The sequence below is a fragment of the Notechis scutatus genome, chromosome 8, assembly GCF_049901735.1.
Source record: "Notechis scutatus isolate UNSWTSFEM ecotype Mainland chromosome 8, rNotScu1.2, whole genome shotgun sequence".
Classification (NCBI taxonomy): Eukaryota; Metazoa; Chordata; class Lepidosauria; order Squamata; family Elapidae; genus Notechis; species Notechis scutatus.
In genome coordinates, this window is record NC_142016.1 from 15,644,793 (window position 1) to 15,773,821 (window position 129,029).

The 129,029-nt window shown below is 42.5% G+C and overlaps 2 protein-coding genes and 2 non-coding genes across 32 annotated transcripts; all 4 read right to left on the reverse strand.

Annotated features, from left to right (window-relative positions):
* Positions 1-1,070: 1,070 nt before the first annotated feature.
* Positions 1,071-53,927, reverse strand: PUM1 (pumilio RNA binding family member 1). 29 transcript variants are annotated; one of them, XM_087970809.1, is made up of 22 exons: positions 53,616-53,927; positions 46,037-46,410; positions 36,617-36,685; positions 26,283-26,391; positions 25,123-25,301; positions 24,674-24,840; positions 23,131-23,398; positions 22,011-22,104; positions 20,889-20,993; positions 19,569-19,717; positions 17,715-17,853; positions 17,463-17,606; positions 15,675-15,965; positions 13,400-13,636; positions 11,531-11,798; positions 10,064-10,193; positions 9,601-9,735; positions 8,594-8,731; positions 6,904-7,029; positions 5,574-5,695; positions 4,418-4,610; positions 1,071-2,872 (listed from the first exon to the last, which is right to left on the reverse strand). In XM_087970809.1, exons 2-22 carry the CDS (start codon positions 46,397-46,399, stop codon positions 2,741-2,743), a joined length of 3,558 nt encoding a protein of 1,185 aa, XP_087826935.1. In that variant the 5' UTR covers positions 46,400-46,410; positions 53,616-53,927; the 3' UTR covers positions 1,071-2,740. The 29 variants fall into 29 exon arrangements, with proteins under 29 accessions (XP_087826935.1, XP_087826934.1, XP_026535218.2 ...); XM_087970808.1 differs by having other exon boundaries at positions 20,889-21,005; positions 26,283-26,388; positions 53,616-53,756; XM_026679433.2 differs by having other exon boundaries at positions 23,131-23,401; positions 53,616-53,756.
* On the reverse strand, positions 18,874-18,959 carry LOC113419894 (small nucleolar RNA SNORD103/SNORD85). Its single transcript, XR_003371982.1, has one exon. It is a non-coding gene; the product is annotated as a small nucleolar RNA SNORD103/SNORD85 (small nucleolar RNA).
* LOC113419895 (small nucleolar RNA SNORD103/SNORD85) lies at positions 21,738-21,826 on the reverse strand. Its single transcript, XR_003371983.1, has one exon. It is a non-coding gene; the product is annotated as a small nucleolar RNA SNORD103/SNORD85 (small nucleolar RNA).
* Positions 53,928-68,488: 14,561 nt separating the features above from the next.
* On the reverse strand, positions 68,489-111,943 carry NKAIN1 (sodium/potassium transporting ATPase interacting 1). Its single transcript, XM_087970821.1, has 7 exons — positions 111,102-111,943; positions 86,179-86,316; positions 82,846-82,926; positions 79,068-79,265; positions 76,809-76,869; positions 71,331-71,412; positions 68,489-69,121 (listed from the first exon to the last, which is right to left on the reverse strand). Exons 1-7 carry the CDS (start codon positions 111,249-111,251, stop codon positions 69,112-69,114), a joined length of 720 nt encoding a protein of 239 aa, XP_087826947.1. The 5' UTR covers positions 111,252-111,943; the 3' UTR covers positions 68,489-69,111.
* Positions 111,944-129,029: the final 17,086 nt, after the last annotated feature.

Sequence of the window (129,029 nt, forward strand, 5' to 3'; positions counted from 1 at the left end):
TTTCTGACTAGAACCATCTTCAGCAAAAAAGAACAAAATTTGCCACTCATTATGTAACCATCATGCAATCACAAGAACTTTACCTGCATTTGAGTACTTCCCCTCATCCATTTTCTTTTAAATACTCCTCTCTGGACTTAAAAGTCAATACAAAACTTCTTTGAATGCTGAGGGATAAAACCAATATATAAATACAGTGGATGGACTCATGTGTGACATTAATCCATATTCTGGATTATTTTGACACAGGATATTCATTATAACCTGCAAACTTAATTTATATGGCTTCAGCTTATGGGTGAATCTAGCTAACTGTGTCTTAAGAGAATAAGCCATCTTTAGGTCTGTTATGGTCATGCCCCTGGTGGAGTCTGACTCTGAGGAAGAGGAGGAACAGCCAACAGGGAGTGGGAGTGTGGCTCCGGAGGTGGTGGAGGAGGCTGGGGAAGGGCAGAGGCTGGCTGAGCAGTCAGAGGAGGATCCAGGCCCATCCCCTATCCATCCTATGGCATGCAGGGAGGAAAGGATCAGGGAAAAGCAAGGTCTACTCAAGAGGAGATTACCATGATCCTCCTCGGCTTGCAGATGGGAGCTATGTATATAAGTTTGCAACTGCGCAGTTAGAACTGCTGAAGTCAATTAGTGTTCACCTTGAAAGAGGCTTATCTTTGCTGGCTGGACTTTTCTCGGCTATTTTCCTGGAGTTTATAATTAGTTATCTCGGATTGCTTCAATGCGGTTTGTTTTGGTTTTCTGTTTGCCTCCTTATTTACTTTTGTGACTTTAAACTGTGCCTAATAAAACAGTGAAGTTAAGTTGAAGGCTTTACCGGACTTTAATATATGTTTTGGGTTTTGGGTTATTTTGAGAGACTAAGGGTCATCACATCTGTATAGGAACCAAGTAATAGAATACACCCTCCGCACCGCCCCCTCACCACCTCCAAATATACAACCATTTCTTCAAAAGCACATGGTGAAATGGGGTGGTGGGGGGGGGGGAGACAGTCAGTCATTTAGAATTATTTTGTCCTGGTGCACTATATTGAAAATACTCAAACGAAACACAAATCCAGATTCCAAAGTTCTGTATTTTTCAAAATAAAGATCACACGTTGTTTAGAGACAATCTACACAAGAGTTACAAAAAATAGTTGCCCAGGCATAAGCATACACAGGTTTGTTAATTATACACATATGGTTACAAGTGTGCTGGCAAAAAGGTTCATTGGAAATATACACAAGGCTCTGTAAATGTACACCGTGTAGTGTTACAATTCTATATTCAAACAAGGAAAATTGACAGTATGTTACATTCACTTACAAGTAGACAAAATGCAAAATACAGTTTATCTTCTGTACAAAAAGGCAAAGTGATTTCACACTTTACAAGGTGAAAGAGGGACTCTGATTTAAAAGGAATAAGGGGTGTGTGTGTGTGGTATTTTTTACTGCCACAAAATAAGTAAAACATTGCTTTTCTTTTTCAAAGAGTGAAATAAACACTATTTTTTAACTGAATTGTTTGTAACATTTAGAAAGGATTGCTACTCTCTTGACTAGGTGACAAATTAAAAAAAAAAACCAAGCATTTTCTTTTAAACATTAACCAGGCTGTATAAAGAGAACATTTCCTTCCAAAGAAAAAAAATTTACTTCTGGTTGAAATTACAATTTACAATATACAACACTATATGCTACGACCATAAAAGGGGTGAATATACACTGAAATGCACAGGTTTTGCTAATTTATTTTCTTACCAAAAATGGGTTTATGTTGATTCAAACTTCTCCACATTTACATTACAGAGGTTTACAAATGTACAATTGTACAATCAAAAGTATGTTCCACTACTAGGGTACATTATAGATACAGATTAGACATCAAAACAAGAAAATACTACAAATTTTTATATATGCAAAGTCTACACCAAGTATACACTATATATTTATAGAAGCAAGACCAAAGTTGAATTGGATTCTTTTCTACATGCTAAATAATTAAAAAAAATTGCCTCTGTGTTAACAGAAGAACTGTAGTAGGCAGTAACTACACACCAACCAGCTATTTAAAAAAACTCTTGGTGTGTATGTTTTCCCCCCAAAATTGACTGCTAAGCTCAATTCTTTAGCACTTTGTACTATGAAAAAAGGAATTTTTAAAAGTCTGTGAAACTTAAAAACTTACCTTAAATTGAAGCGTTAGCAAACCGATTCTTTTTTTTTTAAATTTATAAACAGCGTTAAATGCAGATCTGCACAATTTAACTAAAACTTCTCCTTGAGTGTGGACTAAAAGAGAACGAAACAGTTGTTTCCAAAAAGCTCTCCTGTAAGGTAGAGGAGTTAAAAACTTTTTTTTTTTAATTTCATATTAGCCACTTTGAAAGTTTCCATATTTGAAATAGTTACATCAGTGAACAAAAATGGCTTTCCATGTACATTTGTTGCCTATGTACAAGAATTCTATACACCACTGAAACAGCAGGGCAATTTAAAAAAATAATTAGTACATGTTATGCAGGATAAAATTAAAGAAATTTACAAAGGGGTTTTTTTTTGCCTCCCCTCCCAGCTTTTTTCTGTTTAAATTTGTTGACTAGTTTTATTTTGTCGATCTCATAATATCTATATGTTGAGCAACCATGAATATTTTTCAAAGTATATATTAGAGCTTGACAGGTTGCTGGTTGTGAATTCCAGGTACTATGGTCGCAAATTCTCTTCTGCCGTTCCGTGCTTCAGATGATGCCATTTGGTGGCCCACAAATAGGCCCAAGGTCAACCCCGTTCTTCATGTAATACTTCTCCAGCTTGGCCAAGATGTGTTTCCCGTACGTGTATTTGCGCAGAGTGGCAATGTGAGGTCGGATCTAGGGGATGAGGGTAGAGGAATTTAAGCACAAGTAGTTCACAAGTACATTCACACAAGTACACTATGATTTCTGAATTAGAGGATGATGAAACTTCAGATCTGGGAATCATCCTGGATTACACAAAAGGTCCTGAAATAAAATAGTCTGACAGGAGGTAAGTCAAGCTGCCACAGAGCGGATTTAATAGCAATAGCACTTAGACTTATATACCGCTTCACAGTGCTTTACAGCTCTCTCTAAGCGGTTTACAGACTTAGCATATGGCCCCCAACAATCTGGGTCCTCGTTTTACCCACCTCAGAAGGATAGACAGCTGAGTCAACCTTGAGTCTGGTGAGATTCGAACTGCCAAATTGCAGGCAGCCAGCAGACAGCAGAAGTAGCCTGCAGTACTACACTCTAACCACCGCACCACTGTGGCTAATGCAAACTTTGAACTAGGCAATGAATAGCAACAGCCATTTCTGCCTTCACACATTGTTGTAAGGATGAATTCAGAGACCAATGAAACTAAGTCAGTTTTTATATTAAAAAGAAAGAAAGAAAAGGAAAGAAACTCAGTCAAATCAGAGGTGATTAACCTTAGAAACTTGGTTGAACTGGCAGAGGCAAAACAAAGGTGCCAAGTTCTGACTAGCCAGTATTAGGGAGACACATCTGCATGCAATGATTTGTACTTCCTCTGAAATTTTCCTGTGTTTTCCCAATCCCTGTAAAGATTTGGGATCCTTCTGAATAAAGCATTGTAATGTAAGCGTGACACCCAATCCCTTGGTAGTCATCATGGTTGTGCATTAAAATAGCAGTCCACAACCTTTCTGGCTTTCTTTGGGGGGGGAATAGTTGCATGCAAGCAGCAGGTGCGCAGTTCACATAAATGGAGCTGTGTGCGTGCGCGGACTCACCCGCTGTTTGCATGGCCCTGTTCCAAAGGGGCCACAGCCCAGGGGTTGGGGACCCCTGCATTACAGGACATTCATTTGCATGAATCCTCTTCATGATTATTCAGTAATATAAACAGAAGAGCTGGGATGGCGCAGTGGTTAGAGTGCAGTACTGCAGGCTACTTCTGCTGACTGCCGGCTGCCTGCAATTTGGCAGTTCAAATCCCACCAGGCTCAAGGTTGACTCAGCCTTCCATCCTTCCGAGGTGGGTAAAATGAAGACCCAGATTGTTGGGGTCAAGAGGCTGACTCTGTAAACCACTTAGAGAGGGTTGGAAAGCACTGGAAAGCAGTATATAAGTCTAGGTGCTATAATGCAAAACCAGCAAATATGATTCATTTCAACACAATTTGTATTTTCGTAGGGAAAGGGAATCCCGCCCCCTCCAAAAAAAAAACCCCATCATTCAAGATGCTACCCTATAACAAAAACACAGAGAGAGCTTTGACACAGCTTGTTGTCCTGATAAGTAACTGGGAAGGGGGAGTGGCATCTTTCAGGTGCTTGGGTAGTGCCTCCAAGAAATGGCTTTCCGTGGTTTTTGCACTGGCTGTATTCCAACAAAACAGAACGGGCAAATCCAGGCCGTCGACTCACCTTGTGCATCACAATTTTCCTTTGGGCTGGCTCTGCCACATCAATCATTTTCTGTACCACATAATTGGCATACTGATCTTTCATCATGGTGTATAAGGCACTGTGAGGGCCATCGTTCATAGTACACACCTCATCAATCAGCATGGCTCGTTCAGTGCGAGAGGCATGCGTGACGCATTTCTCCACAACATTGCTGTAGTGAGTCAGAAAGGCTACCGGTTATTTGCAGGCATCCCAACAGGCATCCCTATCAATGGATTTTGCAAAGTATTTCACGCATCTTTAAATGTGGATACGCACATCCACAGAGGAAAGAGCCATAAAACACTTGAACAGTTTTTCCCCCTTGTTACATACAAATGCAGACTGGGAAATTGAAATAAATGGCCAGGACTGAGTTTTAGCCTGAGACAGAGAGACAGTGTCCTCTATAAACAAGATTTAAAATACGTTCATTAACGTTGGCTCACTGATATCAAGAACAACTAGAAGTAATGCACACGGCTACTATCTATGTTCATCTGAAAAACAACTGCTTTACAATATAGCATATATCTCCCAACTTCTTCGCCTACCCTTAAAGATACCCTGAACTGACAAATACAAAATAGTTGGTTGGGCTAGAATAAAGATTGTGGTTCTAAATACACACTGCAAACTGCTTCATATCAACAGCAGAATTGCTCTTAGATGTTCTTAGTTCCTGAAAGAGTAACAACTTCATCCTCCTCTCAGTATCTACATTACACACTGCTCTGAAGCTGCCCCCAGATGGAATTAGATAATACTTTGGTCCTGATTTGGAGAGGCGTGTTGGTGCAAACATTCTGGACTCCCATGGATTTGAATTATGTTCCATATGAGGCCAGTACTGGATAAAACTAAGCAACACAACACCTCTATTCTTTCACCTTGATCTGTTCCATGACTGCATTCTTACACATTATGTAACTCTGCCCAATAGAGAGATCTGAAAATACATTTGTGGGACGGGAGCGAAACTAATAAATATTTTATCATTATGAGGAATTCTGAAGCTTCATCTTGAAGCTGTAGCTTTTCTTTCCATACATGATAAACAGAATTTTTTCCCACTTCGTTTTTTTTTTCCTACAGCATTATTTAGAAATAGACATAAAAGGAATTATGATGATACCTGGCAAATTTGTGCTGACTCAGTACAAGCACGTTGCCTCTAATTTCTGCCACAATCTTGCTTTTATCTTCAGGCCGCCCATGTTCAAGTACATGTTGGATAACATAGTTCCCATATTGATCCTGTTTGGATAAAAACAACAGAAGATTAAGTCTTAAAACCTTCTTTATGTTTAAATATTCTTAAAACACAATTGTAATTATGCAGTACTATGTAATAAGCCGGGCTGTAATGAAATCAGCTAGTTACAATTTTCAATCCTGAAATGGAATACCAAAACTATTGCCTTCTCATCAAATTCTTTCTTCGTCAAATGTGTACCCCACCTTTCATTCAGGAATTTAACACAAACGTATGCAATGCTTGTGCCTATTTTCCCCCACAAAAGTGTGAGGTAGATTGGTAGGTTGAATATGATACCCAGTTGCTATGTTTCCTACTGCTAATCTAACACCTTTAACAGTATAAGTCAATGTTTCTTGGCCTTGGCTATTTGAAGCTGGCTGGACTACAATTCCCAAAATTCTACAGCCAGCCATGTTACGCTGGCTGGGGAATTCTGGAAGTTGAAACCCACACATCTTAAAGCTGACACAGTTGAGGAACTCTGTTATGCATTGGGTCCTTGTTTTGCTACCACAATTGGGACTGACAACTTAGTAAGTGAAATCACAGCTATGCTCATGATCTTACTTCAGCATTCCTTTGCTTTACAGACCTGCTAAGGTTATACATGCAAGTATTGGTCATCAAGTTAACTTCTTCATCACGATTGTAACTGTGACTAGTCATTAAGCAAGGCAGTTGCTAAACAAGGACTACCCATATACCAGAAGTGGTATTCAGCAGGTTCTGACCAGTTCTGGAGAACTGGTAGTGGAAATTTTGGGTAGTTTGGAGAATCAGCAAATATCACCTCTGACTGGCCCCGCCCCCATCTATTCTCTGCCTCCCGAGTCCCAGCTGATTGGCTGACCTGCACAGGAGAACGGAGCTGGAAAGCAGGTTAGTGGGGTGGGGTGGGGAGGGAATGGGATTTTGCAGTAACCTTCCCCTGGAGTGGGGAGGGAATGGAGATTTTACAGTATCCTTTCCCTGCCACGCCAACCAAGCCAAGACCACAGAACCGGCAGTAAAAAAATTTGAATCCCACCACTGCCATATATCCTGTATTTTCTGCCCTTCTCCAATCTGGTACCTTCTGGATAGGGGGAGTTGAACTCTCAAGATTTGCCCACTCGGCATCGTCACTGCTGAGAATTTTGATGTCTCTGGAGAACATCCCAATACCGGGAGTCTGTGCAATTTCATTTATGATTTAACAGATTACCTGCACAAGCTGTTCTGTGTGTTGATGAAGCTCTTCCAGGATAGGGAGGGTCTGTTCAGGTAGACAGTGTTCAAGGATCCTCTGAATGACCCGGCAGCCGTATGGATGGGTTGACAAGGCAAACACCTGAGTTCAACAGACAGAGGTGAGGACAGGGTAAAAATCCTTATTCAGAACAGCCTAAATTTAAAACAAACAAACAAACAAACAAAACAGCAGGCAATGTAGCATGTCAAATATTTTTTTAATACTCGCTAGTTATCACTCACTGCCAGGCTCCAAAAACTGTGAAACTGAATTCTTTGTACATTTTAATACTTGATGTTAAAAGATCGATAGTGACATGGTGCAGTTGGAAGAAAAATGGTCATTTGAGCTTTCAAAACATTGTCGTCTTGAACTACCTTGTTTTCCTGCAGTTCTGGAAAAGAGAAGGTAGCCTTGGCCTGCTGCATGCTGGATTATGCGAACACGGCAATGCTTTTAGCTTTCTGCACATGACTTCTTGGCTTTCCTCACAAAATCCTGCTGAAGGACTCAAATACTTGTGTTTTTTTTTTACTGGCTGGTTCTTTATAGAAAGAGATATATATCCCCATAGGATGCTTTGACTTTCAATCCCTTCTTAAAACTTAGCTCATTTTTATGATTTTTTGCTTTTCAGCTCTTTCAGTCCAAGTACAAACAGCAGACCTGATCCACAATTTGCTCAGTGGCTTTGGGAAAATATTTGGAATTTAAACAATGCAAGGCAGGAATGTGGAGATTCACATCCATATCCACACATCTATATGTACGGAGAATGTTTCCATCTTTCATTGCTCTCTGCCTCTCCCAACATTTTCCCAGTCATTCTATGAAACAATATACATATATTGGTGGAAAAACAATGGTAACAGTGTCCCCAGTCAGAAATTGGGGGGAGATGGGCTTCTGGACAGTAGCAGACAAAGGGAAGAGATCAGGTTGCTAAGTGTAACTTTTCAAGGAAACAAAGCATTTAAATCAGGGGTGTCCAACCTTTCACCTTCCCTGGGCCACATTAGAAGATGAAAATTTGGTTTGGGCCGCACATATAATAAATTATTATAAAATAATTATATAATAAAATGATATAATAAATAATAAATTATTTTTATTATTTATTATTAATTATTTATTAAAAATATTTATTTTTATTAATTTTCCGGCCAAATTTTGGGGGAAAGCTCGCCCGCCTCACGCCTACCTCTCCTGCAAATGGCCCGGCTGGATGCGGCAGGACTGGAAGGCGAGGACTGGGAGGCTCGGTGCAGCAGCGGCGGCGGGGGCAGAAGTGGCGGTGGCGACGGGGGCAGAAGCGGTGGCGGCGGCAGAAGCAGCCAAGGCGGCGCCCGCCTTTTCTGTTGCTGCTTGGCGTGGCGCTCGCCTCGCGCCTGCCTCTCCTCCTCCTCCTCGCTGGCTCTTGCCAGAAGGTTGGGGTGGGCACTGGGCCGCATTATGAGGTGACCTGGGCCGCATGCGGCCCATGGGCCGCGGGTTGGACAAGCCTGATTTAAATGATCTGGTATCTGATCATCATCCTGCCTTTTAACTAAAGACAGAGTACCCCAAATTGACCCCTTCCGCCCTGTTATTTTACATCAAGTTTCCCCGCCTCCCAATGTCTGTGTACATTCTCTGTTAAATATGCACACAAACACCTTCTTACCTGCCCCTTAAATGCATCAATTATAAACTGCAGGGATTGTGGCTGCACACATTCAATGCATTTTTGCACAACGTGATTTCCATTCTGGTCTTTTACGCATTTCAAGACGTGGCCATCCAGTTCTCGGACCATCTCGTTCTATGGAAGAAGGGACAGAGAAACAAAGAGAAAGCACCACCAGAACCACAGAGAGCGAGCCCTGTAAGAACCAGCCCTTAAGACCCAGCTAAGATGATGCTCCTTCCTAAACTCCCAAGCACTGATCAGGAAAGATTCTCATGGATCTTGGGCAAAATGAAGCTTCTCCCATCTCCTGTTTCTGATAACCAGGAACCAAATCACTTTTGCAAACAAATTAAAATCCAACACAGTTCTGGAAATGAGGGGATATTGCTCTGGTCACCCAAGTGTTTGGTCCATAAATATTTCAATTTCAAACCCAAAACGGGATGGTTTCAAACTCTTCTGGAATGGTCAGAATAGCATCCAAACTGCAATCTTGAGCTTGGAACAGAGTGCTCCAAATTCAGGATGTTTTGAGTTCAAAACATTTTGCAGAGGCCTCTTATTTCACTTCCCCAAAAAACCACATCTGTGCTTGCTGATCACAAGAGTAGAGTTTGCTGAATGGGTTGTGGGCATGTGGGCTATCTCAAAAGAGGAATGTCCCAACTGTAGCTCCTCCTAGCTAGCAATCACCACTCCCTCCTCACCCCAAAGAAAATAGCAAAGACTGCAAAAAAGACCTTTTATTGTTTTCTTCACTACCTTTCTGGCAAACATGATCTGGGGAAGCAAACACCCTTGCCCACTAACACCGAATCTTGTGTTCCCCAAACGTCTTTCGCTATTTGTACATGTACACAAGCCACAGAATAGATACACCACAAACCACTAAAAGGAGAAGAAAAACAAACCACGATGACAACGCTTAAGGTGATTTAATTTAAAAGGAAAAGAAACACTGACATGTAACATCAAGAGATAAAATTAAAATGGAAACTTACAATTACCTGCTGGTCTGGGGGAATAAACTCAAGTGCTTTTTGTATAACTCGGCAGCCGTACATTTGCAAAGCCAGGGAGAGGACATGGCCACGGATGCGTTCTGCTAAAGCCAGCTTCTGTTCCAGGCTGCCAAACTAGAAGCAACAACAACAGTTACAAGACATATGTCAGAGTTTATCAAAGCACGTCAGAGCAGGCCTAAAACCCCACCTAATTTATAGTGTTTTTAAATTAAAGGGCCAAAGTTTTCTGCAGGACTGCCAAATCACAGGAAGTTTCTGCATTCTCACATGAGATCTCACAAGGTGACATCAGGATGATTGCATGAGATTAGTGGTGGGAAGAAAACAGGTATGGTTCTCCTGAAAGGTTTGCCAATTCCTGAATCATTCCGCTTAATTTGCAGTTAAGCCAAATGGAAACAATACCTTCTCTGGAAATAGCACTGTAAACAGGGCTCACCTCAAAAAATTTCTGGATTACGTAATTTCCAAACACATCAACCATCAGCTGATAAGCTGCCTGTAGGATTTCATTGAAGACAAGCTGTCTTTCAGCTGGGGTGGCACGTTCCAGTTTAAGCTGGATAAACCTGGAGAGGGTGCAATTAAACAAGAAATTTGTATGGCTGATGTTGGTGTATTTTTTTAAACTTGAAATTATGGAAGTAAAATAACCGTGCCTAGAATTTATTTGCCTGACATAAACAAACAAACAGAAAGGATTGAGATTTTCTACTAGATTAACTTACCCACTACCCTCCAGCCAGCAATTCCCTAATTGATTTTAACTCAAAATAAGCATAAATCCAATGATACCAATTGCTACCAGCATGCTGAAGCATATAAACCCTTTTACACAAAAATAACCCTTCCTGTCTTCGCCTCAGGACAGCTCCTCGAACAAAAGCTTTTAGAAACAAGTGGTTCCTAGAGTCTGAGAGCTTTCCTCTACAGAAATGATATAGCTAAAATCTCTTGTTAAGATTTTAAAGTTGCTTTAAGAATCTGCTTTTTTGGCAATCTTTCTGACAGTTTTATGGAGTTGCCAGTCCATTATACTGTCCTATTCCTTAAAGAAACCATTTCTAAACATTTCTAGGAACGAATGGTCTCAGCCACATGCCAATCCTGAAGACCTTCAATGACCTCCCCCAGGTCTTCAAAATTCAAAGTATATTTTTAACGTGAAAAGAGGATGAAACATGCAATTGTATTAGCCACATTTTAGCCAGCTTGGGGGGGGGGGTCCTTGGGTCAGTTTCTTAGGAAGAACGCAATGGCAAACCACTTCTGAAAAAATTGCCAAGAATAGTATGGATTTGTTGATGGGAGTTGCCAGGAATGAAGACTTGACTCAAAGGGACCAAAACAAAAACCTCCTCAATATAAATAAGAATATAGGCCAATCTGATGGTCAGCGTTCCAAGTAATGCACCCAAAGAAAGCAGAACTCCGAGACAGGTAGATTCCTTAAGGAACTATTTATTGGATATGTCACATTGGCACAACTGGTGTCTCCGTGGTTTTCACCTAATTAAAAAGTGAACGTTCCCCCTTCCCCCAAGTCATCAGTCACATTGTCCAATAGAAGTGCTGTCCGGTTGCTTGGTTACTCCACTCCTCCTCTCCCCAGCACCTGTTGGAATGTCCTTGGTTCCCACAGGAAAACTTCTTCTTTTAACTACAAAACCTCAACTGTCTATTTTCCACCTTCCTTATATGACCCTCTTCTGCCTTGTGGCAACCCTGAAACCTCAAAGATGGCCTCAGCCAGGTTCCCTTCAGGGTTGACACCCATTTTTGCAGGGCTCCATCAGGTCCCTGCAGAATGGCTACTCAAACACAATGCTTGGCCCGGGGGGAAAAAACCCAAAATTCCCACGCTCCTTTCTACAAAAGTTCTCCTCTGCTCGTTCTCCCCACTCGCCTTGATCCATGCTGATCCTGGGAAAATTCCATAATGTGACCAGCAATCTCTCTCAACTGCAGGTTCGGGTACCGGTTATTACGGAAGTCTTCGAGCAGCCGGCTGCGGCCGGAGGGCATGACGTCGGACATCCCGTAGCGCAAACGCGAGGATGGGAAGAGGGTGCTGCTGGGACTGAAGAGACTGGAAGCGCTGCTTGCACTCCGGTACTTGGCTTCCGCTCCAGGGGCAGCCGAGATGTAACGGCCACTTCCATTCGTGAGACCTCCTGCAAGGATTGTTGTGGTTTTTTTAAATGTTAAAACAAAAAGAGGTGGCTTACGTGGCTAACAAGGATGCCTCAAGCTGAAAACACATGGAGTCATTTTCCCCAGGCTGTGACTGAAGCGGGACAGACTTTTAACTGGAAAAAGAAAATTGCACATGGGATCATTCAATGGTTGATTTTAGCCATAGAGGCAAGCTGTGGTTTCCATGTCCTTTGAACCTTCGCCCCTTTCTTTATCGGCACCACAGAGGTGATCAGTCAGTTTCTATCATCCTCTTTTAACGACCCCATAATCCCTTGCGGGGTGGAGTCTGGGCAACTAAATGGAGCTAGCAGAATGGCCGGATGCCCTTCCTGACGCCAATGCAGAGTTCTGTTCAGCAGATATATTCTCAGTGTGCCCGAGAGAGAGAAATATCTGCCTCTACCTAGGATCGAACTCACAGCCTCCTGATTGTGAGGTGAGAGCTCCACCTCTAGCCCACTGCACCACTCCTAGTCAGTTTCTATATCCTGCTTTAAAGTCTCCAATGGGTGAGGGCTAAAAGGAGACAGCCTTCTCCCCACAAGAAAGCACCACCAGAGAAAACCAAGCTTCTACCACACCTTTGCTACCATAAAAGGAGCTTTACACAAGTAATCTTAGCAGATGAGTCGTTTTTACTTTCTCAGAAAAACCATAATCAGGACCTATCACTTAGCAACAGCATAACTTTGCTGCTGCTTTTTTAAAAAGCTGCTAGAGGTTTCAAGCTTACTCGTATGCAAACACAGAAAGTCTGCTTCAACTGCCACTGGTGATACTTCTTTATTGGAACGCCTTACGTATTATCCTATTCTTCTCCACCTTTCTATTTGCTAGCATATGCCCTTGGAAAAGCATTCCGTGCAAATTCCCTAGAAGACGTGTCTTGATCAATACACCTGGGTGTGAAATTATGTTACCTACAACCTACAGGTGTTGCAACCCTATCAAGAGCCAAACGTGGAACAATCCTGGATCCAGCACGCTTTTGGATATTCAGCCATCCTGTTTCCTTGGGATGCCATCCCATCATCTTTCAGACCAAGGAAAAGGCTGGGATCGAAAGCCAGTGGAGGAAAAAGCTCCTGGCTAACAAGACTAGAAGGATAACAGTTTAATGAACTCGCATTCACAAAAGGAATATTTCCTAATATTGGGATTCTGCTGATATTTCTGGTTGAGAAAAAACAAAAAGCAGCTTCATAAGGATTACAGATCATTTATAAGACAGAAGTCTTCTGAACTTCTTTAACTGGGCAAAGAAGGGGTCCAATCTTGCTAGGCCCACAGAACAGTTTTGCAGGGGTGGTGGTAGGGGGTTTCAAGAAGGAAGGACCCTAGCCAGTTCAGATTCAGGACTTTTGAAGCCCTGCCACATCTGCAGGGATATCTAACCAAGCAATATAAATAATTTAGCATGTAACAGTAGATAAATTAGCTGTCCCATGCTGTCACTCGAACCATCTGGAGGACAGCAAGTTTCCTGCAAGCAGTGGGTCAGATGGGAGACAATGGAGCAGCCTTAGCTTCAACCAAGATGCAGATTTAACCTGTGAAAAAACAGCAGCATCCTTACCAAGGTTTAAGCTGGAAGAGGAGCCATGAGAAGACAAAGATGGTGGAGGAGTCTGAGAATGGCCAGGTCCCTGACTAGGCAAAGGCATGCCTACCGGACCCGGTGAAGAGGAAAATCCAAGGCCATTATAAAAGCTATGTCCTATAGGAGTCAAATTGCTGGATGTCCTTTTGTAGAGATCAGTGCTGCCTGTGAGGGAATCTCTGCGAGAACCGCTGCCTGTGTTGGAATTGGCAACTGAAAGAGAAAAGAAAGGAAGTGAGGAGCGAAATGTTTCATCATTAAGGAAAGGAGGAATACCTCTGGGTCTAATTATCAAAGCAAACCCGAGTGACTGGAAATCATCTCTAAATGGTACAAGAATTCTTTCACATTAAAAGAAACAGGCATGACAGGAAGGTGTCCAAACTTCAAACAGCATTCTCCACATTAAGTAATAGTTTTTTTTAATCTGAAAAACTCTGAAATCAAAATCTTGTTAGAATGCCAGCATCCTGTTTTACACATCGTTTTAATTTTCTCACCTGAGATTTACAGAATTGAGGGATCAAATTACTGAAAGGGATATGGCATTTCTCTGAGATTTTTCATTTTCCCTGAGAAATACTTACTCAGCAATTTAGCAAAGAACTGAGTGAGATACAGTAGTAAAATTCAGAGCATGGAACAAAATTTTATTGGGAAACCTTGGGTTAGTCACAATTTTAATGTAATACTTTCAAGGTGTTTAAATAGAATAGGGAAGACCACAAAAAAGGAGAATGCAAACAAACATAGCAATATTCCTTCATACATAGATATCAATGAATTGAAATATGAGCTGTGTTAACACAATGCACTAAGTTATATTTATTTGTCATATATAACCACCACCAACCTCCCTCACAAGAGAGATTTTTGTGATTTGTTTGATAGGGCTGTGAACCCAATTCTTGAGATACCCTGAGAAAACTGTGGCTTTAGTACAATGCGTAAGCCAGGATCATGTCCTAAAGCAGCGGCCTCCAATCTTTCGGGCACCAGGGACCAGCTCCATGGAGAGAAGTTTTTCCCACAGACTGGAGGGGGCATAGTTTTGCATGCTGCCTGCATCCCACGGATGGGTCTTCGTTTGTGCGGTCCAGTTTCTGCCATGCTGCGGCCTGGTGCCAGTCCCTGGATTGGGGGTCGGGGGACCCTTGTCCCATGAGAAAAGGGGCGTCAAACTTGATTTCACTGAGGACCACATTAGGGTTGTGTTTGATCGAGGGGGGAGGGGGGGTTGGTTGAGGGGCATGGCCAGGGTGGGCGTGACCAGCTCGACCTCACTTGTCGAGGCTCCATTTTCGGCAGCAATGGCCTCCTGTAGCCCTCTACCAGCAAAAACAGAGCGTGCAACCTCCCCAGGCCTCCATTTTCACTGGCAGAGGGTTGCAGGAGGCCATCGCAGCCAAAAATGGAGCCTGGGTGCGCCTTGCACAGCCTCCCTGAGCTCTGTTTTCACTGGCAGAGGCACCATGGGCCGGTCCTTCAATGTTTCCAGGGCAGCCCCGTGGGGCAGATCTAAGCACCCTGCGGGCGCAGGATCCTGCCCCTGGGCCTAGAGTTTGACACCCCTGCATTAGAATAACAGAGTTGGAAAGGACCTTGGAGGTCTTCTAGTCCAACCCTCTGCTTAGGCAGGAAACCCTACACCATTTCAGACAAATGGTTATCCAATCTCTTCTTTCAAACTTCCACTGTTGGAGCCTTTACAACTTCTGGAGGCAAGTTGTTCCACTGATTAATTGTCCTGTCTAACTAACATGCCCTAAAGCAGGGGTGTCGGTTTCATTGAGGGCCACATCAGGGTTGTGTTTGACCGTGGGAGGCCAGGGTGGGCATGGCCAGCTCGACATCACTCGTGTCAGGGGTGCCTGTGGCGGCCCGAGCACTCTGCCAGAAAAAACGGGCTCCCAAGCTCCGTTTTCGGCTGTGCCAGCCTCCTGCAACCCTCTGCCAGCGAAAACAGAGCTCAGGAGGGCTGCACACACCGTTTTCTCTGCCAGAGGCACCGCAGGCCGCCCTTCGCTATTTCCAGGGCAGCCCCATGGGCCAGATCTAAGCACCCAGGGGGGGCGGGTTCAGGCCCTGGGCCTTGAGTTTGACACCTCTGCCCTAAAGGATCTTTCCTGGATCTATTCAGAACTGGGAGCCTTATTCAGAACTGACCTACATCAACGTTCTTATTCCCTCCTGCTGCAGCAAGACATCAATGCCCATTGTTTCGTCACTTCGGGAGAGCTGCTGCTCCTACCTGCTGTTCCGAAGCCTCCCAGCGCAGACCCCAGAGTAGCACCAAGGGAACTGCTGCTCCCAAAGCCGAGGGAAGTGTTGGCAGGTTGGGCAGAGCCCTGAGAAAAAAGCGAGCTGCTCTGAGAATTGCTAGTTAGGGAATTGTTGCCGTAAAAGGAGCTGGAGGCCAAGTTGCTGGTGGGCTGTTGTTGCGGCTGCGGCTGTTGAGTCCCGAGAGGTCGAAATGGTCCACTGGTCGTTCCTGCAAGGCCACCAGCAGCTCCGTTTGCTGAAGCTGCAGCAGCTGCAACCGCTATCGCAGAGAAAGAAGGGGGAGGAATAACAAGTCAAAGAATGGGAAACCTCACACAGCCTGAATCAATACAGCATTTATTTTACAGAATGCTATCTATCCAAATTCATTTTCAGGAAAGGCTTATCAATATTTTTTATGTATCACTTCGGAGCAGTAATCTCTAAACTGTTGGTTGAACAGGATTAGTGTATCACCCTGGCAAATCAAATTAAACCATGGCAAATTGCCACGAGAGCAGAACAGCTTTCCACCTTAACAGTCCCTGCCCTCCTCTCTTTTCTTTTGACTTTGCAAACAGGAAAGTACTTTTGCTGCTGGGGCACTTTAGAACTTACTTACATGTAAACCAGGAATTGTACTTTAAAACAAACTCTTTTAGCTTGCTAAAACGAACCATGAAAACGTTGCCTGCTTCATATGCACTATTAAGCCACAGCAGGAAAGATTAGCATAACGTGACTTGCAAACCTGCCTTCCCTCCTTAGTATCTTAGCATTACGTGCAAATCTAGCCACTATTGCTTATTTAACAAACACTCAAAAAAAAAATCAATTAAAAAAATCCTAACTAAGTAGGTGCAAATACAGCCAATTGAAGCTTGGAAGACGGCACATTCAACACTTAAACTAGGATTCCTGCTTTGTGTGTTACAACTTAGGTTCACGTGCATTGAAACTAAAAGCTAGTTTAGCAGAGAATTAGCAGGGAAGGAGGGCTAGGCCCAGTTCGCTACATGGGGACAGTACCTTCTTGCTCACCCAGGCAGGACTTGTCTTTTCCATGTTGAAAAATATATTTCATATTTTCTCTGGATTTGAAGTTATATACAACCATCGATGTTCCCTTTGGATTTTGATACCCATTGTATCTACCATGTTTCTCTGAAAATAAGACCCAGTCTTGTTTTTCCCCTCCAAGAGGCATTAGGTCTTATTTTCGGGGGATGTCTTCCACCGTCTCACCTCGCGGTGGCAGCACCAACAGCCCCACCCAGAAGCCCATGTGGCTTCAGGAAAGGCCGTGAATTGGAGGCCAGGAGGCACAATGCACATCAATCCGGAGCTCATTTCTCGGCTGCAGAGGCCTTTCCTGAAGGACTCTTGATGGTGAAACGGAATCTAGGGGCAATGCGCGCAAGCGGCAGAAGAAGTGGGATGGCAAGGTGAGGCAGGTGTCAGGGCATGGGAGGCCTGGCTGCAACTGTCCTAAGGTAAGTAGGGAAGTTCCACCCCCCTATCCCCACCCTAACTTGATTTTTACCCATGCACCTTGCTCCACCTTGTGCAACCAGGTGCTACAGAGTGGGTGGGTGAGTCTTAACTAGGGCTTATTTTGGGGCGTATGGCTTATATGCACATGTAAAAATCAAGCTAGGTCTTATTTTTGGGATAGGTCTTGTTTTCAGGTAAACACGGTAACAGTTTCATAAAGCTGCTAAAATCACTATGCATCCAATCCCTGTGCTACCACAGAGAGTATCTAAGCAAGACTTGCCTGCTTGTGCAGCTGAGGAACTGATGATAACAGGAGCAGGAGCTACTAGTCGTACAGGAGCTCCAAGGCCATTCCTTGCCCCTGTGTTCACCACAAGAGCACCTGTTTGGTCATAATAGGCAGCGGGAGCCAGGACTGGATAACCTAGGAAGACAGATGAGGCTGTTACAAGGAGTCGTCTTTACAACACTGTTTTTTTTGGTTGCCCCCACTCTGAACCCCTCTGCTCTTCTGAAAATCCTAAGCTCCTACCTGGCATTCCTGCTGCCAGCCCCTGCCCGAAAGCAAGAGCTGAATTCACTGCTGCTGCAGCCACCAAAGGATCCGTCTGCTGGCCCTGTTGGTTCTGATTTGGGGTCAAAGGGCGCTGGCTGGCTCCCCCCCGGAGTACCTTGGAGAAAAGCAAATAGGTATTAGGTAGCAGCACCATCAAGAGCAGAAAACAACATGCTGCAATTAACACAGAACATTCCTTTTTATTCGTTATCTTTGGGAACCACCCATCTCCCCTAAAGCACCTTCGCTGAATGTCATATATGCAAAATCAAAAATGGACAGTTGCCTTTTTTTCCCTGTAGAACAGGAAATGTAAAGGTTGGGCTACAGGAAAATTTATTGGTCAGTCAAAATTTGCACATTCTTTTATAAAAACATCAATTTCCTCAACTGCTCTTCACCATTCCTCCTAGATTCCAATGATGGTTCTGCCATATCTTTGCTCTGGTCTATTGCCTCACAACCTTCTAAGAATGTCTCACTAGAAATATAGGTTAGGCTTAAGGCTACAATTCTGCTTTAAAGCATGCCACTTCTCAGGGCTGTTTTTCTAAAATGATTTTAAAAAACAAACAAACAGGAGGGGTGGAGAACATGCTGGGCTGCAAGGGAAATGTTGCTAAGGGACCCTGTCAGGGTTGGTTTTCAAGAGCAACACCTGTTGTCTGAAATGGCCTTCTAGTAAAAATCAAGATTTTCCCCCTTGCTGGTTTCGTTCAAAAAAAAAAAAAAAAAAAATTAAACATGGAGTTTCCTTTATGGAGCGTTTGTAGCCTGAAATGACACCATTGATAGGTACTCAAGGATTTTCGTGGCTGAGTATAATTAACTGAACTTAATACTCCTCATCTTTATCCATAATTAGTCTTAATGGATTGCTGCAAGAAATACAAAGAATACATATAAATTCATGGGTACCACAATGAGATTCTGTCCTGTTTTATTTCAGTTCTAAATAGTGAGCCATTATGACAACAATGACAACAATTTATAACTGTTTTGTATATATGGGAACTTATAAAAATACATACTTAAGTAAATTATCTGGAGAAAAACCGTCAATATATCCCTGTGCATTGGGCAGAAAAGAGACGATAAACTCTTTAACGTAACAGCAATGTGTTGTTTAAGAAGGTCCAGCTCAGCTTATCTGAGTCCATTACAAGATTTTCATTACAGAACAATGTTCTCAGTGAGGGCAAGAGTATCATCACTGCTGGACCTTTTGAGTTCGATGACTTGGAAAAATAAATTAAACTGTGTTTCCTTGTCCTCACGTGGTAGAAACCACACTAACAAATGATTATTCTGTTGCAATCAAATATATTATACTATTCTGTCAATCGCCGTGCCAAAAATCTAGACAGATCATCTATTTTGAGGATAGATATGCATATATTTTATCTGATTGATAGAGCATACTAAACCATCAATCATGCTGAACAAACCCAACAGGGGAGTTCATACAATACACTACATCAAAACCACATTATGGCTTAATGTGATCCTGGAACCCAATTAAGAACTGCCTGTAAACGAGAACTTTTGCAAATATTTGTGGCCCTATTTCCATTGTTCTCTGCCTCTCCTCCTCTTGTGTACACACCAATGAGATTCTTTCTCATAATCGAAGACCAACACAACAAATCCCATTGATCATTTTCGGACTTGGAACTACTTATTGAACAGTTTGCTAGCACTGCGGATTTGTCTCCAATAAGGAGACTGCTCAGTGGGAAACCTACCAAGGGAGTCTCGCGTCATCACCATCCAGATCGCACCTACCGACTACAAGGGGGAATGTGCTGTTTTTGAAGTAATTCCTCTTACCTGCTGTTGCCCTTGCTGGGTCTGCTGAGAGGTTTGTTGATTGGAGGAGTTTGTGGCAGCAGCGGCAGCAGCTTGTTGCTGGAAAAGACTGGCGGGATAAACTCCCCAGGGAGCGACTCCGTAATATTGATGGGGGACAACGGCAGGCCCTAAAACATTGACAAAGGACTGGCTTTATCTTTTACGAAGTAGCATCACAGGGATTTGTAGTTCAAATCAGTCTGCCCTTAACTGAACAAGACAAAGAGCTAGGTAGCTTAAGTGGAACCCCATCTGGCCCAAGAGAGGAGAGGGGATGAAGACGGTATCCCTGCCACGTGCCCAATTTTTTAAAATTTTTAGAAAAAAAACTTTAGAGCAGTTTTAGGCAAAAATAATCCTCGACTTACAACAGTTCATTCAGTGACCATGCAAAGTTACAATGGCATTGAAAAAAAAGTGACTTATGACCTTTTTTCACACTTTTGACCATTTTCCTGGGTTACGTGATAAAAAAAATTCAGACACTCGACAATTGACTCATATTTTATGATGGTTGCAGTGTGTCCTGGGCTTGCGTGATCATCTCTTGTGACCTTCTGGAAAGCAAAGCCAATGGGGAAGCCAAGATTCGGTGAACAACTTTGTCACTAACAACTGCAGCTATTCCACTTAACTGTGGCAAGGAAGGCCGTAGAATGGGACAAAAATCACTTAACAAATGTCTCCCTTAGCAACAGAAATGTTGGGCTCAATTGTGTTTGTAAATCGTGGAGTACCTGTAATTGTACCATATCACCCAGAACATGTACTTGCTTATTGGCAGATATATTTCACCTGAGACGCTTATACTTTCAGCCCAGAGATACGGTGCTCTAACTGCTTAAGGGTCTGGGCAAGCTAAACAACATATTTGGATCCGTTTTGTTTCCCTACCTTCTACAACATGCTGCTCTGAAATCCAATGCAGGGGAAGTCTACTTGAAATTCTCAAGTCATCCAGGTCGTGGTTGTCCCAAAGGTGCTTTTTTTCAAGAGGCAACTGGACTTTCTGGATTTTTTTTCTCCGAGAGCTGAAGAAGCTTCTTGGATGAGAAACAAAACGTCTTCGCAGTAAAACCAGAAAGTCCAGTTGCCTCTTGAAAAAAAGCACCTTCGGGACAATGCAAGGGAAGGCAGCAAACTGGGAAGGATACTGTGATTCAAGATACACAGCTGGTTCTGTGAGGCATTAGGAAGACGGTCCCTTGGAGCCTCAAGTATTTAGGGGTGGGCGTAGGCATGGGTAGCGTGGGGAGGGGGCTTCTGTCCCAGAGCAGAGAGCATTTTGAAGCAACTCACCTAAAGTTGCGGCAGCCGCAAGTCCTGCTGCGTAGGGATCCGTTCCTGGTGGAGCAGCGCTGATGATGTAAGGGTTGGGCACAAAGGCAGCAGGGGCTAAACCTGCTGAAAACATACCTGTCAGTGAAAACAAACCCCACTGAACAATTTCTGCAGGGTGTGTGTGTGTGTTTTTGTGTTTGCGTGTGTGCATGTGTGCATGTGTGTAAGCAATCTATCTCTGGTCGTCCAGAGCAAAGGGTTCAGGGCATTAAGACAAGAGTTTTAAAAACTACAGAGATCTTCTGTTAAGAAATCTACGCCTTTTGAATTAGAATAAAAAGAGAGCTTAAACTATAAAATGGGGGGGGTGGGATTTTTCCCATTGTTTAAATAATTACATAAGGCATTTTACATACGTCTGATTTTTGGAACAGCTCTATAAACCCTCCCCCCCATAATAAGGCATACATTCTTCCGTTTGTCTTCAGTCTTATTTAAATCAGGGGTCCCCAACCACCGGTCCGCGGACCGGTACCGGTCCACGGAACAACTCCTACCGGGCCGCTGGCTTGCTGGGTGCCGCCATCTTTTTTTCATGAAAAAGTGCTTCCGGTGAGCTTTTCCGGGTAGAAAGCTCACCGGAAGCACGTTTTCATCAAAAAAAGATGGCGGCGCCCAGCTGATGCCGGTACCGGGCCGCGGCGCCCAGCTGATGCCGGTACCGGGCCGCGGCGTCAAAAAGGTTGGGGATCACTGATTTAAATGATTGGCAGTTCTTGGGCAAACATTATGTGGGGCTATTTCAGGAGAAATACGAGGCAGGAGAATGTGTTTCTCAGTTAAATCTCTTAAATAGCTTAATTCATGTCTGGCTCAGAGGCAACGAGTCCTTCCAATAAAAGTTCTCATTATAGACTCACAGTCTCAGTGAGGGCAAGAGCATCATCACTGCCAGACACAATAAAGGTAAGGATATAAAAATCCTATAAAAATCACATAATCGTTTCTGCTTTATCCTCACACTTTTTTGGGGGGGGGAGGAAGCAAATGAACACCATCTTCAGAGTTACTTGACAAAGTGATGAATGGAACAGAGAAAGGGATCAGATTTTTTACCCATCCATGACTTGGAAGGCTTACCTATGTGAGGCTGATGGGCAGCTGCTAATGCGTATTGCTGTTGCTGGGCTGCTGTCAGTTGCTGGACAGCAAGTGCATTCGGTCTTTGGAACAGCTGAGAAACAAACATTTTTTTAAAAGAGACGTTAATTTTACAATTTTACTCTGATGCTCTTAATGCCAAGAGCTCATTTAACCTAGTCTGTTTCTGCCCATAATGCTATCCCTCTGACAAATAAATAAAGGTAGTCTTTGTATAGCGATTGCCTTGCACAGCAACTATTCGCAGGGATGAAAGCGTAACTCTGCCAACGATCCTCACATTTATAACTTTTGCAGGCCTGTAAAGTAAAGCAAAGCTGAACATAATAAGCACAGCTGCAATTCTGCTTAGTGACAGCTCCTAGGCCACTGGTCCCAATCATGGTTACTAAATGAGACCTTTTATAATAGGGAGGAATAACCAGGGAACCCTGCAGATTCTATTAAATGGCAATTCTTCCGATGCCTAAAACTTGTCATTCTGGTGAAGGTTAATGGAGCCTTCCATGTTACTCCCTTTTGTTTAACTTCCTTTCTAGCCATCTTCCTTTTTTTCCCCAATCTCAGACTAACTACTATGTGGGTCCTCAAGTGATAACTCAGTTCGCTGTTATCAAACATTAGGATGCATTGATTTATCGAAATTTCTCTAAAGATACTTCCATTTATTGCCACAATAATGCATAGGGCCAGAAAAGGCTCACTGTAACAATAGAATGACACAATCAGCTGTAGAGAAAGCTTTATAATAACTCACTAAGTTTATGTTTTTTGGCTATAACAACTGTGTTGACACCCATTTCCTAAATGAATGCTTATAACCTATACATCCTGTGTGTGAGAGAGAGAGGGAGAGAGGGGGGAGGGAGAGAGGACAGAATATTTAATATCTCATCTTTATATCAGCAGCAGCAGACAGGCCTGAAATGCAGGTATCCAGAGTAGAAGAAAAGGGTTAGGGAAACCCAACTGTTTAATCCACATGGACATGAATACACAGAGCTATTTCCGCTAAATGGGGATGGCGTGTGACTGTGCAAATCCACTGAAGTCAGGTGGGGAGGCTGAAAAAGGCATCGATAAATGCAGTAGTGCCTACCTGTTGTTGCGAGTTGTAATCAAATAAGCCCACCGTTGCCGCAGCAGAATCCACAGGTACTTGGGTGCCAGAGTAATCAAACTGAAGTGGCTCCATGCCAACATGCTCCATGGGATCCAGAGGAACGCTCTGGGACTCCATGTTAGAGAAATCCTCCACAGGCTTGGCACCATTAGTACTAGCTAATTGGGCTAAGCTTTCTGATCCATTCTGGTTTGGCCCTAAAAGATCCACATCGTTGGCAGAGTTCTGGCAGTTTCCTGGTGTCCTGCTGAAAAAGAAAGGGGGAGAAGTGCTTTAGTTTGGTCCTACATATTTCCTATACACTTTGTTAGAGCTCCATAGGAACATGAATACTTAGGTGTTATAACACAGTCTCCTTAAGCTGTGTTATCCTCTGCAATGGCTTCTGGTCTTTCGTATTATAAACGTCTTTAACCCAGATGTGATACCATATTGGAATTCTCTCCCAGGACAATTTTATTAGTAACAATAAAACCTGAAAGCAACACAATAAGATCTTGCAAAATTGTCTTGCTCGATTAACAATCTGATGATGCAGCCTGCTGCTGTGTGATCTCCCAAGAGAACAAAGGAAAGAACAGCCTAAGAACCACAATTCCCAGGATTCTCAATCAACAATCCTAGCTTACAAGGGAAAAAAACCTACCTTCTACTATATACCAACGTTATAGTCCAATCCTGGTAATTTGGTTAAAGGTGAAGGCTTCCTGTGTCCACTTATTTCTGACTCTAGGGGGCGGTGCTCATTTCTGTTTCTTAGCCAAGGAAACCAGCATTGTTTTTATGTATGGTATTTCATGCTCATGTGGCCAGCATTGACTACATGCTGTGGCACACGGAACGCCATTACTTTCCCACCAAAGTGGTACCCATTTATCTACTCACATTTGCCTGCTTTCAAACTGCTGGTGGGTGGGAAATGGGCCAAGTAACGGGTGCTCACCTTTGTTGCACAGAGCTCGAGTCTCAAACCTGGTTCAGCATCTCTTACTGGTGAGCCATCATGCCCTCTAGTAGTTTTGTAATACATTGCAAACTTTCCTCAAACTGGACCTATTTGGCTATGTTTCTACGGGAACACTGAACTATGTGCATACGTACCCCTCTCCTTCTGGAAGAAGGAATTGGAGAAGCACTTCAATTTTTCTGGTTTGCTATTCGTCAATGAAAACCACTTTAAATTAGGATTTTTATTTATCAATCACATTTATATGGCTGTTCATCCCATATGAAGCAACTCTGGACAGTTATGTAAACCTAAATGTTCTGATCCAGCCAACCAAAAAGCCAGGCCTTGTATAACCACTTTGCTTAGCAACTGATTAGAATTCATTCTAACCCACCATTCCTTACGCGATAGGTAACCAGTCAAGAATCAAGCAAACTAGGCGAGAATATGTCTTGGCACAAGAGTACAGAAATTAAGAGGTTCCTTTCTCCTCAGAGAATATTCCCCGTGATTTGTCAGGATGCATTGCTGCCCTGCCCAGTGCACAACCACGTAGGGAAACTTACGTACCTGAAATCTTTTGTGTCAGCATCGATTCCATTTTGCACAGGCAAACCATTAGCCTTGTCCATTACATCTCCCTCTTCCTTCAAATCACCTAACTTATCGCCATCAAATGTACCCTTATTTTTCTTGTCTCCTTTGTCATTGTCATCATTCTCCGCATCCCTCGGCCCCTGGGCAAAGTAGAGGGTTGTTATATTCTGCATAAACCGTATCAAAAAATTCGATTATAACAATTTGGGGGAAAAACTCTACATCAATAATCTGCACAGCACTCCCAAGTTTAACCACTATTTTAATTCAGTTCTATTTAATTTTAACCTTATGTCAACATAATTTGGGGGGTATTAAGATGATGATCAATACAAAATTGTTCCAAATACGGTGACGCTACATCAGGGTATATGCCAAAGAGATCAGTGATTTAGAAATAGAAATGCCGTAGTGTTACTTACAAATCCTCCTTTTCTGAGACAGGAGTCCCCAGGGGATGAACTCAACACATATTCTACCATGCTAACGCCAAGCCCACCACTTTCCGATCGTGGAGACAGCACTGAATTAACTTCATTATTCACGTGAAAACCTTGACCAGGTCTTCTCTGAACCATGATTGGTTGGGAAACAGAATGATCTGCGACACAAATAACCACAATAGTCACAGGTTACAATTTCTCAAAAGGGAAATTTATTACCAGCAGAATATTTGGGGTCTGCAACGTTATGATTATTTCCCACTTTATTCTTCATGCCCTAATATCTACTCATTAATTTTTATCAATTCAACCATTTTTTTGTCTAAAAGTCACCAAGGATAATGTTCAATTGAAACTACCTACTAAAATGAAGCAGGAAACCTAAGGTCAGGAGACATTGTCCTACAGAGTAAAAAGTTAAGAGTAATACTAACATTCATCTATGACGAACATTCCACATCGTTTCATGTAAAATAATACAGGGAAGGATTTACTGTTCATGTAAAACAGAGACGGGAAGGAGCTAAATTTTTCCCTCTTGACAGAGTGTTCCATAGCCAGGTGCTGCTATCAACAGTATCCATCAACCTTGGCTCTTGAGGGCCTCTAGCATTGATGTTAAATGATCATCAGCCCCAAATAAAAGAACAGGCTGTTTCAGATATTCTAGTCATAAATTATTTAGGGCTTTCAGAGTCACAACCAGCACTCTGAATTGTGGCTGAAATAAACTGGAAGCAATATACTGTTCCAAGGTGGTGCAATGTAATTTCCGAAATGCATTCCAGATAAAAATACCACCCCGTGTACAAAGGCTTTTCATTCTGCCTTTAAGGAATTTTAGTCTTTTAACAGCGCAAAGAAATTAACTCCATCCTTCAATGGCCGCAGACCGCCCTGACTTTCTTTTCTACTTCCTTAAAAAGTGTACCCAAGATAATTCACTATCCTGTATTATTCCCTTAACCAATAAAATTATACTTACTTTTACACTAATTGGCTGTTATGGACAGTTTTAAATACTTTTAACTAAATGTTCTAAAGTAGTTTAAGGGAACAAGAGGAAGAGAAGACTAGTTTTAAAAGAGAAATAACACAGATTGTCCAGAATTATTTACAATCATGGTCATTCAAAATACCTGATGTCCCCCAAGCGCTGTCTCTCCACTGATCACCCAAAAATATTCCTTTTGGTCCATCTTTGCTTGAATCATCAGATTCCCAAAATTTTTTCCCTGGCAAAAGCTGCTGTAAAGGAAAAGCAGGAATACTGTTATGTAAAAAGGACATGGGACACTAGGACAAAGACAGAAGCTTTAGAATAATACCAAGTTCTCATCTCTCTTGTTGCTCTTCCTCATGTAGCTAACACATAAGGCAGATTTCCTAAGTATGTTAGGGCTGCAACTTCCTCCCAGAAAGGTGTGCTTGCCGGGACTTCTGAAGTTGCCCTTTCAACTCAACTGGAGGGTATTGGGGTCAGGTGTGCCTGCCATTCAGTATTTCAAAGCAAGGTAAGGGGGGAGGGGCTTGGAAGAGGAAGAGAAATTTTGGACAGAAAAAAAAATCATTACAGGTAGTCCTCAACTGACAAGGGTTCGCTTAGCAACCATTCAAAGATACGACAGCACTGGGGAAAAAAGCCACTTCTGACCATTTTTCGCATTTACAACCATTGCCGCATCCCCATGATCACGTGATCAAAATTGAGATGCTTGGCAGCTGGCTCATGTTGATGACAGTGGCAGTTTCCCAGGGTCACATGATCCCCTTTCGCGACCTTCTTCTGACAAGCAGGGTCAATGGGGAAGCCACATTCACTTAACCACCGTGGTACAAACTTAACAACTGCCAGGCTTCGCTTAACAACTGTGGAAGGCCGTAAAATGAACAAAACTCACTTAACAAATCTCTTAACCACACACATTTTGGGCTCAATTCCCTTCCTGCAAGGAAGGGGGCAGCAATACTCCCTTGGATTACAAAGAGAAGGCAGGCACTCTTGAGCAACATGTCCAATAAATCACCAAAATAATTCATTTTGTTGGGCAGGTCTAAGGCAGGCCTGGCAATATCTTTCGCTTCACCTTTTACAAAAGTTTCGATGACTGATAGGCTTTAATTGGGCAATAATAAAGTTAAGGCAGAGTTGGGTGGAACAAAGTTAAGTAGCAGGGGAGAGAGGTACAATTAGGAAACTCTTCAACAACTACAACAAAAACAGTTATGGCAGTTAGTGAGGAAATGCTTTCTAAAATGGAATGTATAAATAAGTGCACAAGAGCATACAACTAATTTAAGGCCAAAGAGTCATGTTTACATGCCAGTATTTACATATAGTAATGACATGATTATATAACGACATACTCATACTAGAATGAACAATTAAAAGGCCAAACACAGCCACGATGCAGGAAGTGGTAAAGTTTTAAGCAACATGGAATTTCTCAATATCTTGCCTGCCTGACAGCTGCCTTCTTTCTCTTACTCCCTGGACACGTTCAATTCTCTATAGGTTAAAATATAGTTTAGCAGCTTACAATAAACCAGGAAAGCTCTCACTCCTAGTAAATGACATGAAACTATAATATTTTATTTCAGACCTGTTGGCATATTAAATCAAGGTGGAAGAATGGAGTGAAGAGTGTAATGAACCTTACCTACTTAGGGTTACTGTGATGCATAAATCTGTGTTTCGTAGCAATGTAATATATCAACTTTGTTGTTAGGATTCATCCAAGGAAACGGGGCTAAAGCAAACTATGACTCAATGCACTTGCGAATCCAACAAATTTCTCATATTCTAGGAACCGAGAAACTAGGAGAGTATGGAAACCATTCCTGTCGCTTATTTGAAATTTTATAATTAATTAAACACAGTACATAATATTATACTATAATTAATTAAACATGGTACATAATATTATACTGTGGCGTCTTCCCATTCAGGAGTTTGGCCAACCAAGTGACATTTCATGATTAGCCAGTCTATTTATCCCATAAACCTTCCATATTTCCCCTCCCATTATTCAACATTATGGAGGTACAAGGCACAAGTCCACATGGCATGTCTTGTTTTTGCTTTGGTTTTCTTTCTTAAAAGTTTTTTGTATCTCTTTACATTTTGCAAAATCTGGGGCTTTGCCAAGTTTTTTGGCATCTTATTCTTGTTATTCAGGGTCCCTGTTATGGGTAAGTCTGCTTTAGAAGGGCAGCCCCAGCCCCAGCCCCCGCACACAGATAACAGCAGTCCGATCTAATGCTGGTCTTGTAAGCCTCCTAAGCAAGAGTAACCAGTATAGAATGTTTTCCAGTACGCTGGCTGGGGAATTCTGGGTGTTGAAGTCCACACACCTCTAAGCCACTGAGGTTAAGAAACATTGGTGTAAGAATTTTATGGTGCAGAGTGACGGATGGAATAGCATGTACAATGGTGATATTGAAAGTCAAGCATTTGGGGATTATGTAGCAATTCAGATGTATGAGCAGTGTCTTTTACTGAGTATCAGCATACATTATACATTTATGAAATGTAATGTATGTAATCAGTCAAAGTTTAAAACCTAAGCTGAAAACATTCTATTATACACATTCAGCAAGTTAATATTTTATTCTTCAATGAACGTAGGTGTATGGATTTTTTATTTTTTTTTAGATTTTCTAATCCTGTCTTTTTTATTTTTGTAAACGGGGGTAAAAAACCCCCCCCAAAAAAAAACCCCCCCCCCCCCCCCCCCCCCCCCCCCCCCCCCCCCCCCCCCCCCCCCCCCCCCCCCCCGCCCAACCAAAAGGCCCCCCCCCCCCCCCGCCCGCCCCCACCCGCGCGGCCCCCGGGCCCCACCCCCCCCACCCCCCCCCCCCCCCCCCCCCCCCCCCCCCCCCCCCCCCCCCCCCCCCCCCCCCCCCCCCCCCCTAACTCAAAGTGGCAAACCTACTTAATGCTCCTTCTTCCTCCTATTTTCCCCCAAACAACAACCTCATCAGGTGGGTTGGGCTGAGAGAGAGTGTGACTGGCCCAAAGTCACCCAACCGGCTTTCATGCCTAAGGCAGGACGAGAACGCAGTCTCCTGCTTTCTAGGCTGGTGCCTTAACCACTAGAGCAAATCTGGCTTAGGGATAAATCTACATGATTTATGAGAAATAGGACTTGTTACTACCAATCTCATGGTTTTCCCTGGTTGGTTAGTAGATTTCAATTGATGAGGTCACTTTTTCATTTTAAACTGTAGCTTTATTTCAAGCCACCATTCATACATATCTTTTTTCATAAACACCCTTTTAAAAATAAAACGTCACTCTCCTATTCCAAATTACCAATAGAAAAACCAGCAGCCCTGTGACAACTTCCCTTTTAGTCTCTAAGCAGGATCCCCAACCTTAGCCGCCCGCACACGGCGGGCGCGACCATCCAGGGCCCGTGAGCCACCGAAAAGCCCCGGCACTTTTACAAAAAGCGGCGCCAAGCAACGCGGTAGACTGGACCCCCGACGGCCCCGTTCTACAGAGAACCAAGTAGTTTCCCTTAGGTGCCTGGGTGCTTATTCTTGTACAAAGAAGGACCCTGGTCCCAAGAGTTTTACACTTTACCACTGCTATATTAATGTAAACTACAGTTAAAATATTTTACACAGACTTGCCAGAATATTTTGTAAATGAGCCTAGCTGGTGGTAAATCCCATTCTTATACTCTTTTGAGAGAGACAATCCGTTTGGCAAACAGAAAAAAAAAAAGCTTTGTCCTGTAATCCAGATAAAATGTCTATTCTTTTTGCCCTATTATGTTCTCAAATGCTCTCATTAAGTAAACTTGCTTTATTGTTATTATTCAGGATCTTACAAAGGTCAACATCAAAGCTTCATTTATACATCTGCATGTGAAACCAAGCTAGCCAATTAAAGCTCTATAATACAATCCTTCAGATTTTGGGGGGTTCTTGGTTTTAAATGAAGATATTGTTAGTATAGCCTTAAGATTTACTTGTATTTATATATTTGTATTTATAAATTAATAAATACTTGTATTTATTTTTGTATTTATTTGTGAAATATTCATATATTTCTGAAAAGAGCCAAGACCCTTGTTTTTCTTCTTTCTGTCATTAACTTATTTTTATAATGATTTATATATATAAGGAAGCTGAGTGTTTAACCTCACTTTCAGCCTAAGGAATAAAATTGGCAACTTTATTGATGAGGGCAACACCCCCGAAGCTCAGGATGCTTTTGGCTTAATTTTCAATATAGTTTGCATACTACTTCACACTGTCCCACCTACATTAAAAAAAGGTCCCAAACTACTGACAAAGGTAAGTGAAAATGAAGTTAACATTAATTAAGTGGACTAAGAGAGACAGAATCGTACAGCATAAAACAGCATTGGCACCTTTAAGATCCTCTCTAGAGAAAGGGCTTAGACTGTAGGTAGTCCTTGCTTATTAATAACAGTGATAGAGACTGGAAACTTCATCACAAACTGATGTGGTCATAAAGTGGGATAATTCCAGTGGCTACCACTAAGTGAATCCCACATGCTCATTATCACCTGATTGCTGTTTGCCAGCTTCTGCTGCCCTTCCTGGTTGATTTTGCTTGTTAGAAGCTGGCAGTGAAGGTTGAAAATGGCGATCACATGACCAAGGGGCCGTTTCAATTTCAAACTAGTTTGCCAAGTGCCCAAATCACAATCATGTGAATGAGAGGATGGTGCAACAGGGGACCAATTGTACAAGGACCAATTGTAAGTCTCCTCATTCAGTACTGTCACAACTTCAAATGGTTGCCCGCAGCCTGCAGAGCTGGCAGCAGAGTCGGACAGTGGGGAGGAACATGGGTCAGTCCAGGAGTCTGGGGAGAACTCGGACGAGGGTCCTGCATCTGATACAGAGATGGGGCCAGGGCAGCTGGGAGTTATGTGCTGACTTCAGATCCTCCAGAATCCGACATCAGTGAGGCAGAGGAACAAGGGGAGCCTGCTCCCAGTGTTCGCATGCACAGAGCTGCAGAAGGCAAGAACAGTTAAGGCAAAAGGGGCGACTGGGGAGTAAGGCTTGGAGGTGATTGGCCCTCCCATGAGACATAAAGGAGGAGCAAAGGGACAGGAACCTTTGCAGGAAGCAACTTTGTTCGGTCGGTTTGAAACCTGAAGCTTCCATGTTGAATTTGTGCTCTGTTTGGCCTTGTACAACTAATTGGCAATTGAGTTATTGGCAGCATTTCAAGGAAGATAAAGGTGCGTGCTTATCAGACTTATCCCAAAGGACTTTGGCAGAGTTCTGTGGGACTATTTACAAACTGTTTGAGACTCATTACAGGCTGTGAATGACGATAATTCACAGCCGTTGAAATAAAATAAGAGGTTTTTGAGACTAATGCGTGTTTGTTAATGTCTCAAGAAGCCTTAGTCAGAACAGAATTGTACAATTTTCTTTGTGTGGATAGCACCACGATTTACACTTACAGCAATCTCAGTTCTTTGAACACCAGCCATATGAAGCCAAAACAGCTCCAGCAATGTGAGGGAAATTAGCAGGCTCAGGTGAACAGATAAGAGATTTTTTTAAAAATGTAATAATGAAAACCCAAGGCTGATTAGGAAATGAAATTACCAGACGACTAAATAGAGAATGCTCTGTACTTCAACATTTTGTCATCTTTCTGCTTTCCAGTTAAAAAAACAACTTAACTCTCATAGGAGAATACACAATGTGGTTTTAGTGAACTTAGTGAAGACTTCTCCTTAAGACAATCTTTGCAAGAACAAAGTTACTAAGTTGCTAATAACTCAAGATTCTTGGCTTTCTATGTAAACAGATTTAATTAAGTTTAATTAATCCAAACTTCAAATACCGAAGATGAAATGGCCTGAAAAAAATAAACACCCTTGCAATGGCTATTATTTTCCTCTCTGTACTGGCAAAATGCCCAAACAAACCACAAATATGGTACCTTTTCATCACCATTTTTGTTTGTAGAATTTATGCTTGGAAAAATAAATATGGGTAGAATCTTCACAAATACTGCAAATGGTTAGGGCAGCCTCAGCACTAGATATGCTATCCATATAGCCCAGGTCACCAATCACCGACAACCTCTGTCTGATTGAAGTGTTTCAAAACCAAGAGCCATCTCAGGTAGGTTCCAAGGTTTAATTAAAATAAACTGCTACTGAAACTGTGGAAATTTGTGGTTTGCCATGAACAAACTGTACCATACTGCAGATAAATTAATCTGTACCTATCTTGGTCCATCTGACTCTTGTCACTGCCAAACCTATTAAAAATGAGCCAAAATCATGTGTGAGGAATCATGGCATTTCTGGAAACAAGCCATAAATCCCATTCGGTTGATATTTTACACTTTTCAACTTCCAGATGTGTAGGACTACCTCTCCCACTATCCTACTGAGCATTTAATTTTTGGTTTGCATGCAAAGAAAGAGCAAAATTGGAGATTTAAGATTAGGGCTATTTACAAAAATAAACTGTGTTCTCCAATATTCTGGTTGACTCTTGGCGCAAACCTCACTTCTGCTTTCATTCAGAACTTTCCCTGTTATCATTTTAGTCCACGCAAGCTAACATATTTTCCTTCGTAAGTTCACCAAGTAGCCCACGCAACAGCCACGTATTATTACAATAAATTCTGTGCTCATCATTTCCTGTATTGGAAAGATTTTCTTTTGAGATCCACATGACCAGATTTTAAGGTGGAGTGAGTAGAAATATTTGGGAGGGGGAAAAGTAATAAGGGCTCCTGTGATAAGGAATTTCTTCAGTAATTGGTAACTTGACAACTCTGGAACACATTCTTTCATAAGAGAAAGATAACTGCCTCCCCCCCCCCCCAAAGCCCTTTTCTTCTACCATGTCTTGAGGAACAGTTCATCATGCAGCCATAAACTACAGAAACTGACTGAAGGTCAGACCTGCTAGTGCTAGGCATAGCTGTTTCTTATCAGCATTTAACTTTGTTTTTACAGGGCAAGGCGCATAAAAAAAAGGCTGGGTGGAGATGCCTCAAAGGAAAGCCAATCCTTTATCTGTTAGTTGGGATAAGGAAACCTCTCCCTAATTCAGTCTCCCTTATGGCCCAGACTGCTTTACAAAACAAATAAGGAATTTTAAAAACAGTCTGCAGAGAAGCAGATTGAACCCACCTCCATTTCTTAATACTGTATTGATCAAAAGTCTATCTTATCCTCTTGAATCCAAGAGCAAATAACATAATTTATTGGCCAACTTTCTACTTAGTTTTACAGCAGCTGTCTTTGGATTTCATGTAGCTAAGGCGTATGGCAATTTGGTGCTTTTGGCAATCTGCTTGCAGGCAAAATTCAAAAATGGTTTTAAAAGTTTCAATAGCATAATACAAAGAGCTTCAAGTAGCCTACTTCTCTTCTTTTATTTTTATTTCATTATTTAGTAAATTTATATACTGCCCATCTGTTGTGGTTAGCCAGCAGCAGGTGTGGACGGCTGAGGAGAGCAAGGATTCAGATGAGGGGCCAGGACCATTGGGGAGTGGACTGCTGCCTTCAGAGATTGTAGGGGCTGGCAGCAGCGATGAGGAGGTTCCCGAGGAGCCTGTGCCAAGTGCGTGTGCGTGCAGGGTTGCTCGTAGGAAAGAGCAGCTGCAACAGCACAGGCGACTCGGGAGTAAGGCTGCAAGGTAATGGCCCCTCCTTCAAGAAGATAAAAGCCAGCTGTGAAACTAACTTTCTTTGCAGAAGGCAAAGACATTTTGAAACTCCAGCCTCGTGGACATTCCAGTATCCTGAGTTTGTATTTGAAGATTCTTATTTTGCAAATTATTTCTTGTCTGTTATCTTTTGGCAAGTCTTGCATAGTTTGGCAAGGCTTGTGCTTATCACAGCTAATTATTTTGTAAAAGCATTACAAGGATTCTGTTCTTTTTGGATTATGTTTGATTTGTCAGAAAAGAGCGTGGGTCAGAACACCATCTCACTATCCAAAGCAATGCTGGACGGAAGATTTTAGAACCTTCAAAGGCCATGTTACTTGTGCTTTCTACTCTATGTGGAAGGTATACATGGGAACATGACTCCAGCCATTTCTACATGGGCCTATGGAGAAACACTCTAAGGCAGGAACCCCCAATCTCCGGGCTGCAGACCAGCACCAGGCCACGGCTCATGGCCCACTAGTAACCAGGCTGCGCAAGCGGTTGAAGCCCCATCCACGCACACGCAGGATCCAGGCAGGACACAAAACTACGTTCTCCAGCCTGTGGATTATAGTGTTAATTATAGCGGCAAACAAACTTCAATGATAAGTCAATATTTAGTTACTTAAACAGCTCACAGGTGGGCAAAAAAACCAGTGGAAGCAGGAGCAGCTTCTGACTTCCTGCCAGCTCCACTATTGACTTTGCTTGTGGGAAGCTGGCAGGGAACACTGGAAACCACCATCATGGGACTGCAGAGATGCTGCAACACCACAACTTTGGCCATAAAACTGGTCTGAGCATCGTGGAAATTTCAAGTACTGTAATACTGACAAGTCTCTGTGGAAATCATGAGGAGAGTGCACTCAAAACTGATTTAGCTGGACTTTGGCTGGTTTCCCTTGAGAGGTTGCTATAAGAGAGACTGTTCACTTCTATAATAAGTCCAATGAACATGTTCTATTCCATATAATAAAATTAAATGACACTTCAGTTTATTTATTTGTATCCCTCCTTTATTATTATTTGGACACCAGATCAAACTACAGCCATTACTAAATGATAAAGCACCTCTTTCCCCACTGCCTTGATTCTCTTTTCCAAGGATTTACGCCCGCTGAATTTTTCACACAGCAAAACAATGAGATTTAGGACTCAAAGGAAAGCTTTAAAGTCTTTTCCCCCCAAAACCACTCCTCTAGAAAGGAATAGCTACCCAGTAATATATATTTCAGGAATCTATATGTCCAGGTTCAATTTCTTACTTTTTCATTTCACACATGGACAAACCAGTAGATAATAAAGGGAAAGGTGGAGGCTTTTCTCTTTTCTATTCCCTTAATATGTGAAAAAGCCACTACTAGTTCAAGTACATAATATTGAACTCATATGAGGTTTGATACGATAAAAAGCACATTTTTAAAGCCAATACTCATACATGGAGTGAAGAATATATACATGAACATGGCTAGTCCTATGCAATCTGGCTACTTCCAAATGTTTTGGACTAAAACTCCAATAAGCTCCTCAAAGAAGGACCAACAGTCGGAGATGGCAGAGGCTACAGTCTAAAACAGCAATCTTCAATCTTTCTGGCTCCATGGACTGGCAGTTGCAGTGATGGCAGAGGGAATTACGCACAAACTAGTTCCCATACCTGCGCAAATGAAATTTCACACATGCACCCACCACTTGCGCAGCCCGGTTCCCAACGGACGGTGGATTGGTACCACTTCATAACCCAGGGTTTTGGGGATCCCTAGTCTGAAAGATTTGTTCACACACACGTACAATTTGCTTAACCATAGTTTACTGAATGAACCACAATTTGCTAAGTTCATACACAACAGGTTATGTGATAAATTTGGGTTGACTAATGCTTCTGTCTTCAGAACTAAACAACAAAGAATATCATTTAGTTTTACAGCCAACAGTATCTTCACAGCATCACACAACCTACTATGAGGAATTAAAAATAAATAGGAAACCTATTCTATAAGGTCATAAATGTAGGTTTGTAAAATATGCAGTCCTTTTACAGAAAGGGGAGAAAATGTAACATTTGGATGGATGGCACATTGAAATGGATGAGCCGCTATAAACACACCTTTCAAATCGCCAAGTATTTAAGTACAGAAATGTCAAACACCTTAGGGGGCTTTTTACTCAAGCAAGATTTGAGCAGCTGGACACAATCGTTAAATAAGGAAGACTTAGGCAAATCCCTTATAATGAACGTGCTTATATTTGAGGAGCCCCAGAGACAGAAGACATAACAGATATTTTATCTGAATGTCAATAGTATAAGAAAGAGAGAAAATCAGTAACTTCGACTGCACATTAGATGAATGGCCTATTGGGATTCTTATATTAAAACAATAGATTTCATGTGCAGTCAGAACCCAAAAACTACATATAATGTGGCTTTATACTTGAATAAAACAGTACAGCCGAGAACTGCGTACATGGCTCTAATTGGAGGTAAATTGTAAGGTGACATGGAAATTTGATTTGCATTTTCTTTTACAGTACTTATTTCTTTTATTCTATTGTGAATTTATTTTAATTATTGTTCTGTGTTTCATAGTCTGTATTCTGTTTTGGCTTAATGGCTAATCAATAAAGTATTACTAATACAACATCTGGCAAAAGATATTTCTATAAGCAGTGCCAAGAGCTTCATCTCTAGTTCCATCTCTAAAATGAAGCCTAAATCAGGTCATTTGTCATATGGAAACAAGGAAGAGCACTGGCTTTACTGGAGGAAGATCAAGAGAATAACCTACTTACCTCCCCCATCGCCCTTCCTTCCAAAGCAAGTGCTTGAAAATCATGATTTAATTCATCCATTGATCGAACCTATTATAGAGGCAAGAGAAACTTAGGTAAGAAACCCTGAAGAACTAGAAGATATAAAGCAGAGTTTTAAGCAACTGAAACATAATCATTGGTATTTAATTTGCATAACAGTATATTTAAAATTACAGCTGCAAAAAAAAAAAGCAAATGTTTGATTATCAGTTATGGTAAGCAAAACATTTAGATTTATTGAAACAGAGAGATGGTTAGCCAACATAAAATAAAATGCATTTAGAACTAAGATAACTAAAGAAAACGTTCACATTTATAAAATATTACACACACACACACACACACACACACACACACGTATTAAAGTTCACAAATCTCAAAACGTTTCTTGAAAAATAGAAACTTATGACTACACCTAAAGAGACGCTGGATCACATGTAGTAATTAGAAAACCATAATTATCAACTGTACTAATTTTTTCTTATATGAAATTATATCTAATGAAATCTCTCCTGAATTTCAGCTAAAAAAAGGCAACATGATTGTCTTCTTCTGCTTTCCCTCTACAAGCTGCCCTCTGAACTGGTAGCAATGGATACATATTATTGTTGTGTTACTGAAAGAATTATGCTTAAAAATATACAAAATCCATATGACTAATGAAATTGTTTACACTTTGGCTTTTCGCTGGCTTGTGCATGTCGTGAGGATGGCTGATGGGCGGATTCCAAAAGACCTCCTGTATGGAGAATTAGCGCAGGGAAAGTGCCCAAGAGAGAGACCACAGCTGCGATATAAGGATATCTGCAAGTAGGATCAAAGGGCCTTGGGAATGGAAATCAACAGCTGGGAAACCTTGATCTCTGATCGCTCAGCTTGGAGGCTAAAGATGCAGCATGGCCTTCTTCGATTTGAAGAAGAGACACTCGGTTCGGCAGGCTGAGGCCAAGAGGCAGTCCCGGAACCAGTGAAATCCAGGGGCTGGACAGGGGACAGACCGTATCTGTCCTCAGTGTGGAAGGGATGCCACTCTCGAATTGGTCATTTTAGCCACACTAGATGCTGTTTTAGGACCTCTTTTCAGAGCACGATACCATAGTCTCTTGAGACTGAAGAATGCCAATGGGGATTGTTGTGTTATTGAAAGAATAATGCCTAAAAATATACAAAGTCCATATGACTAATTAAACTGTTTACATTCAGGACAAAACATCCATATGAATGTTAGCAGCATTAAGCAAAGTTTACAATAATTGTATCTACGCCTCGGCATTCTGTGGAACAACTCACAAGTGGAAACATCCAAAATTTCCTCATATAAATTAGCAAATAAATTAAGTTGCTTGGGTGTCAAGAATTACTCTAATCTTACTTATATTAATTCCCCAAACAGGGAGAAGAACGAGAAGGGGAAAGCATAAAAAGCTTCCTTCCCCTCGATTCCTCCTAGAGAAAAGGGCTCAAAATAAGTGTTTTGTTGAAATGCAATCTGTATCTTAAGTCTGCAAGTCCCCTAAAAACAGTTTGAGTCATGCTAAAACAAAGAGACTATGAAATTCATATGACATTAAAGATGTCCTGATTGTCTTAGATAACATCAAATTTCACATGTGTAGTTATTTGTTCCTCGGGCGTGCACATACATTAATATTTTGTGTTTCTGGGTGCTACTTTCAATCAGTCTTGATTCCAAGTTGCGACATGAACATGTCCATGCAGTTTCTCACAACCATTTCACAAATGGTATATACAATACCATAATAATCTAACTTGACTAGAGCAATAGTTCCAAAGAGCTTTTGTTCGTATATTCTGATTGACATCAGAACAGTAAAATATTGTGCAACTTTGTGTTCTTGAAATTCTTCCAATACAGATACAGGTACCGTATTTGCCGGCGTATAAGACGACTTTTTTGCCCTGAAAAAGATGCCTCCAATTGGGGGGGTCGTCTTATATGCCGGGTCGCCTTATACGCCGGCAAATAGTAATTGGGAAGCACTGCGGCTGCTCTGCAGCTGAGGCATTTTTGCACCGTGGAAGCGATCCCGTGAAGCCGAAGGAGCAGCCAGCCTTATCCCAGCTCCCAGGAAGCGAGGCTCGCACGCCGAGCTCCGCTGAGGTATCCGGCTGGGGCTGTCAGGAGTTGTTACCGCTGGCGCGGCTCGCGGCTCCAGTCCGCGTTGCCTCGGGAAGGGAAAGGCAAAACCAGGAGCCGCTGCTGCCATTGCAAAGCGCGCCGCGGCTCTTCCTTTTTGCCTTTCCTTCCCGAGGCAACGCTGGACTGGAGCCGCGCCAGCAGTAACAACTCCTGACAGCCCCAGCCGGATACCTCAGCGGAGCCCGGGCGGTGCGAGCCTCGTTTCCTTGGGAGCTGGGAGAAGGCTGGCTGCTCCTTTCGGCTTCACGGGATTCGTTTCACGGTGCGCAAAAGTGCCTCAAAAAAAAAAAAAAAAGTGCAAAAGTGGAAGGCGTGCGGAAGAGGGGGCGAGTATATAACAAACTATATTTTGAGTGGAAATGTTGGGGGGTCGTCTTATACGCCGGGTCGTCTTATACGCCGGCATATACGGTAGTCCTGGATTTACGGCAGTTGCTTGCCAACTGTTCAAAGTTACGACCTACCTGAAAAGGGGGCATTTCGGGGCATTCCAAAGTTCCGCAGTCATGTGGCTGCATTTTGGATGCTAAGAAACACAGCATTTATGTCCTGCAGTCACATGAGTGTGTTTTATGTCATTTTTGACACCATGACTTCCAGTTTTACATGGCTGTTGTTCAGCACAGTCGGCTACAGCTTTGCCTAAAACATGATGCCCAATTGCGCTGAACAACAGCCACATGAAAAGTCATGAAATCGGGTCGGTCACATGACTGACCCCATTCACAAGTGTCACAATTTCCCACAGTAACGGGCAGGCTCAATTACCGCACGGGTAGTCCTCGACTTACAACCACAGTGGAGCCCAAAATTTCCATTGCTAAGCGAGACATTTGTTAAGTGACTTTTGCCCCATTTTACGACCTTTCTTGCCTCATCTGTAAAGTGAATCGCTGCAGTTGATAAGTTAGTAGCCCAGTTGTTAAGTGAATCTGGCTCCCCTATTGACTTTGCTTGTCAGAAGGTCGCAAAGGGGGAATCACGTGACCCTGGGAAATTGCAAGCTGTCAAAAACAGGAACCAGTTGCCAAGCGCCTGAGTTTTGATCAGGTGACCGTGGGGATGCTGCAAAGGTTGTAACTGTGAAAAACGGTCGTAAGTCACATTTTTCAATGCCATTGTAACTTTGAGCGGTCACTAAATGAATTGTTGTAACTCAAGGACTAGCAGTATGCTCTATCCCTAAATAGGGCTAATGATAGTATCCAATTTTAAGGATTACAGTCCTGATATTTCTCTCAGGACAACTGAGAGATAATTTCCCAATCAGCTTCAAACAATTCTACCCTTTCTACAGAAAGACAGCTGCAGTGTCCTTCTGGGAGAAACAACAGAGGAAAATAGAGGCTTAAGCAGAACCCCATCCATGTTGTGTGTGCTTCATTTGTCAAATCAAGTTCTATTTAAGGTATAATTTTTTTAAAAAACTGACATGTAAAATATGATTCATTATTTTCCTCTTTCCTTTGTCAAGGGGCTGCTAAATTATAAGTATTAGCACAAACTAGCTCATTGTTTTACGTTAGCTAGTGCTAATCAAAATATTGTCATCATTCTTGCTTTGAGATTACTACTAAATAATTGGGGCAAAATTATGTTATCTGTACAACAGCTTAAGCCTTTGTTCCTTTAAAAAAAACATTACCAGAATATATAACTTTCTCAAGGCAAAAATGAAAGAAATCAAAATTGATAATATTTCAAATTTATGTCAAGCCATTCAACTTCTTTAAACTTTTAAGAGGATTTTGAAGAAAAAAACCCCAACCCTCAAATCAATTTTAAATGTAGCACATGTCCAATTTTATATGGTAAATCTTAAGTGCAAGGAACTAGTATATTATCTTCAGACTGCTGATTTCAGCAATAGTCACTGGGTGTTTTTGTTAACTGATTAAGCCCCCAGCTACACAATTAGATAGAACACTTGTTTGAAGGCTTGTATGATTGATCATTAATTAAAAGAAAACTACAGCTGCAAACATTAAGATTAACCAAACCAAACATCTTTAAAAATGTAAAACACTGCTTATGAAAGCTGGAAGTTACTAAACTGTTGGATAGCAACAGCTAAAAACATCTGCCAAAAATAGAATTAGGAAACTACCAAAAAAAAGCTGGAAAAAAATTATTTTGTTTTGTGTGAAAAGCAAAAAACGTGCGTCTCATAAACTTTTCCAAGAAAAATCAGAGACAGGGAGACAAATAATGAGAAAAAGAAAGTACTGTAAATTAAAAATTAACAAAGCTCAAATACTGTCTCCAAATTCGCCAATTCTCTACCAGACAATTGAAAAACATCATTTTTAAAAAAAGATCCCAAAAGCACTGGGATAATCAGCTGACTTTGTGCCTATTTACTGATTTTTGGGCTTGTTAATTTTTACATCATATCTATTTGGGGGATTGGGGGTTTCCAATGAAGCCTTATTTATGCAGGACCTTGGGCCAGGCACTCTCTCTCTCTCTCTCAGCCCAAAATACTCCACAGGGTTGTTGTTCTGGGAAAATAGGATATGTTTGCCGCCTTGACTTATTTGTAAAGGGTGTGTGTGTAAAATATAAATGTAAATATGTCATGACTGTCTAGGTTATCCACTGTAGCTGTCTCCTAACAGCTGTTCCTGATCCCTCTCCCTGCCCCATGATCCTAGTACAGATAGTCCTCTACCCACATTCACAATTGAGCCCAAAATTTCTGTTCTTAAATGAGTTTTGCCCCACCTTCTTGCCACAGTTGTTAAATGAATCTTATGTTAGGTCTTGGCTTCTCAGAAGGTGGCAAAAGTTGATCACATGACACCTTGGGACACAGCCAAGGTCATAAATATGAACCAGTGACCAAGCATCCGAATTTTGATCACATGATCATGGGGAGGCTGCAAAAGTCATAACTGTGAAAAACTGTCATACGTATCTCGGTGCCGCTGTAACTTCGGTCACTAAATGAACTGTTGTAAGTGAAGGACTACCTGTACAGAACAGTGATATTTTGACACTGTTGGACCTTCCACGTCACTTTCACAATTTCCTGCTACTTGTGTTTACAGCCCTCCAATCACATAATCCCTTCCGTCTGTCTTCCTTTATGTTTTTGGTTCCTCCTGCCACGGGCACTGCCTCCAGATTCTGCGTCTTTAGGGACCTGATGCTGTTAACTCTGCAACCATCCCCTTTCCCCCTGTGGAAATATGACGGTTTGAAATAGTTTTTTTTTCCTTTTATTTGATCAGTGAATTAGTGTGGGGTCTGGTTGTTTCACCCTAATTGTATTTAACAGAAAGTTGTAGGTTGCATCTGTTTTAAATATATTCAGTCCTACCCTAGAATAGTTTTAAAAAATCACTGTGTGGTTATTTTATTATGAATGAAGGCAAATAAATAAGCTTGTTTTATTATTTATTAACATGGTTATATTACATTGTTGCATTCTTTTGTTGGCTCTTTGTGTGTTCATATTTGTTCAATAGATTCAGAGTTTATTTTATTGGATTAATTTGCAGTTACTCTTTCCAACCATATGTTGGTAAAGGCATTTATTAAATCCTTACCCTTGTCCTCTTTATTGTCCCGCCTGTGGATGTAGAAAACTTTCTTGGATTAAGTTTTGTAAGCTTAAAAGACTCTTTCCCAATCTAGTGTCTTTCAGGAATGCTGACCCATAATTCCCATCTAGTCAGTATGGGTAATTAGTGAATGAATAAGAGCTTCGGACCTTCTGCTTAGATTCCAATGTCCTTCCACACAGTCAATTGGATTTAACTGAGTTGACATACCTAGGGCTGCATTATGAAACGCTATAAAAACCCTATTTTTCTTCCACAGTGAATCTATGCTGTGGATTTACCCTCATCTAAATTATGGCACAGCTACCGGACACTAAATAAAAACTGGTTTAGAAACAAAACAATCGGCTCTCCTTAACAGGATACAGAATGACTTTACACATCAGAAGTAATTTCAGAAGGACCATATCTAAAAAAAAAAATTAATTTCCATAGTCTATACACAATGCACCGAGCTAAAATAGCTGATGACATATCCAATCTTAAGAAGTTTAATTTGTGTACTGTCCGAGGATACTGTGCACCACAAGCAATTCAGGCTTTAAATAAGTAAAGGTTTGATATATGAATTTCCACATCAGGCTTTTTAAAAAAAAATTTAGTATCTTTCATGAAAATGTAACTGTGTTTCATAAACACTTGCAACCGTTTTCTGTTTCTAACCCATCCTGAGGAAAGGAAACACGTGTGGCACCTTGGCACTGCTTTGAAACTTATTGAACTTGGTACTCGACGCATTCTGGTGTGGAAATTTTGTCCTGGTGCTCGTTTGTTGGGTACTCAATGCACAAGCTAGAACTTGTCAGTGGCAGCTGCCTTGTGACTCACTAACTTATTCCTTATGGGAAAAATCTATTTGATACTCCTCGTTCTTGGTACTCCTCATGCCTCCTGGAACCAATTTATATTGAGTAACGAGGTACCACTGTATTCTACAATCCAGGAGATAGGCATTTCACTTACAACGGATTCCTACATTTAAAGCAACCAGAACATAATGTAGATCATTTTCCAATTAGATTCTCAAAGCAGAACCTGAGCTTTGTTTCAGTCATAAGCACAGCCGAATGCTTTAAAAAAATTAATATCCATAACGGTTATTAGAAAATCTTGAAAGAGGGCTGGTATCAGGGGTGGGATTCAACCGGTGTTACTACCGGTTCAGTGTTACTACCAGTTTGCTGCGCGCACGTGTAGAAAAGCCTTAGGCTGTGCCGCCCAGACAGCTGAAAAGCACTGCGCACAGATGCGCAGCATTTGAAAAGCCACTTTTTTACTGCTTTTTCAACCTCAGCTGTGCTGTGCAAAGCAGCTGAGGTTGAAAAAACAGGAAATAAACAGGACAGGTAAGAGCCCGGGCGGGCGGTTGGGCCAAACAGCAGCAAACACAGAATCGGTTCGGTGGTTGCTGCTCTTCAGAGCTACTGGTTCTATAGAGCCGGGCAGAACTGGTAGTATATCCCACCCCTGGCTGGTATGAAAGGCCTTGCATGATCTATAACAGGGCTGTCTAGTTCGCGGGCCGGATGTATCATGTGCTGGCCATGCCCATGCCCAGTTTAGCGAAAGGGGGAAAGCCGCGATACGTCATGTGACGCCACTGTTGACGCCGCAAGTTTGAACCCCTGATCTATAGGAAGAACCAGCCTATGGCCAGGAAAGTCCTCTCAAAAGAGGACAGGCAGAAAGGCAGACCACACAGATTTTGTGACATATACTATTATCTAAACAGTACTGTGCCACATGCTAGATAATAGTTTTATCCCAGCTCATTAAAATTTTGGTTGAGGTCATGCATAAAGGTTTATCCTATTAAGAATCGTGCTAATTCCCAAGCTCTTAAAGAGACAGCAGATTATCTCATGGCTTTTATCCTTTTTTAGAAAGTGTGTCAGGACTCTTATTTCATCTGGCATCCTCAGCTGCTGCAATGTTAACTTTACCAATCATGTATGAATTTTAATGACGCTTCAGAAACAATTATTTCAGTATGTTCATTGTCACTGTCGTTCATATGGAATACATTTTTTTAAAAAATAACATTGTTTCAAAGTAATGTGCTAACTGAAGTCTTCCATGAGAAGAGCCTTACATGGTAGGAAGCTAAGCAGTACAGAAGCCTGAGAAGGTATCAAGTTAGAGCTTGAAATCTGGATACAAAAAGCAATTTATATAAATTTATTATTATATATTATATATATATATATATATATATATATATATATATATATATATATATATATATATATATATATATATATATATATATATATATATATAATATAATACATATCTGCTACAAAAATACTGAGAAATTGACTACTAAATTGCACAATTCATTTTCACAAGAAGACAGCAATGATTTATTATGCATATTCTCTTTATGTATAAGATTAAATCCACAGAGTAAATTTCATCAAGAGAAAATGTTTTTCTCAAAACATGGTTACACTTCACAGGTCCTCTTACTCTTTGTCAATTTTTAAAGGGGGGGACTGGTTCCTAGAAGGACAAAAATGTTAAGAATTGGACATTCAACTCTGATCCAAACATCATATTCTTAGAGACTGAATCTGTTCAAGATCCTTATTAATTTAGGGAGGCTTTTTAAAAAAAATGTTTAATGAGATTGGTTTTAAATGTTCACTTTTAAACAATTTAAGAATGCCAACATGCTAAAAAAAAAAAAGAACTGAAAGTTATGAAAATCATAACATTTAAATTAACATCAACACATAAAAAATAAACACAGTCCCACCCTGTCTTCTAAATTCCCATTACTCCCCACAGCCTTCTAGATATGAATACAATATAGTGAATTGCTACACAGCATTCCAAGCGCATAGAACAAAGGCATATAGCAGCTATTTCCTGCCTACATTATAAATCACCACGATCACCCTTCTTCCATTTGGCTCAAAAGAAAAGAGCTGGTGAAAACACACTCCCATTTCAATGGCTTTTGACAGACGATTCAGGGGAATATAATTACTGGATCCATATAATTTAGTTTCTGAAATAATATATGAAAAGCACATACAAAAAGAAAGGCTTTGCTTGGGTGACCAAATTGCTGTTTTAAATTTAATTTGACAGTTGTTGTTTTTTAAAATTCCCTGGTTATTGGATAAGTAATAAAATTCAGCTTACTTAAAAATATTTACTAGCAGCAGCAGGAGGGCGGATGGAAATGAATGTCCCAGGAATGTTTGGTTTTTAATTGTGCTTCCCCAGTCCCATTAGATATGGGACTAAACAAGCAGCAAACTATAAACATTCCACCAATATAAAACATTAAACACCTTTTGCCAGTGATGCTTTAAGAACTTTCATAAATGTATCAAATATATTAAACAATAGCAGCACATCTGATAAAGGAAAGAAAAGGGTGAGGAAAAGAAGAAAGCATTGTGCACACACCCCAATTGTGATACAAAAAGCAAATTAAACTAGCTTGAAACTATTGATGAATATTCTGATTTGAATCAAAAGGCATTTGGAATCTCATGTTGCTGTACCCTGAGCAAAAGAATTTCAGTTTGGAAATGCAAGAAGCAAGAGAAGGAAACATGATCAATTAGATACACAGAAATTTCATAACATTCACTGCATGCAACTACCATAAGGCCCGCTTAGCTCATTTGTTCAGTTCTGAAATATTTAACTTTTTACCTGATGTTCAGCATGAATGTTATCCCCAGTAGGCCACCGATGTTTGCTGTTATTATAGCTGCCTCCACCACTTCCGCCTCCCCCAAGCTGCTCACCATGCTGCCTCTGAAAGAAGTAATCCACCATTGCGTCGTCCTGGGAGCGACCTGCAACCCCTATGGATCCAGGAACAGGGCTGGAGTGGGTCCCTGCTGCAAGGGCTTGATTTGCAGCTGGCTGTGTCTGAGCCTGGGACCCTGTTCCAGATGTCAAAACAACAGGCATGTTGGGATTAGCTGTATCTTGACTGTGCTGTTTCAGGTGGGGGCTGAAAGAGTCCTGCCAGAGCACTGCTTTTCTCTTCAAAACACATGCAACGCTCATTCCACCAGTACCTAAGGAAGACAAGTTCAAAACACTAATTAAATTGAGTCTGCCATTTACAAAACTCACAGCTAAGTACAGAATAGCCATATCAAGGAATCCTAAAATAAAGTCCCACCCGTATCATTACACTAGCTTAGCGATCCCAAAACTTTTGGGCACCAGGGACCAGTTCTGTGGAGTGAGGTTTTTCCATGGACCGGAGATTGGGGGTGGGGGGGCGTAGTTTTGTGTGCTGCCTGCATCCCGCAGATGGGGCTTCGCTTCTTTGCACAGCCCAGTTTCCGGCATGCCACAGTGCTGATCATAGTTGGGGACCCCTGCACTAGCTTACTTTTTCACAAGGCATTCTTGAAAGTGTTCTACAGCAAACATTACTGGATGATAATGCATGTATCCCTAAATTGCTGGATGAAAAATAATTTTGGGTGCTCACACATACATACATTGATCTGAAAGAGCATCAAGCTGACACAAGACCCATTCTCAGCCATAATGCAACTTTGGGCATACAAATAAATTGGAATAAAAAAAATAATTCAGAACATGCCTGGTTTCTTTTTACATGCGAATCAGACATTGTGATATAAAATGCATTCACCTGACTAATAAATCAACCCAGGGTTTGTAGCTGGCTCCTAAGAACCAGAATATTTAAACTACATGTTTTTTTATAGAAAATAAGGTAGTACCATATTAAATAATAATTGTCTTTAGTTAACAAGTATAGGTTAAAGTGAAACACAGTTCTATGATATTCCTCCTCCTGTTGCCCATGAGATAAAGAAGTGATTACACAAATCAAAAACTTTCTTCAACTTGCATAGGCACCATTAATATTGGTGTGGCAAAGAAGTGTGTATTTTCAAGAGTTATCATGCCTAGACTTTCATGAGCACACAGAGCAATAAAGGAACACAATTATTAACTACATTTGAGGTTATTTACATTTCAATTAATTTAAATAAGGTGTTAATATATTTATAGTCCTGTAATAAATTTCTCCCTTTTACTACATTAGAAATTGCAGAATTAAGGAGAAAAAAAGAGGGGGCGTGTTCTCTATCAGAGGAAAAAACTATTTGAAGAGATGCAGGGAAAAATGTGAACCGATTCCACAAATTAGAACTCACACAGCTCAAATTTAAAAGGAATTCTTAGTTCCTCTACATTGGGAAGCACCATGGGTAATGTATTCTTATACACCCCTCACTACTTCATAGTGGTATCAGCAACTGCTTTTAATTTTAAGTAAGATATAATTCCCAGTGTAGTTGGAATTTAAAGAAATGTGATCGCGGCTTCATCTGCGATGAAGGTGATTGTCGGAGGAGCGAGACCGCGTGGTAGACCTAAGCAACGCTGGATGGACACGATCAAGGCCGATCTAGAGATCGCGAAGGCAGACCCGACATACGTGGCAGACAGAGAGGCGTGGAAGCAGTACTCAAGGACATTAGCGGACCTCGCCAGAGCGCGAGACAAACGCTGAAGAAAAGAAGAAGAAGAAGATCGTGGCTCATTTTCGCTAACAAGAATTAAAGTGTAATTTACAGAAGAAAATATGGTTTCTTTAAAACTGGAAGTAACTGGAATCTTCCCCATTGGATGCAAATAATAATAATAGAAAGCATGCTAAGGATTCAAATTTGTGAGGATAAAGAGATTGAATGATATAATATTCACAAGCAAAAGTGCTAAAGGTGCATGTGTAAAACGGTCATTACTCCTGTTTCCATACACTAATACTTTTCACATATCTATCATCTCAAAGAGGAAAAATGAGACAATTCAGTATGGTCTGGATTGCAGCTTAATCAACCTATATTTAGATACCAACATTGCAAAGCTTCCAGTTTTGCTATTTATATAAATATAGTAATGACAATTTATTAACAAAGTATGGTCAAATGAAAGTATTTACTTAAATAAAATTATTTCAATCTGCATTAAGTGTAACTGTTTTTTTTGTTGTTGCTGTTATTTGGAGCTATAGCTCCAAAACCAAACAATGGGTTTTTCTTCTCTGTTTATTTCCAAGTATGAAAACATTCTCCAGTTTACAGTTTTAAGTTACTGCTCATCCTATAGTGATGACAAAGAAGTTGCATTATAATTGACTTTTTTAAATTAACAGATAAATGAAATACATATGTTGGCTTTCTACTCTTCAGACTAGCTTAAAAAGGGAAAATGTGTTTTAATGTAACAAAACAATGGGGGGGAAAAGTAACAAAGCCACAAAGCAGATACTTCAATCTCTAAATTTAGACACCCACTGAAATCAGAACTACTGTACTCTAATCAGTTTTTTGAAGTATAGCCAGCGAAATTGTCCTTGGGAAAGAAAGCCACAAAGTAAGTACTTCTACTACAGGCCTACAATTGAGGTAGTGAAGAATGGGGGCGAGGGAGTTACCTAAGGGGGAAAATCTGGAAAGCATACTGAGAAATTCCATTTCTTAAAATTATTTGGTAAATGAATAACAGTAAATAAATCACGCAAACAGCATGTATACTATTAATCAAATAAGAGAGCTGTCCTTGTTTTGTTCAAGTGAATTGTTCCTCTGAAACATAGTTGAACTTCAGGATATTCCACTGAGCTAAGGTGTGCATTATTACAACATGCAAAGTTTCGTGGCCCAGGAGTCTGAGCATTTTCCTGAAGATAGCTCGGTCTGACAAGTCACAAGAGAGATGCAATCAACAGACCTCTCATGATATCAATAAAACCTGGGGAAGCATCTTCACACCCTGTAAGATGCCACGATTCTTGCCACCGTATAGGGATATTACAATGGAATAGCAGACCTTTCTGGTTTTCTAATCTAAAGGACATGTCAATGAAATGCACTCTGGACAATCTCCGGGAGATTTAGGCAATGACTATTTGAGACATTCAGAATCCATGGCAGGTTATCTTTCACACCAGTTCCTACAGAACAATAGTGTGAGAGAACCACTGCCTTTCCACTCTGTTAAATTTCCTAAATCCACCAAGTTGCATGAAATGGTCTTCGGGCTGATTCATCAGAATTATTCTTTTCTATATAATAGAGGCAATCCAACAATTGCATATCACTACTGGGATTATCAAAAATCGTCATCCCTCCCCAATAACCCATTGGCCCATTCCACATGCCATTACTGGAACAATAAGAAAAAGTAAAGTAAGCAATTGCATAGAATTTCTAGAGCTTTCGGGAGGGATTTGATCTTATTTTGTTTCCATTGATATCCTCAGGGAGTTAACAGGATCCAGAGCACCTTTGGCTAAAAAGGAAAAAAAGAACTAATGTAAAAGGCAAATTGTTAGTAGGATTTTTTTTCAAGCCTGTGGTGGGGTATAAGCTGTTATGCATCAGTTGTTTCTTTACTGTATTTAGTGATACCAAGCTATTTGTTATTTATAGTCTTAATCTTTGTTAAAAATTTAAATGCTGTGAACAGCTTTGTCAACCTTTTAGATTGAAAATGAGATACAAAACATGAATGATTTGAGTGCTGTACATGGGCGTGGAAAGCTTATCTTGCAACTCTTGTTTAAAAATAATTTAAGAGGTTTTGAGATAATTTAAAAAATTAAAGTCAATATATTTTGCACTGCACTGCATTCAAGATTCTTGTGTTGCATTAATGCGCCTTGTCAATCCACCTGTCTCAAGATTTAAAGACAAATCCATATGACAAAAGACTATCTTACTACAAGAACAGTAGCAGCAACAATGAACATTCCAAGGTCGATTGGTGAAAACCAAAATTATCAATTCTTTCAGTGAGAGACTGCATATATTGAAAACGTTAAGGTTAAAAGTGTTGTTTTCTCTATATTCAAAATTGAAAGAAAAGCCTACGGCATTATAACAATTCCTAGCTACTGAAATAAAACATTTTCAGCATGTAGATTAACTCCATCTCCAGGCCCAAGTCAATAAATAGTGCTTGAGGGGGGAAAATACTAGTGAGTAGGTATATGTTTCTGCACACCTTCCCCTGTAAGTCCACTGCTTGTATGGATGTTTATATAGTATCAGTTCTATTCATGACCACGGAAAAGAAAGTGCCCCATGCAATGTTGTAGCTGCACTGTTGCTTGCAAAATTGTTAAGAAAACTAATTCTGTTGTCTTCTGGAGAACTGAAGAATACGATGCAATGGTTAGAATGTTAGCTAGAAACCCAGCTTAAATCAGCTCAGAACCTCAGATCATCTGGGGTGAGACATTTGCTCTTAGTCAACACCTACCTATCACATAGGACCACAGCTAAGATGACCACAAAAGACTCTGTAGGCTGCAGGAGTTATATGGAAAAAGAGTAGGCTAAACTATGATGATGGAGTTAGTCACTTTCTCCTCTGAATCTTAGCAAACATCAGTACTATCAACAGTCATTCAGCCATAGATTTTTATCTGCCATCCGCAAGGCATCCCAAAATGAGTAAGGATGACAAGTTTTGAAGAGCAAATGGGGAGCAGCATCACAGGAAAATTAAGTGTAAATTGTTTGTATCACCGCATGGAAATAGGTGACACTGAGCCTGATCATTGAGACAATTGAGAAGTGAACCCCTCATCACATGGGGGGTTGTTCATTTAGCCCATGTCTTTACCCCCTCTTTACAAAAAGACGTTATAATACACCTTGTATTTTTAGTTAGCCTTTATATTACAGTTATCAAGATGATTAATGGAATTAAATCTCCTGAAAAATTCTAGAACCTACGTAGGTAAGATTCACCTGTCATATGGTGTATATTTGACTAGAATGTCAAGGATGCTGTTGCCTAGAAATCAGAGGAATTGTTTAAACTCTATAGTCCACTGATGTCAAACGCAGGATATCATGTTGCTGTCATATGATCTTCCCTGACATTTTCCCCTTCAGGGAACTGGGGTGGGCGTGGCCTGCAAGTTTGACACCCCTGCTATAGTCCAACAAAAATGCAAAATTTTCCTCAAATAGGCACCCTAAAACTGACAGGTTACAATTCCCATCTACCCTAAATTGGCCTGATAACACCTGAAGAGCCCATCTAGGGCTTATCAACTATCCCTTATCAAAAATCCATTCCCATTAAGAGAAAATAGAACACTATCTTCTACTATCTTCATTTTTCACTCAACAAAATGATTTACATTAAAGTTGTGGTATACAATTTGAAACACATCATTTAAGAATATTACTACTCAGTATATTCAGGTCTTGTAATCACCACTGCCTTTTTAATTTCTCTACTTTGGGCCCCTAAATTGTTTTTGGTTTTGATTCAGTTTCTGGTGAGATTTATTTCTTGCTACCATAGATTTTAATGCATTCTTCAATAAAAAGTTATGCCTGCTACAAATTACCCAGTGTTAAGCTGGAACGGAAATTAAAACATGATCACAAAACCGATGGTGTATTAATATTTTGCTGAACAAAACCAATATTGTCTGGATTCACACAGGAAACCAAGCAACACTAAATAAATCACTTTACAGCTGAGCAAAATGTGAAGCTACACATAGCGCACATACAAACACACATATGTAAGAGCACTCATCTGTATGTGTATATACACACGAACAGTTTGAAATACTAAAAAATCAGTTTCTTAAAGAAAACAACTGCTTAAATAGTACATCTAAATGTAAAACTATACTTTGAAAGTCCTATACAAGAAAATGTTTTTTAAATGACTCGTCTAAATACCTGTAATTTAAACTTATCTTATCAAGCCATCAGAACTCTCTTTAGTGCAAAACCTGAAATCAGCTGTTTCCCCTCAAACTGCTTTCAAATTATATAACCTAAAAACACTGGATGAGAACCCAAAATAGTGGACTGATATAGGACATAATTCCACATACACAAACATGGGGAGTAAACAGGGCTGAATACAGTGGCAATCACTATCAGTAAACATTTACAGAATCAGGCTACATTGTTAAATGGTTGCTGAAATGCAATCTAAACAACTAAAAACTAACAAATCACACAAGTTTGTCCTGTTCAAACAAACATTTGATAAGTACAACAGGGCTGACTCCTGGATATGTACTGACTGCACCGTAAAATACTGCTATGCCTTTTCCGTACGACAAATTCACACAACAACAATAGGCCACCCGGTTCTCTTCTTTGTTTCCAAACTGCTTGGCCAAAACTAACTTGAAGCTGGAACAACTGAAGGCCTAGGAAGAGAAGAAAACAGCCTCCTGTTGCTGCTTCCTTACCGAACAAAACATAATTTTTTAAAGTTATATAAGTGAAGTCAAGAAAGAAAAACCTTCATTATTTCCCCCCAGTCCCCTTCATTTAGGGGAGGGAAAAAAATAAACTCAAGAGCACCCTTGTTTTGCCTTCTTAATCCCAAACATTACTTAAGTCAAAAAGCAATCCCAATTGTACATCCCACCAAGGGGCACAGCTTTAAATGGAGGGCAACTAGAATGTTTTAATTGTGAAGAGACCACCCCACCCAGCCCAAAGCTTAATTGATGACACACATACACCCCAAAAAAAAAAACCAGATAAAACTTTACTCTAAGAGCTTGGGCAGAAGTCACGTACTCCATTTCCTGCATATACAGCTCCTGTACATATTAATTAGGCATCACCTACCCGCCTTCCTCATCCCAGTTATTTTCCCTTGTCTTACTTTCCTCTCCTCCCCCGCCCCCCCCGCCGCCCCACCAACCCCACTTTCCTTTCAAAACCACGATGGAGTTGGAAGCCCCCTCCCACTCCAGAAATCAGCAAGCTGCTGCCTTTCCTGGCTTGTTTGGAAATAGTATCTAAAAGGCCAACCAAGCGTTCCTCCTCCCTTCCCCCAAAGAAAAGCGACGGGAGGAGGGTGGGGGGGAGGAAAGAAAGGAAAAATTAAAATAAAGCCAACCAAGCCTCAGTTGGGGAGCCTAGGGAAACCCACCCACCCTTTTCTTTTCTTAGGGTCGGTTGAACGGGGCAGCTGCCGTCTCCCCTTGTCCCCCAAAGAAGCGTCTCGCCTTTCTCTCCCCTTCCTGGAACAACAATAGAGGCCTTGCTCGGACTCGAAAACATGAACCAGGAACAAGCGCGAGGAAGAGCTTCGGCAAGAATTGCCCGCCCAAGGGCCGCCTTTCGGAGGACCCTCGCTGCCTCGGCCGAAGCCCTAGCCCCAATACGGCTTCACCGTCGGGCCTCCTGGGCTCCGGAGTCCCGTTCTAACCCACTTCGGTCCGGATACTCACGGGCGGAACGGTAGGATGAAGACGGATCTCAACGGCCCCCCCCTCCCCCCGGCCTCTAAGCTCTGGCTTTGCCGCTCCCCCTGCCTTTCACTTCAACAACATGGCGGCGCACTGGGGACTCGGGGAGGCGCGCTGCATTCTGGGAAGTTGAGGCTGGAGCGCGGAGAAGCTCGGCTGCCGCGGAGGGTCAGCCGCGGCACGGCGGCGGGATCCGGGTAAAGCGACGAAGAAAGGGGAGTGGCCTCTCGGCAGGGTTTGTTCCCCAACCAAGGGAGAAGTTGCATCGGATCTCTGAACATTCTTCGCACGGGCAATATACAATGCCGTTTGGGCGCTTTGCCAAGAGAAGATTGGGTTGGTTGGAGCTGGGTTTGTGTGTGTGTGTGAATGACCGATTGGAGTTGACAGAGGCGGGTTAACACAGGAATGCTGCATTCACAAATGCAGTGATCCAGGGCGGGTGGGGGGGGGGGCTGATCCCCTATTTCAGACAATACGTTGCAACACCGAGGGCTGCGCTGCAAACGAAATCCGCCCGCAGTCCTTGGTCCCAGCGAGTTACCGAAGTCTCCAGGGTCAACGAAAAGGAAGGAGACGGAGTGGACAGGTGGCTCGACAGGCAGAAAAACCCGAGAGGCTAAACGGCTCTCTTTGCCCGCAAGATACGAGCAAGGCTTGGAAGCTTTGATGAATAATAATTGCACTTGGGGGTGGGGGGAGTTTCACTCGGTGTTTTGCAAACTTGGCAACTTTTAAAGATGGGTGCACTTTTTTGGTAGTAAAATAATTACTACCAACTTGCCTTCCGTTAAGGACCTGTATACTGCACGGGTCAAAAAGAGGGCTATGAAAATATTTACAGACCCCTCACATCCCGGACATAAACTGTTTCAACTCCTACCCTCAAAATGATGCTATAGAACATGCACACCAGAACAACTAGGCACAAGAACAGTTCCCCCCCCCCCAACGCCATCACTCTGCTAAACAAATAATTCCCTCAACACTGTTCAGCTATTACAAAGTCTGCACTACGATTACTATTAATCTTCTCATCACTCCTTATCACCTCTCACTTGTGACTGTATGACCGTAACTTTGTCGCTTGTATCCTTACGATTTATATTGACTGTTTCCTAGTATGATTTGATTGCTTATTGTACCCTATAACTATTATTAAGTGTTGTACCTTATGATTCTTGCCTCTTGACGAATGTATCTCTTTTGTGTACACTGAGAGCATTTGCACCAAGACAAATTCCTTGTGTGTCCAATCACACTTGGCCAATAAAAAATTCTATTCTATTCTTCAACTCACAGAATTCCCCAGTTAGCATCCTGGTTTAAAGTCCAAACAGTATGGATCAAGCAGGCTGGGGGCATTCAAGTCCTTAGCAAGATTGTCTTCTCAGGAAGCAGAACTAGTCTGTAGGAACAGATATTTGTATATAGAAATTTTTGATGGCCTGCCTGGATGTTTTCCCAGGTTGTGGGGACAGAGTGATCCACGAGGTCCTGTTCTTCCAGTCAGTTGTGAGCTTTGTATACATATAGTTTTGTGTTTGGAACCTGCCCAGAATCGTGAAAGAATTAGGCAGCATTTGATGACATATGATGACACATGATATATCTAAAAATTAAAGGTTAGACTTTTGTCCAAATGCAGCTGGATGGGTTATAACAGGTTATAATAAACCTGGTTAAGGGTGTCATGTGAATTGAGCCATACTCAATGGAAAACACTAGTTTTATTGGAACAAAAGCCGCTCCAACTTCTTGCCTGTAAACAACCATCCAACACATTTGTTCTTTCACTGACAGAAGTCCATTCCATATTCTTGGTAGCAGAGGAAATCAGCTCCACCCAATTTATTTATTTTTTATTTTATTTATTTTGTGAAGCAATTATAAGATAACAGGTATAAGTATAAACATAGTTATGGATACATGAAATGGATACATACAAGAAAAATAAAAAAGAATAGGACAGGGGTGGTAGGCACATTGGTGCGCTTATGCATGCTCCCTTACCAGTTGAGACACGTTTCAAAATAACGAGCCCAACATGACACCATTCACAGTAGACTGAGTTGAGCATAGTGGGACGATGCCCAGTTTCTCCTGAGGCCTCAAGTGTGCAGAGTTGCTACTCTTACTCAGTAAACCAGTGTGATCTTGTTCAATTTCCTCCAACTTTGACAAGCTTCCTGCTTTGCAAATATGGGACTTGACATCCATACACAGCTTGTCAGTCAGCCTGTCACCATTTTTTAGGGAAAATATTTGCTAAATGCCTATCCAAATCCAGCTTCCAGATCCTCCTCCTGCAAACTTTCTTACCTGGAAGATAGGAAGGTGCTCACTTGATTAAACTTAGGAATCACAGATTAAAACAAAGGGTGAATACAGGTAACAAATAGTAATCTCTGCTTTCTAAATACCTTTCCTACGGAAATGGAACAGTAGCATTTTCCAATGAATATTAAACAATATTAGGATATTAATAGCAAGGGAGAATTGTAGTGTGGTGGCTAGGTCTCTTCAAAGCAAAAATCAAACTCCCCATATACACCGGTAACAGCATCTCCCAAAACTATTATTTTAAAAGAACTGTAGACCCAATACATCTCTAAAGAATCCAGATTGAAGTAAACTTATTACAGATAAGGACTGGGACTTAACTTATTGTGTGAACTTATATTGTGGGTGTCAAGCGTGTTTTTGTTTTGTTTAGTGTATTCCGTGGACGGATCTTAATGTGGTTTATTCTATGCATTATTACTAAAGCAAAGGGTAGGATAAACACGCTGTGTGAACAGGCATCTCTATCCAGTATACAAGATTCGGCTTCGAGTACACAATATGTATCTGTAACTTTAAAATAAAATAAAAAGGGGGGCGGGGCGGAGTTACACAAAGAAAGGTCCCTCTGGAAACCTCTTCGTTATAAACACAGATGGTCGATTTTGTGGGACTCCATGTCCCACCTTGCATTGCTTTTCCCGGATGTGAAAGTTGCACCCCTCCCATTGCCCCTGTGCATTCTGGGACTCGTAGTTCCTCCAAATATACGTCGAAGTTAAAGGAACCGTTCGTTGAAATCACCAGTTTGAAAGAAGAAAAGAAGGGTTATAAGCAAAACAAAAAAGCTACTCTTCATAAGGTTTCTGATTTCTTTACCACTCTGGTAACTTTACTTCTTAGCCCTTGATATTTGGAGGATCAGCACAGCAACAGAAATATACCCATTTATAACGCTGCAGAATTTTGGAACATCGTAATTCTATGGCTTGATAGCAAATCAATTTACGAAGTTTGTTTAAATGAATGCATGGAATAAATTATATTTTATTTCAAATAAAGAGCAGAGAGATGAAAATACTGCTAATTAGGATCTAGAAACCATTGACAGAATATCTATGATTTAATTTAAATTTGGAAATTTGCACATGGAAAACAACATACATACCACAGCCCATTGGCTGCATCTGTGGCTGTAGTTCTCTTTTTATTGTCCAGAGTGTTGAATATAAAAGATTATGTTGATTTCAGACTTTGGCTGTGTTCTCATGTACAAAGTCACAAACATCTTGTGTATTGTATGAGGCCAGAGAACTGGATTACAGGCGGGTAAGCATAGTAACAGAATATCCTAAAGCACTTGAGATTCTAGGCTTAAACAACCTTGAACTACGCTGACTAAGATTGGACTTAAGCATAGAACATAAAATCGTATGTTACATCTTACCAGTTAATGAATATTTCAGCTTTAACAACAACACAAAGCACACAACAGATATAAACTTAATGTAAACCACTCCAAACTCGATTGCAGGAAGTACGATTTCAGCCACAGAGTGGTCAATGTCTGGAACTCACTACCTGATTCTGTTATCACCTGCTCAAACCCCCACTCCTTTACCCTCAAACTAACCTCTATTGACCTTACCCCATTCCTAAGAGGTCTGTAAGGGACGTGCATAAGCACACAATCGTACCTACCTACCGTCCCTGTCCTATTGTCCCCAATTATTAGTTCCTATTTCTTGTATTTAAACATGTTTATTCTTGTTTCTGTTATATTATAAGCTTTTGACAAATAAATAAACAAACAAAGAATAAACAAACAAATAAATAAATAAATAGTGTGCAGACACTGCTGCTTTAATTTTACATAGGATAAACCCTAAGCCACTTCCGGCTTTATAGAGAAAGGTTCCTCAAATTTATTTTATTTATTTATTTATTCAGTTTATATAGCCACCTATCTCACTTCTGTGACTCTGGCTGCTTATGATGAAAACATAAATGGTATCCAAGAACCCAAAACATAAAGCAACCATACAAACAATGTAAAATGTTAAAAACAATCTAAAAAGCCAAAAAATACAGTCACCAGGAAAAACACAGTCATTCAACAACACCTGTCATTTCAGGGGCTCACACTGCTTTCTAATCCCCAGGTGAGATGGCAAAGCCAGATCTTCATACCCTTCCCCGAAAGCCACCACGGTTGGGGGTCAGTCTGATCTCATGGTCAACACCTGCCATGCAAATCCCATCAAGCCAGTCTAGGTTTAATGTTTCAGACTCTGCCCTCCTCAAAGTCTGTAGAGATTCCCAGTCATCCAGGTCAAGGTTGTAGCGCTCCTGGTTTCTGTAGTCTGCAATTTTTTTCTCTACTTTTAGCTATACAGTTTGGGATGAACACCCTTTGAATGGTCTGGGCATAGGAATGGATTTCCAGAGAAAAACTGCAGACTACAGGAATCAGGAGCGCTACTCAAGTGACCCTGAGGACACGGATAAACCTCCAAGTGCTTCAACAAGCACCCTCTAAAACAGGGGTGTCAAACTCATGCCATCACGGCAGCGTCACGTGACATATCGTAACTTTTTTCCCCTTCGCTAAACTGGACAGGGGCGGGGCCAGTACATGATGCATCCAGCCTGCAGGCCGCAAGTTGACACCCCTGCTCTTGTTGGAAGAATTATCCTTCTGGGTTCAGTTCCAAGTGGGGAAAAAGACACTGGAAACATGGAGGCTGTTTGGAAAGATGGTTTAATGGTGGACAGGACCACATGCTCTGGATGAAGAAAGAAGGAAAAAGGGCTGAGATGCTGAGAGACCCGTAGTTTTATAACCTCTGTTGGGCCCCACCTTAGTGTTTCCTGTTCCTGTGCAAGAAATGTATCCCATTGGCTGTCAGATTCCCGGGGGCGGGGTCTTAGCTAACTTTGTAGGCTTTATCTGGACCTCCTGAGTGCTGGCTGATGCAATCTTCCTAGGCCATGAGGTGAGATGGGTAGAGGGCTTTGTTATGTAGAATACTCTGGCCCAGGCCTTAATGGCCCACCCATTAACAAATGTGGGAAGTGAGCTTCTGCTTCTGAAGTGAGTTTCTGCTCCTGAGTTTCTACTCTTTTTAGGGGAAATAGTCTGCCTTTTTAATATTTCCCAGTATATTTCATTTTTCTAGGAGAGGGAAGGGTGCTAGCTTCCTACACTCTAAAAGGATGCAAATGACCAGCTGTCTGCAAAGAAGATAAATCCTTCCATTCCCCACCATCCAGTCAGAGCTGAAGAAGCTTCTTGGATGAGAAGCGAAACGTCTTCAAAAGAAAAAACAGGAAAGTCCAGTTGCCTCCTGAAAAAAAGTCGCCTTTGGGACTTGGCTTCTCAACTGCTTACCACTGCTGTTTCTGCCTCCAACTCCATGAAAGGCAATTTGAACATAGAAATTTCGTTGGCTGATGATGAAGTTGCAAAGCCAATACTAAGAAGTAAAAAATATTGTCCCGCTCCCAGTATAACAACTACTTCCGCTACTACAAATTTCTTATTCCTACTCCACACGAGAGAAAAAATAAATTGTTGCACATGTGCACACAAACACATACCTGTGTTCTTTTTTTCACTTTGTGCTTATTCTTCCGATTTGTGGATTTGCTTCTCTGATTTGTAGATCCCATCAGAGGAAGCTACAGATCTATTCAACCAGTGTGGCACAGTGCTGAAGTGTTGCACACCCAATTTTAAATCGACTCTTAGTTGAACTGTTCACAGTGCTAGCAGTCCGTATCTCTCACGAATGAAGGCAAATATATGTGTCCCAGGATAATGTTGCAGGATCCAATCTGGGTCGGTCACCAGGATCAGAGGTTACTGTCATCTAGTAGAAGAGTGTCTAAATCACATCTTGAAATACGGGCATGGAGACTGGGTGAAGGTTCTTCTCTGTCCTTCTCACGTAATATTATGTGGGGAAAACCTTGGAGACTGGGCCAAGAGAGACTGCCGAGCGAATGAATGATCAGTTAAGAGACAGCATAGCCAACAGTTGGGGCAAGAGACTCTGAAGAGATCCTAGTTTCTTGAGCAGTAAAGGAGACAGAATTGGAGGGAAATCATACTTTCAGATTTGCAAGATTCTGTCAATGTAGCTTTACATTAAAGTAGAATCAGGTCATCTGGTTGTTTCTTGTCTGATTTCAGCCCCAAATAATTCCAGAGTGTACTTTAAACCTGAAGTAAATGTGCACAAGACAGAGGCTCAAAGTGAACAGGACAAATTCTCAAAGTACCTATTTTGAATGGGCTTTCAAGATTAGCAGTGCTTATGATGAATTAATTAATTTAGATGAGAGACGGACCCTCCCTCCAGATAGTTAGGACAGAGATCACACAAGGGTTGGTCATGGAATATGCTGGCTGGCAATGATGGGCAGTGAAGCCAAAATAATACGGAGGGGGTATTATACTGGTGGACCATGAGAAAATTTTGGTGGGCCTTAGAGAAATCTCACCCCCAGAGCACTCCCTCAAAGCAACAATCCAGGCTGCACAGAAATACAAGGTTGTACCGCCCACATGGCCCGTGGGAACCCTCCCCACCCACTCACTCCTTACCCAGCAAACTTGCCTGCTAAGTTGCTATTTTTCCGACCATCAGCTGTTCTGCTGTGCCGGGAGATTTAGATTAACTAGGAAGCAGGAAATGGTTGGATTTCTTGCTTTCTAGCTAGTCTTTAGATCTTCGGTTCTGCTTTTAAGCACAGCCGAACCTCCCTTAGGACTAAAGGTTCTATTGTTCAGTGCAGACTCACCGCAAGCAAATTTTATGTGACAGACTGAGCTAGCCGAGGGCAGATAGATAGTTCACTGAATGATTCTGTGAGCAACTCAATTTGCCTACCTGCTTTGTCTGATTCGGGGTAAAAAATGCTCTTTTTTATTAAAAAAATTCAATATTTACATACATGGTGTGTTGTGAGTTAATTTTGTGAGTTTGCTTGCAAGCAAATTTTATGTGACAGACTGAGCTAGCCGAAGGCAGATAGACAGATCACTGAATTATTCTGTGAGCAACTCAATCTGCCTGCCTGCTTTGCCTAATTTTGGGTAAAAGTTGCTCTTTTTTAATAAAAAAATCAATATTTGTATAAATATTTATAATATTTACATACAAGCCATGCCCAGCAAGTCACATGACCAAAGCACACCCACAAATCAGGCCACACCCACAGAACTGGTTAGTGGTCCCTGGGATTTAAAATTATGAGTTTGGTGGTCCCTGAGGTCCAAAAGTTTGGCAACCCCTGAATTAGACTGTTCAGAAAAGGGGGGAAATAGGTGCAGGAAGCTAAATTTTACTGTTGTTATATTGTGAGTTCTATGTCAAAATTAGCTTGCATTCTAAGCACTTAAACCAGGAGTCAAGTTTTTCAGTTCTGTGTACAATATTAAATACTAGCTCGATACCCATGCTTTGCTACAAAACTATGTGGTGTGGCTTAGTTTTGGGGGAAGAAAATAAGGGTGGGGGGGTTGAAATCTGCCTCTGCCTACCAGCATCCGTCAGTATTCATCTGGCTAGTGTCCTGTCAGTGTGTGAGTTGAGGGCTGTTTGGAAATTGAAGCAGTATTTGTGTGTGAGCAAGGAGACGACAGCAAGGTGCCTGGGTGTGGCTTAGCTCAACTGTTCTGTACTAAAGCTGCTTGCTGCTGTAAAACTAAAACTGAAACTGAAACTCCGCTCCTCTGCTTGTGTTTTGCATTTGGAACAGATTTCTTTTCAGGTGGGGAGGGGGAGTAGAATTCCTTAGCACCAGAGCGTGTTAATAATAATATACAAAATACTAATGCTCTGATGATCATTTCGAAAAATCCTTTCTTAGTGAGCACCTAGAAGCCAAGAGGAACATACGTGCCACATGTCAAGTTTGTAGGCTTTACGGTTCTGGAGATTTTGTGATGATTCGTGAGTGGTATTTCACTTTTATATATATAGATTGGTCTACCCAGTGCAAAAACTGAATAGGATAAAGTATCTTGTTCCTCAAGGATTGAGTAGGATAAAGCATCAAGAAAGAGGATGCCTGCAGTCACTGTGTCAGGGAATGTCTTTATTTTTCAGTCGACCATGTAATCGTACATTACCTTTTTTAACGTTTAAAAGTTTTCAATCCTGGGAATTGAAGTCCCCACATCTTAAAGCTGACGCAAATTTGAGAAACACTGCACTCCACTGTTCAATCAAGGGTGCACCCTCTACCCTGTGAAGAATTATTCCAACAGAATACTTCAGTAAGGATATTGCACCAGATATATTTAAGGAAACAGGAGAAATCTGACATCACGCTGATTTTCTATTGCTTTTGAGAAATTTCAAGCAGCTTTTCAATCATCCACAGGAAATCTGGCAAGACCGCCATCCCAAAAGGGAACAGGTACAATTTATTTTATATACAGGTAGCCCTCGATTTACAACAGTCCGTTTAGTGACCAAAGTTACATCACTGAAAACAAGTGACTTGTGACCATTTTTCGCACTTACGGCCATTGCATTTGCTCACCATGGTCCGGGGATCAAAACTCAAGACCCTTGGCAACTGACTCATATTTATGACAGTTGCAATGTCCTGGGGTCATTCTATCATCTTTGATTACCATCTGACAAGGCTCGGTGGTTGGAGTGCAGTACTGCAGGCTACTTCTGCTGCCTGCTGGTTGCCTGCAATTTGGCAGTTCGAATCTCACCAGGCTTAAGGTTGTGACTCAGCCTTCCATCCTTCCAAGGTTGGTAAAATGAGGAGCCAGATTGTTGGGGGAGGTTAACAATTGCAGTGATTCGCTTAACCAGGGCAAGAAAGGTTGTAAAAATGGGGCAAATCTCACTTAACCTCTCGCTTAATGACAGAAATTTTGGCCTCAATTGTGTTTGTAAGTGGAGGACTACCCGTACATCCCACCTTTCCACCAAGAAAACATAGAGCTCTCCCCAATTCCCCCCCCCCCCCATGAAAGCCCTGCTGAGTATATGAGAAACAGTAAGAGGCCCATGTTATCCAGGAGCAGTGGTGGGACTCAAATAATTTTAACAACCGGTTCTCTGCCCTAATGACCGGCTGGGTGGGCATGGCCAGGGGTGTGTGACAGGCAGCACACGGCCTCCTGCACCCCCATGGGGGCAAAAACGGGCCATGGGGGGGGCACACACACCCGTGCCCCATTTTGGGCCTAGTAGGCCTCCCTGCACTTACCTGGGAGCCAAAACGGCGAGCCTGGGGACTCCTGAAAGGAGTGGGGTGGGAAGAGGCCAGGCCAGCAATTTAGCAACCGTTTTGGCCAGTGGTGTGAACCAGCTGAATCCCACCACTGACCAGGAGGATCCATGATTAAGGTTAGATTTCATGTTTAGAAGACATTGAAAAGGAGGTGCAGAGGGCAGTTCAGCATAACGTTATGCTTGTGCAGTCTGGCACATCAGTAAGAGTCGGGGACACCGTTTCAGAGAAAGTTTTTTTAAGAAGGTCAGAGCAGGGATGGGGAACTTCTGACCACTCCGATGCCAAAAATGCCCCTTATCCTTTTCCCCCCTATGGCCATGCTAATGGCTTCCACGGTAGTTCAGAAATATCAGGGCCTCGGGAACATGGCATGCCTTATCTATCGCTGGTATCGAAACAGCAGAAAGACTTGGGACACCCTCTTTTAATCTATTTATCCATTGTTCCTTCACAGCGCCTGGTCCATCCTTCCACTACGGACTTACGGCCAGAATAAGAGCCCCAAATTTCTGTCGCTAAGTGAAACGTTCATTAAGGGAGTTTTGCTCCATTTTGCAATCTGGCTTGCCACAACTGCTAAGGAAAATCACTGCAGTTGTTAATTTAGTAACACTGTTGTTAAGTGAATTTGGCTTCCCCGTTGACGTTGCTTGTCAGGTCACCAAAGAGGAAATCACATGACTAGGACACTGCAACCATCGTAAATATGAATCAAGTTGCCAAGTGTCTGAATTTTGATCATGTGACTACGGGAAGCCTGCAATGGTGTGTGGAAAACAGTCATAAGTCCTTTTTTTTTCAGCACCGTTACAACTTCAGTCATTAAATGAACTCTTGTAAGTTGAGGACTACCTGTAATTCCTTCTAGTGGGGAAAAGAGACACTTGCAGAAATGCAAGTGTCTGCATGCCAAGGGCATATTACTTGGGAGTAATGAAACGGTTGCCCCAACACTACCCACTTTCTCTTTTGCACACATGGTACTCCAGGATTCAGTTGGGGAGATGGGGTGGGGGAAATTGGAAGGAAAGTATATTTTTTCCCCAAATTTCAGAAAGATCCTGATTCTCGTGAAGCCCAACTGACCACCAGTTTAGGAGATGTTATGATTCACTGCCTATCTTCAGAGCGATTTGTACACTGCTCAAAAAGTTAAAGGGAACACTTAAACAACACAATGTAACTCCAAGTCAATCACACTTCTGTGAAATCAAACTGTCCACTTAGGTAGCAACACTGATTGACAATCAATTTCACATGCTGTTGTGCAAATGGAATAGACAACAGGTGGAAAGCATAGGCAGTTAGCAAGACATCCCCAATAAAGGAGTGGTTCTGCAGGTGGTGACCACAGACCACTTCTCAGTTCCTATGCTTTCTGGCTGATGGTTTGGTCACTTTTGAATGCTGGCGGTGCTTTCACTCTAGTGGTAGCATTGAGACGGAGTCTACAACCCACACAAGTGGCTCAGGTAGTGCAGCTCATCCAGGATGGCACATCAATGCGAGCTGTGGCAAGAAGGTTTGCTGTTTCTGTCAGTGTAGTGTCCAGAGCATGGAGGCACTACCAGGAGACAGGCCAGTACATTAGGAGACGTGGAGGAGGCCGTAAGAGGGCAACAACCCAGCATCAGGACCGCAACTTCCACCTTTGTGCAAGGAGAGACAGGAGGAACACTGCCAGAGCCCTGCAAAATGACCTCCAGCGGGCCACAAATGTGCATGTGGCTGCTCAAACGGTCAGAAACAGACTCCATGAGGGTGGTATGAGGGCCCGACATCCACAGGTGGGGGTTGTGCTTACAGCTCAACACCATACAGGACATTTGGCATTTGCCAGAGAACACCAAGATTGGCAAATTCGCCACTGGCGCTCTGTGCTCTTCACAGATGAAAGCAGGTTCACACTGAGCACGTGACAGACGTGACAGGGTCTGGAGATGCCATGGAGAATGTTCTGCTGCTTGCAACATCCTCCAGCACGACCAGTTTGGCAGTGGGTCAGTAATGGTGTGGGGTGGCATTTCTTTAGGGGGCCGCACAGCCCTCCATTTGCTCACCAGAGGTAGCCTGACTGCCATTAGGTATCGAAATGAGATCCTCAGACCCCTTGTGAGACCATATGCTGGTACGGTTGGCCCTGGGTTCCTCCTAATGCAAGACAATGTTAGACTTCATGTGGCTGGAGTGTGTCAGCAGTTCCTGTAAGACGAAGGCATTGATGCTATGGACTGGCCCGCCCGTTCCCCAGACCTGAATACAATTGAGCACATCTGGGACATCATGTCTCGCTCCATCCACCAATGCCAGGTTGCACCACAGACTGTCCAGGAGTTGGAGGATGCTTTAGTCCAGGTGTGGGGGGAGATCCCTCAGGAGACCATCCGCCACCTCATCGGGACCATGCCCAGGCGTTGTAGGGAGGTCATACAGGCACGTGGAGGCCACACACACTACTGAGCCTCATTTTGACTTGTTTTAAGGACATTACATCAAAGTTGGATCAGCCTGTAGTGTTTTTTTCCACTTCAATTTTGAGTGTAACTCCAAATCCAGACCTCCATGGGTTGCTAAATTTGATTTCCATTGATAATTTTTGTGTGATTTTGTTGTCAGCACATTCAACTATATAATGAACAAAGTATTTAATAAGAATATTTCATTCATTCAGATCTAGGATGTCTTATTTTTGTGTTCCCTTTATTTTTTTTTGAGCAGTGTATTTTGAACATAACAATTGTGGAAAGAATACCTAGCTAAATGGAAACCCTCTCTCAGCCAGTCCTCTGGATGATCGTAGTTTCAAGACACAAGCCGACAAACATCGGGATTTGAAGTATTTTAATTTGTACAAGTAACGCACATCCCATCTGGCAAGAACAGTCAAATTCCGATCCAGGTTAGTGCTGGGAGTGTTGGCCTTCCAGCTCACTTTATAGCAGGGGTCTCCAACCTTGGCAACTTTAAGACTTGTGGACTTCAACTCCCAGAATTCCTCAGCCAGCAAAGCTGGCTGAGGAACTCTGGGAGTTGAAGTCCACAAGTCTTAAAGTTGCCAAGGTTGGAGACCCCTGCTTTATAGTATTACCCTGCCCATCTAATTGCAACTAGCTCCTGCAGACCGCCCTATCCCAGAACCCCAAGTATCCCTGATCAACTAAGGCAGCTATCCATAGGTTATCTCCGTATTTCACATCCTGCTGCCCAGTCCGTCCCTATTCCGTCCCTATACCTAATACCGATCCCCCTCTAATCCCTATGTCCACCCCTTGGTATGAAAGGAAAAATCCACCCCTCCGGCAGGAGCCGGAACACTCCCAAAGTGCTTGGTTGTGGTGGGGTGTTGAACCAGAGTTCCCCACAGCCATTGACTCCCAGCCAGCATCATAGGTGATTCCCCTACGTGTCCACTGCACAGAGGAAACATCAGGGAATGCGTTTCTGGTGGGGTCTGAGGTTAGTACTATGGTTGCTGGCAGGCTCCAAGGTTAGCACCGTTGTTTACGGAACCTAACACCCCGGGCAAGAGGGTGTGGGATCATTTTTAATCAAGAGTTTTGCACCCCAAAGATTATCATGGGCTGGAAATATTGGAAGGTACTTCTGCACGGGACTAACACAAAACCCTTTCCCAAATACAGGTAATTCTCAACATTCATTTAGAGACTCTTCGAAGTTGTAACAGCACCGAAAAAAGTGACCTGTGACCATTTCTCACACTTATGACCGTTGCAGCATCCTCATGGTCACGTGATCAAAATTTGGAAGCTTGGCAACTGGGTCCTATTTTTGATGGTTGCAGTGGTTGCAATGTCCCAGGATAATGTGATCATTTTCTGCGGTCTTCTGACAAGCAAAACCAATTCATTTTACAACCAAGTTGCTCACTTAACAGCTGTGGCAAGAAAAATCCTACAATGGGGCAAAACTCATTTAAAACTTGTCACTCAGCAACGGAAATTTTGGGCTCAATTATAGGTAGTATTGGGGCTGCCAAAGTAGGTCTCCCGGGAGAGTCAGAATGAGGCAACACCAACAAGTTGCTTCATTTCCACTTTCGGAAGGGGAAGGCTGGGGAATTCTGGGAGTTAAAGCCCATGTTGAAAAACACTGATTTAAAATGAGTGTTTTTAAATTTTAAAAGGATAGTTCTACAAGGGAGAGGGGATAAAAATGGAAGACTGATTTGCCAAGATGTGACTTGGCTTTTGCTAGTGAAGTTAGAAACAAGGGGAGCCCATCCTCTGATTGCCATATGGAACTGCAGATTACAACAGTCTCTCTCAAACTTGGTAATATGAAGATGTAGGGACTTCTACTCCCAGAATTCCCCAGCCAGCATGCTAGCTGGGGAATTCTGGGAGTTGAAATCCCTACATCTTCAAAGTTGCCAAGGTTGAGAAAATACTGGATTAGAATCTGCAGTGTAGTAGCCACGGGTTCCTAGGCCATCCACCACACAACCAAAAGATGCTCATCCCCATTAAAATATTTAAAAACAAACAAACAGAAAGGGTTGAGCTTTCATGTATCCATACATTCTGCAAGACTTCAGCTTCTTTATGTGGAATCAATGGATTTCCAGAGCTGCTTTGCAAGATCTCAGGACAACTGTTGAAATATTGCAAAGAGTTATGGGAGCTCCTCTGGCAGAGCCTGAAGCCAGAACAAGATTACCTACTCGTCATCCCTGATCACATGACCTTCAACCACAGGGGGCTACACAGAAGACACTTGTAGCCCCTTTACAAAAGGAATCCCAAATTTCCAAAACAGTTTATACAACGATCTTCAGCCATCATAACTCCTCTTCCTAAGAACACCATTTTCCACTTCCAGAATCAAGAAGTTTTCATCTCACGCTTTTTTAGTGGAAGAGAGTGGTGTCCTCTGAAGAGAAACAAACCACGCTCACCCAAATAGACATCCATCTGGCGTTATCTTTCTGATAAAAGGAACGATTTCTGCCAACGGATGTGTTTAACTGATGTTCTTTAACTGTTGTTTTGATTAGGTTTTTCAGGGGGTCCTCTTAGAGCCTACATTATCAGCCACAAATGAGTGGGGACACCCACTTTTTTCTCACTCTTTTCTCTCTCTGCCTTTTCTCTCCCTTCCTTTTAACCTGAAAGTTGGGTTGGAAGAGAAAATTCTGGCTGTACGTCAGAAATGGAATGCTTCTGAAGTAGATTTGGAGGCAACCAGGTGGTCCCTAGTTTCAAAGACGAAGCAGCTTAGAAAATATTCACTAAACGGTGGAGTACACGTTACAGATTTCAGACCCTAGCCCACTTTCCTTTCCATTACCCACCTTTTTTATTTCATGTTTCATTCATTTACTCCTTTACTCCTTTTCGTTATTGCAAAATATTGCAACCTACAGATTAACGCACACTGAAAGTCATTTGCTCAGACAAGACGTGACCCAAAATTATTATTATTTTTTTAGAAAAACCAACGAACGAACGAAAAATCTGACCAAAAAAAAAAAAAAAAAAAGGATCTCGCTTAGAAAAAGATTCTTCCCCACATCTTGGAGACAAGAATAAGATCACAAGTTTGGAGGATTGGCCAGTGCGAACCAGTGACAGTACACAACTTGGCCAGTAGGTGGAGTCCTGAGCTTGTTTTGGCTCCGAGGTCCTTTTAAGCAGAAACTGTTAGATTTGGAAAAACAGTGTTGGTCAAAGTTTCCCCAATGGGTTCATGATTCTTGCTTAAGTACCAAACGAAAGGCATTAACGGATGAGAAGGACAAGATGGAGTCACCGTAGTTGTCCCCCTGGGAACACCAAATCTCCAGCAGAACTGACAACGGCCTTGAAAATGCTTTGCCCTACTCCATTTATCTTGGTGGCTTGGTGTTGTTATTGTGGTTTGCAAACATCCCCAAAGGCTTGTTCATTGTAGGTAGGCAAGGAAGCAATTATCCAGAGCTAAAAAAAGAACAACAGAAGACCAGTGACATAAGATTATTTCTTCTTGAACACTTCCAGTGATGGATCCCCTCAAAAGTCCAGAAGTAAGTGGTTCCACTGATTGTACTCATTGTCAGAAAATTTCTCCTTAATTATAGGTTGCAGCTCTCTTTAATGACCTTCTACCCATTACTGCTTGCCCTGCATCCAGGTGCTTTGAAGAGTCAGTTAACTCCCTCTTCTCTGTGACAACCCCTCAAGTACTGGAAGACTGCTATTATATCTAGTGGTGGGATGCAACCGGTTTAACAACCGGTTCAGTGAGCGTGCGCTTTGCTAGAACTGGTGCGAACCGGTAGAATCCCACCACTGATCATATCACCCCTAGTCTGGTGGGACAGTGGTGCAATGGGTTAATGGTGCTGGAACTGCTGGCCAGAAATGGCCTGCACTCTGGCAGTTCGAGCCTGGCTCTGTGAGACAGGGTGAGCTCCTACTGCTCGCTCCCCAGCTCCCGGCCACTCAGCAGTTCGAAAGCATGCAATATTGCAAGTAGATAAATGGGTACCACTTCAGTGGGGAAAACTTAATTGCATTCATGTGTGGAGCGAGTGAAAGCTGGTGCTCCACACATGAATGCAATTAGGACCTGGCTGGATGTGAGGCAAGGCAATGCAACATGAGATGAGGCGAGACCAGCAGGGTAGAGCCAACCAGCTGAGTGCCGCTAGTCAGCTGGTGTTTGCCCCCTGAGTGCACCAAGGATAGGCACACAAGCACTGAACCAAATGAACTAATAATTTGGGCTGTCAGGTCTGCATTGTCAGATTTCTCTGACATTGTATCATCATTTTCTTTTAATGACCCCGTAATCCCTTGCAAGGTGGCATCTGGGCAACTAAATGGAGCTGAATGTTTACTGGCCGGTTGCCCTACCTGTTGCCAATGCAGAGTTTTGCTCAGCAGATATATTCTCATAGTGCCCAGAGAGAAATATCTGCCTCTACCTAGGATGAAACTCACAGCCTCCTGATCGTGAGACAACAGCTCCACCTCTAGGCACTACTCTTCTCTGACATTGTATGCCATGTGCTAAAGGAGTAGGCCATGGCACAAGACTGACAGTGGCACATGAGCCTGCAAATGGCCCATCCCAACCTGTCCATCCTCCATCCTAGCAGAGATGCATTTTCAGACTTGCAAAGTTCTGGTAATCAACCTTACTATAAAGGTACAGCTAGTACTCCCAAGTATCCTTTTTGCCTGGACTGTCTCACACATCTCTCCCTCCTCCCCTTTACAGTCCAAGAAACTAAGGAGGGTCTCTTCTGAGACATTGGCCAAGCTCCCATTCTTTCTGCAGGCTCAGCTGCCTCTTATCTATTGTCTAGTCTGCAGCCTTTCCTCCTGTCTCCTAAGGTCAGTACCCCACGCCATTACATCTACTCATAAAGGTAGGGTTCAATCTTTTCACTATTTCTGAAGAGTCAGAGCAAATGCAAGAATACCGCACCATTTGAGAAGAGAGGCCAATGTAGGAGATGACCAGACTGAGCCTGAGGGAGGAGTCAAATGCATCATCAGTCTCGAATCTTTTCATGCCCGCAAGAGATCTAAGTCCAGCCCACTGGAATTCCACTGACTCTTAAAAATAAAGGTTCCCCTCACACATACGTGCTAGATTTTTCTGGCTCTAGGGGGCGGTGCTCATCTCCATTACAAAGACGAAGAGCCAGCGCTGTCTGAAGACGTCTCCATGGTCATGTGGCCAGCATGACTAAATGCCAAAGGCGCACGGAACGCTGTTACCTCCCCACCAAAGGTGGGCCCTATTTTTCTACTTGCATTTTTATGTGCTTTCAAACTGCTAGGTTGGCAGAAGCTGGGACAAGTCATGGGAGCTCACTCCGTTATGCAGCGCTAGGGATTCAAACCGCCAAACTGACGACCTTTCTGATTGACAAGCTCAGTGTCTTAGCCACTGAGCCACCCTGATGACTCTTATCTACTGCCAATTTGCTTTGACCATTAGTAGTTCAATTCTTACAGACAGCTTAAGTTTGCAATAAACCCTTATATACATTTGAACCAATCTTTTCTGAGCTTGATAGCCATTGCCCCACACTGTCCGGTATGTGGTTAGGGAAAGGGAAGGAAAACTACTTTACTGTAGTTCTTCCAAAGGCCTGGTGGGGAAGCTGGGTCTCAATTTATTAAAGCCACTTACGTGTATAAAGGCTGCAGCTGCAGGTGTGACATCTTTTGTGGTGCTTGGTAGCCGTAGGAATCAAACCCTCCAATAAAATCAACTGTGGGGTGAAAAGACAAGAGGGAGATTGGTCTGGCAAACAGCTAGACAAATTAGTGGTCATTATCATACTCAAAAGTAATCATTTAAATCAGGGTTCTCCAACCTTGGCAACTTTAAGCCTGGAGGACTTCAACTCCCAGAACTCCCCAGCCAGCTTTGCTGGCTGGGAGTTCTGGGAGTTGAAGTCCTCCAGGCTTAAAGTTGCCAAGGTTGGAGAACCCTGATTTAAAGACAATTGCAATAAAACACCCAGCATGCTGGCTGGGAAATTCTGAGAATTGAAATTCACACATCTTAACATTACCCAGTTTGAAAAACATTGTTGTAAAAGAACCAGAGATTTATTTAAGTTGCCAAGGCAGATATTCATGGATGAACCTCAAATATTTTTCTAGCAATTTATCGCTTCCTTCAACTATTGGTGTGCAGGGGGCAAAAAGTTCAGTTTAGGAATTCCCATTCCTTCCTTCACCTTTTTTTTTTTAATTGTTTGTTTGTTTGCACTGATGGGCGCATTAAAAATTCCCAGTCACTGAACTCTCAAATGATCAAGAAGCAAGTTGGGTTTGCAGAAACAAGCAAAGAAACAAAGCCATTTACAGACAGACCTCGATTGACGACAATTGAGCCCCAAATTCCTGTTGCTAAGCGAGACATACGTTAAGTGAGTTTTGCCCCATTTTTTTTGCATTTTCTTGCCACAGTTGTTAAGTGAACCACTGCAGTTCTTAAGTTAATAACCTGGTTGTTGAGTGAATCTCGCCTCCCCATTGACTTTTCTTGTCAGAAGGTTGCAAAAGGGGATCATGTGACCCTGGAAAGTTGCAAGCATCATAAATATGAGTCAGTTGTCAAGTATCTGAATTTTGATCATGTGACCCTGTGGATGCTGTAATGGTAGTGTGAAAAATGGTCATGTTGCTGTTTCAATGTTGTTGTAACTTTGAACAACCACTACATGAACGGAGTCGAGGAATACTTGCATTAAATAAGGTTAACTCTAGTCAACTCGTTTAGGTTTACTGGATAATTCTAAACCAGTTTAAAACCTGGTGCGAAGCTTCTGCTAGGCCTTTTATGAGCTGGTTTAGCTAGGTAACTGAAGGCAACCTATGGAACTTCTGTGGAAGTTACCTATAATATGGTACCATCAAGGACCAGGGACTCTGGTCTGAGGAAGTCCCATAAGCCTGCCATTCATTTTTTTTTTTCATGGCATCCAATTAAATATCCTGATTTATTTATTTAGCGAAACTTGCATTCCATTCTGCTCCAGAGACTCCTAGTGGCTGACGTCCAAGTCATAAAACCATTTGATGACAACTAATGTAACCATAATGAAAAGCTAAAAATAACAGAGCGTAAGTCAGAGTTTACAAAAACCCATCTCACTCCTAATCTCCAGAGCCTTCTTACAGAGTCAGCTGAGCCATTGGTTCTCTTGCAAAAGCACAGCAGGGTTGGGTCCCATCATGGAACTGGGGGAAGAATTGGCTACAAAGTCTACTCTTTTAGTGAAAAGCCTTCCTGGCCCAGCATCATCCTTTAACTGGCCAGGGTGGGGGGAACCCCAAAATCTACCCAAAGGGTTAAGTGAAGGTAGGTCTGACGAATAGCTGATCCTGGAACCTCTGCTTAAAGATCTTAAAGGCATAAATAAAGGGAAAGTATTCCAAGGTCACTCCATTTACATAGTGGTAAATGCAGGGATGAGCTGCTACCGGTTCACACCGGTTTGAGCGAACCGGGAGTTAATTTTACATCTGCTTTGCTGAACCAGTAGTTGCAATGACTGGCTGGCCCTGCCCACCCTGCCCTGCCCCTCCCAGGAGTCTCCAAACGGCCCTCTATGGATGCCATGTAAGTGCAGGGCCCAGGCGGAGGTTCAGTGAGGGCGAAAAATGGGCCTCCCGGAAGCTCTGGAAACACCCATTTCCGGCCTGCAGAGAGCCTCTGGAGCCTGGGGAGTGGGGAAACGGGCCTCACGGAAGTTCCGGGAGGCCAGAAATGGGCTCCAGAGAGCCTCTGGAGCCAGGGGAGGCCATTTTTGCCCTCCCGAAGGCTTGAGGAAAGCCTCTGAAGACCTGGGAGGGTGAAAAACAGGCCTCCAGGAAATTCTGGAAGGCCAGAAATGGGCCCATTTCCAGCTTCTAGAGAGCCTCCGGAGCCCAGGGAGGGTGAAAACTGCTCCCCCGCCATGGTGCAGGAGGCTGACTAGGCCACGCCCACCATGGCCATGCCCAACCATCAACCGGGCAGAGAACTGGTTGCTAAATTATTTGAAGCCCACCCCTGGGTAAATTGGATATTTTATCTAGCAAAACTAGCAAAACATACAGCCCTGTTGATACTTTCCATCCATCTCCTTGTCATTCTGCATTATCTGAGCTCTTCAAATATGCTTTTAATGTATTTTCCATATTACATTTGCTGCAGCCAAGGCTGCCATCTCATCTTTTTAATGGAGTGTCTTATTAGGTCTGAAAATAAATCAATGAATGTCAAAAAACCAAAGCTCTCTCTCAAAACCCATGAGGGATGGGGAAAAGAGAGAGAGAGAGAGGGAGGGAGGGAGGGAGGGAGGGAGGGAGGGAAGGAAGGAAGGAAGGAAGGAAGGAAGGAAGGAAGGAAGGAAGGAAGGAAGGAAGGAAGGAAGGAAGGAAGACGGGCCTAAGAGGACTAGTTTTGGCCATAGAGCTAGAGAGACAGTGTGCTAATGCTTATAATTTGCCACCCATGAATAGATCTTTTCATGTGTAAAGCTTATTAATAAAGTTCATTGATATCAAACCACACAGCGCCTCTGCTGTTAGGAGCCCCTGCCGGGATTCAAATATATAAGAGACGCTTCTCGCATTAAGTAAGAAGTCCCTTATTTCACACCAATATTTTAATTTTCCACTGTGCTATTGGTACTTTTGTCAAATCATATTATCAACCTCTGGCTGGCAGGACAATCTTTCTGGAAAAATGGCTTAGGATTCAAGAACATCCCAAAGGTGCTTTTTGCAAAAGACAACTGGACTTTCTCGTTTTTTTTTTTCCTTTGAAAATGTTTTGCTTCTCATTCAAGAAGCTTCTTCAGTTCTTGAAGAAACTGCTTCTTGGGTGAGAAGTGAAACATTTTCAAAGGAAAAAAAACAAACAGGAAGCCCAGTTGCCTTTTGGAAAAAGCACCTTTGGGACAACCATGACCTGGTTGACTAAGAATCTCTATAGATTCAAGAGAAGATATTTATTCATTTCTTGGAGAAGACAGAGAAATAAATGGAAAAGGAAAAAGTGAAAGGAATTGAGATGAAGTAGAAATCTTGCTTGAAAAAGCATGAGATGGTTTAACAGAAATTAATTAATGGGAAATTGACAAACAAATTTTAAAAAATGTGGCAACTGCTCAGAACAGAGTAAAAAAAGATTACGTTACAGAATATCACAAGAGAGTGAAATTGTTGTAATGGGAGGCTGGAAAAAGGCTTTTCAATTGAGTGATGAAGTGAAAGAAACTACGGGTGAGAAAAATACAAAAAAACAGATTGACAGCTGAAAAAAAATTGAAGATGAACAAATTATTGTATAATGTAAGCCGGGGTGGCAAACTCAATTTCATTGAGGACTGCATCAGTGGAGGACACATTTTAGGGACCTAAATAGGGACATAATAGTGATATGCCGAAGAGGGAAAAACTGAAACATATAAACCAGAAGAACTCAAGATTGTGTAACCAGAAAACTTAAAATAACGGTTAAGCTTATGGAAAGTGGACAAAGGCAACATCTGGCTGAGCCTGATCGTAAAGCAATCTTGTTCCCTTCTATAAAACAAAAAAGAACAGGAGCGAACTCTTAAAACTGAAGGGAGATTAGTTTGCTAAGTTCATTTGAGAAGGTTGTTTGGGATACATCTATCAAAAGGATATAAGAAGTGACAGCGAGCAGGTATGGGCTGGCCAGTTTTGGGAAAACTGGAAAGCAGAAGTGCCAAATAACCCTGCCTTGATTCTGTTTGTCACAAGAAGAGGCAGAGAGGAATTTTGAGAAGATTTCAAGATTGATGTTGGGATAGGCCAGGCCAGGAAACATGCACAGCAAGAGAATCCAGGAATGTTCCTTTATTTTTGAAGGTATACTAAATCTTGGAAAGCCCTTGAGTTTTTCTCTACTCTGGTTTCTTTTTATCAAATAAAAACAAAGCCATGTTATTTTGAGGTGTCCCCCCCCCCCCCATACTTTTCCACTTTCCATGGTGGATTTGCTGTTTCTCCTTCCTTAATGGTTAATCTATTCCTTCACCAAGCTCATCTTACGTCCCTTTACAGATACCAAACTGTCAGCATTGCAAGGCCAAGGAGAATGACCAGATCTGCGAAACCTTATAATACTGACATCCTAAATTGTAATTAATATTGATAGAATACATCTTATTTGCAATGGTGTAAGTTATCTAAACAATAGCGTGTCAAAAAATCTTTAGTGAATACTGTATAAAATATCATTGTACTGAAACAATGTCATACACTGGTAGTCCTCAATTTAGGACCACAATTGAGCTCAACATTTATGTTGCAAAACGAGACATTTGTTAAGTGAGTTTTGCCCCAATTTATAACCTTTCTTGTTACAGTTGTTAAGTGAGTCATTGCAGTTAAATTAGTATCACGGTTGCTAAACGAATCTGGCTTCACATTAATTCTGCTTAAGGTCACAAAAGGTGATCCCATGACCCCAGGTCACTGCAAGCGTCACAAATACGAGCCAGTTACCAAGCACCTGAACTTTGATCACATCAACATGGGGATGTTGCAATGATTTTAAGTGTGAAAAACGGCCATAAGTCAATTTTTTTAGTGCCATTGTTAACTTCAGTCGCTAAATGAACTGTTGTAAGTCAAGGACTACCTGCACTAAGATTTACATAAATTTATTTTGCCTTTTAATGACCCCGTAATCCCTTGCATTGGGGTGGAGTCAGGGCAACTCAATGGAGCTGAGTGTTTATTGGCCGGATGCCCTTCCTGTCGCCAATGCAGAGTCCACAGCAGATATATACTCATGGAGCCCAGAGAGGGAAATATCTGCTGCTACCTAAGATCAAACTCACAGCCTCCTGTTTGTGAGGCGAGAGCTCCACCTCTAGACCACTGCACCACTCATTTACACAAACTTATATAATAAACACATAATAAGAAAGGGAAAAAAGAGAGAGAGAAAGAAGGACAATCTTTATGCAGCAGAAAGTAGAATACGAAAAAATTATTTGCTGTTTTCTCACGGTCGTGGCTGACCAAATTCTTTAAAAAAATTGGCAGCCCCAGTGACAAGCCACTTCTGCATCACCCTAATACTTCAAGCAGGGGCGACACTCCTACTTATTCAGGGGGATAACTGGATACTTACAGCTGTCTTCCTCCTCCATAAACATTTTGCTGACATAGCAGGCGTAAACAAATCCGAATAGCTTCAAAGTACATGTTTGGAAAAAGAGAGAGACACGAATTAATGATTTGAAAGCAAAGAAAGGTACCGATTATTATCACATCAGAATCCAACCATTTAAACTGATGAGGGAAAACCTCGGGCAGCCAAGTTCATTTCTTCCATTTACAACTCTGCTGCTGTCTCGAACAACTCTTGGCCATGCTGATCCTTTAGGTCCAAAATTGGAAACAAGAGCAAAACCAAACGGGTGAGGTGGGCTGATTAATTTAAAAGTCTCAAAGAAATAAGCAAACTGTCAGACTCGACATAATCGCTTATTGCCCTTGGAATAAAAAGCAAAAGTAAAAGTAAAGTTGCAAAGGGAAGGAGGAAAAGGAACTTTTAGAAATTTACCTGGAAGTAGTTCTGACTAATCTTTGTCATTAGGGTTCATTTAACAAACGAATTGTCAAGCTTCGAAGTGTATTTAGGTTGCTTTCAGTTTTACAGCTTCTCAGCTTGCCAACAAACTATGGGGAGAAGTGAGGGGGCAAATGCTCTCAGTCAGGGGTGGGATTCAAATTTTTTAACAACCGATTCCGTGGGCGTGGCTTAGTTGCTGGGCATGGCTTGGTGATCATGTGACTGGCTGGGCGTGGTCAACTCAACATCACTCACATCGAGGCACGCATCTCCTCGCCTGGCCTCTCATGACTGGGATGCTGCAACAGTCGTAAGTGTGAAAAATGGTCATAAGTCACTTTTTTCAGTACCATTGTAACTTTGAATGGTCACTCCACACAAGCAAAGTACCAGCAAAGGAGGGGAAAAAACTCCAGAGAGGTTCCTGAGACAGGAAATCTAGTCCTGCCAAGAATGTAATGAGGGTTAACAGAGAGTCAGTTTCTGTAAGCAACATCAGAATGTTTCCTTCCTGCCTTCCTTACAGGATTAGGCCAGTAATTTCTTCTAACAACCGGTTCTCCGAACTGCTTAGAATGTTAACAACCGGTTCTAGCGAATAGGTGCAAACTGGTAGAATCCCACCCCTGCTCTCAGTAAACATAAAAGAAAAGACTCTTGGCGAATGTATTTGCCAAGAGTCAAGAATCATAAGGTACCTCACTTAATGATAGTCACAGGGTACAATAAGCAATCAAATCACACCAGGAAACAGTCAATATAAATCATAAGGATACAAGCAACAAAATTACAGTCATCCAGTCACAAGTGGGAGGGGATGGGCGATAAGGAGTGATGAGAAGATTCACAGTAATAGTAATGCTGACTTTGTAAATAGTTGGACAGTGTTGAGGGAATTATTTATTTAGTAGAGTGATGGCGTTCGGGGAAAAACAGCCCTTGTGTCTAGTTGTTCTGGTGTGCAGTGCTCTATAGCCTTGTTTTGAGGATAGGAGTAGAAACAGTTTATGTCCGGGATGTGAGGGGTCTGTAAATATTTTCACAGCCCTCTTTTTGACTTGTGCAGTATACACGGAAACCTTTAGTCTTACAATGAAGTAGAATTAGCTCATCTGGTTGTGTTCCCTGTCTAAGGCCGGCATCAGTCTTGTAATTCTCTCTATTCAGGATGGCTTTTTCATTCTCCCTCCTTCAGTTCCTTCAGCTTAATGTGCCACTCTAGTCGTAAATGACTCTGAGCAGCATATGTAACCCAATGCAGTATTCTGATTAAAAACAAATACCTAAGAAATGTATACCAAAATACCTCACAGGCAATGCTAACAGGACTCCTAGACAACATTACACACTAGAGGAGAGATCAAATAGAGCGTTTTGATCCCAGAGCCATGCTGGACATGTCAGCTTTTAATAGCGTTTCAAAAAGGGTAAACTTCAGAGGGAAGGTTGTTTCAAGAGAAGACAATGACTGACACAGGGATATTGACTGACAATGACTGACAGAGGGATATTGGAGATACAAAATGTCAGCTTCCCATTTACCTTTTTTTTAAAAATTAAAATATCTGCTTTTTTGATTTAAAAAATGGTAGAAACAAAGGGAGGGGAACCTGATGTCCATATTGGATAGATACTGCGTATATTTTTGCGGATCAAATGGGAATCAGGAGTCAGTTTTTGTTCAAACGGGTATGAGTTCTGCAGCAAAAACTAACCATAGAAATCTTTTAGCGCCTCAGTTTTTTTCCGTTTTGTTTTTAGAAGTGAGGGAGAGGCCAAACCAACCAAGAAAAGATACCAATACCCCTTACTTACCGCAAGGAATATCTGCATTGCACTGCTCACCACCTCAATGTATTGATAATCAAGCAAGCATCCAGTTACTGTGATGACGTGATGGTCTTCTAAGGCCAGGTTGGAGTTGATCACGGGGGTTACCAGGCAACCAGGACCATTCTCCATCCACCACGAGCGATGCAATGATGTGTTAAAGGTCATGATGAAGTCTCGATCCTATAGAAACGGGAGAAAGACGAATTCAACAGGAATGTTTGGACCACTAGAAAGATAGACAATATATATACATACTCACAATCCCTTTGAGGTAAGCCATGCTATGCAAAGAGAAGACAAACGGTCATCAGAAGCAATGACATCCAGGGTGATGACCCGGGGCATGGCACAAAGGCAACACAGTCAGATAGTAAGTAGAAGTCCCTTTATTAGCTCCAAATTTGCCCCCAATGTCCTGGTTACCTTCTGGCTGGAGAAAAACTCTCCCAGGAACAGCCTTTGGCTGCAGAGAATCAAGTCCAAAACGTGGTCAACAAAAGCTTTAACTATAAGTCCAATCAAGGCAAGATGAGGTAATTACTCCAGCAGGGCAAGATAAGAAGTTCCAGAAGTGAAGGAACGGCAGTAAATCAACCCAGTTGAGAGGATGCCAAGAACGCAGATAACCACAGTCAAAAGATAAACTCACGGTTGTCCCAGCAAACGCCACTCTCAGCTGCCTCTCCTTTAAACTCTCTTCCCAGGTATGCCTAATGAAGGGAATCAGGGCCCTTTCCTCCCCCGTAAGCCACGTAGGTTCTTCCCTGCGTGCCCTAGGATGAAGAGGGGGTGGGCCTGGGTCTTCCTCTGAATTCCCTCTCCCTTGTTCTACCTCTCGCCTGCTCTGCCCAGCCGGACTTTGCCCTTCCCCAGTTTCCTCCACAGCCAACGGAGCCACTCTCCCGCTCCCTGACAGCTGTTCATCTTCCTCATCAGATTCAGACTCCAACAGGGGCATGACATCCAGGGTGATGGAGTATTAAAATTGGGAAGATGACGGGCAGAACATCACAGTACAAACCAAAGGAACACAGTGTGCATTGTGATACTCCATCTACTATGACTCGATGAGCTCATAAATACTGACTTTTGCCACACATCATAGCTTAGGTCAATCAAGATTTTCACATAATACTTTCCATTAAGATAATAAATGAGTAGACTCCATACCACAACAGTACTGGTCAGTTTTGGTGCCTTCTGTGCAAGCCAGACAATTTTGTAAGATGACACACTGCCGGTCTTATCCAGCTACTAGGAGGTGCATGCAATACACCCATAATTCTTGTTCTTTGGAGAATGACAAATTAGGTAAATTAGAATCCCATCTATCTTATAATTCCGCCACTATTCCCTGCCCTCCAACTGTCAGACACAAGAAAATACAGAGTCACCAAAGACCACTTTTGGCCTCCCTTCCAGCCTGATTGCCTCTGATCAATATGTTTAGCTAAAGAAGAAGAAATTCTGCAAAGGGATTTAGTCTCCCTTAAGTTTTGAATCTAAAGGAGATTATGAAACAAAACGAGAGTTGAAAATTCTTTGCACAATAGTCTAAAAGTTTATTCACACCTGGAAAGGATTCACGTTTATTTTGAGGGACTGGTGTGTGTGTGTGTGTGTGTGTGTGTGTGTGTGATTGCCCTTATGACCTCACAGAATTGATCAGGGATTCTTTTTCCAGGTTGGCATGGAGGGCCTTTGGGGAGGGGTGTGTGTGTGTGTATGTGTGAGAGAGATGTGGGGGCTGTTTTAGATGCATATCCTTTCTGAAAGCTTGCCTTGCCTTATTTGCACTGTTTTTCATTAAGAAGCCATGAAGGCAGGGGTGGGACTACTGGGGTTTCGCCGGGGTTCAGGAGAAGCCCTGGCTAAGGTTCTGTGCAGTTCAAAGAACCCCCCCAATCCCACTCCTGGCTGGCCCTGGCCACCCCTTCCCTCCTCCTCCCCTCCCAGGAGTCACCACACGGCCCGTTTTAGATGCAGGTAAGTACAAGTCATTCATGGAGGCTCAGGAAGAGTGAAAAACGGGCCTCCTGGAAGTTCGGGAAGGCTAGAAATGGGCCCGTTTCTGGCTTCCAGAGAACCTCCAGAACCCGGGGAGGCTGTTTCGCCCTCCCGGAGGTTCGAGGAAAGCCTACAAGATCCCAGTTGTACAAGCTATGGGATATTTTCTGTGGCTTTCCAGGCAAGCAAAAGTTGGACTTTTAACAAAGAAAGAGGAGAAGAGCATCGAAGCTTTTCAACTTTGGTGTTGGAGAAGACTGTCACCCAGTTCTTCCCAAGAATACCCAGGAGGCATTCTTGCAAATAATTTTATTCCTTGAAATGAACGTACACTCAACTTTGCCCATGCCACCACAAAAGAGAAAAAAAAACTCCAGATAGCTGCATTCTGGTTTGTTTATGGATTTGAGAAGACGGACCCGGAAACTCTGCATTCGTATTTCTCATTCACCTCCACTTCAAACTTTAAAAGACATTAATGAGATTGTTGTGTCATCCTCAACCCACGGAAGGTGACAGGACATACTGCTCTAGCCGTGAAACTGGTTCAATATATATTGGACTTCAACATTACCGGTTATTTATAAACTGTGCCACAGAATTAGATGGCGTAGTCTTTGTTTTAATAATGATAACGATGGCAATAACAATGCTAGAAAACTAAACAATGATTTTTAAAAAGCTGGGCTTGGAATAAAACACTGTTTTTCAACCTTGGCCATTTTTAAGATGTGTGGACTTCATTTCCCAGAATTCTGGGAGCTGAAGTCCATACATCTTAAAGTTGCTAAGAGCAGGCTGAATTGAAGGAGGAGTTAAATGTGTCATATGTTTGGAGTCACTGCATTGCCACAAGATACCCAAATCGAACTCCCTCCCTCATGAATTCCATTGACCCTTATCTAACACCAACTTTGTTTGACCATTAGTTGAATAGATTCTTGTAAATAGATAACTATTCTGTGCTTTGAACTCAACAAATGCTCCCGGTTATTTGCAACTGACAGATACAATTTAATAGTTAATTCCCCTTGTCCACCATAAACAGGCAGCAATGCCTTTTCCAAAATGACACATGAGATCCGTGAATCTATAACCCTGATAAAAGTATGCTTTGAATTCACAATGATTATCTCCTTGCAACCTGCTTTAATCAGTGAATAGTATCTGGATGAGACACACACACACACACACACACACACACACACCCAATGCTTTTATACTGCTCTAGTATAAATACAGCCTGATTTGTCTGCCTTCCCTCCCAGCCCCCCATCTTCCCTTGTGGATCAACCCATCTGTTTGCAAAACAGAGCAGTTTGTGTCAACTTGTGCTATGTGAGCACTGCATATCAAACAGAGCTTTGTCTTTACTTGCAAAACCTGTGCATGCCATAAAAGAGAAATGCCCCAGCGAGAGAAGGGAGGAAAAACCCCACACACAGCCTGAACACCTGGAGAGGCCAAACCTTCATTTATTTATAACACAGAAAGCCTCCCAGTGGTCTCCCAGTATCGTGCCAAATCTGATCTGCAATGTCAGCACTGGAATAAGTTGCTGGGGGTGGGATGGGGAGGGAAGGGGAGTTAATTTGAAAGGAACATGGAAGCATTTACAACCTGCGATCTTCTCCTGAATTCTAAACTCTATCCCAAGGAGCAATTGCTGCTGGAAAGGTGATGGATGGAAAGCTGTTGGTGGACCGATGGCTCGAGAAGGGCAAGTTCTGGGTGTGATTAGAGAGGTAATTACCTGTGAAAGGTGTCCGACTTCCAGGTAGAAACAGATGATGAATGCATTCCAGCCAACCCAGACAATGAGCCACACAGCATACTAGTGAGGGAGAGAAAGAGGCAGTTTGAAGACGTACGGTGGGAAAAACTATTAAAGCAACTGGAGGTACATGCCTGTTTTCCATCGTTCTTACCCTAAACACATCCAGCTGCAGAAATACAATACACGTTGAAGGCTTAAAGTTAAGAATTTGAAGGAAGATTCCTAAAACATGTGGACCTTCTTAATCATTAAAGCCTAACTGCCAAAATCAGAGTGGGTTTGGGCATTACACTAAGCCATGATTTGCTTTACTATTCTATTTATTAAATTTATTTGCCACCACAAGGCAACTCTGGGCAGCTTTATTATGAACACAATATTGCAACATCCCCAGTCATTCTGCACTCTCTGTTGTGGTTATGGATACTACTGGCCCACGTTAAGTTCCTACCTAATACCTAGTTGGTATTACAACTAGTCATCAAATCACTCTGGACTGTTTTCTTGAGAGGGCTGTAAAAACACACTGTTTATCCAGGTTTTGAATGTGAATTATGTTAGCTTTTATTAGAGCACTGGTGTGGCTAGTGGTGATGACGCTCGCCTCCCACTTGGATGGTTGAAAGTTCAGCCAATGTTGGGACGCAAAGAAAAAACATCTGCTGCGAACTCTGTAAAGGCATCAGGAAGAGCACCTGGCCAGTAAATGCTCAGCTCCAATTGCCCCGACTCTACTCCAAATAGGGACTAAAGGTAAAAGTTTCCCTATCAGTCATGTCCGATTCTAGGATATGGTCCTCATCTCCATTTCCTAGTCGAGGAAGCCATCATTGTCTGAAGACAATTTCCGTGATCATGTGGCCAGCATGGCTATACACCAAAGGCACATGGAATGCTGTTACCTTCCCACCAAAGTGGTACCTATTAACTACCCTGCATTTGCATGCTTTGCAACTGCTAGGTGGGTAGGAGCTGGAGCAAGTAATGGGAGCTCACCCACTGCACTGAGTTTGGGTCTCAAACCCAGGCTGTCAGCTCTCCAGCTTAGCATCTTTAACCGCTGGGCCATTGACTACAGACTCGTAAAAAGGGACTGAAATGTATCTGATTGGAAGTCTAGTTTTATGCATTAATGGTGCTAAGAAACTGGCAGCATAAATACAACAGAAAATGAAACAAATGTTAAAAAGTTATGATATTTATGTAGTTACTTACCAGGCACATCTAAATTAAAGTAATGAAAATATATTTACAATCCAGAGAGTTTCCGGTTTGTCGGCTTCGCGGCGGTAGGGATTCGCGAAGCTGCGCGATCCCTGCCGCGCTAGCCGTTTTGGGGCTCCGACCCAGACGGGTGCGGAGCAAGGCTGCCCTGCAGGGGTAGCTGAAGGTAAGGGGATCCGGAGGAAGGGTTTGGGGGTGTTGCAGACCCCCTCCCTGGCGGCAGAACCCCCTTTACCAGGACAGTGCAGCGGCGGTCCGTAATGGCCGCCACAAAGAAGTTGACAGCCGGGCAAGTATGCGCAGGAGGAAGAAGAGAAAGTTATTGAAAGTGAAAGTTCTTCTTGGTTGACCCAGGGCTTTGAGATTTATCTAATTTAATTCCTGGAAAAGATGGTTTTTTGATGATTTTTTCCACAAGAGAAAAAAAAAAGCGGCTATTTTGAGGTGCTGAAGGAAAGTTTACTCTCCCTCCCGACGGAATTAAGCCGGAAGGGAGAGGATAAAGAAAATATATAAATTTGGATCTTGTTGGAGGAGATGCCTTGAAGACTTGAGGACAGAAATATAATCTTAATAAGGCTTTAAAATATAGATTTGGACTCTTTCTTTTTTTATTTGTTTGATACCACCCTGGAAGAGGAAGGGGAATTTTGGCTTGCTTGGATTTATTGAGGATTGTGGATTTTGGGATTGTTTTGCCTTTCTCTCGGAATATTTGGTTGGTGTAAGAAGGAAGAGGAATAAAGAAAAGAAAAGATTTATTTATAATGGCTTTCCTTTTTGAAGACCTGAGGATGAATATGAGCAAACAAAGGCAGCCTGCAAAGATGGCATGGAAAAAGCTTTTCTATTTCTAGAAATGGCGCTGGTCAATTACCAACAGACAATGGAACAGATGGAAACGGAAGAAGAACAACAAGGAAGAGACGGAAGACGCCATCTTCATTGAATCCCAAAACTTATCTAAGGAAGAAGGAAGGAAGAGAGTAAGGAAAATGAAGGACTTAAGATTTAAAAAACATTTGAGAAAGAGAAAAATATGATGCAAAATAAATATAATGATAACAAACAAGAGAAAAGGGAACACAACAGAGAAGGGATCCCAGCAAGGCAGAGGTTAGAAGAAGAAGGGGGTAGGAAGATTTGGTGGGGGAAGAAAGAAAGGGGAAAGGCGGAGAAAAGCCTCAAAGCTTTAAAATTGGATGGGAGAAGAGGGATTTTTTTAGAGATAAAGGATGAAATATAAATTTCTGTAAGAAAGATTCTGCTAAGGTACAGAAGATGGTATTGTAACATTTATATTTGAAATAGTAAATTAGAATGGTTTAAGATTTAATAAGAAATTAAAATGTTGAAGTTTAAAATTGAAATGTTGAAGTTTTTAATAATGATTGATTTAATAATGATTGATTTTTGAAATGTAATAAAATATCGAAGGAAAGGAGGATACAATGTATTTAAACATTTTTGGTGGATAGAATGTACCAAGCAGAACCAAATTGGGTATTTGTTATGTTGAATTTTAATTTTACTAACTTAGGGGAGGATAGAAAGGCATCATACTCTGATTAGTGATTTCAGGAGAAATTCTTTTTATTATAAGAAGAGATAGAGGGATAATGAATGGGCAAAAGATACAAATTTAATGATTTAATTAAGATGGATTAAATAAGATAGAATTGTGAAGAGTGATATGCGCTATTATTTTAGCCCATGCAAAGAGAGAGGTAACTGGGGCCAAGGTACTTTACTAAAAGATTTTTTTATGTTTGTTTGTGTTTGTTTGTGTTTTATGAGAATATTGGGGAAATTATTGTAGAAAGACAGGGAAAGATTTAATATGTAATGATTTGTTTGTTGTTGAAACTTTTAATAAAACTTGTTTAAAAAAAAAAAAAAAAGAAAAAGAAAATATATTTACAATCCCCAAGCCAGGTCACATTGAGAACCCTTAATGTTTGGAAATAGAAAGCTGAAAAATTTGACACGCCCTAATTTACACAAAGCAGCAATCCAACATATTTCACTATTTTGAAAAAAGAAGCAAAAAAACAAACAAGCCACAGAACAGGATGTTATACTTACCAGCATGAGGTATCTGGATCTGTACTGAAGGGTGCCAAAAATACCCAGAATGACGGCCATAATGTGTAAAAAATTGGCCAGGATCGGCAACCATTGATAACCCAGGAAGTCAAATATCTGTCTCTCCAGGGCTGCAACCTACAAGAGACCATAAAGGCAGACAAAGAATTCTTCATTGCACGGTGTTACACAGAATAAGAAAGCAGCAAAGTCTACCACAGAATTAATAAGAAACCCTATGGGCTATTAGTCACAACCAACAGAGATGTTGGCATGATTCATTGGCTGCTGTCCAAGAAATATATTCCAAAGCAGGGGGATTTACGGGGGATCCATCACAAGGCAAAGAAAAGGGTGTTTTCACTGGCAAATGGCACCAGTGGAAATGACCACAAATGGACCGATGCTTCAATTGCCAAGAGCAGCAAAAGAAGACAATTGTTCCCAGAGTGGTAAACCTGGGTAAGTCCCCAGGAGCTTGTTCCTTTGAATCCAAGAGTCTGTAGAGATTCTCAGTCATCCAGGTCATGGTTGACCCAAAGGTGCTTTTTCAGGAGGCAACTGGAATTTCTTGTTTCTTCTTTTGAAGATGTTTCGCTTCTCATCCAGGAAGCTTCTTCAGCTCTAACAGGATAGTGGGGAATAGAAGGATTTATATTCCTTGTAGACAGCTGGTCATTTGCATCCTTTTAGAGGGTGGTTGAAGCATATGGAGGGATAGCTGTGTCCTCAGGGTCACCTACAGTAACCAGGAGCCCTACTCAGGTGACCCTGAGGACACAGGTAAACCTCCAAGTGTTTCAACGACCCTCTAAAACTCGTGTCATCACGGCATCATCACGTGACGTATCTTGACTTTTTTTCCCCTTCGCTAAACCAGGCGTGGGCATGGCCAGCATGTGATGCATCAGCCTGCAGGCCGCGAGTTTGACTCTCCTGTTCTAAAAGGATGCAAATGACCAGCTGTCTGCAAGGAATATAAATCCTTCCATCCCCCATCATCCAGTCAGAGCTGAAGAAGCTTCTTGGATGAGAAGCGAAAAGTCTTCAAAGAAAAAACAAGAAAGTCCAGTTGCTTTTTGAATCCAAGACTTATTTTAGGAACATCAGAAGCTTCTCAGGATGGGTGTCATTTGTTGGCAACCTCTTTCCATGGTTCTAAACCGCTGTTTTTCTGACCCTATTTAGAAAAGCATGAACTGTGTGTGGTGGCTCTCATCCTTTAAGCCAGGAGTCCCCAATCCCCAACTCCTGGGTCGTGGACCGGTGCCAGTCCATGGCCTGTTGGAAATGGGCCTCACAGCTAGAGATGAGTGGCAGGTGAGGAAAACTGCACATGTGCAGGATCTAGGTTGCATGCTCCTCCTCCCCAACCTCCTCCTCCCCAATCCATGGAAAAAATATCTTCCATGAAACAGGATGGAGACCGCTGCTTTAAGTCATAGCAATCTTCAGCTGAATTGACAACGCAAGGATTTTATGGCAAGCTATAAATTTCAGAAGGAGATGGGAAGGTTATGATTTTCTGAACAAAGAAGGGGAGGTCTACATCAATGTTTCTCAACATTTGCAACTGGAGGATTCTTGGAGTTGAAATCCACATATCTTAAAGCTGCTAAGGTTGAGAAATGTTGTTCTAGATCAGGGGTCTTCAAACTTGACAGCTTTAAGACTTGACAGCTTCAACTCCCAGAATTCCTCCTCCAGTCATGTTAGATCAGGAATTCTGGGAGTTGAAGTCCACAAGTCTTAAACTTGCCAAGCTTGAAGACCCTTGGTCTAGATGGACTTCATTGGCAACCTTCCCATCAAGATAAATTAACTAAAATTCTCATCAGTGGAGCATAGACTTCCTGTGCCTACACGGTGACCAAAGGATGTGCATGAATACCTTTAACCAAACAATCATCTCTAGAGTGCTCTGCTTCACACGTTTTAAACTCTGAACCTAAGGGGATTCTTTTCACAGATGTTCTCAAACTGAGAAGGGTAAGCAGCCAAAACTATAAGGCAAACCAGTCTTACTGCCATTCATACCCTCTGCCACTCCCAACAATCAAGCCAGTTCAAAAACAGGAAAAAAATGAAAAGAAATCCCCAAGTAGCCTGAAAATAAGTTTGTGGCCAAACAAAACCACTTTTGCTGAAAGCAAGCGCCTGAGACTTTCAAGGTGAAGTTTGGGCCAGCAGCACCATCCATCAAAGCAGTATTTCCTAGGGTGGAGGGTTTATGTCAGAAATCAGATGCGACAGAAATCAGTGGTGGGATTCAAAAAAAATTAATATCAGTTCTGTGGGCATGGCTTGGCGGGCGTGGCAGGATAACGATATTGTAAAAATCTCAATTCCCTCCCCACTCCTGTGTTCTGACCCAAACCTGGTTCCAAGAGAGCAAACACAAGACAAAGGCAGCAGCACAACCTTTTAATGTTTCATCTATGAATCCTGTTTCTTCACAGACAAAAGGCTGCTTACGACTAATTAGCTCTGAAAGAAAGAGCCTTGCCAAGTTTTTGCAAGGCTGCCAAAAAATAACAGATAAGAAATAGTTTACAACACAATGGTCTTCAAATGCCAACTGCCACGAGGCTGAGTTTCAAAACAACTTTGCTTCCTACAAAGAACGTTCACTTCACAGCTGGCTTTTATCTTCTTGCAGGAGGGGCCATTACCTTGCAGCCTTACTCCCAAGTCGCCCATACTGTTGTAGCTGCTCTTTCCTGCAAGCAATCCTGCGTGCACACACACTTGGCACAGGCTCCTCGGGAACCTCCTCATCGCTGCTGCCAACCCCCATAATCTCTGAAGGCAGCAGTCCACTCCCTAATGGTCCAGACCCCTCATTTGAGTCCTTGCTCTCCTCAGCCATCCGCACCTGCTGCCGGCTAACCACAACATCCTGAGGGAAGGTGACCCAGCCGATCAGCTGGGACTCAGGAGGCAGAGAAAAGATGGGGGTGGGGCCAGTCAGAAGTGTTTGCCGGTTCTCCGAACTACTCAAAGGTTCCGCTACTGGTTCTCCAGAACTGGTCAGAACCTGCTGAATACCACCTCTGGGCGGAAATAAACCTCAAGTTGAACATCAGAGAAAGAACATCTTGACGGAAGAGGGATACCCCTAGCCTACATTATTGGGGAGAGGTTGCTAGTTGTCTCCAGAGTTTTCATTAGAAATTGAAAACAAGGCAGAATCCTTGAATCCAGGCCAACATTTCACTGCAAGCCTCTGAAATTAACCACACCTGTCAGTGGGGATCTCCTCTCTTCCCTTCCCTGCATCTCTCGTTTAAGCCTGACAACACTCATAAATCATTTTTGCAGGTGACTTCGCCTTCTAGATTAGGCTAATCGGGTTCTTAACAGCCCTACTGAACTCAGGCCACCGAGTCCTTTGAAGTACAGAGTCAGTGTGTTTCCTTGGTGGACTTTCCATTTCCCTGAGATGAGATCAGCCATGAATCATGTAGTCCACCTCTGGGGACTAGGGTTTAAAAAAAGGCTGGCAATTAATCTCTGACACCATTAAAATGGTCTGCCATAATACAGCTTTTCACAACTGTTGCTATTGCGAGTACAGCTCCCATCGTAGGTGGCTCTGTGGGGACTGGGCCTAGTGAGAGTTAGGAGTCCAACTCATCTGGTAAACTGCAGTTTCAGCACATCTGAAGGAGGCTCCAGAATAGTGAACATGGTCAGATTAATCATAATGAAATGCTATGCCAGTTCCAAGCCGGGACCTGCTTCTGCTTACAGTAACGGAAAATAATAATTACTATACGCCGTATTACAGATATAGAATTGGAAGGGACCTTGTAGGTCATCTAGTCTCACCCTCCCCTGCCCAAGCAGAAGACCCTATACCATTTTTGACAATGGCAGTCCAGTCTCTTCTTGAAAGGTTCCAGGGATGAAGCTCCCACAACTTTTGAAGGCAAGCCATTCCATTGGTGGATTGTTCTCACTGTCAGAACATTTCTCCTTATTCCCAGGTTGAATCTCTCCTTGTTCAGTTTCCATCCATTATTGGAAATGTATTAGCAGAGTTGTAAGATATGCAGCATTGGGTACAAGTCTCATCCCACTGAGATTGGTCCGCCCCATCCGTGCCAGCAGAGGAGGCATGCTGAGGGCCCCATTGGCCAGGGTATTCCAGCTGGCATGGTCCAGAAGAGCCTCAGCTCCCACCTTCCTGAACTTTCGTAAGAGCTTAAAGATGTGGTTCTGGCCTGGAGCTTCAATGGGGAAATTTCACATTGGGGATGGTTGATAGCAACAGCACCAAGACTTATATACTGCTTCACGGTGCTTTACAGCCCTCTCTAAGTGGTTTACAGAGTCAGCATATTGCCCCCAATAACAATCTGGGTCATTTGACCCACCTCGGAAGGATGGAAGGCTGAGTCAACCTTGAGCCTGGTGAGATTCGAACCGCCAAATTGCAGGCAGACTGCAGTCAGCAGAAGTAGCTTGCAGTACTGTATTCTAACCATTGCACCACCTCCGTTAATAACAGATTCCATCTCCCCCCATTTCTTATCCTACTCCATCCTTCCCCATCTTTTAATTAGGGTTGAGTATTTTTATTTTATAATATTGTTTATAGTGTTGTATAGTGTTAACTTTTTAATATCCATTGTTAAGCTACTCAGAGTTACTCCACTGTTAAGATGGGCAGCCAATAAATGTAAAAAATAAATTAAAATGGGAATGTGAGATTCAGAAAGTAATAAAATGTTAGCAACTCCAGATAACAGTTGGCTTCCTTGTCAACTCTGCAGCAGAGAGTACAAGCAACTGCATAGCTTGATTTTTCATTGCTTGAAAACTGGCAGTTGCACATATAAATACAATCTGGTGAGATATACTATCAGAACAAGGCGGTGTTTCTAAGGTGCTATCTCTGGTGAGCTGGATCTAAAGATTTCCTTTCTCTAACAAGAAACTTTGTCTCATTGAAGGATCTCCATTTAACCCACCAGTCTGTTTAATGGGTTAATAGGGCTTCTCTTGATTTTGGTTCAGTATGAAATGCAAACCTAATTATTACGGCTTGCTTGTTGAATTCGTAGTTTAAAGCATCCTGCCTTAGGGATGATTGAAGAGCTGCTTTTGCTCTTATTGCTGGGGGATGATGGATGTTGTTATCACATGGAGAGCACTGACTCAGAAAGGTTCATATGGTACTTGAGTGTGGTAATATATTTTATTAATCATTTTATCATTTTCTGTAAGGCCTTTGAATACTAGCAGTAAGTCTAGGAAGATGTGGGCATTCTTGGTGGGGGTAGGAGTATCTTTGCTCAGAGTGCCTCATTCTGTTTTGATTCTGCCAGTTTAGAAGGAATAGGAAAAATGGGTGAAAGTTCAAGGTACAAGATACACAGTTGTGCTTTCTCATGGGACTTTCCAAACTTTCCCATGAGACTTTCCGTGGCTGTATGATCTCACCCTAGCAAGGTAACATCTGGGACTTTCCAAGATTGTGTGTTCTCATGCTGGTGAAGTAATCTCCTGTTGAGGTCATTGTTTTCTGAATATGCATACTGTATATTTTGCTTGTGTTTTTCTCAATAAATACTGCTACCTGAGTTCTCTCAGGGTTGGCATTTTTCTCAGAGACAGTTCCCTGTGTCTCATTTCAATGTCAAACCACCATAAATGGTGACCCCGACGTGATAGCTTGAAAGCTATACGTTTCCCGCATCCTATACTCATCGTCGCGGACGTCGACTGGGCCCTCATCTTCTTCGCTGGACGAAGATAGATTCTTTTCGTGAGTATGGGGGAGATCTCTCGAAGGCTCAGAAAGAGCACATCAGGGAATTGAGAGGGATCATTGGGAATAGTTTTGGGTTTGGAATTGGCAGTAGGGGTTGTGCTGTAGGAAAGAAAGAAATTGAGGACTTACTATAGTATGTTTGGAAAAATATTAAGTCATATCCGGAGGGAGGTAGTATTAAAGTAGAGTCCTGGAAAAAGATAGGGAAATTTTTGCACGAGGAACCTCGTGCCCCTTCTTCAATTTTGTTAACCTGGAGAGTGATTATGGATGCATTAGCTACTTATGAACAACCGCTCCTATCACCCCCTGAAGAAGGTTTGCCGCTTTACCATGCGGTATGCGTTTGTTGCCGCCTGACGGCACCTCCAGATAAATCTGGGGACTGTCCGGCGCTAGAAATACTTTGTCAGAGGATAAGAGTTTACCTTTAAGGGTTCAGGTGGATGCAGTTACTGCAGCTATTCAAGAAGCAAAGAATAGAGGGGAACTATCAGGAGATGATTTGGTGGAGTTTGGAGTAGAAGTTCAACTTAATCCAGTGGAAATTGTCATGGATGCTGCATTAAATCCGCGGCGGGAGTGGAAGCCTTTACAGCTCAGAATTTTGAGGGAAGTTAAGCAAGCAGCAAAAGAATATGGTGTTAGAACGCCATATACTCAGGCATTGTTAGAAGCAGTTGGTTATGGAAATAAAATGATTCCGGCTGACTGGAAAGCTCTGTTGAATATGATTTTAACTCCAGCTCAATATTTGGTGTTAGATCAGAAATGGAGACAGCTGGCAGTCCAGAGGGGAACAGCAAATGTTACCCCAGATCAGCTTTACGGAGCTGGTAATTTTACAACAGTGGAACAACAGAGAGATGGTATGCCTGAGGAAGGGTTCATTCTTCTCCCACAAATAATTTTTCAAGCCATAGGGTCTCTCCCTGACGGCGAAGGTGGTGAAGACCTTTACTAACATCAAACAAGGGAACAATGAACCCTATGAAAATTTCATTAGCAGACTGAAATTGGCTATTGAAAGACAAATTGATAATCAATTCGCCCAGAAAGAGTTGCTTTTAAGTTAGCAGTAGAACAAGCTAACACAGATTGCAAAAGATTTTAAATCCACTGGTAGCAAGTGGGGAGCGAGAAATCGCGGATTTGATTAATGCATGTAGAAAGGTAGGAAGTCAGTCTTTTAACATGGAAACTTTAGCTCTGGCTTTACAAACAGGACATGCTCAAAAGGGAATTGTTTCAATTGTGGGAAGCCTGGACATTTTAAAGCGCAATGTCGGGCTCCTGGAGGAGGTCAAAGTCAGCAGAATAAGAGATCAATGGGACAGGGTGTTCGTCCTAAATCAGTGTGCCCAAAATGTAAGAAAGGATATCATTGGGCATATCAGATGCTCCTACAGTTTTTACTGATGGAGGGAAAGTTTTTGGTGCTTGTGTTTGGAAAGATAAATCTGAATTTGGCATACAAAAGTGACTTCAGAGCAGAAGTCTGCCCAGCAGGCAGAACTTGCTGCTGTAGTTTTGGCTTTTCAAAATTTTCACAATCAGGATTTTAATTTAATAGTGGATTCATTGTATGTGTATAATTTGTTACCCTTAGTAGCAGGTTCTTATTTGTCTCCTGGAATATCACCTGATATTTTAAGATTGCTTTTGCTGTTACAAGGATGTTTGGAGCAGCGTGTGAATGTGTGTTTTGTTGCTCATATTCGTAGTCATAGTAATTTGCCTGGAATTTTATCACAAGGTAATGCCAAAGCTGACAGTGCTGTAACTTCAGTCCTCACTGTCCAGCCATGGGATAGTCATAGTTATTTTCATCAAAACGCTAAAGCATTGGCACAGCAATTTAAACTTACCACTGCAGAAGCTGCTGCCATAATTCAACAATGTCCAACTTGTTCAAAGCAGGGCACGAATATCCCTATGGGAGTTAACCCCAGAGGGTTGAAACCTTCAATGATTTGGCAAATGGATGTTACTCAATATCCATCATTTGCGCCCTGGAAGTATATACATGTGACTGTGGATACTTACTCAAGACCATGTTAACTAAATTAAATAAAAAGGAGGGAAGCTCCTGGGGCTTCCGGCGATTTGGGGCTTCCGCGATTCAAGATCAATTAAATCTCGCTTTGTATACTTTAAATTTTTTAAATTTGTCTGGTAACCCCGGCGCGGCCAGCAGGCATTTTTCTTCTCCTTCTACAGATGCGGTGAGACCTCGGGTGTTGGTGCGGTTCCTTCCAGATCCGGCATGGGTTCCTGCTGAGCTGATAACGTGGGGACGTGGTTATGCAGCAGTTGAACATCTTGGTCAAATTCGTTGGGTTCCTGGTCGGTGTGTTCGACCTGATCATTCGCAGGCACCTGTGAAGGAAGTTTCGGAGGAGCAGGATGGCGCATCTGTGGTTCCTGATCCTGCTGATTCTGCCTAATATGTCCTGGGCTGCTCGGGTGCGGAGAGAGCAGCGACAGCATGTTCAGCGTGCCGGAGATTTGGGCGATGATTTGTGGACCGATAATAATTACATTAAAGATTTGCGCACAACTGCCAAAAACTTGAACATCACCAATTGTTGGTTGTGTATGCACCTTCCTGGGAGAGTGGGAGAAGGACTGACTCTACATGGAGTTCCATTTAATCGGTCTACTTTGCAGACCGGAAAGCATAACATTTCATATGCCATGAACTTCACGGTCAAGGTGAAGACTGCACTGCAGTCTCCAGCACATTTATGTTTCCAAAACATTACAAACTCACAATTCTTGGGGAATCATAGTGTCTGCAATTACACTATTAAGTGGACAAATGGTTCAGAGAACAACATAACTTGGGTAAATGGGAAAAATGAGTCTGACGCATTTGGCCAGTATCAATATCTAGACATGAAACAGCTGATGCAAGCGGCAAGTCAACAAGGTTATGTACAGCTGGAAGGGTTTTGGTTTTTATGTGGACTGTGGGCATATCGACAAATCCCTGCAAATTGGTCAGGGACATGTACTTTGGGGTTTGTCATTCCGGTTATCTATAAGTTAGATACATTACCTCCTGAGGTTCGGATCCGAAATCGTCGGGAATTGGATTGGGTCTAACCATGGGAGGTAATCTGTGGACACAAATTTCTCGAGGTCTTATCCCGCCTTTGGGAATTGCTATGAACTATAGAGATATTCATATTTTAAATAATTTTACTGTTGCTATGTTTAATGATACTATAAAGAATATTAAGATGATTAATGTAGAAATGTCTGAAATTCGTACAGTTACTTTGCAAAATCGATATGCTTTAGATATTATGTTAGCTGCTCAAGGAGGAGTTTGTGCTTTAATTCATTCACATTGTTGTGTTTTTATACATAATTATGAGCCAAACATTACAAAAACTGTTCAGGACATGGAAGATCGTATTGCTCAGCATCAATCTGGAGCTGATGGGTTTAATGCATCATTCTGGGACAGTCTGTGGTCCTGGCTTCCTGATGGATCATGGTTTCGCTCCTTATTGCAAGGGGTTGTTATTATTATTGCTATATGTATCTTATTATGTTGTTTTATTCAATGTATTCCTAATCTATTACAAATGTGTACCTCAGTCTTCCGGCGTGTGGGATCAGGTCATGAGGGAACTGTGTACTATGCCACTAAAACACCCCCTATCTTTGAATAAATAAAAAAGGAGGGAATGTGGTAATATATTTTATTAATCATTTTATCATTTTCTGTAAGGCCTTTGAATACTAGCAGTAAGTCTAGGAAGATGTGGGCATTCTTGGTGGGGTAGGAGTATCTTTGCTCAGAGTGCCTCATTCTGTTTTGATTCTGCCAGTTTAGAAGGAATAGGAAAATGGGTGAAAGTTCAAGGTACAAGATACACAGTTGTGCTTTCTCATGGGACTTTCCAAACTTTCCCATGAGACTTTCCGTGGCTGTATGATCTCACCCTAGCAAGGTAACATCTGGGACTTTCCAAGATTGTGTGTTCTCATGCTGGTGAAGTAATCTCCTGTTGAGGTCATTGTTTTCTGAATATGCATACTGTATATTTTGCTTGTGTTTTTCTCAATAAATACTGCTACCTGAGTTCTCTCAGGGTTGGCATTTTTTCTCAGAGACAGTTCCCTGTGTCTCATTTCAATGTCAAACCACCATACTTGAGCCTTAATTCTGTAGCCTCCATTCTGTAGTCATTGACTTGGTGGCTTCGTGGAGGCCTTGAAGAACCAGCCTTGCAGGAGGAAAGTATTAAATCCAACCCCTAATCTCTTTAGGTAGGTCTTGAAAAAATCACCCAGGATCCTGGGAAGCCACTAACAGTCAAGGCCTTAGAGACACCTCATCTGGCTACTCTATATTTAACTAGCCCTTTGTGCAACACTACAACTCTTCATATCCCATGTGATTACTGGAGCTCAGCACCAAAACAACCTTGAGATTAATTGCATCCCAATGGGCCATTATCCTTGAACTGTGTGATTTCATTTGCCATATGCCTGGGCTCAGTGGAGATTTCATTTAATTAAGCTGCACCAGAAGTAACGTTTCTCAGTGAAACTTCTGGTACCATCCCAGAAAGCCCACGTATAACCTTGGGTTCTTGAGTCCTCTTATTTGTGGTAGTAGTATTAACCATCACTTTCCTAGGAGTTTGGGAAACATACCTACAAGGAATGGGGGGGAGGACTGTGAATCCTCAGTGAGGAGGTAAGGCTGCAGGGCAAGAACATGTAAAGAGGGTGAGATACCATCTGCATATTTGATGCCTTTAAAATCTCTCTTCAGATCTATGCCATTGGAGAAGTTCAACAAGAGCTTGCTCCAACCAGGTGCCTCCAAGACAAACTTCAGTTCCTATAGCCTCCCAAGAGAACAAAGCCATTAACCAAACCAGCTAACAGATAACTAGCCTAGAACCCTTTAAGAGTCTGGAAAAAATAATTGCAAGCTTGATTGCAAAACAAATTGCTGCGGATGAGCACTGCTAATTTTGTTATTACATATAAAAATCATTTGCTAGAAAGCATTCTGCCTGCACATTTAGCATTTCCACTATCAAGCTACTATGTATCTTGATGGGAAGGCACAAGCTGATAGCTTAATTGGCTTTAAATGAAAATGACTGTATGTCCTGATTATTGCTTTCTTTAGTAACAGCAGATAAATTGCTGACAATTAGGTTTCACTTAAATTGCAGGTGAAGATATTTGTGGGGGAATGATAATATGCCCTCATAATAACAGAATGGTTGCCCAACAAGCTATGGTGCTTCTTTTTGACTTTAGATAGCTCCCAGTAATCTACCCAGAGATAAAAAAAGCTGTTTTGCATCCTTGAGTCTGTCTGCCTTCAAAGCATCTATTTCATTATATTTTATTCAATTGCTCTCAATACAAAGCAAATGGAGACAAGAAAGCTGGAGAAAGAAAACACCAAGATGCAGTTGTCTTCTTCTGGCCCTCTTGTTGCAAACTGAGCAAAGGAAGTACTGTAGCAAGTTGGGGGCTTTGGCCAAGGCCAATGTGGGAATGCAGAATCTCATCAATTGCAAATTGTAAGATGCAAGGTGGATGAAGGAAAGACTGAATTAATTCATTGACGTGGGATCATACAATACAATGGACATGTTTGCACAATGTAGTTCAACTATAGTTTATTCCAGGGGTCTCCAAATTTGGCAACTTTAAGACCCATGCTTGCTGGGGAATTCTGGAAGTTGAAGTCCACAATCTTAAAGCTGCCAAGTTTGGAGACCCCTGCTTTTTTTCAATTAGCCCAAGCTTCTGGGCATAGAATATTTCACCCTCTTTGAGAATGGGCATAGCATGTTCATAGAATCTGTCAGTAAAAGAGTCCAGACACTGGTTATTACAATTTTAACCTTAATTACAATGAGTGAGGTTTAATGTATTGTGCTAATCTAAGCCATTGGGTTAGTTCAGGATTGGGCGAATTAAAAAAAAAGGTTAATGCAGGAACCAACTTGAGTGTTGTATACACACAACCAGTAAGGAAGACTGCAACCAGGTTGCTCTACTTCAAGGTCTTTTTTTCCATATTTCAGAGGCTGAAATTGCAGGTTTAAGCCTAATTCAAATATAGTGCTACTGGATAACTCTGGCCAATCTCTATGGCGAGGGCCACATATTAGATTCAACTACTGTACAGTTTCATCTATAAACCCAGACATTATGTCCATAGGTGGTATTCAGCAGGTTCTGACCAGTTCTGGAGAACCGGTAGTGGAAATTTTGAGTAGTTCAGAATCCCACCTCTGACTGGCCTTGCCCCCATCTATTCTCTGCCTCCTGAGTCCCAGTTGATTGGCTGGGCCTTCTTTGGTTGCCCTACACAGGAGAACGGAGCTGGAAAACAGGTCAGTGGGGTGGGGAGGGAATGGGGATTTTCCAGTAACCTTCTCCTGCCATGCCCACCAAGCCATGCCCACCAAGCCACACCCACAGAATTGGTAGTTAAATTTTTTTGAATCCCACCACTGATTATGTAGGAACCGAAGCTGGCAAGTTGTGACCAGCAAGTCTGGGACCAGCATTCTGGAACCAGCAAGACTGTTATGTCAGTACAGAACAATAGGTTGCACCAAACAATCCATTATGATGAAGGATGGAAGGAGAAAAAACTCAAGATTTCAATTTTAGAACAAACACATCTATAATTAGATTCCTAGGCCCTGTAGAAGACAATATATCTGGAATAACAGCAACTTATCCAGTGTAGCTCTGCTTTTAATGTTTCTGTGAGAGCTCTTGGATACCGTTTGAGTCTTTAAAGAGAATTATTGCAATGCCTTGAGTGTTCTTCTGGCACTTTTGGCTTCATTGTTATGTGTGCACCAAAACAATCAGGCTGTTTTAAAATTGTGATTGAACTTAGGCTAAGCCAAGATTTTTTGGTTAATTGCAAGGATATTATTCAGAGAATAAAATGAAGAGAGGTTCCTTATCCCATGCTATGTTGGTCAACTTGCCTGGTTACAAAAAAAGGCAAAATATAAATATTGTGGCTTAGGTTACACAATCCTTCAAAGAAATAGCTGCTCTTTATGACAATGACAAGTCAGCAACATCGAAACCAAGATGCCCAAGACTGCATTCCTTGACATCCTTCTTCCTAAATTAAAATAGAATGGGGACCAACCTGAATACTTTATTTGGCCAAGTGTGATTAGACACACAAGGAATTTTTCTCCAGTGCAAAAGCTCTCAGTATACAAGCAAAGCAACAGAATAATAACAAATCATAATAATGATACCAATAAGAAGGGTTAGTGAAGAAAATGGAAAAAAGAGGAAATCTTATGAGATTATCCAATCTCACAAAAATTTGTTCTTACGCTCCAAAGTCAGAATGCCATCTTTCCAAAAATACAAATGGGACTATATTGCAAGATTATATTCATATTACATTGGACTAAATTTTGCTTAAGGAAAAAAAAGTGAGGCATCATAAGAGGTGCTCGCAGTAAAACACAATCTCTACTTCGAAAGGCTTAGTTAGAAAACCTTCCTTTTAGTGCCTTGGACTTATTCTTGCTCTGTCTCCTATACAAGTATGACAGCCATTTATAGAGATGAGTCACTGCCACCTCATTCTTTAGGTAGCTTAAGTTACCTACCAAAAACACGGATGCACGCAAAGAAGAGACGTGAAACACAACTGCCCTTACAATTTAGACTATTTAAAGGATATACAAAGCCCTCTATGCTTGCAACTAAAGTGTCAGGCTTTTAAACTCATAGGAATGGAATTGCATGTTTAAATGTCAGGGTCAAACTTCAAACTTCTCATAAAAAGCAAGTAGCCACAAATTTCTGTTATTTGAGCCATGGTGGCGCAGTGGTTAGAGTGCAGTACTGCAGGCTACTTCTGCTGAATGCTGGCTGCCTGCAATTTGGCAGTTTGAATCCCACCAGGCTCAAGGTTGACTCAGCCTTCCATCCTTCCGAGGTGGGTAAAATGAGGACCCAAATTGTTGGGGGCAAGAGGCTGACTCTAATGAACTGCTTAGAGAGGGCTATAAAACACAGTAAAGCGGTATATAAGTCTAAGTGCTATTGCTATGGCTATTTCAAATAACTCTCACCTATAGATGCAAATTTTTGGGCAACTACTAATTTCAAAATCCCATATATATATGCTAGCCCCAAATTTAAAACTGAAGCGGTTGTGAAAGTCTGACTCACAGACAACACAATACAAGCCTGAATGGCAGAGCTGTTGCTACAACTTTAAAAGCACAACTATAATCGTGGAAAATGACATACATGTAAGTACCCCCAAAACTTAAGAAAACAAATATATATAACACATACACATACACATACCATACACACACACACACACACACACACACACACACACATATATATATATATATATAGGACTGGGTGGACATCCTGTTGCCTCTAACATTAATAAAATGGCAAGAAGCTACATTCCTTTGGGATTGACTTAATAGGTGCTATGTTACCACTGAGAGCAGTGTTTACCATGAGGTCAATATTGACCCCAAGGATCAATGCGATTATCCAAGGGGTCGATAAATGGCCTCCTTTTGGCCTATAGTCAAAAGGAGGAGGTCAGTAAATGTCAGGGAGTCAACAAGTGATTGATAAATGATGAACGGTTGATTGGGGATCAATTTATCTTTCCAGTCTCTGTAGAGTTCCATGCTAATCCCCGGTCCTGAAAGGGAGGTAGGTAGTGGCGAGAGTGTTACCCAGGGTTGGATGTTCAGTAGCAAGAGCAGCCTTGAGTTGTCTCTATTCATTATTATCTGTGGTACTATTAATTAAATTTGCTACTTATTAAATTATTTTCACATGTTTGGAGGTCGATGAACAATCTGAATCTTCATGAAGGGTTGATGAACTGAAAAATATGGGGAACCTTGGTTGAGATGCAACAAATTGGAAGAAGCAGAACCTTATAATTGTACCAATGATCCTTTGTCACTATTTTTTTTTTAGAAATGGGGAAGCTTTGAGAAGGATCAACATTTCCTCTTTCTCTTCTGTATTTTCTTATTTCCCTTTCAATATATTTTTCAGCCCATCAAATCACTTCTGTTGCAAAGACATTTTTGAATTTCCTTCCCAAAAACATATGTTATTATCCCACTAGCCTTTGGCTTTATTTTACCCTAGTAAAAAAAAAATGCCAGGAGGAGCAGCTATCTATTATTTCCAATATATCAAATATTTTCTTAAATTGTGATTTGTTCATTCTGGTTTCGCAAAGGTTCACACAACAGCCAGAGGCAATATAAGGCAATTTTTTTTCTGCCTTTCAGAGTATAACTTAAAAGAAAATGAAAAAAGTCTTAAGCTTTTGAATTCTGTTTTAATGCCCTTTTTTTCTCTTGACAACCGATTATGTCATAATTATGAGATTTCAGCTGCTTTATGTATTCTTCTAGAAATTGGTACTTTGCATTAAAGCAATTCGTAATTAACGTTTTCAGTGAATGGGAGTCACTGCTGGTTTTTTTAAATTGGAATGATTATTACGGACAACTCAGCTCACTAGTGTCCTTGAGGTTTTATTTTTAATTTTTATAAAGCAATCATTCTTGGGACCAGTCCTCTCATTAGACACAGTGAAGCTCTTACCTAAAGAAACAAACTTTAGGAAGTGACAGCAAGATTCTGAAAAGAGGAGGAGATGTGGGGCAGCATAGCCTGGATCCCTGTTAACCTGCTGTCTTTATCTTCAGCAGGGAGTGACTTGCATATTCTACTCATTGCTCTAGCTCTATTAGGAGCTCGGTCATAACGTGGGAGGGGTTGGTTTTGACTAACATATTCTATGAACACAATTGGATAGGAGAGGAGAGGAGAGGAGTAGGGGAGGAGAGGAGAGGGGATAGGAAAGGGGAAGGGGAGAGGAGAGAAGGGGAGGAAAGGGAAAGGGGGAGAGGAGAGGCGAAAGGGAGGAGAGGGGAAGGGAGAGGAGGGGAGGGGAAGGGGAGAGGAGAAAGTGAGGGAAGGGGAGAAGAGAGGAAGGGGAGGAAAGGAGAGGGGAAGGGAGGAGAGGATTTTATTTGGCCAAGTGTGATTAGACACACAAAGAACGTGTCTCTGGTGCAGAAGCTTTCAGTGTACATGCAAAGCAACAAATCATCATCATCATCATCATACCAATAAGAAGGAGGAATAAAGAAGATAATACGGATAACTAATAGTACTACAGCCACACTACATGAGTAAATATACCTAAACATTAGACATTAAGGTCTATAAACCATTGTTCATAGCTTCATATGAGGGAAGCAAGTTGAGAACCCATGGCCAACTGGCCTTCAAGTCCATTTTCTATTTTTTTTCCTTTTTTGTTTGTGCAAGCATACATCTTTGTCTGACCACAACGGTCTGAACGTAAATGGGATTCTCTCCTATCATATTGTGGCAGTTCAGTGTGACTGCTCTAAGGTTAAAAACCAGAAGAGAATTGGCATGGTCAAAACTGAAACTCCCAAAATGCCCTCCTGAAACCAGAAAACCATGAGCCTTGCCCACACATGCCAGTCCCAGCCGCTTCTACCACTTTACCCATTACCCTCCTTCCCTTCCTCGAACAGTCTTCTGCTCTCCATCACCCAAAGCTTGCTTATGTCAGCCTTCTGCCAATTGTGGTTTACTCAATAAACCATACTTAAGTAAGTACGGTGGCTGAACTTAGATCTTCAGTTGAATTGGCCAAGGTGGCTCTTTTCAGGATTGCAAAACTCTAGTACCCAGCAAAAAAATGCCACAACTTTTCCAACCCAAATGCCATTTGTCAGCTCCAAACATGATTTCCATAGCAACAATGCAAATGTGGAAGCATTCCATAATCATTAGGGAGAGGGGCTAGGCAGTATAAACAGTGACTGCAGTAGATTACATGCCTATTACGAATAGTTGCGGTTCCTGAGCACTAGTAATTATACCTAATTGTGCATTTAATTGTGTAATTGAAAACTCACATATGGAAGAATCGAGAGTTGCCTTCCTCTCTTCCTGGCATAAGCGAGGAGGCCAAGCTATGGATGCCACATTCACGATCTCTTGACCAACCCATCCACTTTCACACAGAGTCTTCCACGAGGTTCACAAATACCAGGTATGGTACCACGAACCCATGTAATGTGGTATGGAGCAAGATGCTACTCAATTTTTTGGGAATTCTGAAGGAAAGTAGAAATGGGAATGGTTTTACAAGTTCACTCAAGTAACGATAGATAGGCTCATTTGATATTGACATATTCAACAATTCAAGGATGATGTCACCACATAGTACACCAATAAGCATGAGGGAAAGATCATTCCAGGCAAGTTTGACTGTTGTTCTTTTAAAAGCACTGCCGATAATTGCATTGGAACTGGAAGTAATTTGAAAAATCATCCCTTGGTGATTTTTGTGCAGGAAAAATCCACACAAAAATCCCCCTTAAATCAATCAAACATCAACCTGATTTTTAAGGGATATTATGTTAATATTAAAGGCTCCCCTATCTATAAAGCCTTTGGCCATATGCTATTGAACTTAAGGAATTTGATTACAGTATTATCAAATTCAAACTTTACTTGGAAAAGCATTCCATTGAAACATTCTCAAGTATCTTAACAGCCTTATTTCTTTTTATGTCATACGGATCTTAAATAACAAGCCACACAAAACTATTGCATATTAATTTTAATATGCTTAAAGAGCTCTATTCTGCTATCTGCCCCTTAGGGTAATACGATTCTCCCAAATTAATTACTACTTTGAGTTTAAATTAGATTGATACTGTATTCCTTCCAGTTGTCCAATTTCAACTGATTTTATCCATGTAGTGCCTCTCTGAATTATCTGAATTACAAGAGAGAAGGGTCTCTGTGTGAGGTCTGTGTTTTCAAAGCCTTCTTTTTTCTACATAACTTCTCAGAAGGTCCCGTAACTTTGCAGAATCATGATGTCAACTGATGTTCCAGGACTTGTAGAAAGAGAAGTTTGTGTGGCTGAAAACATACGGGGGTCTTTTTTTTTTTTTTTAATAAAAGAGAAACTGATGGACAAAGTCCCCCAATGCCACCTTGTACATTTAATAATTTATTATTCACAATGTGATTTTTCTCAAATTCTTTTTTTTTCTTCATTTTTTTCCCTTAAAACCCACTCAAAGGCAAAATGAAGGGGAGCAATGCATGTAATCCGGACCCTAGATAAGGATCTCCAAACTTGGCACTTTTTAAGACTTGTGGACTTCAACACCCAGAATTCCTCAACCAGCCACATTAGATGCTAACTGGGGAATTCTGGGAATTGAAGTCCACAAGTCTTAAAGGTGCCAAGTTTTAGAGATCCCAGTCTAGATGAATGACTCTTCATAGGAGAGATGTCCTGTTCAGAGCAAACCATGCATAGGCAATTTTGTCTAATCATTGCAAATTCTAGATGTGTAGACTTTGGCTACCAGAATAGTCAACAATGGTTATACTGCTTAGACTTCATCCACATGCCAGAAAGTTGCCACAGGTGGGACATATGACACTAGGTTGTCAAGATACACCAAAGACCAGGATCAAAAGCAAAAACAACAAATTCTGGAACAAGTTTTTCTGTCTATTGCGTGTACATTGAAAGTTTATGCATGCACCAGAGACAAATTCCTTGTGTGTCTAATCACACTTGAGCAATAAAGAATTCTATTCTGTTCTGTTCTATTCTATTCCTTTTTATGTCAGCATGATGCCCTCTTAGCTACAGAAAGCCTAATACTCAGGAAAATGAGATCACAATTAATATATAATTGGCCAAATGCTCCAACATTAATGCATATTTTGTTTATTCATGATTTACTGTGTAAACCACAATCGGCTGGCATACTAAATCTTAATGTATGATTTACAAATCACAGATTCTGGGTTTGTACAAGGCATTAAGCCAAACCCAAATAAACCACATTGCAACTTAGGGCAATACAGTATACAGACCACTATTGCAGTGCTCTTTGTTCAGTATTTGGCCAACTCGTCATTCCTAGCACTATTTAAATAACACACAGAGTATTTAAAAGCACAGAAGACAAGGTCTGTTTCTCCAGGTTAGCCAGTATTAAAAATCAAATATCCATTAGAGTTACTTGGGTTAGCTTAATTCCAGATAATGGGTACTAACTCAAAAAGAAAGAGATGTTTAGGAATAATAATGAATGAAAACCCAATAAAGATTATGTTACAGTAGTCTAGCTAACAAAAGCATTAATGAGAGCTGTCACGTCTTGGTTGAGCAGAAAAGTCCATAGTCTATTTACAAGATAGATGGTGCAATCTGCAAATGATTTCATTACACAACAGGCAGTTAACCTATGAAATTCATTAACACCAGACACCCTGATGGCCAGCAATTTAGAGATTTTTAAATGGACAGCAGACAAATGAGTAGATGATCAAGCAATCCATTACTACTCATTTTGATGGCTGCACGCTACCCACAGAATCAGAGTATTATCCACAGTGCCAGCTGCAAGGGAGCGACACTGGAAGACAGCTATTGTCCTCACCTCTCATTTTCCTGTTTCTCAGATGCATCTTGCCACCCAGGGTGTGATCAGAGATTGCAACACTAAAAGGGGTCCATGTTTGGTCTCAGAATGTCTATGGAGATTCTCAGTCATCCAAGTCATGGTTGTCCCAAAAGTGATTTTTCAAGAGGCAACTGAATAGAATAATAACAGAGTTGGAAGGGACCTTCCAAGAGGTCTTCTAGTCCAACCCCCTGCTTAGGTAGGAAACACTACACCACTTCAGACAAATGGTTATCCAACATCTTTGTAAAAACTTCCAGTGTTGGAGCATTCACAACTTCTAGAGGCAAGTTGTTCCACTGATAAATTGTTCTAACTGTCAGGGAATTTCTCCTTAGTTCTAAGTTGCTTCTCTCCTTGATTAGTTTACACCAATTGCTTCTTGTCCTACCCTGAAGGTCGTAAAAATTCCTTGAAACCTGCCACCACCATAGAAACGGCTGTAATTACCCCCCTTTTTGAAGAGAGAAGCCAAACCCAACTAGCAATTAAAAAAAAAAAACCAAGAATGCAGCCTCTTTTTCTCTTTACTAGTAGAACCTAAAGGAAAGATTTGTTTCTTCTCCTGGAACTAAAAGGCTATATCTAAAGTCAAAGAATATTAGCCTGCATCATTCAGCAAAGTAGACTGCCCAACTGGACTTCCTTTGTTTTTCCTTGAAGATGTCTTGCTTCTCATCCAAGAAACTTTTTTCAGTTCTCAGAAGATACTCCTCATGCTATCACCAAGCAGCACCAAGAGAAACCTTCAAATGCAACCTGGGAACATTTGCCTAAACGTCTTACAATTCACCCCAAAGCCACCCAGGCCAAGCAGCACACTGTCAAAGACTCCCCTGCCTTCTGTAGGGCCCCAAAACTCTTGAAGAGAAGAATGAGTCAACCGATGAGTCAGAGAGGAGGCTCATGTTAAGAGACAGATCCAGTACTGAGAGAGTGGCCTGAAGCCCATAAACAGCAGATATAACAAGCCCTGCAGGGAGTTGCACAGTCAATCATGGATTGTGAGGTGCGACAGCTGTGGGCAAACAGTGGAAATGGGCTGGACACACAGGTCACACTTAAGCCAAAATGTGACTTGTTTGTTGCAGACTTAATGAGAGGGTGGGCAGCTTCTTGGTTGCCCAAATGCCACACAGGATATACTGGTGACGTAACATGAGTAGGATTGTGTGATGCACAAGGGAAGGAGGGGGAGGGTGTGCAATGAGGGTGGGGCTCATTTACTTAACTGAGTTAGGTCTATTCATGGACTCAGAATTAAAGGAATTGATTCAAAGTCACGATCCTTTGGGACTACAGGCTGATTCCTTAAAACTTTTCTTGTTTTGCAGAACCAACCATTTGTGGCTTATTCTGCAAATGAAGGGTAGTGTAATGTGTAAATCTCCACTTTCTCTGGCCATCAGTTGGAGGAAAGGCAACATTGGGGGTGTAGAAGAAAGATACATGGATGGATGGATGGATGGATGGAAGGAAGGAAGGAAGAAGGAAGAAAGAAAAAGAAAGAAAGAAAGAAAGAAAGAAAGAAAGAAAGAAAGAAAGAAAGAAAGAAAGAAAGAAAGAAAGCAAAAGAAAGAAAGCAAAAGAAAGAAAGAAAGAAAGAAAGAAAGAAAGAAAGAAAGAAAGAAAGAAAGAAAGAAAGAAAGAAAGAAAGAAAGAAAGAAAGAAAGAAAGAAAGAAAGCTCTTTGTGCCTTGCTTGCTGTTTTTTCTCCAAAACCATCTGGTTGATGGCTGTAGAAAACTGGGTGCTAGGATGACAGGCTGCTGACTGAGACAAACACATCCCCATCAAGTCCACGCCGGCTGTAGCCATTTACTTGTAGCTGGTTCCTGGGAACAAAGCCAACCTGTACTGGTTCACTGAAGCTGAACCCAGAGAAAACAGCTGCATAAAACATGAGTTGCCCAACAGTCACTTCACCCTAAAGAACCCTTGAAAGGGTGGACAGAAGAACGTTGCATTTTAAAGCATCTCTCGTAATACAAAAGGTCTTCTATCATTTGCATTCTGCCTGCCTGTCATCTCTGGACCTGCTTCGGGGTGCATGATATCCAGCTGAGAATTCCCACAGCCTTCATTTCCAAAATCCTTGGATATGGCCATCGGAGCCCTTTCAAAAGTTACTGCTGAACTCGGATTTTTGAATACAGTGGGTTAGAAACCTCTAATGCAAAGGAAAATGAAACAAAATAACTATAATCCATTCTTTTAATTTTAGACAGATTCAATTGTTTTCGTCCTGATTCAACTTTTTTTTGTGTGTGTGCAAATCCTAAAGCCAATTGTAGGTTGAAAGATGTTGTGCACTTAAGACCTACAGGAAAAAAATAAAGGAGTGTCCACGATGGGCCAGGCAAAGAATGTCATGTACATTTTCTCATCATTGTGCAAATGATGTACAGCATGTCATTGTGTCAATCTAAAAAATTACAAACTATATGTCATTTGCATGGCATCACAATATTGTACATGCTATGTTACTATGCCTAATAACAAATGCCTATGGATACATGTTAATAAAAGTTTGCATGATATCTCCACATTATCTAGATCCACAAAACATACTAAGGAAAAAGCTATAACTTTCAAATCACAATAGCAATGTGCTAAGCCAAGCCATCTACTAGGAGTAGTCGGTTGCTGGGTTAGAGAGTGGAATAACAAGAAGTTAGTCTGGACTGGGTTAGAGATTGGAATAACATCAACGGCCTAACAATTTGTACATCCTAAGAGAGCAGTTTCCAAAGAGTATAGAAATCCATGGACTCTAGATGCAATTCTGATACCACAACATACTGAAGATACAAATGAAGCACTTATGGAGTTGGTTCAGAAAGTCAGGGTTTGATTCTGATTTGCAAAGCATGTACAGGATAGGTTCACACATTATGTTAACCTGCAATGTGTTTAGATTAATTTCAATTTAATGTTTTGTCTGAACCCTGTATAAAACTGTATAGCAATGACTACGAATATTAAAAAATGGCTTACACCGAATCAATGACTAACCCAATGGTGAATATTCTGGCCCATGAGCATACAAGGATGTCACATGCATAGTGCTATCATCATCACATAAACCAAGTTAAATGAATTTTGCCCATGTTATTTTTATGGATAAGATGATATTGTGGTTTTCAATGATCATTATTGTATTCTTGACTAGCAAGAGCTCTGCCCAATTCATGCCAACTCTATCTGGAAACAATGGGTATTGAACCCAGGTCCATCAATAGGCAAAATACATTTTCAACCACTCAGTTATTGTGCAATCAACCTAGTGATTTTTCCCCCCCAATGGACATTCAAGTGTATGGTTATAAAGTACTAACTGAAGATTCCACCTCCATGGACGCATTCAGGGATGGTGGTAACAGCACCCACACTACAAATAAACTGGGAAGATCATGCATTCCATGTGCTAAGATGGAATGATGGGAAATGCCTATGTTGGAACTTTATCAAACATAATTACCCTACGAGAACACTAATTCTCACAATTTGTACGGTGGGTGAGCTAATCATCTCTACTTTCCTCAAAGCGACAACCAAAGCTATGCCCCACATGCTCCTGTATGAAATTAGATTTTCACTATGTTCTCTTTTGAGTTAGCCTGTTACAAAAATAAAACTGGAAAGTAGAAACATGATCCTAACGAAGCAGTAAAGAAGTTTTATGTCAACTTTTATGCCATAAGAATAGCAATCTGCTGTAACAGTAGACCTGTTTATTGCTCTTGTGAGCTTATTATAAATTTCTTTTCAGGGCATCAGTACAAAATGACCGATGTGATGCCTTTCTAATCTGCATTTTTTTAAAACAGCAAAAGCAAAAACCACTTTGGCAAACCCTCGAGCACCACATTAAAATTTCCTGTAAAGAGAAAGATCACTTTTCCTCATCCTCTTCAACCACAGCTTCCTGAATCGCTTCTCATAAAAGCTAAAAACAGCTCCAGCACCTGCAGCTTCAAAAAGACAATCCCATTTTTTTTACCTTTCCCCTCCCCTGTGCTAGTTTTCTCTTACGCTGAACTTCACTGGAGATCTTCAGCTGGAGATCAGCTAAAAGAAACCACCCCAGGCTAAGATCTACAGGCCCCGAGCAGCTTATAATATAAAATTCAATGAAAGGAGAAAATGGAAGATCAGGGATAAAGCTCACCAAAATGGGCAGCTTTCTCATGCACTCTTTCCTTCACTTGTGGAATCCCCTTGGCTTCTGATGACTAGCAAACAGTCTCCGAGAGTCTCCTTGTGGTTGTGTGGCTTTGTTGTTGTTTTTTAAATACAGGTAGTCCTCAACTTACGACCGCAATTGAGTCCGACATTTATGTTGCTGAGTGAAACGTGTAAGTGAATTTTGCCCCATTTTACGGCCTACCTTGCCTCAGTCATTAAGTGAATCATTGTAGCTGTTATGTTAATAACACGGCTGTTAAATGAATCTGGCTTCCTGGGTTATTTTGCTGGTCAGAAGGTCACAAAAGGGGATCACAATATGCCCCGGGATACCGCAACCATCATAAATATGAACTACTAGTTGATCTGCATCCAAATTTTGATCATGTGACCATGGGGATGCTGCAACAAATGGTTGAAGTGTGAAAAATTGTCCTAAGTCACTTTTTTTCAGTGAGGTTGTAACTTTGAACGGTCATTAAACGAACTGTTGTCAGTGGAAGACTATCTGTATTCTCTTGAGAATGTCCATGGTTACCCAGTTTCATTTCTTCCCCCTTCGGTTCCTGGTCAAAATTTGGATTTCTGAGCCACCAAATCAACCAATCAATCAAAACAGGGCGGGGCTGAGAGACCGGTCAGCTCCCCCCTCTCTCTCTCTCATTCCCCCCCTGTCTCTCTCCCTTCTTCCCTCCCTCCCCCTCTCTCTTTTCCCTCCCTCCCCTCTCTCTCCCTCTCTCTCTTTCCTTACCCCCTCTCTCCTCTCTTTCCCTCCCTGTCTCTCTCCCTCCCTCTCTCTTTCCCTCCCTTCCCTCTCTCTCTTTCCTTCCCCCCATCTCTCTCTCTCTCCCTCCCTCCCCTCCCTCTCTCTTTCCCTCCCTCCTCCCTCCTCTCTTCCCTCCCTCCCTCTCTCTCTCTCCCTCCCTCCCCCCCTCTCTCAGAGCCCAAACGGGCTATTTATTCCTGCATCGTGGTGACCTTCTGTCATTGGCCACGCCAGCCACGGAGTTTGTCCAACTCCGTTGGAGGCCGGGGAGGAGGAAGAGGTGGAAGAAGAGGAAGGGGCGCCCCCCGCCGCCTGCCACCGTCCCGGCGAAGAGATTTAAAGTTTGAGCTGCAGGAAGGGAAGCTTCCTCCGGCCGCCCAAGCCCCGTCCGGGCGTCTCTTATTAAGGTGTTTCTCTCCCCCTTTCTCCCCCCCCCCGCCGCACCCCCAAAGGAGACCCGGTCCCCCCGATCCCGCGCCTCTCCACAAAGGGCTGGGCTGGGGAAGGCCCGTCCCGGCCTCCTTCCCCTCTTTCGGGGGTCTCCGGCCAACCGGTCTGGGCTGCAAAGGTCACCCCCCTCGGCCGGATGGATTCCCCGCTGGGCTCACCAGTTGCAAGGAGCAGAAGCCGACCAGCGTGCAGCGCCCGTTGCATCTGCCCATGGTCGCCGGGTGGCCGAAAGCCTCCTTCTCGCCGTTACCGTCAGGAAGAGCGCCGCGCCTCCCGTTGCTAGTGACAACCCCCGGCTCGGAGGGCATCCAGAGGCGGCAGAGGCGGAGGCTGCAGCAGCGGCACCGGCCGGCTCCTGTGTGCCATCGCTGCCCGGCGAGAAAGAGGCGCCTCGTCCGTCTCCCCGCGCGCCGCCTTTTGTCTCCTGTCGCCGAGGAAAGAGAGAGAGAGAGAAAGGGAGAGAGGGAGAACGGAGCCGCCTCAAGGCGTTATCTGCTGCCCCCGCCGCGCCGCCCCTCAGCCCGCGGGAAGCAGCAGCCCCCTGGCTCCTTGGGAAGGTGCCTCGTTCGTTTCCGCCCGCGCTCAGCAGCAACCGGGCTCCGTCTCACACACACACACGCCCCCCCGGGCTGAGAGGGTCTACCGGTCGATGAGGGAAGCTAGCCCGGGCTTTGTCCCGCGCGTTACATGCGGAGGAGAAGCGCCACTCTCAAAGCCTCCGCTCTATTGTTTTCTCCGCCTCCTCCGCCGACACACCCACGGCTGCGCTGCTGCCGGGCGGGCGCGGAAGAGCGAGCCGGCGCTGGCTTGGGAAGGGCAAGCGTCACTCCACGAGACGGGGAGGCAGCGCAACCAACCCCTTGACCGGAGGCAGAAGACGGTCGCGCGCGGGAGAGGAGGGCGAGTGGGAAACAGCCCCCTCCCCACACAGACACAGACACACACACACACACCACGTGGCTCTCCAGCTGCGCCCTGGGCGTGAGGGTGAGGCGTGTGTGGAGAGAGAGGGAGAGAGAGAGAGAGAGGCGAGAGCGCGAGCCCCTCCCCGCCTCTGCCTTCGGCTGTCCAGTCACGAAGACAGACGCCGCGGAGCGAGGGGCTGGGCCTCGACAGGCTACGCCTCCCCTTCTCGGACAGTTGTGGGTCCCTCAGGGCGCGAAGGCGGAGGCGGGGGAATTGGGAGGATGGAAGAATGGGGTGGTGGGGTCGCCGCGTCTCTTCTCGACACAAACGTGCAGCGGGGTCGAGGGCGCGTCTGGAACATGCCCTCCCGACGCGTTTGTTCTTTGGCAAGTCTGGCCATTTGGGCAGCTTGGATCCCTGTGGGGTGAACAGGGACTTCCAACGTTCAACTGGGAAGATGATGGGAAATACTCATTCACTCAAAACCTTTTAGTACTGGGAACATAGGCCAAAAAAAAAAAAGGACCGAGCCAAAAAAAAAATGACTAACCAAACATAAGATACTCTGCGAGGTTGGTCATTAATGTTGAGTGTACGCCAACTTTTTTATTTATTTATTTATTTTGTCAAGCGATTATAAGATAATAGGTATAAGTAAAAACATAGTTATGAATACATGGATACATATAAGAAAAATAAAAAACAATAGGACAGGGACCGTAGGCACCTTGGTGTGCTTATGCACGCCCCTTGCAGACCTCTTAGGAAAGGGGTGAGGCCCTGAAAATACTGTTTTTCTGTTTGTTACCTACGTTTTTATTTGTATCCCATCTTTTAGTATGTTTACAAATAACTCGAAGCGGTGAGCATATCCACGGCATCTTCCCTCCTTCTGTTTTCCTCGCCATGGACCAGGTGAGGTGAGGTGAGCTGAGACTGTGACTGGCCCAAAGTCACTCAGGTTGGCTTTCAGGACTGGAACTCAATGGTCTCCCGGTTTCTAACCTGGTGCCCAGAGGTGGGTATTCAGCAGGTTCTGACCACTCCTGGAGAACTGATAGTGGAAATGTTGAGTAGTTCGGAGAACCAGCAAATCCCACCTCTGACTGGCCCTGCCCCCATTTATTCTCTGCCTCTCATTGAGTCCCAGCTGACCGGCTGGGTCTTCTTTGGTTGCCTTGCACAGGAGAACGGAGCTGGAAAGCAGGTTAGGGGGTGGGGGGGATTTTATAGTATCCTTCCCCTGCCACGCCCACTAAGCCATGCCCACCAAGTCACGCCCACAGAACCGGTAGTAAAAAAATTTGAATCCCACCACTGCTGTTGCCTTAATTAACCACTAGACCAAACTGGGTCTTGTTTTACTCTCCCCTCACCCTGCCTGCATGATGGAAAGGATGAGATCTACTTTGTATGTCAGCACTTTGTATTTCAAACAGTATAAAACAGGGCACGACCAAATCTGGTGTGGTGAAAAGTCAGCCAAAGAACCGTCCAATTCACAAATGGGCGGGATCCTTCCAAGACAGAGTTCCCCCAACGTTTCCAGCTTTGCAGACCGCCAACCCCTGGGGAAGGGGTGTTTGCGCAAGTGGCTGGCAAGCGTGTGTGTGTGCACAGCTCCGTTTCTGTGAGCGGTGTGCACGCAAATGGAACGTGTGTGCGTGTGCTCGCCTGCTGCTTGCCCAAGTGAGGATGTGCGCGTGTTGGCCGGTCATTTCCACAGCCCAGTTGCAAACCCCTCACGGCCCACCAGTGGGCCATGGTCCACAGATTGGTGGCCCCTGTTCCAAGGGCTTCAGAGAAAAGCAGTCCAGAACAAATTCTTCCTTGCATTCCTATAGCAGAGGGGGTTGGGCGGTGGCTTCAAAGGCTGTTCTCACGTGACCTGGCGCAGATTGTATGGTGCTGCTCGTGCTACTATGTCATGCACATACAAGACACACTACACGTTACATCATTGCATCAAAGACAAAGAACATTCTACTGTTGTTTCAGTCACATGATGTTTTCTGGATTCTCAAGCTGTGGTTTGCTTGGCCCTGCTGGGTTTGCCCAGCGCCCTCAGCAATCTAAGCCAAACAAGCATCTTTTGACTGGGAAGGCATGTGAATGCTGCCGTTTTTAGTCTTGTTCAATGGGCAATTTGGAATCTCTCATAGAAGTAGGTATTGACTATGGCATAAATCAGGGTTTACCAGCCTGTTGACCTAGATGTTTTAGGGATTTTGTTGCTAGGTTCTAGCGTAGAAAAACATTCGTCTGGTGCTTTGCTCAAAACAATTGCAATTCAGGAGGCCAATTTGGTGTAGTAACTAAGGTACTGGCCTAGAGACCAGGAGATTGTGAATTGTAGTCCTGTTTTAGGCATGAAAGCCAGCTGGGCAACTTTGGGCCAGTCCTCTTTCAGCCCAATCCACCTCACAGGGATGTTGTTGTAGGAAAAATAAGAGAAGAGAGGAGGTATGTATGTTTACACCACAATGAGTTACTCATCTATATGTATAAAAGCAAAATACCACTCACGCATCATCACAAAATCTCCACAACCGTAAAGCCTACAAACTTGAAATTTGTCACGTATGTTCCTCTTGAATTCTAGGTGCTCACTAAGAAAGGATTTTTCGAAATGACCATCAGAGCATTAGTATTTCCTATATTATTATTAACACACTCTGAAGCTAAGGAATTCTACTCCCCCTTCCCACCTGAAAAGAAATCTCTTCCAAAAGCAAAACACAAGCAGAGGAGAGGAGTTTCAATTTCAGTTTCACAGCACCAAGCAGCTTTCATACAGAACAGTTGAGCTAAGCCACGCCCAGGCGCCTTGCTGTCTCCTTGCTCACATAGCAAATACTGTTTTATTTTCCAAATAGCCCTCAACTCTCTCACACTGACAGGACGCTAGCCAGATGAATACTGATGGATGCTGGTAGGCAGAGGCAGAATTTCCCCCCCCCTTATTTTCCTCCCCCCAAAAACTAAGCCTGATCACATAGTTTTGTAACGAAGCATGGGTATAGAGCTAGTAAAGTAATAAAGGCAGGATAAAAATCTACTTAATAAATAAAAACCGCTTTCTCAGGATGGAAAGTCAAGACAGCTAAATAAACTACATGCAGAAACTGCATCTCCCTTGCAAATAAAGAGAAACATGTCAAAGACCTCCTGAAGTTAAACTTGTGAATGGGTGGATGTGGAGAAATGAACTTCAGCATAACTTGCATATCTCTTCAGGTCCTCCAGATGCATTAGCGTCATGTTTTCTTGTTCTGCACATCCAACATTGTATCCGAATGATCAAAGATAGGCAATCCCCAACCGTATGGGAGAGAGGCTCTGGCAGACATACCTGACTCCTGTCTTGCTCTGCCAGTAAAGGAAGTCAGGTAAAAGCTGGATATTATGCTGAGTGGTGATGTTTTCTTATGCAGAGCGGAGCTCCCTCATTAAGTTTTAATGGCCAGGCCGTTGATGGCGGTAATGGATGCATTGATGGAGAAAATAAACAGTTTGTGTTCCTAAGCACATGGAAAGCAACGGACAGCCACCTACCTTCCTGGAGTTGAAATTGGGTCACCCATTGCATGAATAAAATATTTTTGGAAATATTATAAAGGAAGAATATTATATTTCCCCAAAGGGAGAAATGGAGAAGCATGCTCTTAAAGACAGAAAGCAGCCCCTGGTCTTTCTGAATAGCCCACGGCAGATGCCAGCGCTGAAGGAGATAAAGAGCTTATTGAAAGAGGAAGCCAACTATCTAGATAGCACCATTCACAAGCAAAGCAAATATAGCAGGCAGAAAATTGATTCAAGACGGGATATTTCAAAACTCCTTGCAGCAAAGTTTGACTGCTAATGAAGGCAGAATGGTAGGATTTGGAAAGGAGCCCCTCACTCAAAATCCAGAACAGGATGAAAATTAGCCACAATAGGAATTGCCCAACACCCTTTCAGGGGACAATCCCCTTCATTGCACCACCCCCAGAACAGTTCAGGCTTCAAAGTCACAGAAACCTACAAAGATCCATCCACTCCTTCAACCATTTATTCAGCTGACCCAGGACTGCTGTTGGTTCTGTTCATCACTAAACTTTCTTTCTAATCAGCCTCTATGTTGTTTCCAGCGTCTTTCTCCCAGCTTGGACCTGACTCAGATGGATTTCCCCCCTCCCAACAGTTTTATTTCATGTAACCAAAGGCCAAATTTCAGGCCACTTCAGAAGCAGATAGGAAAATGTCAAGTGGCTTTTAGAAATCCATGCAAAAGTAGGTGCTATCTGTATATAAAAGAAGCCAAGGCAGCAGCTCTGACTACACAATCAAAGCCCTGCTGGTTTGCTCTTGTTTTTGTTTTGCGTGCATTGTCCACGCAGCACGCATTAAAGGGGGTAGGAGGACCTTGAGCTTGTCTGGAGGGAGAGAGAGGGAGGGAGGGGAGCAACTGTGGTACAACTTTGACGGAAGAGATGTACCTTCCTTCTATCTTGGACAGTGCAGAGCTTTGAGAGAGATGCACATGGAATAATAAGGTATTCTGACCAAGGCTTATTAAGACACTAACAAACACCTTAGTTCCAAAACCCTTTTTTCTTTATTTCAACGGCTGTGAATTATAGTCATTCACAGCCCGTAATGAGTCTCAACCAGTTTGTAAAGAGTCCCATGGAACTCTGCCAAATGTCCTTCAGGATAAGTCTGATAAACATGCACCTTTATCTTCCTTGAAATGCTGCCAATGACTAAACTGCCAATTAGCTGTACAAGGCCAAATGGAGCACAAATTCAACATGGTTTCAAACTGACCAGTACAAACAAAGTTGCTCCTGCAAAGGTTCCTGTCCCTTTGCTCCTCCTTTATGTCTCATGGGAAGGCCAATCACCTCCAAGCCTTATTCCCAAGTCGCCCCTTTTGTCTTAACTGTTTCTTGCCTTCTGGCAGCTCTGTGCATGCGCGCACTGAGAACGGGCTCCCCTTGTTCCTCTGCCTCACTGCTATCAGATTCTGGAGGATCTGAAGTCAGCACATAACTCTCAGCTGGCCCTGGCCCCATCTCTGTATCGGATGCAGAGCCCTCGTCCGAGTCCTCCCCAGACTCCCGGACTGGCCCATGTTCCTCCCCACTGTCGATGACTCTGCTGCCAGCTCTGCAGGCTGCCAAGGTGGACCACAACATGAGGGAGAAAGTAGATACCCAGATCAGCCAAGTTAACTCTTTTGATCAAGAGGGTGACAAATGCTGCAGCCAAATTGCCCTCACTTGCTTTTTCTTTCTTTTTTTTCTATCTTTAAAAAAAAAAAAAAAATTAAAAGGTGGATAGGAAGTTCTAGATGCCACACTCCTCCAAAAATGAGAGCCACCTGGCTGCGGCATTTGTCACCCTGTTGTCTGGATTATTTTCAGCATGCCCAGGGGCAGGGTTGGCAGTAGCAACCTGGTTCATTATCCTGGTTTGTTTTTCTTTTCTCTCTCTTTCCAAAATAGAATGGAGAGAATGCTCACCTTGGTTGTATTGTTGGAGATGGGAAGCTGGCCATTTGGGTTACCATGGCTGCAGAGAGATATTTTATTTTATTATTTTATTTTTGCCTGTTCTGCAAGTCAGCACAGAGTAAACATATGCAAATGAGCGCCTGCCCCTTGACTGTGAGTAGGAAGTAATTAAAAGGAGCCAGGAAATTCCATAACCCCTTTCGATATCTTAGAGATCTACAGGGAACCCACCAAGGCCCACTTTCCATTTACTCAACACTGCCTTGCCACAGTTGTCAGGACAATGTGCAGCCGCACTCCATCAAAGTTGGATGAGCAATGACTAGGGGAGTCACAGGAGATGGAGCCAGAGGCTTAAAAGCCAGACCCCTATATTCCACCCCACCCTGTGTAACAACTACTGGACACAAGCAGCCCACAACAACGATAAAGAATGCCAATTTAGCGGGTCGTGGATTCCATCAGAACAGAATTAATCAGATTCTACCACTGTAAGATCACATAGGCAGATCTTTCGTGGCACAATTCCAAGATCTTGCAGGCCTAAGCCAGAGAAGTTGACATAATAAAAAAAAAATGATTTATTAAGGGGGGAAATGAGGCTACAAAAATTGCAGCAACTGAACTATTTCAAATTTAGAACTAAGCTATTTCCACTGACATTCTGATTTTCTGACTGCTGCCTGTGAACTGGTCTTGTTTTAATTTCCTTGAATTTCCCTGGGGAAAATTTCTGGTTCTGGTTCTGAGTGTTAGAACTGGATTGTATGGAAGGTCCAGATTCAAATCTCCACTAGGTTGTGAAGCCTAGTGGTCAGAAAACTCTGAACTCTTTGCTGACATATTTGTGGTCAAGTCACATTTTTTTACTGCTGAGATACAATAGCCCTCACTCTCTCTCTCTCTCCTCCACTTATTTGGTCTCCCTCAACCCAACGTATTTCATAGGATTGTTATTGTTATAATATTTCAGGAGGAATATACCGAGCCACTTGGGAGAAAGAAAAGGAATATAAATGGTAGGGTTGGAACTCCCTTTCACTGAGAAACCTATCTTATTGGTGGTTTAAAAGTTTAGAAAACCTGCCATCTCCCTCAAGATGGGAAACTCCCAAAGCAACTAAACTGTATTTAAACTGTATTTCTGCATTCATTTCAGTATTATGAAATGTACAGTATTATGCCCCCCAGCAATCACATAACAACTTGTGTGATCGCCTGGCTCACATACGGTGACCTTCCTAAAACGCACTGAACCAATCAGCCAACCATATCGAAGTCTGATTTGGAGCATTGTGCAAAAATAACCTATGAGTTGTTCTCTGTCCTTATCAGTTGGGGTCAATGTAGCAGATCCCAGTGAAAATCAATGGGAAGAGTCACCTTTTGAGTAACACGAATGCCACGGACACACTGCATAATTCTCTGGCTGGGTTCGAGAATGGCTGTAAACAATGATCAATTGAATTAATCACAATAGTTAAGTTTATATAACATGCCAAACTGAAACTAAGCAATCCCGTTACGGCTTAGTAAAAAAAGGCTTCTCAGACTTGGTGCTATCATGACTATCCAGATACACAAATCGCTTATGAATCATTGGTTACGATTACGACCAATGAAACCTATTATTATATGGAGATAAGAGTTGGGTGAAGATAGAGCTGGGTGGAAGATCTTGAATTGGGACTTACTTTTAAAAGTGTTACCACTCAAGGGTGGGGCTGCTGGCGGTTTGCGGGGGTTCGGGAGAGCCCCTAGCTAAGATTTTACGCAGTTCGGAGAATCCCCCAAATCCCACCCCACCTGCCTCTCCCAGGATTCCTCGTCCAGCCCATTTTGGATGCAGGTAAGTGCAAGGCACGCGTGGAGGTTCAGGGAGGGTGAAAAAGGGGCCTCCCAGAAGTTCGGGAAGGCCGGGAATGGGCCTGTTTCCAACTTCCAGAGAGCCTCCGGAGCCCGGGGAGCCCATTTTTGCCCTCCTGGAGGCTCGAGGGAAGCCTTCGGAGCCCGGGGAGGGCAAAAATTTCCCCCCCGCCATGGTGCAGGAGGCCAACTAAGCCACGCCCAGCTAGTAACTGGGCAGAGAACCCGTTGCTAACATTTTTGAAGCCCACCCCTGCTACCACTGGACTGGTTAGCTTTGGTATTTGCCCAAACTATGTAGATATAATGCTCCATGCCCCAGCAGAAATTATGAAGCAGTAGGAAACAATACCGATCATTGCAGGTTTAGTCATTTATCTGGATCTTTGCCAGCTGCCTAAACAACATGGTGATGTTCAAAATTATAAAGGTGCTGAATGAGTGGTACTTATGACCAATCCTTGAAGGTCCAACCATCAAGGTTTCCCTCCTCTCATGTGACCACAATCCGGACGCTTAGCAACGGGTCCACATTTCCCACCATCGCCGTGCCCCATAGTTACACGATTTGTGGTTTGCAATCTTCCCTGTTGCTGACTTTTCTCATGCAAAGTCACTGGGGAAACTAGCAAGAAGTCAGAAGTCAGAGTCATGTGAGGTCCTCGCTTAACAACCTATGGTGACTTATTTAACCATGGTAACCAGAGGCTGCCAGAACTGCCATTGCTAAGCCATACAATCATGTGACATTGTGCATTGCAAAGCAATGGAAATTCTGGTCCCAATTACTGTCAGTGAGGACTCCTTTATCATTCTTTCCAAGCACAATTCTCCCCCAAGTTCTCTTTAACAAGATTTATTGAGATGCATAGGATGAGGTTACAACAACTCTTCCAAATTTCTCTCTCTCCCTCTCTCTCTCCCTCTCTCTGTGTGTCTCTGTCTCTCTCTCTCTCTCCTCATTTATCTTCATTCATTTCTGGGTACAGCAGAGCAGGTTTCTAATACTGTTTTCTAACTGGAGAACTGGCATTTTGCTGATGATGGATAAGCTTACAACTTACATAACCATCCCCCGGATCTTTATTAGTCTGGAGGGGATTATTTCAAAACCCACCCGTTCTGGGGCAGGTCTGATGCACGTTTTCAGGAAAGAAGAACATTTTAAGTTCTCACCTGGCCATAACCCATTGGCAAGTGTTTGATGCTGTGATCCTTTGGACAATCAGTGAGAAAATGAGCTTTTTTCCACTCAGGGCTGGGGCTCTGGCTGGTATTTATATGAAAACCTGAAGTGTAGGCTGCTTGCTGCTTTCTTGTCCTATGATCGTGTTCTGTACAGTAGTGCAAACACAAATCAGAAATGCCCTCTTGCAATGAAATGGCAGGTGCAACTTCAGGCTCACAGGACACCTAAAACAGAAAAAATGGGGAAGGGGAGACTGAATGACAAGCAAACCCGGAAGAGAAGTCTTGCCACCCTCTGCTCTTGGGAATGAGTGAGAAGCTGCTTTTGCCATCCCCACTTGTATTTTATCTATCTATCTATCTATCTATCTATCTATCTATCTATCTATCTATCTATCTATCAATCTATCTATCATCTATTTATCTATCTATCATCTATCATCTATCTATCATCTATCATCTATCTATCATCTATCTATCTATCATCTATCTTCTATCTATCTATCTATCTATCTATCTATCTATCTATCTATCTATCTATCTATCTATCTATCTATCATCTATCTATCCTCTATCATCTATTTATCTATCTATCATCTATCATCTATCTATCTATCTATCTATCTATCTATCTATCTATCTATCTATCATCTATCTATCTATCTATCATCTATCTATCTATCTATCTATCTATCTATCTATCTATCTATCTATCTATCTATCTATTTATCAAACATGTACAAGATAACAAGTATAGGTAACATAAACATGAACAAAAGAAGTAAATACAGATAAACGGGGACAGTAGGACAGGGACGGTAGGCACGCTGGTGCTCTTATGCACGCCCCCTTTAAGGACCTCTTGGGAATGGGGTGAGGTCCATGGTAGACAATTTGAGGTTGAAGCTGTGATGGGGTTGAGGCTGTAACCACGGAGTCGGGTAGGGCATTCCAGGCATTGACCACTCTGTTGCTGAAGTCCTATTTTCTGCAGTTGAGTTTGAAGTGGTTTACCTTGAGTTTTTATCAGTTGTTTGCCCGTGTATTATTGTGATTGAGGCTGAAGAAGTCGTTGACAGGCAAGACTTTGTAGCAGACAATTTTGTGTACTATGCTTAGATCAGACTTCAGGCGGCGCAGTTCCAGATTGTCCAAGCCCAAAATTTCGAGCCTGGAGACATAGGGAATTCTATTGTGATTGGAGGAGTGGACTACTTTTCTCGAGAAATACCTCTGAACCCACACATTCGTGTTAATTTCCGATATACAGTGCAGGTTCCAGGCAGACAAGCTGTATTTGAGAATTTCCTGGCAGTAAATCCTAAGGCATCTCAGGACACTCCTCTAAGGAAGAGGCCATTGGGGCTTAAAATTGTTGTTGGAACCAGCGATTGCTTAATTTAGACATTCCTGCATACGGTGTATGTCTGTATTTTTGTGTACTTTGTGGTTATTAAGCTTGTCTCCTGAATCCTGGTAGAGAGAAACAAGCAAGGAAATCAGGCTTGAAAGCAAAGAAAGAAAAGAGTATTCATACTGTATCTATAGGAGGCTGCATTGATTGGCTTTTGTGTGTGTGTGTGAGTGAGTGCGTGTGTGTGTGAGAAGCCCATGTGCAAATGGAGTTGCATCTTTCATAAGCTGCCAACCTGATTTCACAGGGGCTTCGAGACATCATCTCCCGACCGTCCCTGGAGCATCTTGATGTTTGCAGTGCACTAATGTTTGCATTGTATTTGTCCATTAGCAGGTCTCTGGCCAAGGACATCCCCAGGTCTACCATCTGTCAGATGTCTTCAGCACAGGGGTGTCCGACGGTTGGTCCCCTTTCCCCACCTCTTCTTCCACCCCCCCTTCACGTGGTGGGGGGAGGAAGCTCCTTTCTTTAGACCTAGGCTTCATTTTGCAAACTGTAAGACAATAGAAGTGGACCTGACTAGCTTTGTGCATCGCCTACTCCTTGCACGAATTCCTTGGGGAACACCGTTGATGGACAGCCCGTGTCCGCTCTGGCTCTTCAGAGGGCTCCACGGTGTGGATTTGTTCATTGGGTGGTTGGAGAAAACCCGCTTTTTGTCAGACATTCATTTCCAATTTGATCTGCAGCTGCACAGAAGGAGCAGAAAGGGGAGATTAATTCTCTCCCAAATTTCTTTGTTGTGGAAGATCAGCAAAATTTGATATTTGCATACAATCAGAAGCTCATCCAGCTTCCTTTTTTTCTCTCTCTAGATGATCTTGCCAAATTTCAGTAGTTCCACACGTTACTGAAACTCAACAGCACAGTTTCCCATTTTTCTACACTGGGAACCAATGAAGACAATTGTTTAACATATATAAGACATATATAAGATTATTTTTTGGTTCAGGGACAGCTCATGTTTTCCTTCTATTGCAATAAAACCCATAATAGTGGCCTATTTTTATCCTTTTGCAATGCTTCCTCTACCAATTAATTTCAAATCCATTTTTTTCCTTTTAATCAAGATTGGAATATATCATCCACAATAGGTAAACGTTGCATTTCAGCCAACAGAAGCAAGAAATACTATTTAAAAGGTAAATGAGTTTTAATCTAAACTGGTGGTAAGCTTTAAATAGAGGATCAGTTTTCCTGACCATCTATTTCCTTAGGGTTTGGGATCCTGTTATTCATTTCTTGCTCATTGCTGTTAAAAAAAAAAATACTATTTCAAAATGTAAACCCCTCCCCTAAAAGAAACAACAAAACAGAAAATCAAATCCAAACGTATTTGACCACAAAACACATTACTTTGCATCACTGCATCGCTCCCAAAGATAACAGATGACACAAAAGCTGCCACAAAGCTGCAATCTCTGGCATAGCACATTTTACAGCACATAGTAGTTTCAGATTATTATTATTATTATTATTATTATTTTGTAATAGCAAAGAGAAATTTTTAGTCCCGGTCCTGATTTGCTTTCGCCATTCCTTCCTGTAGTTGTTGCACAACAGCCCAACGGCACGAAGATTAAAAAGTATGTGAAATGCAGTTACCCATTCTGAGTAACGTTCAGCCTAAGCAGGCTGGTAGAAGCCTTGGAGGCTACGAAGCAGGGTTGTCTGCTGCAAAATAGGCCAATCAATCCATTGATTTACCAATGTTTAGTCTGGGAACAAACAAATGGGACAAGATATGACAAGCCTGCACACAATGATGGCCCTACAAGAGACTCTTCTTTACGTCCAGGTGTCGTGACCCAGCTCTAAGGCAGGGCCTGCCTAGCAACTTCACTTCACATGCTTCAGATGTCACACATCTTGTTCCTTGCCTGCCAGCAAAAAGCAGCGGATATTTTTGGGGAGTGTCCTCAAACTTAATTCAGCCCGTTTTATTTAGGTCTCTTAGAGCAAGCCCTGGTCAGCTCCCAACAACAATAAAAAGCATATCAGAATTAGAATGAATGAGCTGGAAGGGACCCTGGAGGTCCTGTAGTATGGCCCCTACCCTGCTCAAACAGGAGAAGAACCTATACTATTTCAGATAAGTGACTGCCTAGACTCTTCTTAAAAACCTCCAGTGGTGCCCACGATTTCTGGAAGCAAAGCTTTTTCCTCACTATTAGGAAGTTTCTCCTTAATTCCAAGTTGCTTTTCTCTTTGAATTAAACTGTAACTGTCTGGTTTGGTTCTGCAACCCAATAAGACAGACTTCAGAGAGTAATTAGGACTGCAGAAAAAACAATTACTACCAACCTGCCTTCCATCGAGGACCTGTATACTGCACGAGTCAAAAAGAGGGCTGTGAAAATATTTACAGACCCCTCGCATTCCGGACATAAACTATTTCAATTCCTTCCCTCAAAATGACGCTATAAAGCACTGCACACCAGAACAACTAGACACAAGGAGAGTTTTCCTCCGAACACCATCACTCTGCTAAACAAATAATTCCCTCAACACTGTCCAAATATTTACAAAGTCGAGGCTGCTTATATTGTTTCTCGCTTCTAGGTTTGAATAGGAGAATAAGAGAAATAGGGGGAAAAAATGGCATTGAAAAGAAGGGAAAGGTTACTCCATCTTCTAAGGAACTTAAGGTCCCAGGAGGACTTGATAAAAGACATACTGCTAAGAAATCCAACCCAAATTGTAGTGGTCAGCAAAAGGGTCCAGGATTGCATTTCTCCAGGCCTCATTCTGTTCCCCACTGTTGCCCCAGGCTAGAATCACTCATGACAAGCACCTGGGTTCATGGACATCTTGTGAAAACTGTAGCTCACTTGGAAACTAAAATAGAGCATTGCATTTCTAAACATCTTTTGTTCCATCTGTGGTAGTGGAAGTAGACTTTGTTGGCATTCAAATCAGCAGCGGGATCCTACTTGTTCCACTACCGGTTTGGTGATCACATGTATGTGCATGCACACCTAACATGCACGCCCGTAATGCACGTGCGCTTTCCCCACACCAGCGGAGGCCTGCAGTGCCAATCAGCTGAGAGGATAAAGAAAAGTGCAAGGGCGGGTGGGAGGGCCGATCCTGCGCTTTCCTCTTCTTTCTCCGCTCAGCTGATCGTCGGAGGTGGTTTTTTACTACCGGTTTGGCTGAACTGGTCTGAACCGGTAGCCTACCACCACTGATTCAAATGCATGGGTGCCTTGACACAAGGTGTCAGCACCTAAAGGGAATCCCTAATGTGTTAGTATGTTTTTGGTCTAGCTATGCAGTCAAATCTTTTCTTCTTTTTCACAACAGTATCAAACTGTGCTCCCTGGTTGGATGACAAAATCTTCAAAGCCTTGACTGATCCATCCTCCTTCCTTCCTTCCTTCCTTCCTTCCTTCCTTCCTTCCTTCCTTCCTTCCTTCCTTCCTTCCTTCCTTCTTCCTTCCTTCCTTCCTTCCTTCCTTCCTTCCTTCCTTCCTTCCTTCCTCCCCCCCTCCCCTCCCTTCCTTTTCATATGATATACCCATTACAAAGGGACTTTAAACAGTATTACAATATGGAACTAATACATTAATTATATTCAAAATAATATTCAAAATACACGATTTCTGGCTGTGGTTTGAAGAAAATAAAGCAGGGTTGTTCCCCCCCCCTCCCCCGGTCCCAGTTACTTTGTTTGTTTGCAAGACTGGCCCTTTTATTGTTCCTAGTTTCTTTAACAAACGGCATTTACCATAAATCCTGAATGCAGCTGCTATGTATGGGATATGGGGTTGGAGAAATTGCTGGGCTCTTATTATCAGTTCCTGCAGCATTTCTCAAGCTTGACAACTTTAAGGGTGGACTAAAACTCTCAGAATTCCCCAGCCAGCATACAACATCTTAAAGTGACCAAGGTTGAGAAACACTGTTGTGTTGTACATTTTATTGCAGGTCACTTTTATATAATATTCATCTCCTTCGTAAGAAGGGCAAGTCGATGCAATACATAGCATTATCTGATTATACCAACAGCATGAGCAAAATTAGTTCTCACTCAAAGGACATTTTCTACTTCTGTCACATCGGCATTGTGTTGGATTACAACTCCCATCCTCCTCAACCTGCATGACCACTGTGGCCCAACGTGGGCTTGGCAAGGCCGGGCATCCTCTTGCTGTGGGGTTGGGCCATGCTGAGCATCTTCCAACTCTCCGACTAAATGCAAATTGCTTAAGCAGAAGCTCCTTCTGGTGTTTAGCAGTTAATTACTCCAGCGGTCCCTGTCTGGGTGATTTAATTAATAAGATGCACACTGCCTGCATTTTATTGTTCGGCTGTTATGTTTTTTATATTGGTTAATTACGTGGAAAGGCAGCTACCTTGCCAGGGCGGCCTAGCCAAAGGAGGAGCTGGCCTCGAGGGTCTCGCTCGGGCACCAAGGCTAATGAAACTGAATATAGCTGCAGGCTGAGCTGCTCTTTCGGAGCCGATCAGGCTCCCATTTTGGAGCGGGTAGCAAGACTAGCAAGGACACTCCATCCAAATCATTTTCCTGAGGGTAAGAAAGAAGGGAGGGGAATGAAGAAATCAGCCCCCTCCCCTTCCTCGTAAACAAAGATAGGACGATTCTTTCTTTTCCACTGCAGACCCTATTTAATCTGGCTCATCATTCCCACGATAGGAAACTTCAGATTTTATTTATCTTTATTTACCAAATTTATATGTCCCCTAATTAGTTTTTTTTTAAAGAACAAAGATAGCAGAGATTAAAAAAAAAAAAAACAACCCAGATGGGAACAAAGAGAAAGAAGAAAAGGGGTGTCTCTTTAAAATAACGGTTTCCAGCACCTTGGTTATGCTAATACAAAACCTTTGGGCTTTTGCAGTTGAACTCCACTTCATGTGTTGCTCGCTGCATTCATTTGATAATAGCGGTCTTGGTTACTAATGGAGAGGCGCATATTCAGTGTTTGACTTGGGGAGAGGTGACTTGGGCTATGGAAGAAACCCTGAACTAATAACGGTACTCATTTTCTGAGCATTGTTCCTTATGAGCTCAAAAGAGCATTGTCCACCCCCAAAAGAAAACTTGAGGAATGCTGAGATTTGCAAAATGCAGAGAGAGAGAGAGAGAGAGAGAAGGAGGGAGGGAGGGAGAGAGGGAGAGAGAGAGAGAGAGAGAGCCCTGTAAGAAAAAAAAAGCAACCATCCCAAGATTAGAATATTTAAAGCCTTGGAAAATGGTGTGTTGGAATGGGAAATTGAAAATGAGGATTGTTGGGGGAAAAGTATAGTAGATTGGATGGCTGGGATTTTTTACTTGAACCATTATATAGTGTTTCATTACAGGCACAGACTCACTCCTTATGGCTCCGAATGAGTGTCTGGAAGGCTTCCTTTAAATAATCAAATCTCTGGGTTTCCCAAAGCCATCAGCAGTCTGAAGAGATGCACTTTTACTGCTCCCCTTAGAATTATGCGGCGGCGGTTCTTCTCCATGCAAGAACGCTCCAAAACCGATTATGTTTCCTGTACTAACACGGAACTTCATTGCTTACATGAAAAAGCTTCCAGGAAACTGCAATACTTTAGCATATCTAGGTGGCACTGTCATTTCTGATCACCGTCAAAGCAAATCCCCTGCCTTCTTCACTCAACTGTCTGGAGTGGCAAAGGACATTCCTACCCCCCACTACCGCTACTGAATGATTCACAAAGAGGCTCCCTTCCCTACCTTCTTAGTCCCTCAGGATGCTTTCTTATCGAGGAAAAGATAAGGGAAACATTGGTGGGTGCCATGTAATTGAAAGGCTACGAGGCAATTCTTCCTTAAGAAACTAGCATCTGTTCTTCGCAAGGAGCACTGCCGGTGGGGGCCGAAGCCCGCAGCAGCATGCACCAGATTCAAAAAAGAGTTATCCATAATTTAAGAGCCCACTTCTGCTCTAGTCGCACACCCCAGGAGACCCACTCTTGCTCTTCAACAATCAATACAAACAGCAATTATCATCATCATCCATTTATCCGGCCTTTAATAGATCCAGCTTCCATACCCAGGCAATCATTCTCTGCTATAATCTTCATCGGTCAATCTCATTTTCAATGTTGCGTCTCATTTGGGACAGAGGCTTCACACAGATTTAAACACAGGCTTAGGAAAAGGCAATGAGGCCTCCTGGAAACTGACACGTATAAAATATAGAGGATTCTTGGCACATTTAGGGCAGAGTCCCCCAACCTCTGGCTTTCTGAACCAGCAGGGGGGAAGAGGAACTGGGCCTGGCTAGTCTAGGGAAGAGAAGGACCAGGGGAGACAGGGTAGCTGTCTTCCAGTATTTGAGAGGCTGCCACAGAGAGGAGGCAGTCAAGCTATTTTCCAAAGCGCCCGAAGGCCAGGCAAGGAATAATGGATGGAAACTGAACAAGGAGATTTTCAACCTGGAAATAAGGAGAAATTTTTTGACAGGGAGAACAATCAATCAATGGAACAGAAGTTGCCTTTGGAAGTTGTGGGAGCACCATCACTGGAGGCTTTCAAGAAGAGACTGGACTGCCATCTGTCAGAAAGGGTGTAGGGTCTCCTGCTTGGGCAGGGGGTTGGACTAGATGACCTACAAGGTCCCTCCCAACTCTTATCTGTTTAACCTGTAGGGGAATGGTTCAGTGTGAATGGCAGGCAAGTCCATGCGCAGTTCCATTTGCAATTCTGCCCATACGTTAATAGGACAGACCAGTTATTTGCTAGGCAGAAATCAGACCAGTGGTGGGATGCTGCCGGTTCTCACTGGTTCTAGCGAACCAGTAGCTCTTGTGAGTAGTTGGCTCCGCCTACCCACCCGGCCCTTTCCTGTCCTGTGTTTCCTTGTTTTTTAGCTCAGCTGATTCGCACAGAAGAGCAGAATGCCGCGCCTCAGCTGTTTCACTCACCAGCGCTGAATAGACGTTTTGAAGCTTAAAATCGGCGTTTTTTTGAATGCTGCACACGCGCAAAGTGCTCTCTTATAGAACGGGTAGTAAAAAAGGTTGAATTCCACTACTGAATCAGACAGATGTATCCTTACACTCTCTACAGAAGTGCAACTTCCAAAGTTGGTGTACTGAGAATATACTGTACACCAGTGGTCCCCAACCACTGGGCCCCGGACCGGGATCGGTCCGTGGATCATTTTCTACTGGGCCACCGGTTTGCTGGGCGCCGCCATCTTGTTTCGACGAGAAAGTGCTTCTGGGTG

Excerpts from the sequence above, each read along its gene's own strand:
- PUM1 (XM_087970797.1), bottom strand. The coding sequence starts at position 53,445 with ATGTTTTCGAGTCCGAGCAAGGCCTCTATTGTTGTTCCAGGAAGGGGA. Across the intron at positions 21,006-22,010 it reads TGCCCATCAGCCTCACATAG|GTATGTTTTCAGCAGGTTTA; the intron begins GTAAGCCTTCCA and ends TTTCACTGACAG. Across the intron at positions 17,607-17,714 it reads GCTGGCAGCAGGAATGCCAG|GTTATCCAGTCCTGGCTCCC; the intron begins GTAGGAGCTTAG and ends CTGTCTTCCTAG.
- NKAIN1 (XM_087970821.1), bottom strand. The coding sequence starts at position 111,251 with ATGCCCTCCGAGCCGGGGGTTGTCACTAGCAACGGGAGGCGCGGCGCT. Across the intron at positions 76,870-79,067 it reads CAATGCAGATATTCCTTGCG|CTATTCGGATTTGTTTACGC; the intron begins GTAAGTAAGGGG and ends TGTACTTTGAAG. Across the intron at positions 71,413-76,808 it reads TATGGAGGAGGAAGACAGCT|TTGATTTTATTGGAGGGTTT; the intron begins GTAAGTATCCAG and ends TTCACCCCACAG.